The sequence below is a fragment of the Perognathus longimembris genome, chromosome 2 (assembly GCF_023159225.1).
Source record: "Perognathus longimembris pacificus isolate PPM17 chromosome 2, ASM2315922v1, whole genome shotgun sequence".
NCBI classification, from domain to species: Eukaryota; Metazoa; Chordata; class Mammalia; order Rodentia; family Heteromyidae; genus Perognathus; species Perognathus longimembris.
In genome coordinates this window covers 150180749-150315903 of record NC_063162.1, presented here as the reverse complement: position 1 = coordinate 150315903, position 135155 = coordinate 150180749, and the positions used below count along the sequence as shown (strand labels likewise).

The 135155-nt window shown below is 61.8% G+C and overlaps 8 protein-coding genes across 10 annotated transcripts in view; 2 read left to right on the top strand and 6 right to left on the bottom strand.

Moving 5' to 3' along the window:
- Znf775 (zinc finger protein 775) overlaps window positions 1-6495 on the bottom strand; it is a 10734-nt gene extending 4239 nt beyond the window's left edge. Inside the window, exon 1 of the mRNA XM_048337747.1 lies at window positions 6436-6495. Coding sequence (XP_048193704.1) covers window positions 6436-6495 — 60 coding nt within the window. The remainder of the gene's footprint in view (window positions 1-6435) is intronic.
- A 5692-nt stretch (window positions 6496-12187) lies between these two features.
- On the bottom strand, window positions 12188-17363 carry Repin1 (replication initiator 1). Its single transcript, XM_048340440.1, has 3 exons — window positions 17208-17363; window positions 16486-16659; window positions 12188-14721 (listed from the first exon to the last, which is right to left on the bottom strand). Exons 2-3 carry the CDS (start codon window positions 16616-16618, stop codon window positions 13010-13012), a joined length of 1845 nt encoding a protein of 614 aa, XP_048196397.1. The 5' UTR covers window positions 16619-16659; window positions 17208-17363; the 3' UTR covers window positions 12188-13009.
- A 14855-nt stretch (window positions 17364-32218) lies between these two features.
- Rarres2 (retinoic acid receptor responder 2) lies at window positions 32219-35432 on the top strand. Its single transcript, XM_048340449.1, has 6 exons — window positions 32219-32313; window positions 33093-33308; window positions 33467-33571; window positions 34858-34953; window positions 35058-35184; window positions 35340-35432. The coding sequence occupies exons 2-5, from the start codon at window positions 33114-33116 to the stop codon at window positions 35163-35165; spliced, it is 504 nt and encodes a 167-aa protein (XP_048196406.1). The 5' UTR covers window positions 32219-32313; window positions 33093-33113; the 3' UTR covers window positions 35166-35184; window positions 35340-35432.
- A 191-nt stretch (window positions 35433-35623) lies between these two features.
- On the bottom strand, window positions 35624-48504 carry Lrrc61 (leucine rich repeat containing 61). The gene is made up of 3 exons (XM_048340448.1): window positions 48403-48504; window positions 45165-45258; window positions 35624-36785 (listed from the first exon to the last, which is right to left on the bottom strand). The coding sequence occupies exon 3, from the start codon at window positions 36635-36637 to the stop codon at window positions 35855-35857; it is 783 nt and encodes a 260-aa protein (XP_048196405.1). The 5' UTR covers window positions 36638-36785; window positions 45165-45258; window positions 48403-48504; the 3' UTR covers window positions 35624-35854.
- Window positions 39602-43445, bottom strand: LOC125347279 (zinc finger BED domain-containing protein 6-like). The gene is made up of 2 exons (XM_048340423.1): window positions 42380-43445; window positions 39602-42316 (listed from the first exon to the last, which is right to left on the bottom strand). Exons 1-2 carry the CDS (start codon window positions 43219-43221, stop codon window positions 40057-40059), a joined length of 3102 nt encoding a protein of 1033 aa, XP_048196380.1. The 5' UTR covers window positions 43222-43445; the 3' UTR covers window positions 39602-40056.
- A 2315-nt stretch (window positions 48505-50819) lies between the features above and the next one.
- On the bottom strand, window positions 50820-57229 carry Atp6v0e2 (ATPase H+ transporting V0 subunit e2). Its single transcript, XM_048340453.1, has 4 exons — window positions 57026-57229; window positions 55798-55845; window positions 52175-52291; window positions 50820-51848 (listed from the first exon to the last, which is right to left on the bottom strand). Exons 1-3 carry the CDS (start codon window positions 57127-57129, stop codon window positions 52198-52200), a joined length of 246 nt encoding a protein of 81 aa, XP_048196410.1. The 5' UTR covers window positions 57130-57229; the 3' UTR covers window positions 50820-51848; window positions 52175-52197.
- Window positions 57230-71989: 14760 nt separating this feature from the next.
- LOC125345703 (SCO-spondin-like) lies at window positions 71990-118723 on the bottom strand. Its single transcript, XM_048337745.1, is given in 108 exon segments — window positions 71990-72038; window positions 72707-72857; window positions 73806-73936; window positions 75206-75252; window positions 75350-75492; window positions 75591-75718; window positions 75828-76030; window positions 76160-76298; window positions 76543-76659; window positions 76799-76957; window positions 77210-77488; window positions 77973-78019; window positions 78284-78408; window positions 78556-78683; window positions 79215-79382; window positions 79660-79977; window positions 80132-80178; window positions 80266-80418; window positions 80613-80859; window positions 81165-81296; window positions 82257-82424; window positions 82516-82725; window positions 83028-83108; window positions 83111-83182; window positions 83292-83336; window positions 83902-84125; window positions 84322-84482; window positions 84725-84891; window positions 84979-85178; window positions 85268-85364; window positions 85534-85734; window positions 85903-86073; window positions 86176-86358; window positions 86464-86510; window positions 86861-87030; window positions 87544-87623; window positions 87713-87883; window positions 87984-88190; window positions 88405-88457; window positions 89229-89323; window positions 89853-89998; window positions 90181-90312; window positions 90547-90717; window positions 90848-90894; window positions 92251-92503; window positions 93329-93493; window positions 93703-93744; window positions 93747-93811; window positions 93813-93873; window positions 94872-94926; window positions 94929-94965; window positions 95099-95224; window positions 95309-95426; window positions 95429-95437; window positions 95530-95559; window positions 95562-95652; window positions 95761-95816; window positions 95819-95929; window positions 96181-96204; window positions 96207-96287; window positions 96290-96343; window positions 96447-96579; window positions 96582-96619; window positions 98762-98924; window positions 100257-100329; window positions 100488-100629; window positions 100714-100888; window positions 101233-101360; window positions 101457-101672; window positions 101750-101830; window positions 101915-101969; window positions 102067-102220; window positions 102372-102522; window positions 102665-102847; window positions 102918-103058; window positions 103158-103313; window positions 103399-103630; window positions 103750-103841; window positions 103966-104265; window positions 104637-104858; window positions 105049-105524; window positions 105617-105710; window positions 105820-105969; window positions 106064-106173; window positions 106269-106396; window positions 106490-106686; window positions 108277-108411; window positions 108627-108883; window positions 109037-109131; window positions 109232-109415; window positions 109513-109546; window positions 109549-109746; window positions 110195-110360; window positions 110458-110691; window positions 110776-110951; window positions 111338-111455; window positions 111775-111919; window positions 112028-112268; window positions 112361-112511; window positions 112726-112878; window positions 113266-113345; window positions 113431-113589; window positions 114276-114375; window positions 114464-114696; window positions 114843-115022; window positions 115156-115238; window positions 115773-116016; window positions 118699-118723. Coding segments are annotated over 108 exon segments (14943 nt in total). The 3' UTR covers window positions 71990-72015.
- Znf467 (zinc finger protein 467) lies at window positions 118666-126618 on the top strand. Of its 3 annotated transcripts, none has more exons than XM_048340443.1 (5): window positions 118666-118883; window positions 120460-120537; window positions 120913-121026; window positions 121736-121849; window positions 124033-126618. In XM_048340443.1, the coding sequence occupies exons 2-5, from the start codon at window positions 120504-120506 to the stop codon at window positions 125604-125606; spliced, it is 1836 nt and encodes a 611-aa protein (XP_048196400.1). In that variant the 5' UTR covers window positions 118666-118883; window positions 120460-120503; the 3' UTR covers window positions 125607-126618. The 3 variants fall into 3 exon arrangements, with proteins under 3 accessions (XP_048196400.1, XP_048196401.1, XP_048196399.1); XM_048340444.1 differs by lacking the exon at window positions 118666-118883 and adding an exon at window positions 118975-119023; XM_048340442.1 differs by lacking the exon at window positions 118666-118883 and having other exon boundaries at window positions 120323-120537.
- Window positions 126619-135155: the final 8537 nt, after the last annotated feature.

The following is a 135155-nucleotide window of genomic DNA, read 5'->3' as shown; positions in this document are numbered from 1 at the left end:
ACCCAGGGGCCTTTCCCGAGGTTCCATGCTAATTGAAATGATAAACATGTAGGACCTCTATCCTTTCCACCCAGCAATTTCAGTCTAGACGTTAAACCTAAGGAGTACATGCATGCCCGAATACTCACTCAAATGCTAACTGTAATTAGCAAATAATGAGAAAAATCCTTTAATATCCATAAACAAAACTTTCCTAAAAATACTTGTTTGTTTGTTGCCAGTCTGGGGGCTTGAACTCGGGGCTTGGGTGCTGTCCCTGAGCTTTGGTGCTCAAGGCTAGTGATCTGCCACACTGCACCACAGCTCCATTTCCAGCTTTTGGGTAGTAACTTTGAAATAGGAGTCTCACAGACTTTCCTACCTGGGCTGGCTTTGAATCATAACCCCCAAATCAGCCTCCTGAGTAGCTAGGATTACAGGTGTGAACCACTGGCACCTGGCAACAATAGCTTTTGTTGTTGTTGATGTTTTTAAGGCACAATATGGAAAAGAACATAGCAATTAAAAAGATTGGAAATATATGTATATGTATATACCACTGTGAAAATATTTCCAAAACATGTTAAGAGAAGGAAAGGAGAAAAGAAAAAAAAAATGATATAAACCACCCGTCTGTAATCCTAGTTACTCTGAAGATCGTGGTTTGAAGTCAGCCAAGACAGGAAAGTAAAGTAAATCCATGAGGTTCTCATCCTTAACTACCAAAAGGTTGAAAGCAGAGAAGTGGTGCAAGTGGTAGAGTGCCAGTCTTGAACAAAAAAGGCTAAGGGGGAGCATCCAGGCCTTGAGTTCAAGGCTCACCACACACACACAGAGCTGTTTCCTAGCAACCAGGCGCCCACCCAGGCAGGAAGCAAGATCCTGCTCTCAAATGTAACCGCTCAAAAGAGGACTGTTTTGTGTGGCTCAGCAATAGAGCAAATGCTTAGCAAGCACAAGCCCCGAGTTCAAATGCCAGGACTACCAAAAGAGACAGAAAGAGAGCATTTGAAGTGGCTCAGATCAAATACGCCTGTTAAATTAAGATGGCTTGGGTGCCAAGTTCCTGGGGTGATGAACGTGATCACAGCACAGCAGGGTCGATGCGCAAGGTACCTTCCAACGGAACGCTTAAAAAGGTGAACGTGATAAATTCTGTCAGATACATTCTGCCACAATTGAGAAACACATGAAGTACATATAAAACTTAAGAGAAGCGACCTCTCCATTACCTGGCAAATGTGGCTACCTAGAAGGGATCATTCTGTAAGCTGAGCCACGCAGGCTGCCCACGGGGTCTTGGAAAAAGAATACAGTTTTGCTGAGGCCGGCCCCACCCACTTGAGCCCTGGCCCCGCCCACTGGAGCCCCGGCCCCACCCACTTGCGCTCCGGCCCCACCCACTTGGGCCTCGGCCCCACCCACTTGAGCCCGGCCCTGCCCACTTGAGCCTCGGCTCCACCCACTTGAGCCCCGGCCCCACCCACTCGAGCCCCGGCCCCGCCCACCTGAGCCTCAGCCGCGTCACTGAGGCCAGTTTCTCACCTCTTCCCTAAAATCACAAGCGGTGCTGGGCAGCCCTGTGGGCGGACCCACGACCCCATCAACCAGAGCCTCCTGGTGGCCTGTTAGGATCGTACTTGGGGCTTCTCCGGGTAAAAGAAAGGTCCTTGGGTGCATATACTCTAGGCTTTATGGTAATTACCTTAATGTCCGTGCCAAACTGCAGCGCCCAGTTGCGAAGTGAGAGCAACCGGTGGAAGGTAGGAGTGGCTGTGGCAGGACCCAGCCCAGCCCGGGATGGGTGCTTTCCACCCACCACGGTGCTCCCTTTCCACCCACCACGGTGCTCCCTTTCCACCCACCACGGTGCTCCCTTTCCACCCACCACGGTGCTCCCTTTCCACCCAAAAAGCTCCCTTTGGAGCGTGTTGCTAACATTTCTCTGTCACCCAGTTACGGCCTGACTTTTGTCTCAGTCTTGGGAGATTCCCCCGGGAGGGCAGGTGGCAATGGGGTCTCTGGAGCAACTCCCCTCGGGAGGAGGAGGGAAACAGAAGCCTGAGAGGCACTGGGAGGGGCCAGGGCTCGGGGCTATCTGGGCCTGCCCAGACCCCCCCCCCCACACCCCTCCCCCATACAGGGAGGTACCAGTGGTCCCTCTTTCCAAACCCGCATCCATAGCCAGCTAAATCTCTGCATGGCATCTCAGCGCCAGCGGCTGCGAGGGACAGGCCAGCTCCCCAGCCCTAGTTTGTCCATCCAGCCTTCATCCCTAGCTGACGCGCCTCTCTGGAACATTCCGGAGCAGCCCTGTGCAGCCTGTGGCAGAGCTGGGCGGGAGCGTGTGACTCGGGCACCGGGGGGCGTGCCGCGGGGCTGTGGCTGCCTCTTCAGGTGGCATCCGGTCCCCCCCCACCCCCCGCCCGGCTCCCCTACGCCTGGATCCACGCTCGGGGAAGGGGTTCTTCGGGGAGTTGGGCCAGAGCAGCCTTGGGGCACCTCAGCTTTCTTCCTGAATTCATTCTGAAGTGGAGCGTGAGCATGGATTCCTAAGTTGCCCTAGGACTGGGGTGCCTGGTGTTTAAAATAGAGCAGTTCCTAAACCTGCACCGTTTTCGCCTATCCTAGTCACACCTGGCTTTTGGAGAATTTTGTAATTATGACTCCTGCAAACACCAGGCCGGCCGGAAGGGTTCACCCGACTTACCACCGAATTGCCTCCTCAGAATCCGCCTCCCGCAGTGACTGAACAAAGGGAGCCAAGCAGGCCGTGGCCATACCTGTCCACTGTTAAGATAGAGCTGACTGCGGCCTGTAAACGGGCTGGCTGGCTCGCTTGCTTTAAACACCAACTGCTAAATTCCGCTTCTGTGAATTAGTCTGCCTGCCTTTCTAAACCCCCTGCTACTGAGGTTCAGGGCTACTCACCCACAACCGAGTTAACCCCGGCTTGTTCGCTCAATAAACGAACCTTAGTTTGAGACAAAGTGTGGTCTGGTTGCTTTTCGGGGGTTGATCCATTTCAATTCTGGGGACCCCTACCCCTACTAGACTGCAAGTGGGGGGCAGGCATGGGAGTACATACCAACCTCAGGAAAAATCACTGTCCCTGTGCACAGTAGGAAAGCACGCCTCCTTTTTGTAAGTTCAGGCTTTGTGCTTTTGAGACACGTTCATTGTTTCAAAAGCTCAACAAGCCCCTAGCCAGCTTTACAGCCCGAGGCCAGGGGGCGTCCATGCCAGATGTAAACAGAGGAAGGGCTGCGCATCCCGGAGGGGAGGAGCCTGACTCAGGGATGCACAAGCCTCGCGAAAATAGGAGTTAACTCTCCTTGGGAGAAAGACACGGAACACATGGTCACCTGCGGGCCTGGGGCGTGTGGGATGAACTGCAAGGGACTTGAGGACCAGCCGGGGCCAGGGAGGGTTCCGGGTAACTGGTACCGAGAGCCCCCCAGGCAGGCAATCTCAGTGGGTTCTCATGATGTCGCCACATTCTTCAAATGCTTATCCAAAACCCCCAGTTCTCTGTCTCAGCACCCCCACCTTCTCAGAGCTGCAGGTGTGAGGTAGCTTGGACTTTCAATGATTTCCCCACCGGGGGTCTGGCAGGCTCTCCCACGGTGCTGAGAGGAGGGGGGGGGGTGTCCGGAAGAGGAAGCTGCCCTGTGGGGCTCCTTTATTTTCCTCTGAGCCCCAGGAGGTGGGCCCCAGCATTCACAATCGCTGCCAGGACTTAACATCCCAGCTAAAGAGAACCAGAGCAGTTACAGGTGGCTCACAGTAGCTACCCTGGAGGCTGAGATCTAAGTAAGGGCCATGGTTGAAAGCCAGCCGGGGCAGGAAAGTCTGTGAGACTCTTATCTCCAATTAAGCACAAACTTGGACTCCGGGTGACCTGCCCAGAGCAGTGCTGCTGTCGCCCCATCCACGCCAGGGTGAGCAGAGCGCAGCCGGGGCTCCGCGCAGGGAGAGAAGTGGAAGCGGACGGAGGGGAGGATGACGGAAGGAGGGGAGGGTGGAATGTGCAGGCCCTGAGGTCAAACCACTGCAGTTCGAAACACTCATCTCCCCTTTGACAGCCACGTCCTGGAGAAATGCCACAACTGCCCTCGCTGCCAGCCTGGCCGAATCATCTTCCCTCCCCAAACACGCCCCTGTGCCTTTGAAGAGAGAGCCTGTGCCAAGGCCATGTTGGGGGTTGATGCATCCGCAAACACAGGTGCTGCTAAAGCCCCTCTCCTGCGAGGCAAGGTAGGACTGCCCTCCCACCCCACCCCCATCTTCCCACAAGGAGCGTCCCCCCACCCCCACCCCCACCACCTCCCCCCCCAATCTGGCGGAGCCCCCCCAGGGAAGCACGCCACCGCTGACCTCGGCCCGCCCGACTTGGCTTTTCTGCCTGATAAAGGGGAGCCCTAGTTGTGGGGGAGACGCCCTCTTCCGAACAGCTGAAGACTTGGTGCCCTTCGCAGGTTTTCACCCTCTGAATAAGAAAGAAAACTGTTGGTCTGTCGAGTTTGTCTTCCAGCTACTTTTCTTTGCTCCTACTCCTGATAATGGAAATACTGTCTTACAGACCCCCCCGCCCTCCCCGGAGAGCGAGGCCCAGGACGGTCCCCACCCGTGGACGGGGTCCCTCCAATCCTCCACACCACCAGATCCCTCTCCAAGCTTCTCTCTCTCACTGCCCTGGCTGGTCCTAAAGAAACTCAGGAAGCAAGAACTCCAACGCCCTGCAGGCTCATCCCCAGTGGGGCACAGGGGCTAAGCAAAGCCCCCCCCCACCCCCTCCATACTGAAGATAGCCTAGTCCACCACCGGGGCCCTAACCCCAGTCCTGACACCACCCCCCCCCCCCACTGCCCACACGCAGGTACGTGAGTTACTGAGGAGGCACTAATGGCCAAGACAACCCCAAACTACCAGGACCTGAGTGTCCGAAGTTTGGCTTTTATTCTCCCCGAGTCATTTAACACTGGGCTTCTCGATCCAGACCTGAGGCACCGGAAGTGCTCAGTACCTGCCGAATTGATGGAGTGGAAGCCCGGAGGACTCGGAAGGGGTCACCGCTCTTGCCCCGTCCTCTGTCACTAACCCCAGGAGGAGCCAACTTTCTATGCCTGGGAACGGGTTTCCAGTTAGTAGCAGTGATGTGTTCACTTTAAATAGATGACCGAAAGCATATGGGAAGCCCACATAAACACCAAATGCACACACAAACACACCCAAATTCAATCGTATCCAAACCAGCCAAATTCACGGAAGATTCAAGGCTGCAGACGTGCAGAGATTCATCCCACGAGAACGCCCACCGGCCGCACCGCAGCCCCTTTCAGCCCCCAAGCTTGGGGTGGCACTGGTGCTCGACTGGCAGGAGCTAACAACCTCCCCACTCCCCCAAGTCCTTAGGGCCCAGGAGCTACTTGGGTGGCTGTGCTTCAGCCACAGCCTGAGTGACCTGCGGAACTGGTCACTTCCCACCTGGGGGGAGCCCAACCCAACCAGCTGAGTCTTTCCCATCCCCTGCCACCAGGTTTGCCTGGATCCTTCCAGAGGGCTTCCCCGTGACCTTACATCACCCACTCTGCATCTCCAGACCTCCATGCTGCTTCCTGCCACAGAGGGCGAGCAGCTCACAGCGACAGAGCCCCGCCTGCAGTACTTTAATGCCAAGATCTCTGAGAGGCCCTGTCTGGGTTCAGGTCTATTTCTCACCCAGACGACTCTATAACAATTTTCTGGCTTATCTTCCTCTCCAATCTATCTGTCACCAAAGACCCAGTTTTTCTTAAGTTGAAACTTGGACGTATTATTCTCTTATTTACATACTCCCTCCACTGATTTGGCTAAAAACATTTCTTGGTAAGACCACACAAAATCTGGCCACCCCACCTCCACCCGATATATCTCGATATACATCACCCAGTATAAAATTTCAAAAACCTTGGCTGGGGATATGGCCTAGGGGCAAGAGTGCCTGCCTCGTATACATGAGGCCCTGGGTTCGATTCCCCAGCACCACATATACAGAAAATGGCCAGAAGTGGCGCTGTGGCTCAAGTGGCAGAGTGCTAGCCTTGAGCAAAAAGAAGCCAGGGACAGTGCTCAGGCCCTGAGTCCAAGCCCCAGGACTGCCCCCCCCCCCAAAAAAAAATTCAAAACCTTGAAAGGGCCTGGTCCAACTGGTCCTTTCTCAGCCCACATCAGGGATCCCTTTGCCTAGAAGGCCTTTTTGGATACCCAAGACTGCTAACAAGTTCCTTCCCGGGGACAAGACTCTGGTATGGCGAGCCACAACTAAAGAATGGTTGTAAAGGGAATGTAAATAAAGAAGTGTCCGTCCGTAACACATCAGGAACATGGAACCACGGAGCCTCGGTACCGAAAACCATGTGATCTCGTCATGGTGGTACATGAATGAGGAACCCGGGTTGTCCCCCGGCCTCCCACCTGAGCGATGGTGGCCACGCTCAGCCTCGGGGACCCCAGTCTGGATTCCATCTTGCTCATGGGGATTTCCCCACCACCCCCTTGACAGAGGAAGAGGCCCCGCCCGGCCCCATCCACCCCGATCGAGACCGTTTTCCTGGACGGGCTTCTCAGGGACCCCCACCTTACCCCCCCCCCCCGCCCCCCGATTCCCAAACACACACAGGTGGCACTCCGGGATGCTTCCCTCTCGCGGTCATCCCGGTCAGCCTCACTTCCTGCTCCCAGATCGTGAGCTCACACCTTTATTGATCACCTGCTTTGCACCCCTCTGCAGCCGGCCTCGGTGGGGTCCCCCCCACCCCGCCCCCCGACGCGCACACCCGACCCCGCCCCCTCCCGGTGACCCCCGGCCGCCCGCCCGCCCTCCTCGCGCGCGGCCCCGGCCCGCCGGCCCAGGTCGCTCCTGCGGCGCTGTGTGCGGGGCGGAGAAAGTTGGGGGGCGCGGGCTCGGGGCAGCCGCGCGCCCCTCCGCTCCAGCCCCGAGCGGTGGAGCGGCGCGGGACGGCGGAGGCCCGGCCCGGCCCCTCCCCTCCCCTCCCCGAACGCGCGGGCCCCAGGAGGGAGGCGCGGGGGAGGAATAAATACCTTTGACTTTGTGGCTAAGGTTAACGGAACGGCCGCCCCCGGGGCGCCTCGGGCACCGGGCTCCCCGCCCCGGCCAGTCCCAGGGCAGGCGGGGCGGGGTGCGCCGCCCTGATTGGCTGGCGGGCCTGGCTGTCCGCGGAGTCGCCCGGGCATCTGATTGGCTGCGAGAGTCAGATGACCCGCTGGGTCCAATCGCAGAAGCCCGCGGGGCGGCTCCTTTGTTCTCTGGAGCCAATCGTGGGGGGTGGCCCCGCCCCCGCGCGCTGGCGTCCCCGCGCGGCGAACGCGGGCCGCGGCCGGCTGCACCGAGGCCGGGGTGCGGGCGGCGGCGGCCGGGGGCCGCGCGGGGTGGGGGCCTCCCTCCCCTCCGGGGCCCCCCTAGGCCTTTCCGAGCCGGACGCGCGAGTGCAGGCGCCATGGTCGATCATGCAAGTGTTTGCAAAGCGCCCCTGCGTGCCAGCCACCGGCCGGTTCGGGGTTCCCGCCCGGACGGCCCCCCACCCGCACCCCCTCCTCCTCCTCCCTCCACCTGACTGAGAGCACTGGATGACGAGTGCCCCCCACCCCCACCCCCTCCTCCTCCTCCCTCCACCTGACTGAGAGCACTGGATGACGAGTGCCCCCCCACACCCCCTCCTCCTCCTCCCTCCACCTGACTGAGAGCACTGGATGACGAGTGCCCCCCCCGCACCCGCACCCCCTCCTCCTCCACCTGACTGAGAGCACTGGATGACGAGTGCCCCCCCCCGCACCCCCTCCTCCTCCACCTGACTGAGAGCACTGGATGACGAGTGCCCCCCCACCCGCACCCCCTCCTCCTCCTCCCTCCACCTGACCTAGAGCACTGGATTTTACAGTCCGGACTCAGAGGCTTCGGAACAGCAGCTGCACCGATTCACACCGAGGAGGAAGAAGCCCGAGTTTCTCCTGCTTCCCTCGAGAACCAAGGCTCCCAGCCCCGTGGGTGCCAGCCGAGGAGGAGACTGAGCTGCCGGGTCTCCTCGGTGCTCACTGCCCCGCAGGTCCAGGGACCTCCGGGAAACAGGGATTTCTCCCCAACACGCCTGACCGAAGGAAATTCCTCACGCTGCCTCGCTGGGAGTCAGGTCCAGTGAGGGGCTCACGCCTGCCCTGCTAGCTACTTATGAGATCTGAGGGTCGCCAGGTTCAAAGCCAGCCTGGCAGGAAAATCTGTGAGACGCTTTATCTCCAATTAACCACCAAAGAGCCCAAAACGGACCTGTGGCTCAAGCGATAGCTTTGAATGGGAAAGGCTCAGGGACCGCACCCAGGCCCTGAATTCAGACTTTGGGACTAGCACAAAAAGAAAACGAAGAGAAAAGGGGAGCTGCCTTTGGGACGCAAAGGTGGATGTAACCTTAAGTTGGATCTCTAATCTCCTCCCTTCCTTCCTCCGTGAGAAGCGCGACCTCACTGCTGCTTAGTCTCAGAAACACAGTGGAAACGGGGACCAAGTCTCCATTTAGCCACTAACTTCAAACAGAGCTGTTTTGTTGTTGTTGTTGTTGTTGTTATTGAAAAGTAATAGACTTACAAAGTGCTATATGAAGCCCTACACTGAGCCAGAGTCTGGGGGCTGATGTCTATAATCCCTATTCAGGAGGCTGAGACTTGAGGATGTGGGTTCAAACCCGTCCCAAGCAAATCTATGAAACTATTCTCTTCAATTAGCCACCAAAATCTGAATGCCAGGCTTAAGCAAAAAAAGCCAGTACCAGCAACCACTCCCCCAAAATGCTACACACCACTGGCTTTCAATTCTTTAGGGTCTCCTTTGTGTGGTTCTTCACTTTTTATGCTAGTTCTGGGCTTGAACTCAGGTCCCTGAGCTCCTTTAGTCAAGGTGAGCACTCTACCACTTGAGCCACAGCTCCACTTCTGGCTCTTTAGTAATTAATTGGCGTTAAGAGCCTCACGGATTTTCTTGCCAGGGCTGGCTTGGAGCCACGATCCTCAGATCTCAGCCACCCGAGTAACTAGGATCACAGGCAAGAGCTACTAGTCTGGCTCCAAGGTGGGTTTTTTTTCTCTGCTACCTGGAGAATGCTCTACCACAGCTTGCAGTATCCATTCTTCCACTACCCGGCTCTGTTTCCTCCTTTATAGCCTGAAAGACTTCCTCTAGACTGACACCCACGACAGGGGATTTCAGGGGTAGGTGGAGCACAGCTGGAATCCCGCTCTTATTAAACAGAAGCAGGGAGGTGGCACGTGCATGTTGAAAATTCACAGAAGAGAAACTTCAAACTGTGACCTAAGATAACCCCATAAATTCGTCTACCCAGTAAAGAGAAGGGACTTGGCTGGAGAGGGAGGGGAATAAAGGACTTTCACACACACACACCACACACAACCATATATGTATGTGTGTGCGCATTTGTTTTCAAAGATAATTTAACACTTGGTAACTGTAGGGGGGAATTTTTATTTATTTTTTTTTTTAAAGAATGCTTGTTTATTTTATTTTTTTGGCCAGTCTGTCTTGGTTCTTGGACTCAGGGCCTGAGCGTTGTCCCTGGCTTCTTTTTGCTCAAGGCTAGCACTCTACCACTTGAGCCACAGCGCCACTTCTGGCCATTTTCTGTATATGTGGTGCTGGGGAATCGAACCCAGGGCCTCATGTATACGAGGCGAGCGCTCTACCACTAGGCCATATCCCCAGCCCCTTAAAGAAAAACAATTCTTCAAAAAAAAGAAGGGAAGCTGGTTGCTGGTGGTTCACACCTATGATCCTAGCTACCCAGGAGGCCGAGCTCTGAGGCTCTTGGTTTGAAGCCCGGTCCGGCAGAAAAGTGCAGGAGATGCTCACCTTCAGTTAATCACAGAAACAGCTGCTAAGGGGCGCCGTAGCTCGCGTGGCCCAGTGCTAAGGGAGCTTAGGGACAGCGCTCAGGCCCAGAAAGAAGTGCAGCCCCCCGGGTGGCAGAGCTCCGTGGCCTCCCCTTTAACGGCTCTCAGGGTAAACCACCCTGGGCGAGGACGTGAGAACATCCCGGGTTCTAGGCCTCTCCTCGCCATCTCTATTCACAAACAGCGGGCAGCACAGCACTGAGGACACCAGTGCCTAGACCCAGGTCTTTTCCCTTATTAAAAAAAAAAAAAAATGTGTTTGGTTGTTTGTGCCTGTATTGAGGCTTGAGCTCAGGGCCTCACTCTCCCTTGGCTTCTTTTTTTCTTTCACTTAAAGCTAGCTTTGTAGACTTGAGTCACACCTCTGCTGGACTGCAGTCCTCAGATGTCCATCTCCTGAGTAGCTTTCTGAAGGCCAGGACACCCCACCTCACAGGACACACCCCCCCCAGCCACCTACCCCCCCACCCCAGACGCCTCAGGGGTCTCCTCCCCATCCTTCCTCTCAGAAATCCACCTGCTCTTTGCCCATCAAGTTTCCTTCCAGTGGAGACAAGCGCTCCCTCAAAGAGAACAGATGTGAGCTTTCTGGAGACCATGTCCTCTGCCCCAGGCTCTAACAGACAATTTGCCTCCACCCACACACAGGTGTTAAGTCATCCCATAACCTTGGGGGGGGAGGGGGAGGGGGGTTTCCATCCCACACAGAGCTGAGCTGACCCACCCTTCCTCGGTTTTGTTGGTTTTTTACACCTATATTCATCTTCCCCAGATTGAGGTCATAGCGTGAGAGAAAGCAGTAGTCTTTTCTATTTAAAAAAGAAAAAGTGTCTCCATCTTGTAACCAGTCACCATTTGTGCTTTTGCAATTTCCTGGTACTTACATCTCCTGAGATGGTGTGCTCCCTGACTTCCCACCGTGACCGTCCGCCAGCCAGGCCCAGGGTGTGGGTCCTTATCAATAGAGTCAAGAGAACAGACGCACTGTTCTTCCGAGCGCCCTTAAATCACCCCGCCGGCCTGACAGGTGATCACAAGCAGAATGTGAGGCCGACCCAGGCTCCCGCTGGAGGAGGGACGGCACCACTTCAGCGCCGGGGTAGGACTGAAACCCAGCGGGCTGCCCCCTGCCTGCTGGACTCTGGGAACAATGGCCGTACACCCTTCTTTCTGCACGGGAGTCGATGTGCCTTGATGAAAGCTCTTTTGTCTCTTGTGTGTCTGTTTTCCGACACCGTACATGGTTAATACAGCCAGCCACAGGGGTAGAGAGTCTGGGTCTTATTTTAATAATAACACATCCCTTCCCCAGTTTCCATCATGTCAAGCACACAGTAGGTATTTAATACCTATCTGAGCCCAAAGCAGCAGTACACTAAACCTAACCCCCTCCCCCAAAGAATGAATGAATGAATACAGTAGGGGGCAAGAATGAAGAGTCAAGGAGTCAGACAGGTGGGGCTGGGATCAGCCTCTGGTGATTATCTGTTACTTGTAAGTAAATGTTTTCCTGTTCAAAGTAAGAGTAAGAACACTTACTAAACAGAAATCAGGTGAGGTAATGCAGACCTCTGGGAGGTGCCACCCATAAACAACTTGTGGTTATTTTTATGCGGTGCTCAGTGCTGGGTGTCAGGATCAACAGAGGTGATTAAGATAGGCAAAATATGAGAGCAAAAACGTCAGCCCACTGATGCCTGACCAAAACAGGCACTCCAATTTGTGTATGAAGCCCTGAGCGGAGGGGAGACTGTGAATTGAGGGCTTTCCAAGCTGGCCAGGGAGGCCATGAAGGACAAAATTATAGCAGGGAAAGAATCCCTTGTGGGCACGTGACATCTGGTGAGCCTAGCCCGACCCCAAGAAGGCTGGACCGTGTGTGTGGCGTGAGGGGCGAGTGGCATCTTTGTTGCTCAGAACAGCTTCCTCTCCCCGGGGTCTCCTTTTGTGGCTGTTAGCCGTCTCTAGGACCCACAGCCCTCCAAAGGGCTCTCAAGGGGTGTAAAGAAGACACGGGTGGCCCTGATCTGCCCTTCGAGGTACGATGACAGGAAATGAAGCCTCTGGTTCCAAGATGAGAGTGTTCCGCACAACACAGGTCTCTGGAGCTTTCACCCACCACCCAGAGAATGAGCCCCGCTTCCGGGGTGTCTTGGACCCATCCCGGGGAGGGACTGGAGGCAGTCGGGAGAAACCCGGCCACCCCTCCCTCCAACCCCGGGGCCCTGAGCAAAGGAACAGGCCCAAGCCACCATTTCTAAAACCAAATCTTTATTCTCTAGTTTGAAAAGGAAGGTGAGTGGTTGTTCAGTTTTGATCCAGAGGCAAAGCAAGGCCCAGTGAGTGGGTAGAAATCACAGGAAAGCAGAATCTGACCATTCTACGGGAGAACTTCTAACAATTAGACTCATCCTACGATAGAACCGGGGGGCTCCCTCCAGAGGTGGCCCGCCGGCATCCCGGGGGCTCTGTTGGAAGCTGGCATCAAATCTGATGGCCACGGAATGAAAGCTCGCCCAGGCCTGCCCTCTAACCCTGAGGCCCCCAGAGCGCTGGTCCTGCCCGAGGGCGCCCCGAGGGGGGGGGGGGCGGCTGGGGCTTTGGATGAAGCAGCCAGGGAAGCGCTGGGCACCGGGTTAGGCCTTGGATAAAGCCGGACCGGACCGCGGGGAGGATGGCCTGGGGCTTCGGGGGGAGGTGGGAGAGCTCGCGGGCTGGGCGCAGGAAGGAGGCAGCGAGGGAGGGGACCGGTAAGGGCTCTGCCTGCCCGCCCTTCCCCGCCCTCCCTGTCCTCCCCCCACCGCCGGGTGCGGTCAGCAGGTCCCCCCACACACACCCCTGAACTGTTCACCTCCTAAGGACTCTACACCACACCTACTTCCCAAAGTGACCTGAAGGAACTCTGAGTAAAGACGGGGACATTAAGGCGTTAACACCAGGGGACGCAGAGGCTCCCTTCCGGCTCTAAGGGTCCGTCCGTCCGTAGAGCTGCTATTGCTACTTCTCCGGGGCGCGGGGCGCGGGGCGCGGGGGCCCCCTGCGCGCCCCGGCGCGGCCCGGCCCGGCCCGGCCCGGCTCAGGCGTCGTGCTTCTTCTGGTGGGCCAGGAGCCGCTCCTCGTCGTCGAAGGTCTGGCCGCAGATGGCGCAGCAGAAGGCGCCGTCGCGGATGTGGCTCTTGCGGTGGGTGATGAGGTTGGACTTCTGGCTGAAGCTGCGGTCGCAGTCCGGGCAGGCGTAGGGCCGCTCGCCGGTGTGGATGCGGCGGTGCGACACCAGGTTGGACTTCTGGCTGAAGGCCTTGCCGCAGTCGGGGCAGGCGTAGGGCCGCTCGCCGGTGTGGATGCGCCGGTGCGCCGCCAGGTAGGGCTTGTGGCGGAAGGCCTTGCCGCAGTCCGGGCACACGAAGGGGCGCTCGGGCGCGTGGTCCCGCCGGTGCGCCGCCAGGTGGCTGCCCTGCGAGAAGCGGCGGCCGCACTGCTCGCAGGCGAAGGGCCGCTCGCCCGAGTGCACGCGCGCGTGCGCCGCCAGGTGCGTCTTCTTGCCGAAGAGCTTGCCGCACTCGGCGCAGGCGAAGGGCCGCGCGGCCGAGTGCTGCCGCTGGTGCGCGCGCAGGAAGCGCTCCAACCGGAAGCTGCGCCCGCACTCGGCGCAGCCGAACAGCGCCGGGGGCGCGGCGCCGGGGCCCGCGGGCACGGGCCCGCCCGCCGCCACCGCCGGCTTCGCGGGGGCCGGCTCGGCGCGGGGCCCCGGGGCGGCGGCCATCGCCGGCGGCGGCGGCGGCGGCGGCCGGGGGCTCCGGGGGCCCGGCGCCGCGGAGCCCTCGGAGGATCGCCGGTGGATCTTGCTGTGCGACAGCAGGTTGGGCTTGTGGCGGAAGCGGCGGCCGCACTCGGTGCACGGGTAGGGCTTCTCCCCGGTGTGGATGCGCCGGTGCGAGGTCAGGTAGGGCTTGTTGGTGAAGCACTTGCCGCACTCCGGGCACTGGTGCGGCCGCTCCCCGGTGTGCACGCGGCGGTGGGCGATCAGGTTGGGCTTGTGGCGGAAGCGCTTCCCGCAGCAGGCGCACTGGAACGGCCGGTCCACCGCGTCCCCGCCGGGCCCCGGGGCGGTCACCGCCGGGCGGCCCCGCGGCCGGGGCCCCAGGGCCCGGGCCGCCGCCTCCTCCAGGGCCTCGGCCACGTGCACCCGCTTGTGGGCCACCAGCTGGTCCCACTGCGCGAAGCTGCGGCCGCAGTTGCCGCAGATGAAGGGCCGGGCCTCGGGGGCCGGGGGGTGGCGCCGGCGCAGGTGGGCGCGGAGCTGCCGGGGCCGCCGGAAGCGTCTCTCACACGCGGGGCAGGCGATGGGCCTCCGGGCGTCCGGGTGCGCGCGCAGGTGCAGGGCCAGCGCCGCCCAGCCGCGGAAGCGCCGGCCGCACCGGTGGCAGGCGAAGCCCCGGTCCGGGGCGGCGGCCGCCGCGTGGAGCTGGCGGTGCAGCGCCAGGAAGGGCGCGTGGCGGAAGCGCCGGCCGCACTCCGGGCAGGGCCGCGGCAGGCGGGCCCGGCAGCGGCGCGCGTGGAGCCACAGGGCCGCCCAGCCCGGGAAGCGCCGGCGACACGGGGCGCAGCGGTGGGGCCCGCGCGGGGCCGCCGAGCCGCCCCGGGGCCTCAGCCGGCCGGGCTCCGGCTCCCGCTCCCGGGGGGCCGGGGGGGGCTCCTGGGCGGACCCTGGCGGGGGGAGCCGGGGCTGGGTCGGGCCCGTGGACATGGGGCCCCGGCAGCGCCGCTCCGGCATGGGCTCGTCCTGGGCTGGGGGCAGAAAAGCAGAGTCACAGCCGGAACCCAGGCCTCGCCCCTCCCCCCTTCTCCCCTCCCGCCCCACCCCTCCCCCTTCTCCCCTCCCACCCCACCCCTCCCCCGGGAGCGCCCAGAGGCCTTGACACCCACCTAGACTCTCTCTTGGGGTTCTACCTAACACTTCCAGTCGTGTCTCTCCTGTCTTTATTGAGAGAGATTGGCACCCCTAGAATTCTGCCCCCTCCCCATCGCAGACACCCCAGCCCTAGCCAGAGGATTCAGCCGCAAAACGCAGTCACGCGTCCTGCAGTGCCAGTTCCAAAGCTTCCCTGTTGCCTCCTCCTCGCGTCCTCTTCCCACTGCCCCCATGGCGGCTTGTGAGCCGAGCGGATAGACACACTGAGCGCCCTGGGTGAGGAAAGCCCATCTTTTCTGTCAAACTAAAATGTCTCCATCTCCCTAACAAGTCACCCTTCTGTGCTGATATTTCCTGGTACCGATGCTTCCTGGAATTATTTGCTTCTTGACTTCCATTGTAACCAGCCAGCCATGACAAGGGTATGAGTCCTTAACCAATGGAGCTAAAGAACAGGACCCCGTCCCCCAGTGGGAACTTTCCACTCACTTTACCGGCCTTTTCCAACTCTCACGGTGGGGGTGGGGGTGGGGGGCGGGGGGCTGTTCCCAGCCGGCCACAATGAGAAAAATGTGAGCCTTGGCCTCCAAGAAGGTTAAATGATAGCTCCCCCTCCCCCCCAAAGCCAGGGCCCTTTCTCTGACAGTGTTTTCTAACTTCCTGTGTTACCCCATCACCCTGGTAACCAACTGTAAATAGAATGGGAGCCTGACTCTGGACAAGGAGGAGGGACAGCTTGAATGCAAATAAAAATGGCGCAGGCCACCCTGCCCGGCGTGTCTGCCTAACTCTGGGGAGAGTGGTTACACACCTTTCTGCGCGGAAGTAAATTGCCTTGATGAGCTCTCCTTTGTCTCAGTGCGTCTATTTTTTTTTTCCCCTGACACTGGAGGGTTGTGTGTTTTCCAACACCTGCCTGACGGAAGCAAGTCCAGGAATCAAAAGATGAGACTTGCCCCAAGTGCCCCCCGGTAAACCGACAGCACAACCAAGAAGGCCGGTCCTACGTGTAGGCCCAGGTTCTTTCCTTTAAAACACCTGGTTGTCCCAAAGACCTGGCTGAAGACATTCCCGCCGCAGCACAGCAGGTGAGAAGAGCCTTTCTCCAGGATGGAGCTGGGGGTGGGGGGAGGGGGTGCCTCTCCCAGCACAGCCTAATAATGCCAGACCACTGCCTGTCCAGACTGCCTACCTTCCTCACCTGCCCTCACCGCCCCTGCATGAGCAGGGAACCTTAGCAAAGAAAACGCTCCATATCCAAGGAACACCACAGCCTGCCGCTCTGGGGCCTCGATCCTGGGCTCGGCCTCCCTCGGGGCTGGGGTGGGGGGTGGAGGGAGTGGATTGTGGGGGCAAGAGAAGGGGAGGGGTGAAAAGATTATAATCTCTGGTCCTGCCCCAACCTGGCCAGGGGCAGCCCCAAGTTTTAGCTCCTTCCCCTCAACTCCAGGGAGCCCAGAATTCCCGGGACCCTCCAACACAGCTCGTGGGCTGGGTGTGGGAGCCCTCGGGGATTTCTTGGGCCTGTTGGGCGCTCCTTGAGGACACAGCCTGCCCGAAGCCACCCTTCCCCGGAAAGCCCCTCTCCTACCCGGACCGAGGCTAGGGGCAGCTTGGGAACACAACAAAGGGTAGACTACCCCGGAGGCCGCAGAGCTGGGGGGGAGGCTTCTTCAGGCTCCTCCTGGGGGTACTTCGGCCGCTGCAGCGCCTGCTCCGAGAGGCCCCTGATGTCAGAGAAAACTGCAGCAGTAAGGACACCCCTACCCCCATGGCAGAGCTGAGACCTCTGACTGCGGAGAGGCCAGCCTTACCTGTGGGGAGGGGAGAGAGAACAGGTGTGAGGCCCTGGGCTCCTCAGCCCGGGCCATCGTGGAGCCCAGGCTAGCCCGGTCTCTCCAGCTCCCCGCCAGAGCCGCGCGCCCTGCGGGCGGAATGACCTTAATGGCCACTGGATTGGGGAGGGTGGCCCGGGGCGCAGGGGGCGCGCTGCTGCCTCGGAGGGCCACGGCCGGCCCCGGGAGGGTCACCGAACCGCCCATTCCGCGGCGGGGAAGGCGGGCGGCGACTCCGGGGGCTCCCCGCGGCCTCCCCCGCGCCTCCCGGGAGGGTGCCGGGCCCGCTTCCCACGGGCTGCGCCGGGCGCGCCGGGCCGGCCAGGCCTGGGCCGGAGCCCCCGGCGGGGCGTGGGGCGGCCGGCGAGGGTGGCCGAGGGCCCTCACCCCGCCTTCGGCCCGGCCCCGGGTCCTCGCTCCGCGCCCGCCCGCCCGCCCCCTCCGCGGGCCAGGTCGGGTCCCGCGCCGCCCGAGCGCAGGTGCGCGCGCCCCGCGCCGCCCCGCAGGTGGAGCCGCCCCCGCCGTACCTGTGCCGCGGGCGGAGCCCAGGCGCGGCGCCCGTCCATGGAGCCCCGGGCCGGCCTGCAGGCGCCGCTCCCGCCGGCCGCGGCGACGGCGCGGGTTCGAGTTCACCACCGCCAGGCCCGGCCCGGCCTCCCCCGCGCCCCCCTCCCGCCGGTTCCCAGCGCCACGTGACTACAGGAGCTGCCGAGGGTCAGTCCCGGCGGGCGGCGGGGCGGGGCGGGGCGCCGGTCACCCTGCGCGCCCCCGCCGGGCCCGGCCGCGTTGCCATGGAGGCCGCGGCCCGGATCCCCGCCCCGGGCCCGGGCGCCCGGGCCGCCGCCACCCTTTGTCCCCGGCCGGGGGCGCGCCCGCGCGGCCGGCCCGAGAGGCCCCCGCCCCCCCTTCCCCCAGCCGGGGCGCCCGCTGCGGAGCCCCGGGCCGCGGGCCGCGCACCCCGGCCTGGGGCCGCCGCCACCGCCGCCGCGGATCGGCCCCGGAGCTCCGGGAGGAAGGCCCGGCCCTCGGGGATCGACGCCGCGAGCGGAGGGCGCGGACCGGGGCGAGCCGGGGGCTCCCCGGGGGCGGGTGACCCCGGCGTCCCCACCCCCCCCCCCCCCCCGGCCTCCACCCGGCGGAGCGCGCGGGGCTCGGGCACTTCTCCTCCCGCAGCCATCGCGGCCTCCGGGGCGAGCGCTGCCCGCGCCCCGCGCGCCCCGCCGCCGGCGTCCTTCGGTGTCACCTCCGGAGCCCGGGGTGGGGGACCCCCCCCCCCCCCCGGCCGGCAGCACCCAGCGGGAGCCTCGCCCGCCCGGCCGCCCCGGGGCCCCGGACGGCTGCTCCCGCGCGCGCGCGCCATGGCGGGTGCGCGTCCCATCTCTCCAGATCCTTCCAGACCTGTGTCTGTCCCCGCACGGAAACCCGGTTTCAAGGTGTGGACTGCGGAGAGGAAGAGCAAGTCGTGGCACACGTGGACAGAGTGGCTTCCCCGGGAGGCTCACCCGCGCGCGAGGGGAAATGGCCACCTTGCGGTGTTCCGGACAGCCCGGGCCGCTTGGTTTTTCCATGTTTATTAAAAGGACTCTTCCTCACTGCTTTTGCCTTGTGTTCCTCACATTACCAATCCAGTAAGGTGTTTTGTTTGTTTTTTCCAGTTATAGATCGCCGTGGTGTGTCCTGTTAGGCGTGTTGTATCTTCTCATTCTGTTGTGTGTCCTGTTAGGCGTGTTGTATCTTCTCATTCTGTTGTGTGTCTTCAGAACGTGTTCGTCTATCCCTTTGGCCATTGTCTGTTTACTCGTTTTATAAGTTGGGCAGTGGGTTTTATTGTTCGGCGGGGGGCCATGAGCACAGTTAACCCTCCTAACTTGCCATGTATGTTGTAATTAATTTTCCTCAGGAAAACTTTTAACTTTTTTGAAGTCCCTTAAACTTTTTAATTTGTTTGCTTTGTTAGTTTCTGGTTGTAGGGTTTGTGGGTTTTTTTTCCCCCCCCAGAGGAAGACATGTATTTATGTGTTATCTTTCAGTAGCTGTTGTAGGAGGCATTTCAACTTGACCTGTCAGTTTGTGAGTGTTAGGTTTGTTTTTTTGTGTGTGTTTTCTTTTCTTTTTTTTTTTTTGGTACTGGGGATTGAACCCAGGACGTTGCACTTGCTAGGCAAGCGCTTTGCCACTGAGCTACATCCAAGCCCAGGTTTTTTTTAAAGTAGGTAGCCCGTAAAAGAGAACGCCACGCGGTATGCAGGCAGGAGAGAAAGTTTATTACCGAACTGCTGGCCTGTGGCCGAGAAGATGCATGGCCGGAGAGAAGAGAGACCCCCACCCAGCCCTGCCTTATATCTAGGCCAGGGGCAAGGGGTGTGGCCAGGTGGATTAGGAGGTGACCTCAGGGAAAGGGGAGGTAACTGCCTCCAGGTCTGCAGGTTACCCAGGTAACTGGGTGGAGACTTAATGAGGTGGGGGCATCTGCATGGAGCCCTCAGGGAGAGGACCTAACATTCCAGCCTTTTAATAGTTATGAACAAGGACGAAGACTCTCTCTGGCTGCTTCCTGCTGGCAAGGGGCGTCGGCATTAGGGGTAAAAGGCAGAAATGTGGCCCCTCCTGGAGAAGGCGAGCAGCAGGGTCCCTTGGTGGTAGATGCCAGTCCTTGAATGAAGCCTGGAAGAAGTCTCATGAGGCAGGGGCTGGGCAAAAAAAATACTAAGGCAAAAGGAAGGGTTTAGGGCACAAAATTAAAAATTGGGTGACTTGGACAGTTCTTATACTCAGGCATGGACATTAGATGGACAAGCTACTATCTCTTGATCCCCTGGCTCTGATTAATTTTGAAAGGGCGAGACAAAGTGACTCCATTTTGGATGCGATCATTCTCCTCTTACTCCACTCCATGATACTTGTTCCCGGAACTGGCTGAGTCCCAGGGGTCTAGGTGCTTGTTGCTGGGATGGCTTGCCCTCATTGGCATTCACAGGATTTGAACCCAGGGCCTGGGCACTGTCCCTGAGCACTTCTGCTCGAGGCTAGTACTCTACCACTTGAGCTCCACTTCCAGCATTTGGCTGGTAAGAGATAAGTCTCTTCAGCCATGCTTCCAGCCTGGCTCTTCACAGATTGGGAGATGGAGTTTGAGAGAGATTTTCAGCCCTGGCTGGCTTCGAACTGCAATCCAAGGAGTCATTGCCACAAAAGCCCTTTTTGATTTCCAATTAAAACAACTAGGAGACCAAGGGGACTAGAGCTTACCTGTACCTTGTCAAGAACTGACCAAATACTTGCCAGAATTCTGCAATGACAAAACTCAGTAGCTGTGATGAGTTTTAACACAGATATATAGCTAAATGGACATACTAACAAATGACATTTACACATACATACACACATGGAATACACATACACACTGTGCACATAGGTTTTACAGCATGCAAAAGTGAATTTAAGCAGTAGACTCTTTCGGAATTCCAATAGTAAATGACATTTTTTGTCCAGTACTTTAGAACCATGTGGTCAGTTAGAAAAACAATTTTGCTAGCAAACAACAATTTTCAGATTATAAAATGGAGAAACCATATTTTGATAAACCCCAGTGGGATGCCATGTTGAGGGGGGTGGCAGGAGGACACAAACACACTAACAGAGAACACATGGCATGGCATAATGGCGCCTGAGCTGGTGCCTGTTAAACCCAATATCCACCACGTGGTCAATGCGAGAGAAAAGAACTTTTAGATATCTTTGCTGACAAAGCACATTGGTGGTCAAGCCTCAGTATCGGAGGTCTGTGAAAAGAGGCAGCTTTGTGAGCAAGGCACGTTATCAGGATGGTACGACTTGGAGTTTTTATAAAGTAAGCAAGTAAGCAGGCAGATGAGAGAGAGAGGGAGAAAAAGGAAGAGAAAGAGAGAGAGCCTGAATATAAGTGACTTCTGACCATTTACCATTGCCGTGGCAAAAACTGTATCTGTTTATTTCGAGCAGGCCTCATTGCACTGTCAAGAGGCGTGCTAGCAGCGTCCCGGCTCGGGTGTGACTGTGATGCAAAACCCAAAAAGCACGGGAGGGAGGCGCCTGGTGAGTGGATGAGCTTACTGGGCGGAAGCGGCAGAAGCAGCGGACGGAGCAGCAGTTTCACTCACCAGGGCAGACAGGTGGTGTGGAGGTGGAGGTGGGTGTGGAAGCCAGCAATGGTATTAGTGAAAAGTGCCGCGTGGCGTCTCGCAGCAGTTCGGTTCGCGGAAAAAGGGCCGTCAGGACTGGGGATACTCCCAGAAAAAGAAGAAAAATAGATGGGAATTCCGCCTGTCCTGACTCTTAAGCCCCGTCCGAGTCACGGCACCATATATGTTAGGTTTTTTTAAAGTAGGTAGCCGGTAAAGGAGAACGCCACGCGGTATTCAGGCAGGAAAGAAAGTTTATTACTGAACTGCTGGCCTGTGGCCAAGATGATCCATGGCCGGAGAGAAGGGAGAGAGAGAGAGAGTGAGACCCCCACCCAGCCCTGCCTTATATTATACTATATATGTATGTGTGTATATACACATACATACACGTCTTTTATTTATATGTATATATAGCTGGGAGACAGTGCCTCAAGCTCTAACATGGCGTTTTCTACCCACAGCCCGTAGTCTATTACTCCAGCTTTTTTGCTGGAGTCCCAAAGACATTTCCGCCTGAGCTGCCTTCAGGTTGTGAGCCTCAGGTTGCGGCTTCTGGAGTAGCTAGGATTACAAGGAGTGAATGAGCCACTGGTACCTAGCTTGTGTCAATATTTTTTTTTTAAATAACCATCTTTGTTTTTGAAGAGAATAAAGATTCATGTCTCTCTATGTGTCCAGATCATATTTTACCTTTCGCAGTGGGGATTTTATTTGCAGGTTAAATATATACCCTTGCCAGTCCTCATAAAATTACATTTATGAACGTCAAAAAATCTGCGTCGGGTTACACAGTTTGCTGGTGACAGCCTGTACTGGGGAGCCGTGAATGAAAGCAATCTTTTCCTGTCAAACGAAAGCGCCTCCTAACAAGCCACCCTTCTGTACTGATGTCTCCCGGAATGATCTGCTTCCTGACTTCCATCGTAGCTGACGTCTCTGTTGTTTGTAATCAGCCAGCCACGTCCAGGATGAGAGTCCTTACCAAGGCAGTTAAAGAACACAACCCCCTTACCCACGGTGGGGCGCTTTCCACTGATCCCACCAATCTCCTCCAGCTTCAGCAGCCCCAATCCTAGCCTCGTTCCTGCCAGCCAATGAGAGAGACCCCTCTGAGGGCGGGACTTCCTAACTCCATCACCTTGGTAACCAACTGTAAATAAAACAGGAGTCGGCCTCCTTGACCTGGAGGACGGACTGCTGGTGTTGGGGTGAAAACCCAGCAGCCCCCCCTCCCCCCGCCACCCAGGGAGCCTGCCTGACTCTGGAGAGCGTGGCCGGGCACACGGCCCTGCGGAAGTCAGTCGCCTTGATGAGCTCTCCCGTCTCTCGTGTCCGCTTTGCTTCTCTGACACCGGAGACTCGTGCATTTCCAACGGAACACGGGCAGCGTGGCGGTTACGGAAGAATGGAGAACAGCTCCTCCTGTGCCCTGGGAAGCTATCCAGCTAGCAGGAAGTCTTTATTTTGTGTCAGACTAGAGGAAATACTCTTGGTTGCTCAATTTGCCTAGGGAGCAAGGGAGGCTCAGAGCCATTAAACCCTCCCCGGAGGCCACGCAGCCAAATAATGGCTGACTGGAACCCAAACAGATGGACAAAGTACATTGGTGGTCACCTCACGTCTCTGCTGCCATCAAACCTCCTATCCCCACTTACACAGTCAGGCATGCGCCCATCGCCAGTAAGGCAGGGCCAATACAAACTGAAAAATAAGAAAGGTAAGCATGTGGCGATCGGGATTCGAACTCAGGGCCGCGCATGGAATGGGCGGGCCCTCCACCGCTTGAGCCAGGCTCCCAAACCATTTGGCTTTAATTATTTCGTAAATAGGGCCTCCTAGTTTCCCACGGGTCAGCCTGGGCCACGACCTTCCTATTTTATTCCCCCCACACAGCGAGGATCACCGGCACGGGCCACGGTGCCCGGCTTTGTCGGTTGAGGTGGGACCACCATCACATTTTGCCCTGGCTGGCGCCGGCTTCAAACCGTAATTTGCTGAACCTCAGACTCCCGAGTAGCTGGAATTACAGGCGTGAGTCACAGTACCCCCCCAGAAGGATACATTTTTATTCTCCCTGGTACGAAAAGGGGGCCTCCTCCCCTCCCCCTGCCCTTACCCGCTTTGGTTCGAGCATTCATGAACTTCGCTTTGTCCACCTGAGATTCGTAAGTCGTCCTTCAAGCTCAGGAAGGCCTTTGGGGGGCGGGGGGGCAGGGGGGGGCCCGGGGGCCCGGGAGGCTGCGGCTTGTAGATGCGGTCGGTGGCCAAGGAGAGCGCAGAGGACTCCACAGGGCAGACAAAGACTGGGCAGAGTAATGACTCGGGCGGCTGCCTCCGTCCCCAGGCAAACTCAGGGGACCCACCAAGATCAGTGGGGCCTCCAGGGCCGGGGGGGGGGGAGGGGGGGCGGGCGTGGCTCCGTCTGACTTCTGCATTGCTGCTGCAGAATTCTGGACGCCAGGCAAACGCGTTCTGCTCGCGTGTGCGTGTCACGGGCGTCTTGCTGTGCAGCCCAGACCAACCCTCAAAATAAACGGCGCCCCTTCCTCAGCCTCCCCGGCGCGGAGGGGACGGGCCTGCATCCACGTGGCTGGCTGAAGAGAGCCGGGCGTCCATAATAAAGCATCGAAATTCAGTTCTCATCGCTTGGAAGGTTGGAAGTTCCAGGTCAGGGCACCCACGCCGGATGAACGAATATTCGCCTTGCTGCTCTGGGGAAAAAGCAATCATTTCTGTCAAACTAAGATGTCCCTGTCTCGCCAGCCACCCCTCTGAACTGCCATCTCCAGGCGCTGAGAGCCGCGTCTTCCCCTGTGACCGTCCTCCGGGTCGCGCGTCACCGGCCCGCCCCGTCCAGGGTGCGCATTGAAGAACACGGGCACGCTTTTCACCTGGCTTGTGACACGGTGACCCCTCTGTGCGACCCCTCGATAGCGTCGCCTGGTGATAAGATCGTAGCACTTACACAACGCACGCGCAAGAACAGGATCCTCCCCGAAGTGGGAACTTGGCACTGGCTTTATCAGCCATCGGCGGTTCTCCCTCCCAGCCAGCCGTGACAAGAAGAATGCACACCTTTCCCGGGCAAGGACAGCCTCCCCCCCCCGCCCCCCCCCCCCCCGCCTCCCCACCCCGCCCAGTGGGGGCCTTTCACCGCGGGTAGAGCGCGTCCTAACTTCCCTTTACCTCCTTACTCCGTACTCAGTTGTAAAGCAGGTGGGCTGCCATTTGCACTGCACCTGCAGCCCGCTTGCTGTTCGTGGTCTCTCTGATGGGTCCTCGGCGGTTGCCAGGGTCAGCTGGGACCCCAAACCTCCTAGTCACGCTCTTCAAGCGGCTGGACGAGCAGCGTGAGCTGCCTCGCTCCGCTGAGATAAGTCAGCTCCAGAATGTTTTTTTCTTTTTGTTTGGGCCTGGGCCGGCCTTAAACCAAGATTCTTCGGATCTCAGCTTCCCGCAGTTACGGGGGTGGGCCGGTGAGCCTCACTGTGACCCATCCTTTTACCAGGAACCCAGCCCCGAGATGACTAATAATAACCTCCGGCCCTCATGAAGGGCCTAGCCCCCCTTTCAAGGCCGCGCCTCTCCACCCTGGGGCTCCGGAGATGACGTTTCCCACACCCTGCTTTCTGGCTGTCACCCCCGGGGAAGGCTACACCTGTGTGACTCTCTTAGAGGACCATGAATTTCTCGTTGGCTTCGCAGTGTCTTTGTCGGCTGCCTGTGACGCACGTTTTATGCTGGCTTTCATACTTAACAAAAAAAAATGAAACTGGCGGGCTAGGAAGGCGGCGTAGTGGTAGAGCGCTTGCCCAGCATGCCTGAGGCCCTGGGTTCGATTCCTTAGTACTACATATACAAACAGTAAACAAAAATAAAGCTGTTAAGCCAGGCACCAGTGGCTCACACCTCTAATCCTAGCTATTCAGGAAGCTGAGATCTAAGGATTGCGTTTTGAAGCCAGTTCCCATTAACCACCAAAAAGCTGAACGTGGAGCTATGGCTCAAGTGGTAGCCAAGCGATAATGTGAATCCCAGTACCAGCATGGGGGGGGGGGGTGTTGGGATAATTCTTTTTCTCTCCTTTCTGAAGTGTTTTTCTGGATTAGAAGAAACTTTTGCTTTTAGTTATATTTCCCTAAATCTAATTTCCTCATGTCAAAATTCTTACATTTGTAAAATGTTTTTTTTTTTTTTTTGCTATCGAGGGTAACATTCCCAGAGTTAAGAGACTAAGGACTGGCCGTTTATGGGTCTGTTATTCAGCCCATTTCTACACTGTTGCTTCCTCGCTCACAACTCAGCTTTAGTGTTCTCTTTGGTGCTAGTTAGTGGTGGGTCTTGAACTCAGGGCCTCCAGCTCTTGCTTTGCCTTTTCACTCAAAGCTGGCACTCTGTTGCTTTAGCCACACCTCCACTTCTAGCTTTTGTTAATTGGAAATAAGAGTCTCTTAGATTTGTCTGCCTGACGTGGCCTCCAGCTGAGATTTTCAGACCTCAGGCTCTTGAGTAGCTGGGATTACAGGTATGAGGGTGTTTTTGTTTTGTTTTGTTTTTGTGCTAGTCCTGGGGCTTGAACTTAGGGCCTTGGCGCTGTCCTAGAGCTTCTTTTGCTCAAGGCTAGCCCTCTATCACTTTGAGCCACAGCTCTACTTCCAGCTTTTTGGGGGGTAGTTTGGTGGAGGTAAGAGTCTCACAACTTTTTCACCCAGGCTGGCTTCAAACCCTGATCCTCAGATCTCATCCCCCCTGAGTAGCTAGGATGACAGGTGTGCCCAGATGTTTTATTATTCTCTAGGACACCTGTGAACAGCATTCACCGTGTTTTGTTCCGCACCACAGAGCAGCCACGCCTAGACAGAGACAGAGATTCCGCCTGTCTCTCCCAGCACAGCCAGTGTGTGGAAAGGTGCTGCCCACAGGGGCTACTCCACAGGGCTGTCTGTGGACAAGCCAATGTGCCAACTGAGGGCCCAGCTCACGGTTCTGAACCTAAGTAGGTGGCACTGGATTGTCCAAGCAGCTGAGCGAGCTGGCTTTTACCAGGGGACCTCACGCTGTCTCTCTTGCTTTGTGAAGCAGGAGATGGGAGTCTAGGAGAATGTCGCCTTCTCACAATGCCTGGAATCATACCTGAGTGCAACTTGGGTCTGTAACGCCCGGAGGACGGGGCCACGGGGCCCCTACACATCGTCATGCTGCTCCAGTTGTTATTTTTAAATGAGGTCCTCAGACTTATTTAGAAACCTCCTTTGTGATCCTCTGGAGGTCAAATCCCCTATATTTTTACAGTCACACATCTCATTCTATTTCCAACTGGAATCCAGGTAGATCTTTTTCAACTTAATTCAAAGGGTGGATTTAGAAGCCAGCAGGCACCACCCCTTCTTGCTTCAGTCCCTACACGAGGCCAAGCTTGGTTTGGAAATGCAGTGGAATCCTATACAGAATCTCCGCGGCAGGTGCAGGGATGGCTTTGTTTCCTGGCGGTGGCGGGTGGCGGTGCTTGTGGATGGACAGATGGCCGTGCTGTTCACCAAGCGACTGAGGCCTCTACCGGTCGCTCCTCATTCCTGCTGTGACTCCCTCCCTGAAGTCGGGGTGGGGTGGGGTGGGGCGGGGGGGGGGGGCCGAGGGGCTAACCCAGCTTCACTCTGACCGCTCTGGTCTGCTTCCACGACCAGATCTGGGTCACACGTGCGCCTCCATGGCTCCGGGGGGAGCCGGGAAATCCCTGACCTCCTCCTTCGCGGTGCGCCTTCGTTTTCGTAGGGCGTGGGAAGAGGCTGTCCTCTCAGCGGACTGAGGATTTATTTGGGGGACATTTCAACTTGCCAAACAAGTGACATACTTAACAAGTACCTAGTAACCGTCCGTTAAGGTTACGTTCAACACACAATACACGAAAATTGATTTTAACTAAAATACCAAATTATTCTTATTCAAATGATACTGTACTACCATATAGGGTGTATTTTGTCATTTTTAAGACAAGTGGGGGAAAATTCATTGAATAGAATCTAAATTACTCTAGCCAAAGCGCCCCCTGCTGGCTGAGAAGCTCCTAGCAACACATATGAAACCAGTACAAGAAACTGGCCTGATTTGGGGTCAGGGTAGAATTAAGAGGGGTCAGGGTAGAATCGGGAGAAGTCCTTAGGGTTAAGTCACAGATCAGTGTAAGGGATGACAGGATACAAAAATAATTCCACGGCCTTGCCTGAAAAAACAGAAGAACTCCCCGTTTGAAGAGGGGGAGACCCAATTCCTGTTCATCACCTCCATCTATCTGGTGGGCTCTGGGGTCTAAGGAGGCTCTGCACCCCAGGCTCAGCGGGGTGCCTGCATTCAGACCACCTCATTTTAGAAAAACAGTTCTCCGAAAGCTGACATGCGTTATGTACCTTCTTGTAATGGTGCAAGCTTCTCTCAGTCGCGGTTGAGTTTTCTCCAAGGAGTGAATGCAGGTCTTAAACCATTAATCCACTTCATTCTCATTTCCCATCGCATAAAAAAGAATAGGCTGGGATGTAGCTTGCTGGTAGAGCGTCTACCTAGCGTGCTACAGGGCCTGAGCTCCATCCCCACACTACAAAAGCCAGATATTAAAATCGGCATAGGGACATTTCTTTTTCATATATCCTTTGGCACTGTCTGTCTCTCTCCTTCCTTCCTTCGTTTCTCTTTCCTATTTGTTTTACTGTTTTCACAAATAAATAACCGAATCTAGATAATTACTCTTAACAAGATCTCCTACTAGAAAAAAGACCTCCTTTACTGTCTTCTGGTGCATTGTTATCCATCCTAGTGTTTTGTTTTTTTCCACCACAAAATGCCTGCATTGTGTCACACAGACAAAAGGCTTACTGTCTGACTTTTCTAATAATCAAGTTGACTCTATGGCACCGAGTCTTAGGGAAGGACTCTCCTGTGGAGGGGTAGATGTGGGGGTAGGGGGATGGGGGGATGTTTTCTAGGGCTGCCATAACAAACTACCATAAACTGGTGGTTTAAAAGTCAGAAATACAGGGCTGGGAATGTGGCTTAGCGGTAGAGCGCTTGCCTAGCATGCGTGAAGCCCTGGGTTCGACTCCTCGGTGCCACATAACACAGAAAAGGCTGGAAGTGGTGCTGTGTCTCAAGTCTCACAGTTCTAGAGGGGAGAAGTCACAGACTGAGATGGGGGTGAGGCCTCTGTCCTGGCTTCTAGAAGCTCGTCTTCGAAGTTCCTGCGTCATCACAAGGTCCTCCTGTGTCTGTCTGTCTTCTCCCACCCATAGAAGGACACCAGTCCTGCTGGATTAGACTCACCCCAAATGAGCTTTCTTCACCCTGATTGACTCTTCAAAGATCCTAGCTCCAAGTATTAGCACGTGCTCAGGCATCGGGCTTGGGCTTTGTCTTAGTCTATTGTACATAGACTGAGTCATTGCCAAGGCTGTTTGGCAGAAACCGCTCTAGAGGAGAGAAAGGCCTAGTCCTGGCCGCACCTGGTAGGGAATTCTTGCCGCTACCCACAGCTATTAACCAGCCTTTCCTCTCTGCCAGTCTGGATGCCGGTCTAAATATTCCTTACTTAGGGATGAGACTAACCTTTAGTGTATCTTCTTCTTTTTTTTTTTTCCTATAGTGGGTGTTGGGGGCTGGGGATATGGCCTAGTGGCAAGAGTGCTTGCCTCCTACAGTGGGTGTTGTTTTAATTTTAGATTCTTTGTCTTTGAACGTTGGAATTCAACTATTTTTCTCCCAGTTTGGTATTTGTCTTTTGAATTTTTATACTGATTGCTTTCTATACAATCATGTAATCAAACTCATCAATATTTTTTAAAATGCCTTTAGGGTTTTGTGCTATACTTCCACCTAATGAATACCACATTTGTTAGACTTCTGCCATTAGACATTATTCACTAGGTAAGCCTTTTAGGCTGTCATCCGGTGTGCTTATTTCGTTTATCTGGAATGGAGTATCGTGTAAAAAGGGAAGGAAGGATAGGAGCCCCCCCTCTCCAAGTAGCCTAAGCTTTTCCACTTTGCTAAGGACTGCATGTCACCGGGCAGAAAGGTTTGACTTGTTTTTTTGTGAGAACTCTTCCGAAGACAAGCAGAAGAACCCAGCTTGCACCCTGTTTGGACAGTATATTCCTCGAAAGGACTATGCAAGCTGATGTTGCCTTGGCAAAAACACGGACGAACTAACCGCCGCAGCAGCTTCCTGCAACAGAGAGCTGGACAAACACTACAAAGCGCAGCTGGCCATTCCTTTCTGTGGGGGGCCCTGTGTGTGTGGGGGGGGTTGCGGGTGTGGGTATAGGCCCTCCTGTTTTGGTTATCGTCAAGGTAGGATCTGGCTGTGTAGGACTGGGCAGGCCTGGCCTTTCACCCTCCTAACAGTGGGTCCCTACATTGCCAGGGACGACAGCAAACACGGCCCCAGGCTACAGTGCTGGAGTCACCACACCCAGGCTCGGCGGAGCTGGAGTCTCCGGAAGCTAGCCTCAAGCTGAGACCCTCCATTTGTTGGATAATACATTTTTTTCCCTAAAGACTTGAAATGCAGCCTTGATATTACATTTCCTTACACATTTAGATGTGTGTGTGTGTGTGTGTGTGTGTGTGTGTGTGTGTGTGTGAACTGGTAGTAGAACTTGAACTCAGAGCCTGGGTGCTGTCATACAGCTTTTTGACTGAGGTCTAGCACGCTACCACTTGAGCCAGACCTCTACTTGTGGCTTTATGGTAGTTAATTGGAGGTAAGAATTTCATAGACTTTTCTGCCTGGGTTAATTCTGACACACAGCATTTTGAAGTGGCTATTTTTAGACATTCTGAAATTTCATCTAGTTCCTCTTTGATGCAGGAATTATGTGAACGAGGCATTTTGCTTTCTTTATGGTCAAGTGGGAGAAAAAAGCTGTCTTACTATTGATCATTAATGATGATCATTAATATTTCAGCAGAAATATACAAGAATTATATGCTTTGATTAAAAGTGGAGTTTCCAGGAGTCAGGGGTAGAAAATCATGGTTCCAGTCCAGCATGAACTGGAATTAGCAAGGCCCTGTATTCAAAACAAGCTGGAGGGAAAGAATCCAATGAGACAAAGCCACCAGATTCTGAGCAGGGAGGGAGTGGAGGGAAGGAGAAACTACAAGAGGCCCCAGGAACTTAGAGAGAAGCAATCACGGCAGAAGAAAAGCAAGACGTTTGGAGCCAGTGTCTGGCTCCCCCAGGCGGGGACACGGACAGCAACAGGGGGTGAAATACAATGGTCGAAGGGACGGCCAAACTTAGTTTCTGGGAAAACAGACAAACCACAAGCCTTCCTGCCAGTGCGGGGACTTGAGAGGTGGGACTAATCTGCCAAGCGAAGCTGGACGGTGGAAACAGCCATCCTGAGTCCCCTGTATCCAGCGTGAGTAAGAACTGCCATCTGTTTTCCAGACCCTATCGGAAAATTAGTCTACAAACAAATGGGGTGCAGCTCTAGTGCGGGCCTGCCCTGCAAACAGGAGCTGAATCCAAGCCTCGGGACTTAGCATTGCAATGTCACCCCTGTCCAGTCCTTCCCGAGACCCCTAGAGAGGCCTGCTGTCAGCCCACTAGGTGCGGGCCGTCCTGCTCTCGGGAGAGAGCCTCACAAGTCCACTTCCAGAGAGAGCCAGGAGACCAGGTGCGAAGATAGACGAGCAAAAGGAAGACACTTCCCAGATGGCAAAGAGAAAAGGAGGCAAGAGAGAGAGAAGAAAGGGAAAAAGAAAATAGGGAAAGAAAAGAGAGAAGGAAGGAAGGAAGGAAGGAAGAGGGAGGGAGGGAGGGAGGAAGGAAGGAAGGAAGGAAGAGTGAGGGAGGGTGGGAGGGAGGGAGGAAGGAAGGAAGGAAGAAAGAGGGAGGGAGGGAGGGAGGGAGGGTGGAAGGAAGGAAGGAAAAGCAAGCAGGCAGACGCCAGGAAGGAGGAACCACAGGCAAGAGCAGTCTTGTGAAATGGGAGTCCGACTGCGGTTCTTGCTGCTTGTTCTCCATTCCGCCGCTTCCTGCATCCCTACCCGCGTCTTCTCCTCATTCCTCTGTGAGCAACGTGAGCCCCGTCCCAGTGCGCCCTCCCTCCCCCGCTCGCCCTCCCTCCCCTGCTCTCGCTGCTAGGATCACCCCCGGCCTTCCTACACCTCTGAACACGCATGGCCTCCCTCCTGCCCCTCCCCACAGGGTGACACCCTGCCCTGTCACCACGTCATCCTCTCTCGGGCCCTGTCATCACGGGGCTGCCAGTCCTCCCCCCCCCCCCGGGCCTCCAGCGCTGCTCCCCCAACCCCCTCCCCGCTCTGGTCTGCACCCTTGCTCGAAAGACTTCATTTTCCTCATGACCCCCCCCTCCCCGTGCAACACCTCCCTGGCAAGGCCTCGCAACAGCACCCCTGCCCGCCAGCCCCCCACATTGTCCCCCCCCCCCCCGCTTCTGATCCCAGGGAATTCGCGTGATACTGCTTTTCCCAGGGCCGCGGCCCGTCTTTGGTGTGCGCGTCCCAGCCACGTTCGTCTCCCGCGTGAACAACTGCAATCCAGACCGATGGAAAGACGGTCCCTTCCCAGCGGAGGGGGAGCAGGGAGGTCGGGAACCCCATCGGGAACCCCCCGCAGCCCCTCGGCCCGGGGCTTACGGTCCTTGCAGGGGAGGCGCGCGTTCGGAGCCCCGGGGTGGCTGTTACGGAACCGCAGTCCCATCCATGGCTCGGCCCATGGGCAGAACTTTCCACTTGCCTTACGGATTCCACCGGGCCCCATTCCGCCCCTCCCGCAGGCTCCGCGTGTCCCCAAGGGAGACCCCGAGTGTACCCCTGGCAGGGCGGGCTGGGAGTGCTGAGAAAGGCCAGGTGGACCCCGGATGTCGCCTGAGAGCACTGTCAGCCCTGGAGGTGGGGGAGAGGGGAGCCTTGCTTCTCAGCCTGCTTTAGGGGGTGTGAGGTGGGGTGCCCAGTGGTCTGAGACAAATGTCCTGGCATTAAAGTCTCCGGTGCCGGGACCCCCCATTAACTGGGGAAAGCCCGAGGCGAGGTAGTCTCGAGAGGCCCCTGGGGGGACACAGGATCCTGGGGCAGGGGGCCAGGCCCCGGCCCCGGGGAAGAGGCTCAGTCAGCCGGAGGGAGGCAGGCGAGCCCTACGGTCAAGGCGATCGGCCCGCGCTGGTCAGGGCCAGGGTCAGGGTCAGGGTCAGAGTCAGGGTCCAGGTCGGGGCCTGGCCAGGAGGAGGGCGGGGGGTGAGGCCCCGAGGGAAGGTGTGGGAGGACATGAGCTGGCCCAGTCCTGAGTGGGGAGGAGCCCGCATGCCTGGAGGGGACCCAGGAGGCCAGGAGGTGGGGTTTGGGGAGGTGGGGTTTGGGGCTGCAGGGTGAAGAGCTGCGGGAAGAGGCTGACAGCTTCCCGGCAGGCGGCAGCGGCGGCAGCAGCAGGTTAGGGAGCCCGAGGCAGGCCGAGGTGAGCAGGGGACGCACCGGGAGGCGGCCGGACCGCAGAGGGGGGCCAGGCAGCCGTCCCCAAGGCCACAGGCGGGGTACCCCACTTGGGGCTTCCTGGTCCTTAGACCACCTGTGGGGGCAGGGGTCTCCAGGAGGGCTCCCCCCACCCCAAGTCCTGCATCAAGGGGGACGGGAGGGGAGGAGAGCCCAGGAGAGGCACAGGAGGGAAGATCTGCCTGAAGCTGGGAAGCCCAGGGCCGGGCATGGCAGAGCCCTCCCTTGCTGGAGACGGGGGTGGGGAGGCGAGCGATCGCCCGGCCCGCCGTCGGGGAGAGGGCCGGCTCTGCCCTCCCCACCAGCCCAGGGCTCTCACACTTGTTTACACACTCCCAAAATATCCAGCGTCCACGCCGTCTCCCCGCCGCTCCAGTCCTGGCCTCTCCCTGGCTTTTGGCAGCGCCTAACGTAAGGGGAGGGCCAGGGAGTCTGGGAACCGGGGAGATTCCAGGCTAGAGATGGGGGGGCGGAGGCCAGGAGGGATTGGGGGGATAAGGGGGGGGGGGGGAACGGGAAAGACTGGGCTGGAAAAGAGGCTGAAGGGCAGCCACAGCCACAGGCCGGCTTCCCGGGCTGTGGGCAGGGAACTGGCCTGAACCCGGCTGGAAGGCTGGAAGGGGCCGGGTGGTCACCCAGGGCCACTTCCCTGGTTTCTCCACCTCCGCCTCGGCGGGCTTGGTCCCCAGAAGCCGTGCGGAGGGGGGAGGGGGCCCGGCAGCTGAGGACACGCGCTCTCTGCAGGACAGAGCGACGGGAAAAGCCATGTGGCCACTGCTGGTCGCACTGGCGCTGTGGCCGGGCACGGGCCGGGCCCAGCTCCCGGAGCCGCAGCTCTCGGAGGCCCCGCTCTCGGAGCCGCAGCGCCGGAGCCTGCAGGTGGCCCTGGAGGAGTTCCACAAGCATCCGCTGGTGCACTGGGCCTTCCGGAAGACCAGCATCCACAGCATCGTGGACGTGGTGAGCCAGGCCGCGGGCCGGGAAAGCCTCAGCCCGCCACCGCCAGGGCTGGGCTGCTTCACAGTGGGGCGTGCGTGCGTGTGTGTGCGTGCGTGTGCGTGCGTGCCAGGAATGTCACATCCAACCAACCTGGCCCCGGCCTGCTTGTCTGTCCACAGCCCTTCCCAGCTGGCACCTTTGTGAAAATGGAATTCAACATCCAGCAGACCAACTGCCGCAGGAAGGAGTGGAAGGAGGCCCGCTGCCAAGTCCTGCCCAAGGGGGTGAGGAGGGGGTGCTGGGGAAGCCCGCGGCCCGGTCCCGGCCCCGCTCTCAGGCCACAGCTCACGCACGAAAGAGGTTCCTGGTATGGGGTTCACCCTAAACCCACACCAGGCCGGCAGGGTCATAGCCAGCTGCCACCTTTGGGGTAAAGCTGCTCTTGGCAGGTGGGGTGACCCCCAGGTTGGGGATGAAGCCCTTGGGGTTCCAGCGCCCGCTCTGTGACCACCAGCTTTGTGGGTTCTAGTATGGCAGTTCATACTTGTAATCCCCACAACTGGGAGACTGAGGACGATCACCAATTCTATGCCAGCAAGAGCTACATCCACACATCCATACACACACCCATCCATACACATACACGTACACACCCATACACACACCCATCCATACACATACACGTACACACCCATACACACATACACGTATACACCCATACACACACCATACATACACACATGTACACACCCATACACACACGTATACACCCATACACACATACCCATACATACACACATGTACACACCCATACACACATACACATATACACCCATACACACACCCATCCATACACATACATGTACACACCCATACACACACGTATACACCCATCCATACACACATGTATACACCCATACACACACGTATACACCCATACACACACCATACATACACACATGTACACACCCATACACACACGTATACACCCATACACACATACCCATACATACACACACGTATACACCCATACACACACACGTATACACCCATACACACACACCCATCCATACACATACATGTACACACCCATACACACATACACGTATACACCCATACACACACACCCACACATACACACATGTACACACCCATACACACATACACGTATACACCCATCCATACACACATGTATACACCCATACACACATACACGTATACACCCATCCATACACACATGTATACACCATACATACCCATACATACACACCCGTACATACACACACATACATAGATACACACCCATCCATCCATACACATACATACATACATGTATACACACATACCCATACATACACACACACCCATCCACACACGCACACCCATCCACACACACACACACACAGCAGTTCTACCTTGAAAACAATGCGCGTTGTGTGCGCCCTAGGGTGGGGTGCGCGCGCAGCCAGCTGCCCCAGCCACTCGGGAGCCTGCTAGGGGACCGTGCGCCCCCAGCACCCCACCCCCCACCCCTTTGCTGTGCTCTCCCCTGCCTCGCTGCCCTCTCCAGAAGAAGCGGACGTGCCTGGCCTGCATCAAGCTGGCTCCTGAGAACCGTGTTCTGGGACGGATGGTCCACTGCCCTCTGCAGCCGCAAGGGCATCAGGTGGGGAGGGACCGGCAGGTGGGGGGTCTGCAGGGGAGGTGGAGGAAGCTTGGGGGGGGGAGCCCCGCTGTGGGCGTTGTGCTAATGGCTGATGGCGCTGACAGGAGATGCAGAGGCACCACTGCAGCAAGGTGGAACGGGCTGGTGAGGACCCCAACAGCTCCTTCCTCCCGGGGCAATTCGCCTTCCTCAAGTCCGGGCCTTCCACATGAGCCCCGGAGCCTGCAGTAGGTAGGCCGGCGGGGCGGGGGCAGCCCCTGGGGCGGAGGCGGGCGGGCAGGGGGGCGGGGAAGGGGTGGGTGGAGGCTAGACCAGAGCTAGGACCAGAACAGCCTCCAGCATATTCAAACCTGGCTCTCCTTTCTCCCCCAGAATTGTACCCCCAGGACAGCGGCGTGCTGGACCGGATGGAAGGCCCCGCCCTCCCACATGGAAGGTTCCAGCTCCTTCTGGTCTAATAAACCTGCTCTCAGCACTTACCTACCTGCTGTCCTGCGTGGCTCTGCTTTCTGTAGCTCAGCCTACTCAAGGCCGGTGGAGAGGGGGAGGGCGGGGGGAGGGGGCGGGGGGTGGGGAGGGCACGCAAGCCCCTTCCTGCTGGATCCCCCGGAAGCAGAAACGGGGTGAGTGGAGCCCGAGTGACAGGCAGCGATGCACAAAGCCATTTAATAAGAGCAGGTGAGAAGCAAGCTGGCCACGGAGCGGCTGCGAATCGGGGTTCGGCTGCACCCCCACCTGCATGGAGCAGGAGGCAGCGTCCTCGAGGGGTGGCAAAGAGGGCTGCAGTCAGGACGGGGCGAGGTGAGCGGCGAGTGTGCGGGGCTGGCCCGGCACCGGCGAGGAGCGCCGGGGGGTGGGGTGGGGGGGCCCCCCCCCCCCCCGGGCCTGGCGCGCACTGCACTCAGAAGACAAAGGAGGCGGCGGCGCCCGCGGGGCTGAGGGTCTGCTGGGCGCGGGCCAGGCGGTCGCTGGCCTGGCGGTCCAGCTCGAGGCAGTCCTGCAGCGTGTCCCGGAACTGCCGGCAGGCCTCCTCCAGGATGGAGCTGCTCCGGGTGGGCCGGCTGTCCCAGTAGCCGGGCTCCACCCAGGGCTGGGCCTCCGCGGCTCGGGGGCGCGGGCCGGAGCTGGGGCGCAGGGAGCGGTCCAGGTCTCGGCACAGCTGGTAAAGCTCACTGCCGCGCCCGCTCACGCGCTCCCCGTCGATGACCCGCAGGCCGGGCAGCAGCTCCCGGACCGCGGCGCCGTAGGAGGGGCTGGCACACAGCGGGTTGCTGAGCCGCGCCAGCGGGTCCTGGAGCCGCAGGTGCTGGAGGCCCGGGAGCCCCGCCAGACACTGCAGCTGGCCCGGCGCGGCCAGCAGGTTGCCTGCCGCGTTGAGACTCTGCAGGCTCTCGCAGGACGCCAGCGGCTCCAGGCCCGTCAGCCGGTTGTTGGAGACGTTGAGCACGGCCAGCTGGCGCAAGGAGGCCAGAGGCCCCAGCTGGGTGAGGGCGTTGCCCGACAGGTCCAGCCACTCGAGGGCCAGGCACTCCCCCAGGCAGCCCAGGTCCGCCAGCCCCAAGTCTCGCAGCTTCAGCAACAGAATGGACTCCAGGGCGAATTCGCCCGTGCGCGACTTCAGCAGCTGGGGTGTGATGCGCGGGCCCTCGGCCTCTCCCGGCTTCTCCCGGGGAGGCTCCATCATTCGGGGAGTGACCGGCGGCCTGGGCCCTGGCGCTGCCGCCACAGGAACCTGGGGCCCAGTAGCGATCAGATGGCTGCTCCTCCTTCACCTCTCCTCGGCCCAGGGCTGGGAGGCCCGGTTCTGATGCCCTGTCCGGGGCTCAAGGACCCTAGGGAGAGACAAACAGTCAAGAAGGCCCTCCGGGGTATTTCTTGTGTTCTGTGCAGCAGGAAGGACCCAGCAGCCTTTGTCCCGAGGTGCAGTCACCAACCACACAGGCCTGGGCGCAGATCCCAGTGACCCCAGGATAAGAGAAGTGGCCACATTAACATGAGATTGAGATCCTCCATAGCCTGTTCTGTCAAATCAGGACCATGGGCAGAAATCTGGTTATTTTCAGGGGTGCAGCCAGCTCCCATGCCACCCAGGCCCACCCTTGGCCACCACAAACACGGCTTTTGGGCAGTGTGAGCTGGCCACCCAGCAGGAGAACGAGCGCCCTGTGCCAGACAGCACGGTGCTGACAGCAACTACGCCATCACTGCCCCAAGACCAAGCTGGAAACGCTGGCGAGTCAAATCGGCTGTCTGGGCAGTGCAGGGACAGGGAAGCGATCCCGGAAACGGAAGGGCACCCATGGCTGCAGGAGGTCCGCGGGGCACTGGGGGAGGGGCGCTGGTGATGCCGTCCACACAGGGTGGGTCAAGGTCCAAGCAAAGAGGAAAACAAGAGTGGACCTATGCTCCAAGTGCAGCTTCCCAAACCTGCAGACTTTGGCCAGGTCCAGCCTCAGGACTTGCCAGTGCCACTTGCAGGAGCTCTGGGTTTAGAGTCAACATCAGTTCTTAGCCCACCAGCAAGGAAAAGTAGGCCCAGTGCAGCCCATCAGCCCCCTCCTACCCTTCTAGCAAGGAGTTGGCGGGCTGGAGATGGAGCTCACACACCTCCCTAAGACCCGTGAGATGCTCACCCCTCTCCCTGCTCACCCCTCTCCCGGGTCCTCCTAGCCTGCAACACTCCAGTGCATTGTTTTATTGACACCTTGTATCTTTTGCAAAGGGGCTGGCAGTTCCTCTTGGGTGCGTGGACCCCCTCAATGCAAGCACGACCTAGAGTGTGAGCAGGGAGGCGGGAATCCAATCAGCTACTGGGGGGCACCAGGCGCTGTAAATGTTCTAGAAGCGCTAAGAGCCACGGACCCAATCTAATCAGGGCAGAGTGGCAAAGAGGAGTCCAGAGCTGGAGATGTAGCTAGGTGAGAAGCCCACTGGCAGGAATGACGTGACAGAACAAGGATAGGGGATGAGGGTGTAGTGCAGTGGCATGGTAGCTGCCCAGCGTTCTTAGCGCTGGGGCGGGGGGGGGGGGGACACGTGGAAGGGGCAAGCATCTAGTTCCACAGCACTGGGCGTGACTGACATTAGAACTGGGAGGCCCGATCTCCAGTCTCAGAGCGGATATTTAGGCCTCTCATCAGCAGGATCCACGTTCCAGCGTCCCACAGTGAATGTGGCGCGGTTGTCCGAGTGAGCCTGGGCGGACCCCTGGTGACGGAAACTTGCTAAGCCAAGGCCCAAAGCCTGGGTGCCGTCTGGACAGCCCCAGAGGGAGAGGAGGCCAAAGCTGACCCGGCAGGGCTGAGGGGTGAATGCCGCGTTCCCAAGGGAAATGGTGTCACAGGGAGGGCGGGGGAGAGGGCAGGCAGGGCACCATCCCAGGGGTCCTGGTCACACATTCTCACCAGGTCAAGGCTCCAAGGACAATTTCCAGAAGAGGACACCACATGCACCCTCCATCGCCCACTCCATCTGCGCTGCCCTGTCTGGCCCTCGGAGACGCACAGGCCGGCTGGGCAGGACACTTGGGTTTGGGGGGCTGGCTGCCAAACCCCGATCTCATGGCAACTTAAGGTATGTCAAGTCCATGGAACTGTCTCCCCTTCCCGGCTCAGGGTTCTAGAAGGGAGCTGAGGACTGCAGGCAGGAGGTCCAGGTGCAGCCCCCCCGTCCCCGGACGACCCTCACCTTCTATGAGGAACTTGAAAGCATCTCCTGGGGGCTGGGAATATGGCCTAGTGGCAAGAGTGTTTGACTCGTATACATGTAGCCCTGGGTTCGATTCCCCAGCACCACATATATAGAAAATGGCCAGAAGTGGCGCTGTGGCTCAAGTGGCAGAGTGCTAGCCTTGAGCAAAAAGAAGCCAGGGACAGTGCTCAGGCCCAGAGTCCAAGCCCCAGCACTGGCAAAAAAAACACACACAAAAAAACCCAGAAAGCATCTCCTTCCCATCCTCCATTCACAACCTGCTCCCAGTGACGCGGGGAGCTCCAAGCACTGTGCACATTCAAGTAATACCTCTCGCCATTGAATACATTTACAAACTGTTGCTTACAAAATGTCAGTTTATTAAGATTGCCTTCTAAACAGTCACAGGGTATGATCTCAGCTGAAGGACTAAGGACAGACTGTCTGAGTGACAGGATCAGCTACTTTGTCCTTCCTTATATTCTCATTAATTTCCAAGTTTTATACTATTAGAGTAGAAAAACAGCAGGTCCGAATCCTGGACAGTGGGTTTCCAGGGCTGCCAGTCCAGGGAGAGGACGGCTTTGAGCGTGCACCCTGTACCTACCTCCCAGTCCACCTTGCTCAGGGACCAGGCCTCCTCGGGGCTGCACCCCACACTCCCAGCCCCACTCCTTCCTGGATCCCAGCAGATTCACATTCAGGTCTTCAACACAATCCCACAGGAATCTGGGGCCACTACACCCTTCCTTCTGTCTTTCAAGTAAGGAAGGGATCTCCCCTACAAAAGTAGCCAGGAGGCGGGGAGGGCAAGGGGAGAGGTAACTGGCCGCGGAGTACACCCAGCCACTCAGTGGCAAGAGTCGTGTTCCAGCTCTTGGGCTCCCTAGTCGTTTTCATTCATCAAGGTTGCTCCTGGCCACACTAGGATTCCCAAGACTGTGTGTGCACACATCCCTCCCGAGACGGCTACTGGAGCCAGGGTTTCTGCAGCAGCTCATGCGTGCTCTTGGGGCTAAACCAACACCACTTCAACAGCAAGCCTTCTCCATCCCAGGCTGCATCCGCGTGTCCACCCGTGTAAGCGGTATTCAAGGCCCTGAATGCCTGTAATATTTCAACACAGTGCTGTGATTTATAAAACCACATGCTTGAACCCACTGCATACTGACAGATACAAATGGATCTATGAAAGGGCATGGAAAATGACCTCACTCAAAAATGAGTGTAGCAATCTATCAAGAACCATTCTCCCCAAAGAGGTGAGAGACTAAGCAGCAGGACACAGCTCTCTGCTCCTCTTCCCCATCTGCTGAGGGTCTGGAAGGTTCTGAGGGTGGCAGACCGGGTGCTCCTGCAAGCTCTGAGGTATTTGCGTGCACATTTGAGTGCCCATGAGGCCATGCGGCTAGGCTATAGGGTCTGCTCCCCCTCTGCAAGGTCAGGGCTGGAAATGAGGGGTGGGGGAGTGTAGTGGGGGAAGCTCTCCAGGTTGGCCTTCAGGAAGAGGAGGTGCTCGACAGTCTCCACCTGGAGAGGCGGGTTGGCTTCTGCGATGGTGGGGCTGTTGAGGGCGGCCAGGACCCTTTCCGAGAAGGCCCCCGTGGGCGGGCAGGACAGGTAGACGGTGGCCAGGCGGGCCAGCGCGGGCCAGGCCTCGCGCTTCTTCTCCCAGTAGGCCAGCGGGTCCTGCTGGGCCCCGATGGTCTCGTTCTCCCGCAGGTACTTCCGGACGATGACACTAGCCAGGTGGTTCTCGGTGGGGAGGGAGGCCCCGTTCCTCTCAGAAGCCAACAGCCCCACGCTTTCCAGCTGCTCCAGCAGGCTCTTCTCCTTCTGGACCAGCAGGAAAGGGCTGGGGTCACCAGCTCCCTGCACGGGCTCTCTGTGGCCTCTCCCTCTCGCACCAAGGCTCCTGGCTATTCTGCCCCCACGGGTGCCCCTGGGATTCGTCAGTCTGCTGAAGGCAGGCAGGGGACCCTCAGAGACCATAATCTCCTTCACCTTGTACACGAGGACCTGCTTCCAGTGGTCGATGTCCGCCCCGGCGGGCAGGATGGCCTCCACCTTGCCCTTGAAGCGGGGATCCAGCAGGGTGGCCAGCACAAACTCCTCCCGATGGAAGAGCTCGTCGAGCTGGCGGTCTGTGGAGAGCTGCAGGGCCAGGCCCTCCGCCAGCCGCAGGGCCACAGCCGCCTCCCCACCGCCCTGCTGCGTGAAGTGCCTGCGAACCTGCTCCAGGAAGATGTGGAGGTAGCGCAGCTGCGGCAGCACCTGGCTCAAGGAGGCCTGCGCCGCACTGGCCTCACACAGCACCATCTGGAAGGGCTGCAGGAGCTTCACCAGACTGTCCGTCAGGCTCCAAAACATGGCAGACAGGGTGGTGCTGGCTTTGCCCGACTGCTGCTTCTCTGCGTACGCCTGCAGGGCCTGCTTCTGCTCCGTGACCCACTCCATCAGCTGGTACGCCGAGACCCAGTGGTCCGAGAGCTCCTCAAAGGGCCGCTGGGATGGGAGGCTGAATTGTTCCTGGAGCTGGGCAAGGAGCCGCCGCGCCTCGGGGGAGCCCTGGAAATGGCTGAAGATGGCCCTGGCTGTTCCCAGGATGATCTGCACACTATTATGGTGACACAGAAAGTTGTTCACCAGGGAGTCAAGGCAGTGGGCGAAACAAGGGATGTGGCTGTAACCCTCGGCCCTGACCAGGTGCTCCAGGCTGGGCCGGCCGCCGGACACCAGGAAGCCAGCCCTCAAAGCGCCGCGGCCCAGCCACAGGCGGATCTGCTCCAGCAGCTCCCGCTGCCGCTCCTCGCCGACGCGCTCCCCGGTCAGGCCCCGGGCCCACAGCACGGCCTGCCTCCTCTGGCCCCCCGATGGCCCAGGCCCGTTGGGTGACCAGGCCGACACCCAGTGGGCAGCGATGGCCACGTAGGTGACCGCTGAGTCGTGGGCTGACATGAAGAAGGTGAAGTGAACGTGGCCGCCCTCGGCCCACTGCATCTCCCGAAGCAGCTGCTCTCCCACGGCTTCGCGGAGCAGGGGCAGAGCCTTGGTGGAGAAGAAGCCTGGAGAGGGCAGGCGGTAGCCAGGGTCCACCTGCGCCAGGAACCTCTTGAAGGGCTGAGAGAAAACGAAGGAGAACGGCAGGGCCAGGCTACAGAGCAGCTCTGTGATGCTGTGGTTCCAGGCTGGGGTGCAGGGCCCAGGCTGGGAGCCACCTGGGGTGTCTTTGACTGCGTCAGGGGAAGCAGGCGAGGGTGATGGGGCTGGGAGTGGAGGCGGCCGCTCAGGGTCACCTGCAGCAGGTTCCTTGTCGCTGCCTTCTGAAGACGCCATGTCTGAGTGCTTCCTGGAAGCACATAGGGGGGACCCGATGGGCAAGGCCCTCAGCTGGGCCTGCTCCAGCCCTCTCGCCCCCGCGCCTGGCCTTCTTTCCCACTCCAGTCCATGCTTACTGGCCAAGTGGCGGACCAGGCCTGAGACGCGGGACCACCCCATAGTTCTGCCCCGCTTGACACCGCTATGACACAGGACGCAGAGGATACGGCAGGCTTTCTTCAGGTCAATGGTGAAGAACTGTCTGATGTCTAGGTTGGGCTTGGGATCCATGGTGTGCGGAAGGCCTGGGGGATGTGGGGTAGAATCTAAGCCCTGAGTTCCTGCTTGGGTGCCTGCTTTTACAGCTCTGACGTGCTTCTCCACGCAGGGAGACTCCTGGGGGCTCAGCCGGGACGCCGCCTTCTCCCTCCTGCCAGGGAGCAAGTGCTTTTTCTTCAATTTCCTGAGGGGCTGTAGGTCTGTGACTAGATGGTTCGTGAGGGTGTCAGCTTGCCTCGTCTCCTCTTGCTCCCCGGACTGGCTCACCTCTAACCTGTCCGATCTGTCCCTCCTAACCACCTGGGGGGCCTGGGGAACAGGCTGGCCCTTGGCTGAGGGGGATGGGGCACAGCCAAGGGTGATCTTTCCTGCCCTCTCTCCTTCTCTCCATCCACAGGCCTCCAGCCTGGGCATGGTTCTCGCAGGGTACTCCTGCCTAGGCACCAGTTTGTGGCCATGGGTTCCAGAGTCTCCTTTCGACTTACTCTGCCCAGGGCTGTTTGGACACTTTATACAGGAGGTGCCAGGGTAAAGACCAGGCCTGCTCAGAGAGTGGGATTTTCTCTTTCTACTGCGAGCAGGCAAGTCAAGGGTACTTTCTGCCTGTTTCTCCAAGGAAACTTGGTTCAGGCCAGGAAAAGAGATCAATGTCTCCCTAAGCCGGGGGTAGGGGCTGCTCCTCTGCAGGGTTAAGTCCTTTTCGTGCTTCTTTTGAGAGCCAAAGGGTCTAATTTTCCTCTTGTGGAAACCATCAGCCTTTTCCTCTAAGTCCACAAGCTCAAGTTTGACCCCAATATCTGGCAGGCCCTCCCCGCCAGCCTGACCAAGCCGACAAGGAGTGTTGGTAGCTTTGGTGTTGCTGTCAGAATAGGGACAAGCTGGAGTGGCAGGGGAGTTGGCATGCACAAAGAGCTCCTGCCCAACTGGTTCTGAGGGTGGCTGTTTCTTGGGGGTCTTTTGGACTTTCTCCACTTCCAACATGCTTGGAAACTTGGGGGAATGAGAAGACGGACCTGGGCTGCAAGGCAAGATGAAAAGAACAGCTCTCAGTCACTTAACTCTGGGCCCTGAGGGGAAAGGCCAGACAGGAGAAAATGGGAGAAGCAGTAAGGCTGAGCAAGGTGGGGAGAGGCCAGCCCCAGGACCAAAGTCCCCAGGCGACCACCTCCTTGGTGAGGGGCGACTGGCGCTCCTCCAGCACCCCTACAGCCTTCAGCCACACTTCTGCACGTTAGTGGATTCTGGGTCCTTCTTCTTCACCACACGGTCTGATTTCTGACTTTCTTCTTTCAGTGTTTGAAAATAAAAAAGAGGGCAGCGTCTGTGTTCACTCACAACCCGCACAAGTACAGCCACACCGAGGGCACAGAGGACCCCGTTCAGGGAGAAGATGGCTCTCCCTAGTAAGAAGCCTCACAAGTTCCTGGGGTCACAGACAGTCTTTCTGGCTTGGGTGTCAGCTAGGAGGAGGAGGAGGAGCTCTCGGTCACTGTGTCCTGAGCACTAGAAAGGCATCCTACAGTGAAATGTGGCTCAGTATCGGTACGGCAGCCTATGCTGTACTAAGCCAGAAGTTTTGCTCATTCCTTCTGGAACGCCCTGTATAAAAGCCAGTCTCCCGTGGACAACCTATTTTGGGACAGCGTCCCAACATCAATGACGTTAAGCCCCTTTCATGTTCCTTTCTCTGTCACAGACAAATCTCCACTTTCTTAACTAATTAGAAGGCTGGGATCTGACGATCACAGTTCAAAGTCAACCTGGGCAGAAAAATCCATCAGACTCTTATCTCCAAATAAGTTGAAAAAGCTGGAAATGGAGCTGTGGTTCAAGTAGTACAGTGTAAGACCTGAGCACAAAAAGCTAAGGGACAGAGCCCAGGCCCCGAGTCCAAGCCCTAGTACCAGAACAAAACAACAACAACAGCCTTCCTCCTCTGTGGCTCTTACAAAGGCCCCCCATGCCTGCCTTGCCACTAACTCAATGGGCTTCTCTCTGACACCCTCAGAAGCCCCAGGCTGCGTCCCTGCTTCAGCACGTTCCTTCTCTCAGCCCCAGAGCACACTTTCTGGGTTTGCCTCCCACCTCTGGCCCCTGCTTGGTCTCTTTTCTGGCCCCCTCTAGCTCTGGGAATCCCTGAGTGATGTTCCCTGAGCTGCCTCCATGGGCCCTCTAACCGCACTGTACAATGTCCAGGCTGCTTGCCATTCCACTCACTGTCAGTTCTCTCCCAGGCTCATAACTCTTCAGTCAGCCTTCCTCACCTCCCTTTCCTGCATTCAACTTAACCTTGGCAAATCAAGACACCCACGCACTCAGATGCGCTAACATCAACCCTAGATACGATCCTCAACCCCTTCCCCCTCATTCGCTTCTCTAGTCAACTGGTCAAGTGCAGGGCTACGCAGTAAAGACACACAGGAACAGGGAAGAAAATGAAAAGGAATCAAGAGCTCAATGAGCCAAGATGTATATCCTGGGGATGGAGGAGACCCAGAGGGAGATGATGTCCTAACCCTTCCAGGAATACCAGGACGTGGCATCTCTTCAGAGCAACATGAGATAAAATTATACTGGGAAATTAAGACCAAGTGCCTGAAAATACCCCTCCCCTCCCTTCTTTCTTTTCTTTTTTGTACAGGTACTGTGGCTCAAACCGTGGGCCTGGTGCTCTTGCTCAGCTTGCTTACTCATGGTTGGCACGCTACCAATCAAGGCACATAAACAGCATCTCAGGGGGCTAAGAGGAAGCAGCTTGGAACCTAATAGCTCAGAACTCAGCCAGCCACCAAGACATCAAATGAATGACACGGTGCCACATGAGGTGACAGAGTAGAAGAGCGGGAGAAAGCAGAATCAAATGTAAGACACTGTCCTCGACTTAGAAGAACTGCTCCCAAATGTCAGACCTGGAGGGGACTTACCTCCGCTCTTATTTTGTGACTGAAGAGAATGCAAGCAAGACTGTCGGTCCAAGCTTCCAGGAGCAGTAGCCTCCCGGTACCACAGGTTGTATCACTAGCAATGAAGACACAGGACAAGGAATTAAAGACATGGTACAGAAGATGGCATCAATGGTAGTACAGAAAACCTGTCTGTCGGAGCTGAAGCCGGAGCACACCCCAGGATCTTTATCTGACGACATACTCACTAATCTCAGGCACCAACCCCATCGTGTTCTTCAACTGCCTAGCCCCAGCAGGCTCTAAACTCCGCAGACACACTGGACGCACTCGCTGTGTAACATGGGTCCATACAACACCTCCTCTAGGCCAGTGCTGTGCCCTCAGGATGCAATGTAGGAAAGAACCGTCTGGTTGATACTTAGGGCTCAGCCTGAGGAGCTGAGATGTAGCTTGGTGGTAGATTTCTTGCCTAGCAAGCACAGGCTGGGGTTCAAACTTCTGCACCAGGGAAAAACAACTTGGAATTGATGAATAAGCTGTGGCAAAGGGAGGCTTCCCATAGGCGGCTTCACTTGACTTAGAGACAGACTGAGCCTCCTACGATGGCAAGGCTGGATTTTATCTTATAAGGAGTTGTCTGCCTTGCTTCAGGATCGTTAGTTCCTGACAGCCCCATTGGGTAGATCTTGGATATGAGTCATTGGTACAATAGTAATGTCACCCCACTCTTTCCCAAGGGAGAACATTGGGACAGTGGGCTGATACTGTTAGGAGCATACTTAAATCTAAATGAATCTAACATGGATATCTTAAAAAGAAAATCACCAACAAGTCTTTGGTGCGGCATATCACCACAGGTAGCACACACAGAGGACTGCAAGCACACGCCAGTCTTTAAGTCTTTCTAGGCCGAGGAGCCCTGGTGCAGAGCCTGTGGTCCTATGAGAAGCAGGCTGGAAAGCATCCCAGTCAAGATGGCCAGAAGAACCACTTGGAAGGAAGCAAGAGGTGAGGGATGGAGCAGACCAAGATGGTGGAGGAGGCCACTGAAGAGCCATCCAAGGGTACAATATACTGAGCTGGGATGTGGAAGAAGGGTAAAGCAATTTCCTGGTGATCCTATTATCCTTCGCAGGTCTGTCTGGATATACTGAGCTTGAGGTTCTTTAGGAATAAGTCTTCAGGCATGCTTCTACAGAGTGGAGGGTAGATACCCAGGAAATGCTACAAATGAGAGAACAGAGGATGAACAGATGTCAAAGATGACAGAGAAGCCAAGGGGAGAAACACAGAAAAACTAAAGAAGAAACTAATTTTCTTTGGGGAAGCCACGGCTAGAGAAACCAAGAGAAGAGACTTTTCAGAAGAGTGGTTAACAGAGTTAGTGGTGACTTTGGTGGGTGAGGATGACGGCACCTGGGCAGTAAGTGGGGAGAAGGGAGAGCTGCACACAGTATCTGTGGGGAAAGGATCCCGGACTCCTCTAGGCACCAGAATCTGAGGGTGCACAAGGCCCTTATAGATAAACCAAGCACACCCTCCCTTACACATTGTCACGTGTATGATATCTCTATAATATCTAAATGTCTATATTGTCTAGTACAATGTAAATATCTTGTGAATTAGTTATTACATTGCAGTGTTTAGGAACAAGAAAAAAACGCCTGTACAAGTTTGAGTCAGGGGCTGGGGATATAGCCTAGTGGCAAGAGTGCCTGCCTCGGATACACGAGGCCCTAGGTTCGATTCCCTAGCACCACATATACAGAAAACGACCAGAAGCGGCGCTGTGGCTCAAGTGGCAGAGTGCTAGCCTTGAGCGGGAAGAAGCCAGGGACAGTGCTCAGGCCCTGAGTCCAAGGCCCACGACTGGCCAAAAAAAAAAAGTTTGAGTCAGTTCCCTGCCCTCTGAAAATCGGATTCTCCTCTTGATAGAATCTCTGGTGGAGAGAGGGAAAGAAAAGCTTGGATGTGTCTCTAAGCAGATCAGGTACGTGCTACAGGAGGAAGAGAGGTAAGGTGGCAAATGTCTGGGGGCACTGGTGATGGGAGGGCGTAGCCTCAGAGTCAGTTAGACATCTTAAGTTTTTCCTTCTCCCCTCTTTGTTTTGTGCCAAGGCCTGAGCACCATCCTTTACCCTTTTCACTCAAAGTTTGGTACTCTATCACTTGAGCTACAGCTCCACTTCTGGCTTTTTTGTTTTGTTTTGTTTTTGGCCAGTCCTGGGGCTTGAACTCAGGGCCTGAGCACTGTCCCTGGCTTCTTTTTGCTCAAGGCTAGCACTCTGCCACCTGAGCCACAGCGCCACTTCTGGCCATTTTCTATATATGTGGTGCTGGGGAACCGAACCCAGGACTTCATGTATACGAGGCGAGTGCTCTACCACTAGGCCATATTCCCAGCCCACTTCTGGCTTTTTTGAAGGTAAGTCTCAGAGACTTTTCTGCTGGGGCTGGATTGGAACCATGATCCTCAGATCTCAGCATCTAGGAACCCAGGCATGAGCCACGGGCACCCGGCTTTATTACCTTTTTTTCTTACAGAGAAGGATGGGTCTGGTAGCAGGCAAGTCCTGAACCTGGGCTGGGCAGTTTACGGCTGATGCAAGAATTCTAAATGAAAGGGCGAGTGACCTTCTAATGTCGATCACGACTTTCCTTTGATCGCCTTGCCAGTCTTTCCTACTAGCGTGCTTGGAAGGAAAGCCCTTCTCCCGTTATGTCCCACCTCGGACATTAAATAACCGCACCAGGCCTTTGCCCCGGGTCCCCGTCGCCCGGTCCCCCTCCTGCACGGGGAAGGGCGAGGTGGCTACCCCTCTCTCTCTCTCACCCCGGCTTCATTCTGCCTCGCACCGTGCACACCCCCCGATGGGCCCTGCGGCAAGCGCGTCAGCCCGAGGCCCGGCTCCGGGCCGGGCGGTCCGGGTGGGGGTTCACTGAAGGCCGAGCCCGCGCGCCCCGGCCCCGGCGCCGCCACTGAAGGCCGAGCCCGCGCGCCCCGGCCCCGGCGCCGCCACTGAAGGCCGAGCCCGCGCGCCCCGGCCCCGGCGCCGCCACTGAAGGCCGAGCCCGCGCGCCCCGGCCCCGGCGGTACCGGCTCGGATCGAGCTCCCCGCACACAGCCCGCCCGGGGAGACTGCGGCCTCACCGGTGCTCGGGGCGCTGGGAAGAAGGCCAGCGGACCGGGGCCGGCCAGGGCGGGCCGCCACCCGGGTCCCGCGTCGGCCGGCGGGCACCGTAACGCGCGGCTTACCCGAGGCCACGTGGGGGGCGTGGGGTGGGGCCGGGCACCCTCCAAGACCCCACGCGAAGCTCCACGGGTCGCGAACCGCCCCGAGGTAACCAACCGCCGCCGCCGCCGCCGCCGCCCGGGTCCGCGAGCCGCGGGCTGCGCCCTCCCCCCCCCGCCCCGCCCCTGGAAGCGCCGACGGGCTGGCAGAGGAGGGGGGGTCTGCACGGCGCGCTGGGTGCAGTGCCTGGCGGAGGCCTGCAACCCCCCCCCCGTCCTCACAGGTTGGTACGTTCCTCCGGGCCCGGCGGGCCCGGCGCGCAGGCGCGGACAGGCGCAGCCCGGAGACACGGGGGGGGCAGGGTCTCCACGGCGCGCTGGGTGCAGTGCCCGGCGGAGGCACACACACACGCACACACACACACACACACACACACACATCCCACAGCCGCAGCCCGGGGCGGGGGTCAGGGTCTCCACGCCGCCGGGTGCTGTGTCCGGCGGAGGCCTGCACCCCCCCCCCGTCCCCACAGGTTGGTACGTTCCTCCAGCGCGCAGGCGCGGACAGGCGCAGCCCGGGGCGGGCGAGCGGGGAGGGACGCCCTGCCTGCTGGGCAAGTCGCGGCCGCTCTGCGCTGTTCCCTGCTCCAGGCCGGCGCCCCACCACCTGAGCCACAGCTCCACGCCCGGCCGCTGTGGTGCTCCGTTGGAGATCGGAGGTCCCCGGACCTTCCCGCCCGGCCCGGCTCTGAACGAACTGCGAGCGAGGCCCAGATCTCAGCCTCCCGAGCCGCCGGGGTTACGGGCGCGCCCCGGGCACCGTGCTCACTGCAGGCCCGGGCCCGAGGCTCCTCGGCTGCAGACGGCAGGGCTTACCCGCCCTTCGGACCCACCCACGACGTGGGCCGCAAAGGCCGGCTGCCGACGCCTTGCACCGGCTCGCGGACACTCGGCTCGGCCGCTGCAAACCGCCACCTCTGCAGACCACACCGGGCGAGGCCCAAAGGCCCCGCGTGACCGGGGCCAGGGAGGGCGAAGGCGCCCGCCTCCTTGGTGCCGGGAGGAGACCCAAGTGCACAACTTGGCTTGACAAGCTACTTGTCTGTCCTCTCCGTGAGGCGGGCAGCTTTCAGTTGTTTTTTGTTGTGTTTTGCTCTCTTTCCAGCACTCCTGTCCCAACCAAATCTCTGCTCCAGGCCGGTCAGGTCCTACAGAGTGGGCTAACACTAAGACCCTGCAACCAGTGTATACACTGTTGTCTTTGCACTTTGAGTTGCTGTGTCTCGTTTTGAGGCAGGATCCGTCTGGTGGGGGGGGGGGCGGGGATGAGGTATGGAAAACAACAGCCAGAAATTCAGAGACTAAGGCTGTCTTTTATGAGTAGCTTGTCCGCCCCCAGCCACACGGCCATTCCTGTTCTCTCCTGCCCGTTCACTGTCAGCTGGGCAGGGGGGGGGGCTCGCCATGCCTCCCCAGCAGGGCCAGCTGATCTGGGGCTCTGGTGGTTGAGGAAATGAAGTCGTTCTACATCCCAGGGCACTCTCTCCCCTTGCGCCCTCTTCATTTTCCTTCCTAGGCTACCCACCTGGCTTTCCTCTTGCCTTCTGATTGCTCCCAGCCGTTCATATCCACCCCACCAGCCCTGCCATTCCTTGGGGTTGCGTTCTGGGCCTTTCTCAGGAACCTGGCATGGCTCCCATCCCTTAGAAACCAAGTTGTTTTTCTGCAGACGACCTCACTGCTCCAGGGAGGATTCCAGGTCTTTCTCATCTCAGTCCGCCCCCCCCGCACCCCCCACAAGCATTTACTGGAGATTTCAACTTAGCAGGAGATAAAGGAACCCGGTCACGTGTCCCGTGGTGTCCCGAGTTGCTCGGGATGATCAGGGACTCGGGAGGGTCCTGCCCACACCCTCAGGTCCCGCCGCATCTTCCTTCCTATCCTCACTCCACCCGGTCCCTAATGACCAGACAGATGCTGGTCTCTCGTCCACTAGGCACACGGCAGAGAATTCTAGAGATGAAGGTGGGCCACTTTACAGCCCGCTCACCTGGTTCCTGGCCCCGAGCGTGGCTCCACTCGTCCCTTCCACCTCCTCCCAGGGCTTTCCACCCCACCCCAGCGGCTTCCTTCAGCTCCCCTGGAACGTCAGGTTCTCTGGGCTCCCTCTGGGACACAACCGTGGCCATGTTCCACGCCATCCCCCTCTTCCTGCCAGGCCTGGTTTAGGCCAAATCCGGGACAGTCACCAGGGGCCCAGGTTTCCCTCCAGGTCTGAGAGCGTGGCAGTGACCGTGTCCCAGAGTGCAGCTCGGGGGGGGGGGGGGTGGTGTCAGCTGCCAGCCCCCTTTTCACTTCCCCAGATCCACACTGACAAAATGAGAGTCAGGTGTCGACAGCGCCCTTGGCAGAGGCTGGGCTCTAGTCACCAAGTCACAGTCTCGCATCACCGTTATTTATTACACAGGAATCAGGTTTTCAGTACAAGTCACGCTCACCATACGCCACCCCACAGGAAAGCTCAGGGGAAAAGGGCCGGGGTGGGGGGGTGAGGTGGGGTCCGTGGGAGGCCCCAGCCTGGGCTGAGACTGGCATGGCTAAGGCCATGGAGCCTAGGTGAGACGCCTCCCGTCACGTGACTGTGGCTGAAGACCATGCCTACTACCGGGAAGGAGTGCCAAATAATAAATAGTCAATAAATAAGCAGGGCTGGCTTGCTTTCCCCGGGGCAGAGGCCTTCCAGGATAGGACGGGAGGCCTTGCTCAGAGTGACAGGCTCGAGGGGGCGGAGCTTATCTGGGGGCGGAGCTTATCTGGGGGGCGGTCCTCAGGGGAGGAAGGTGGAACAGGACATTCTGAGGAGACACAACTTTCTCAGCAAGCCACGGGATGATGTAGATGCCACAAAGGACCTGGGTTTCGATCATGACCCAAACTACTTGGGTTGATTTTCCAGCATGAATGTTTCTCTATAGTCAACATCTTCAGAAATTTCACATTTGTGAGTGTAGGAAAATCCAAGACTATTCCCGGTCACAGCTGGAATATGCCTGTGACCGACTCAACAAGGGCCTGCATGGCACAGCGAGGGGGGGGAGGGGCCGAGAGGGGAGCTGGCCTGGTGGGCACATGGTGGGCTGGGTCCCTTCTCCACGGGCTGCCTTTCCTTCCTGGGACAGGCAAGCGTCCCCCCGACTTAACCCCCACGTACACAGACAGATCCACGGCACCCGAGCCTCAGCCAGGAGCCGCTTGGGAGAGGCAGAACGCTCTGGATCTGTGGGAGTGGCCGGGCTCGAGGCCCCCTGCTGGCGCCTGCCCCCACGGGCTGGGAAGGCAGGGCCTCCTCAGAGCAGGCGGGACCTGGGGCTGTGGATCCCAAGGGCCCAGGACAGCTGGGGGGGGGGGGGGGGGGGGGGGGATGAAGGTGGGCAAGGACGCGGAGCCAGGGCCATCCAGACAGCAGGCACCTGAAAAGCACATCACACTGGGAGTCACCGCCTCGCTGTGGAGACTCCGCCCGCCCTCCCGTCCCTGGGTCCAGGCTAGTCATCTTGCTGCACTTGAGCCGTCCATGGCCACCCACCGTGGCCTGGCGCTCCTGTGCACGAGCTCCGGGGGGAGCCCCGACGACAGGGACTCGCGGGCCTGGTCCTCTCCGCTGGTGGCTGCAGAGGGCAGGCACCCAGAGGATTGCTAACAAATCAATTCCCAAATCCACAGGATTCCCCCCGGCTCCTGGGTCTTTCCTCCCCGGCCCAGCCCTCCGCCCCCACCCCTGCCATCGCCCAGGTACCTGGGGCCAGGAGCCGCAGCTGCTCACTCCCACAGGAACCGCACGTACCAGATGGTCTCGTTCTTCAGCTGGGGCCCAAACAGGGGGTTCAGCTGGGCCAGGATGGTAATGAGCCAGCTGCCAGAGACCGCACAGTGAGGAGGGCCGGGTGTCCGCAGCACCCCCCCCCCCCACACAGCAGAGGGAGCCTGGCCCCCTCCTTTCCTTCCAGGGAGCACGCGCCAAGCCCGGGGCGTGGTTTGGAGTGTGTGTGTGGGGGGTTTGATCTGGCTCAACGTGATCGTCTGTAGGCTCTGTAAGGTCACTGAATTGGGGAAGAGGCGAGCCCAGCCCCCCGGGGGAGCCTCTGGGACCTACTCCCAGTGGCGCTGCACACATCGATCCCCGTCCCCCCAATCTCCATACGCCAGGAGCAGGGCAGTAAGTAGTGCTGGCCTAGGGGACGTGCATCAGACTGGGGGTGCAGGGTGCCAAGGATGGAACCCAGGGATGGCCTCAGGTGCCCAAATAATGCTGTCTGCCCGCGTGGAAAGAACCCGTTGTTTCACCTCTGGCTTTCCTACCATAGCCTGGGGAATGCCCAATGCCAGGGGAGCCATTAGAATAGCTTACCTGCCTTCCACCAGCATGAGCAGAGTTCATAGTTTCTAGGTGTGTGTGTGTGTGTGTGTGTGTGTGTTTTAAAATGCTTCTTGCCCTCCGCTTCTGTATGCATCTAATCTGTAGTGGGTTTGCTCTTTGCTACACATTGATTTTTTATTTTTCATTTTTTTGCCAGTCCTGGACTCAGGGCCTGAGCACTGTCCCTGGCTTCTCTTTGCTCAAGCCTAGCACTCTGCTACTTGAGCCGTTTTCTATATATGTGGTGCTGGGGAATCGAACCCAGGGCTTCATGTATACAAGGCAAGCACTCTTCTTGCCACGAGGCCATATCCCCAGCCCCGATTTGTTATTTTTAATTATCACACATCTTGTTTATACTGTCTCCTCTGTCTTCCCAGTGCCATCATTCTTTATATCCTGCTCTGAGCCAACAATTCCAAGACTCTCGGAGCCCTCTCTGGGGCCCCAAAGGACCAAGAAACAACACACAAGAAGGGCCTTTGAGATGCTTTACCCAAGGAAAATTCTGGAAAAAACCCACATGTCTCCACGTATATAGCATTTATTAATTTGTTTATTTATTTAGTGCCAGCACTGGGGCTTTAACTCAGGGTCTCACACCCTTGTTTTTTCCCTTTAGGCTGGCTGGCTCTCTACCACTTGAGCCACACCTCCACGTCTGGCTTTTTGTTGATTCATTGTAGAGAAGAATCTCTTGGGGGCTGGGAATATGGCCTAGTGGCAAGAATGCTTGCCTCATATACATGAAGCCCTGGATTCGATTCCCCAGCACCGCATATATAGAAAATGGCCAGAAGCGGCGCTGTGGCTCACGTGGCAGAGTGCTAGCCTTGAACAAAAAGAAGCCAGGGACAGTGCTCAGGCCCCGAGTTCAAGGCCCAGGACTGGCCAAAAAAAAAAAAAATCTCTTGGGACTTTTCTGCCCTGGCTGGCTTTGAACCACAATCCTCAGATCTCAGCCTTCTGAGTATCTACGATTATACATGTGGACTGTATGTGTGAATCACCAGTGCCTGGCCTGTCATCATTATTTTTAACAAATTTTATTTTTTGTAAGGAGGATATAGAAATTATTAAATACTACCTAAGGAAAAAATAAGAGAAAATCAGGCCTGGGAATATGGCCTAGGGGCAAGAGTGCTTGCCTAGTATACATGAAGCCCTGGGTTCAATTCCTCAGCACCACATATATACAAAACAGCCAGAAGTGGCGCTGTGGCTCAGGTGGCAGAGCGCTAGCCTTGAGCAAAAAGAAGCCAGGGACAGTGCTCAGGCCCTGAGTCCAAGCCCCAGGCCTGGCAAAATAAATAAATAAATAAAAAAAAAGCTAATAGGAGTAAATAATTCATGACATAATCAGACAAAAGGGCTTAAAGAGGTCATTTAAAGCAGTTTCATAAATTTATCAAAACTACTTCAAAGTAAAAAATAAGCACTGCTGCCTTTAAGGACCTAATGAGTGTAAGAAACTGTTGCCTATCACATCTCATAGAAAAGGTAGTTCAAGGACAGACTTGTGGCACATACTGAAGTTAACTGTTGTTTCTTGCAACAATTTTTGAAAGTCTCAACAGCAAGCTTAAAATAAAATATCCTACGAAGGACCAAGAAAAATAATAACATGCACCAAATCTGAAGTCAACTAGCTACATTTTTTAAGGTGGACTTTGTTCTATATATCTTGAAAAAACCGAGCCAGATGGCGGCGGCTCACACCTATAATCCTAGCTACTCAGGAGCCTGAGATCTGAGGACTGTGGTTCAAAGCCAGCTGGGGTAGGAGAGTCTGTGAGACTCTGATCTCCAATTAACCACCAAAAAGCCAGGAGCGAAGCTGTGGTTCAAGTGGTAGAGTGCCACTCTTGAGCAAAAAACTGGTGGCTAGGCCCAGTTCCAACACACACACACACACACACACACACACACACACACACACACACACACACACCCACGGCAGACCTGCGAAACAGACTCGTTGCCTTTAAATAATTAATTAATGAGCTCGGAGCCCCCAGGGCCTAGGACTGACCCTAACTGCCTTTTAAAGAATCTGCAGGCTTCTAGCTGGGTGCCAGCGTCTCACACCTGTAACCCTAGCTGTTCGTGAGGCTGAAATCCAGAGGACTGTGACTGAAGCCAGTCTAGACAGAAAAGTCTTTGGAGACAAGGCTCAAGTGGTAGAGTGCCAAGCAAGCACAAAGCTCTGAGTTCAAATTCTTGTACCACCACTCCCGCCCTCCCCCCCAAAGTAATCTGTTAACTTTTAAAGACTGAGCATCTCTTTACTCCGTCTAGCCTATCCGTGTGGATTCTGACTACCCAACTATGTCCTGCTTAGCCTACAGAACTAACATAGAAGGCACAAGAAGACGGGACAACGGACCGACGCCAAGCAGCGTGATTAACAATCAGAGAGTTTGCCCCGAACTAGAACTTGCTTTGGCATCCAGGATGATTTAGACAGGAGTGAGGCGGCCTAGCAGTGCTGGACAGGAGGGAGGGCAAGACTGGCTTGGGAACGGCATGGACATCGAGGGCCAGCAGTTACTCCCTGACATGGCCCAGGTCCTTGCATCCCTCGGGAAGTTCTCCTCTACCTCCGGGGTACCCTTCTCCAGTTTCAAAACTGTGGCTCTCACCTAGCATTCTGATTGTCTTCTAGTCACCTGGCAGGGGGGGGGGCTGCTAGATCTGCAGGGGATCCCTAAAGCTGTTGCTGTACAACCTACTTACCAGGGGGTCCCAATGCCCAGCCAGATACAGACACCACGGGGCATGCGCCCAGCGCACGCATTCACAGGCGAATAAACAGCCCGCGAGCATCCCGAAGCTCGCGGGGCGGGCACAGGGTGGCAGAGCCCCCTACAACCCCTCCACAAGGCCTCCACTCATGTGCTTCACAGATCTAGCCTTTGGAGACACGTGTTCACTAGCAGGACAAAAGGGCAGGCAAGCCAAGGGGAAGAAGGGAGGACTAAGCTGGGGAGGGCAGTACTTACAAGAGGTAGCAGCAGACCGCAGTGGCAATCAGCATGGTGATGATCACTCTGGGAAAGAAGGGGACACAGGTCAAGACAGGTGGAACCAGCATGCTCGGAAAGTCTGGCTAGGGTCATACACGGAGCCCCTGGCCGTCAGCCACATTGTTTTATACTGGTACTAGGGCTTAAACTCAGGGGCTGGGCATTCTTCCTTGGCTTTTTTTTTTTTTTTTCCCTCGAGGCTGGTGCTCTGCCGCTTGAACCCTACTTCCACTTCCAGCTTTTTGCTAGTTGGTTGGAGATAAGAGTCTCACAGACTTTCCTGCCTGGGCTGGCTTTGAAGCACGATTCTCAGATCTCAGCCTCCTGAGTAGCTAGGATGACACCAGTGCCTGGTGTTAGAAAGAGAATGAACCTAGGTAGGTCCTTCGTGTCCGAATGAACCTAGGTAGGTCCTTCGTGTCCGCTCGGATACCAGACAGGCTTAAAGCACAGTGGGAGCAAAGAATTCACTAGGATCCGAAAGAGAGGTGACCCTGAGAGGATTTACAGAGTGAAGCTGTAGAATCCTTGAGCCCCGTAGATTTTTAACTAGAGAGACAAAAGCCCGTCACAAGCTCCAACGATGGACAGCACTTAACAGCTGGAGCTGGAGAGATGAACTCTCCTTTCTTGGCAGGGTAGACGGGCCCGAGGACGACCACGGACTGGAGGATGGGAGGGCTGATGATCACTTCAAACAAATGAGCCCAGCCGGGCTGGTACGATCTGGTGCACACGGCGTATTTCTTTTTTTCTTTTTTGCCAGTCCTGGGCCTTGAACTCAAGGCCTGAGCACCGTCCCTGGCTGAGCCACAGCGCCACCTCTGGCCGTCTTCTATATATGTGGTGCTGGGGAATCGAACCCAGGGCCTCATGTATACGAGGCGAGCACTCTACCACTAGGCCACATCCCCAGCCCCACAAGGCGTATTTCAAGCGCCTTATTTCAAGGGCAATCCTCGGAGCGGCCTGGTAAGGCAAGGCTGGTCCATGGTCGCCATCCATCCTACCTGCGAAGACGCTGAGGCCCGGCCGTGATCCGGAGCCTGTCGGTGGGGTAGGGTGGGGTGGGTGGAGACCCCAGGCAGGGCCGCAGGACCCGGAGCCCCTGTCCCCCCGCCCCCGCCACCCCGGGAACGGCGGTGGAGGGGGAGGCTGGCCGGGCACGGGGAGGGTGTCGGCGGGGAACCGGGGCCGGCCTTACCCGCGGTTAGGTCCTTTCGGCACGAACCAGGGCCCCGCGATGCCGATGAGGCCCCAGAACGTGGTGAAGATGATGACCGGGAGGGCGAAGGAATGGGCCGTCATAGCTGCGAGCGCGGGGCGCCCGGGCGGAGCGCAGGGCCGAGGAAAGACGCCGTCCGTCCGTCCGCCCGTCCGTCCGTCCGCCCGCCCGCGCCGGTCCCAGCTGGGCCGCGGGCCGTGCGCAGTGCGCAGGCGCGGGGGACGCGCGCCGCCGAGGCGGCCGGGACAATCTGCGCACGCGCGTAGCTTGCTCTAGCCCGGTGGGAACTGAGCCAGGCCGGCGAGACGTCACTCATGGGTGAGGGAGGCGGGCCTTCCGAGGATCCCATTCCTTGATTGGCTGCGGGTCAAGAGACTCCCCTGCCCTCCCCTGCCCCCCCTCCCCCAGCGATTCTTGAGTAGTGGGGTCGGCCAGATTCCAGGGATCTATCTAGATTTGAGTCGCCGGCGTCGGCTGCGTGGTATTTTCTTATTCCCAAAGGCCCGGGAGCTCCGGAGCGCCCTCGAGGTCATCCCCGGCCGGCCCTCTGGCTGCGCCGGGCCGGGGCCGAGCGCCCCTTGGCAGGTCCTGGGCTGGCGCCACAGCGCCCTCTCCTGGCACCACGCGGTAGCGAGCCCAGGGAACCTGCCAAGGGTCTGCCCGGGCTTTGGGGATTGCACAGCCCGGGAAAGGAAGCCGAGACCCGGGCCATGCACCGGCGGCTCCGGCCTGGGCGTTCCTCTTTCCCAGAGCGGACACCGGTTACACCCACCGTCTCCATGCTCCGGATGGGACTCCCTTATGCATCCTTCCAACCCCCTTGCAAGTTGGCGATGGGAAAGGAGGTGGCACACAAAGATCTTAGCCATAAAATGTCACCCTAGTTTGTTGTTGTTGTTGTTTAAAGGAGTTTCTAATCTACTCGGGCGGGTGATATGTGGACAATGGAAGTAGTATAATTCTTTAGAAAGACTAAGTCAAAGCCTGACAAAATGAGCACTAAGAAATGGGTACTTCTGGGGGGGGGGTAGAAGAATGAACGGGGGAAATGAATAGAACGCAGGCAAGAATGCACTGTAGCGCTGGGGATATAGCCTAGTGGCAAGAGTGCCTGCCTCGGATACACGAGGCCCTAGGTTCGATTCCCCAGCACCACATATACAGAAAACGGCCAGAAGCGGCGCTGTGGCTCAAGTGGCAGAGTGCTAGCCTTGAGCAAAAAGAAGCCAGGGACAGTGCTCAGGCCCTGAGTCCAAGGCCCAGGACTGGCCAAAAATAAATAAATAAATACAACAAGAGAAAACAAGTGTGGGTGTCTGTGGGTGAGGATGTGACCCTGTGCTTCTCCCCAGAGGGCAGGGGGCCCCTGCTGAGAGACAGAGGCACGCACTGGAATGGGAAGGAAGGGGCGGGGGGGGGGGGGCAGGAGTCAGGCTGTGGGCCTCTTGCTTGCCTGTGCGTAGCCCGCGCTAGGCTGGCAAGGTGAGGACCGAGACCGGGCCATGGCGGCCTCTGTTCCTCGAGCCTCTGGAAGTGGGAAGACACGGCCCTCGTTTTATTCTGTTCCTAGCACACTCCATCCCTCCCGCGTGTTTCTGGGGGTGCTCTTAAGGTTCATAAGCGACTCTACTGTTCCAGGCGCCCAGTAAGGTGGGCCCGGGCACTTCATTGAGGGGTACCGATCAGCCTGGTGGAGCCTCACTCCCGCGTGCCCGGTGGCGATGGGCTGGGCCGCTTTCCCCCCAGTGTGCACGGCCGCCAAAGCTACGTATCACCAAAGTCCTGCCGCAGCATCTTCTAGAACTCCGCACAGGGCTCCTCACAGTCTCCAAGCAGCCCTACTTTCTCTCTCTCTCTTGTTGTGGTTGATCAGGGGGCTTTGAACTCAGGGCCTGGGTGCTGTCTCTGAGCTCTTTCTTGCTCAAGGCTAGCGCTCTACCACAGCAGCACTTCTGGTGTTCCGATGGCTCGCTAGCGATAGAAGTCTCACAGACTTGCCAGCCTATGCTGGGTTTGAACCGCCATCCTAGATCTCAGCCTCTGAAGTAGCTAGGATTACAGGCACGAGCCACCCGTGCCAGGCTCCCGTTTTCTCTCTCGCTGGCAAAACCACCGAGCTCACTGGAGGCCAGGGAGGAAAGATAACCAGACAACAATACGGCCGGCTTCCTCAATCCACCCGCCCCCTCTGGCCAGCCTTTCCCGCTCGGCTTCTGCTGTCCCCTGGTTCTTGTTTAGGGATTTACAGGACAGGCAGACACACGTGTTGAAATAAGCTTTTATTCAGGTAGCCAAAGACCAACGAACCAAACACGGTTTTTTAAGCCTCATTTGCACAATGTTGCAAGCAGAAGCAGCCCAGATGTTCCTGGCCGGCCACCACTGCCTTCTTTCTCTCTTTCTGGTAGTGGGGCTTGAACTCTGGGCCTGGGCGCTGCCCCTGAGCTCTTCAGCTCAAGGCTAGCGCTCTACCCCTCGAGCCACTGCGCCACTTTCGGTTTTCTGAGTGGTTTTTCTTTTTGGAGATAAGAGTCTCACAGACCTTTCCGCCCGGCCTGACTTGGAACCGCCATCCTCAGAATCTCAGCCTCCTGAGTAGCTAGGATGACAGGTGTGCAGCATCGGCGGCCGGCCAGCCACAGTGAGGGAACTGGTGACCTCTACCCTGTCCTGGTCCACACACAGCACCCTCGGGATTTGCTCTTTGTAGGGCAGAGAAGCCAAGCCTGCCGTTGGCCACACTCTGCGGTGCCGGGCAGGGGCTAGGCGCGCTCATGCCCTCTGCTTTTAAGGCGTTCGAAATTCAAGTGGCGGGCACCAGGCTGGTTGCTTGGAAGGTCGGCCCTGCTGGGCGTCAGCCACTGGGGAAGGGGGCTAAGTGCCAGGTGCCTACACAGAGGTGCTGTTAAGATCACAGATGGGGCCAGGATTCGTAGGCGATGCCTGCAATCCCGGCACGCGGGAGGATCATGCGTTCCGGGCCAGCCTGGAAAACGCAGTGAGCTCCTGTCTCCAACACACACACCACCAACACAGCATCTCCTTGCAGAGGCGGGGCGGGGAGGCCACCTCTGACGGAGGGGGGAAGGGCGGGCACGCAGCTAGGGCTCGGGAGGGGGAGGCGTGACGGGGAGGAGGGGGCCGGGCACCCCGAGGCGCCTGGGGCTGCGAGCCCCCCCCCCCCCCCCCGTCCCTGCAGCACAGCACAGAGGCCCCGCCCGCGAAGGGGTGATGGCGGACGTCGGGGGGATGGTGGGGGGAGGAGGAGGGAGAAGCCCGGGGACCGGCAGCGGGGGGGGGGGGGGCCTTTAGGAGCCTCAAGGACAGAGCCGCGGCAGCCATGGAGGCAGCGCAGCCCGAGTCCCTTGCGGGGGACGCGCTTGCACGTGCCACGGAGCCAGCGGGCACTTAAATTCCCCGCTGCTCTGCAGAGAGGGAAACTGAGGCACAGAAGCGGGCAAAGGGCTTTTGCCAGTTTTATGCCGAAGGCGGTGCTGTTGGAGGCAGAAGAACTCAGCTGCCCCGTTCCCTGCAGCCACAGCCCCCAGCCCTCCGCAGCCCCTGGAGCTCCTGCAGCCGGGCCCGCGTCTCCCCCGCGGGCCGCCGCCCCAGGGGGGCTCCCGGGCTCGTCCCGGCCCCCGTCAGCCGTCTCCCCGCTTCGGGCAAGTCCTGTCGTGGGTGGAAGCGTGGCGAGGACTCGCTGGTGACACGACTGTCGCTTGGAGTCGACTTGAGGTGAGAACCCTTCCCGGCCTTGTTTCCTGTGCTGGTGGGTACTGCTGAACCCCAGGGACGGGGCCACGCGGGGGACCCCAAAGGCTTCTTCTTCCGGGCCCCGGATTGCTCCGCACAGAGTGCTCCCACGGCCTCCTTCCTGAGCTCCGTGCCCGCACAGCGGGAACGAGCATGGCAAGCGGGTGGAGCCAAGGGCGAGCGTGGTCTTCGGGGCTGGGGGCTGCAGACCGCCGTGCGCCCCGCAGCCCTGACCCGCTCCGGCTTTACTTAGTCCCCGCAGACACCTGGCGAGGTCCGGAGATACTCTGCCACACCGGGAACGGGCGCCGGTATCCTAGCGGGTAACCCGGGGCCATTCGTGGCAGCATCCCCGCAGTGCACAGGAGGCCCGACCACGAGCCCGCCCGGGGAGGGGCCGTCAGCGCAGGTGGCCTCCATTTGCCCCTCAGGGCGCCAGCCGGCCGTCCCCGTGGAGGTGGCAGCGTCACCGAGGGCACAGTGGCGGCGGCTCTCCTCCTTCGCCCCGCGGGGCTGGGCCCGGGCGGCAGTGCCCTCAGCCTGGCCCAGCACTGTCTCCTAACTGCCTTAAGAGATGGGGGCAGACATCAACGGCTCTGTGGCTGCTGAGCAGACGGGAAGGGGGTGCAGAGCCCCCGGTGATGGCCGAGGAGGTGGTTTCTTGATGAAGCCATCAGGGAGTCGGCCCTCGGGCCTGTCCACAAGGCCAGCCCCGGCTCCTGTGCCCCCTGGGGTTCCCTGGGCCTCTGCCCGCCATCTCCCCACGGCCCAGGGCGTCCGGGGCCGCGTGGGCACGCCCCGGGGTGGCCTTCACCTCCGTGGCCCGCGCCCCCTCTTTCCGGCACACCCCGGACGCCGCCCGACAGACGCTCTGGAAGCCCAGAGGGAAGTGGCGGGGCGCCCCGCCCGCTCGCTGCGGGTGCCTGGCCTGCTCAGCGGGCGCCCCCGGCCGGCCACGCAGCCGGGCTTCCGGAAAGGGATGTCCAGCTCGCCCCGGGCGGCCACGATGGCCTCGAAGGCACCGGATGACCGGGGTGCACGCGGTGCCAGTACTTGCCTGGGATCATGGCGCCGGCGCTCTGGCAGAAGCTGCAGGACCTTCTCGAAGTCGTGCAGGGGCCGGGAGTGGTCGGCGATGGCGTGGGGGGCGTGGAGGAAGTGCCCCACGCCGGCCGCGAGGTCGCTGGAGACCTCGGGGGGGCGAGGGCGGCGTGGGGGTCTGCCGTCGTCCTGGCCCCCCGCGGTGTTGACGCGGAGCTGGTGGGCCTTGCTGTCCTCGTGTCTCCGCTTGAAAAGGCCCCGTGTCACCCTGGACCAACGGGGAGGGTGTGTCGTGAACGCTAAGGCCGTGCTCTGCAAACTGAGCCGAGCAGCTTGGTCTCTTGGGGGTCAATCGCCAGCCACGGGGACTGCTCGAACCGTGACCTCTGGCTGGATCGGGTCTGTAAGTCCTCTTGGCTTTCCCCGGTCTGCCCTCGTCTACCTCACACGTGTGGGGGGGGGGGGGTGGCGGGGAGGGGGGGCAGCGGGAGGGCCGCGTCTCCGTGGGAAGAGCCGGAAGCGGCTCGGATTCTGCAGCCCAGGCCTGGGTGTCGGCCTTGCTTTGGAGAAAGTGAAATTGTGCTGAGTTCTGCTGTCCCCAGTTCCACGGACTTCTGCCAGCTCAGAACCACATGCAGTAAGAGCTGCCAGCTGAGGTGCCCGCCCAGCCGGGGAGTGCCCCGGGCGAAGCGGGGGAGCCAAACCCTTCTTTGCAGGCGCTATTGGTGACTTCCACTTAAGCCCTTCCCCACCCCCGTCTTCGAAACCCATTCTGGCTTCCCCAGAGTACCGGCTGACGCTGCTGTTAATAATGTTGCTGCTGTTGTTCATCCGTGGCTTCTTCCCCAGACCATCTCCCCAGCTATGCCGGAGCCAGATGTGCCAGATGCGAATAAGCTTAACCACCCTCAAGCACGGATCTCATCAGATACAACAGGTGGCTCCGAGCCCTGCAGAAACCAGGCCGAGCGTCTGTTTCCTAACAGCCTCCTAAAGAAGGCAGCGGCAGAAGGAAACACGGAGCTTTAGTCCGGGAAGCTGTGGATGGAGGTGTGCAGAGCGGAGATTCTCACAGACGGCGGGGCTGCGGGAAGGAAGAGGGGACGGCCCCACAGACCTGCTGCAGCCCCACTGCCTGTGCCCCCCGCTTACCCCCCCCCCGTCACCAGCTCCACCCTGGCTCCCTTCGCCTCCTGCTCATCAAAATGCCTCATTTCTAGCCCCCAAATGTCCCCGTTTCCCAGACCAGTCTCGGGTGGAGTGAGTTTCCTATTAATCTTTGTCCATCCGGAGACCGATGAGTAACTGGCGAAAGGTGGGCGTGGCTGGATGAATGTCCCGTGTCCTTCGGAACTCCGCGAGTCTCACTCACCTGGGGGGGGGGGGTGACCCGTCCCTGACTTTAGCTGGCTTGGGTCCTCGATGCAGGGCACGGCTCTCCGTTCCAGTTTCGAGATCGAGTCTGGCTTGGCAGCCGCGGGCCCTATCACAGAAATGAAGCGACGCTGCTGTGGCCGCTGCGGGCTGGCAGTCGCGTGGCCCCCCCGGAGCTGGCCCTGGCCCTGCACAGGGCGTCGAGGCGGGCTGAGCGCACACCTACCCAGCCCCTGAGCAGGGCGGGTCACGTCTGCAGCTCCGTCGGTCAGCCGATGAGGGAGCTGGGAACCAGGGAGATGCAGCCCCGAGAGGGAGAAGGAAGCAGGAAGGAACACGGGGGCGGGGACGGAAAGGAAGGCAGCGGAAGCCTCCGTGCCGCGCACGCGCCCGGCCTGGCCAGCCTCTGCGCGCGTGGCCATCGGCGCAGGCTTGGTGGGAAGGAGTGCTCCAAGCCGCCCGCCGGCAGCCCCAGCTCTGACTACCAGGGGCCTGTCTTGGGCTGGGGACATGGCCTAGTGGCAAGAGTGCTCGCCTCGTGTACATGAAGCCCCGGGTTCGATTCCCCAGCACCACATATCTAGAAAACGGCCAGAAGTGGCGCTGTGGCTCAAGTGGTAGAGTGCTAGCCTTGAGCAAAATGAAGCCAGGGACAGTGCTCAGGCCCTGAGTTCAAGCCCAGGACTGGCAAAAAAAAAAAAAGGTGGGGGGGCCTGTCTTTGGACTCAGCATTTCCCTTTACTTAAAATCTGGCTATTATTCAGAGGTACACAGATAACCCACTTCCTTTATTTAAAACAAAATCCGTTACTACCTCCTTACATGCCTTAATGTACAGGCAAAGGCGTATAGACTTTCTTTAGAAAGAAAGATACAAGCGGCAGCTCTGGACACTTATAAGGAGGAACTGAAGGATAGGAAAAAGAAGGATGTATTTTATTGTTTTTCTTTGGCTCAGTTGAGTATACTTATAAAGTTGGTATCTGTGTATTTTTTTTTTTTTTGCCAGTCCTGGGCCTTGAACTCAGGGCCTGAGCACTGTCCCTGGCTTCTTTTTGCTCAAGGCTAGCACTCTGCCACTTGAGCCACAGCGCCACTTCTGGCCATTTTCTATATATGTGGTGCTGGGGAATCGAACCCAGGGCTTCATGTGTAGGAGGCAAGCACTCTTGCCACTAGGCCATATTCCCAGCCCCATCTGTGTATTCATATATCTAACACTAATAAAAAATAAATCCATCATGAAAGTTTTACATATATATATACATATATCTCATAATATCTCTAAAGTAAGAGTGGAGAAATGATAATAATAGTAATAATAATAAAATAAGCATAAGAGCAAGAGCTCAGGGACAGTACCAAGCCCTGAGTTCAAGCCTCATGACCAACAAAAAAGTAAAAATTTAAAAATTAAATAAAAGCAAGCCAGGCACCAGTGGTTCACACCTGTAATCCTAAGCTACTCAAGAGGCCGAGATCAGAGGATCACTGTTCAAAGCCAGCCCAGGCAGGCAAGTCTGAGAGACTCACATCTTCAACTAGCCAGCAGAAAATCAGAAGTGGTGCTGTGGCTCAAAGTGGTAGAGCAGTAGCCTTGAGCAAAAAAGCTCAGGGACAGTGCCCACAACCAACCAAAAAAAAAAAAGAGGGGGGCTAACTATCACCCACATCCTCTGAGCTGGACCATAGAGGTACATTTAGAAAGAGAATAGTCCTGGCCGTATTTGTGTAGAGTCAAAGAGATGAAATGGAAGAAAGTTGGGTATCAGAGCTGTTTTTGGAGAGGGGAGAGCCTTTCCTCTTCTATAGAAAGGCAACTTCTTTTCCCGTAACCGCAAAGCTGATGAGAACTCTATCCTGATGCGACCCCCTCGGGGCTGTGGGGCTGGTCACGAATCCAGGCTTGGAAAACACGGAAAGCGAGAGCTGACAGCAGGCATCCCAGCCAAGGCTAGGCATGTGTTTTTTGTGACCTCAGCTTGAGCCAGGGCGAAGGAGGGAAGAGGTCCGGGGATGTCCCGAAGGGACTCTACTCACAGCTCTTGAAGGAGCCTACCTGGGGGCACAGCCAAAGAAGGACACTGACCCCCGATACCCAGGGGACAGCACGAGAGAGGCCCCAGTGGTGAGGGAGGGAGTAGATCCCCACTGAACCCACTCATGAGCGAACACAACTAATAGCTGGTGTCCGACACAGGGTAAGACGTCTCTAGTACCTTTGCCATTCGCCCACCCACCATCACCCCGTCTTTCCCCAGTGTTTCGGATCCCTTTCATTCCACTGTCCGGCTTCAGATTCCAGGTAGAGGTGAGAAAGTCAAGTTTGGGCATTAGATGAAATCTAGGTATTTTACAGTTACACAAGGCCTGAACTTTTGTGTCCCTGTTTTTTTCTTCTTTGGTAAATTTCTGGCATGAATTCAAACTTACAGAGACTCTTCGGCAGGGGCGCTGCTTGTTTGCTCAGATGCTCCTTCCCATGAATGCCTTTTCTCTTTGTACGTGGATGTATGGGGCAGGCTAACAGCCTCGACCTCTAAGCACTCCTAGGAGTACTGCCAAGAAGGACATCCCAGCCGCTCACCCTTGGGTGCGACACACGGGACACCACTGCAGGGATCACCCACAGGTGGCAAAGCGTCGTCACCCAGGGGGACCTGGCCCGGGGAAAGCCCTCAAGCTGCATGCATTCTCCATTTGGAGGGAAGCCAGAGTCAAAGCGCAGGTCTACTCCACACACTGCTGCCTGAGGCTGGAGGGTCACGCGGGAAGGACCAGCTGCCTGCCGCTGAGCCAGTGACCAAGAAGAAAACAGCTGCAAGGACCTGGATTCTACCACCAACTGAAACAGGCTCCCAGCCATCCCTTCCCAAGGCCTCCAGGTAAGAGGCCAATCTCCTCCCCGCCCCCCAGCCCAGCACCCTGAGAAACCTGACGCAGAGAAAGAAGCTAGTCAAGCCCCACCTGGACTTCTGACCTACAGGCTTCCTTCCCTGGCTGGCTTTGAACCATGACCCTTAGATCTCAGCCTCCTCAGTAGCTAGGATGACAGGTGCGAGACAACAAATGAGTTTGTGGGGCTTTGTTATTTGGCAACAGCAAATAAGTGTGTCCTATACACGTAAGTATATGATCAAAACTTAGAAATTTAACATTGGTATAAATGCTATAATCACAATCTACAAATTAATTTCTTCAAGTTGTCCCCAAATGTTCTTTATCTCCATCTCTGTATTTCTAAGCCAGCAGCAGTTAGGCTAGTCTTTACATTTCTTTTAACCTGGAGCAGCTTGTTAGCTGTGTTCTTGTAAATCAGAAGACTTACATCTCAAGAACCTGGAACTAGGTACTCTGCTCACGGCCTGGAGGGCATTCTGTTATCTCTGTGTATGGCTAGGAAGGGTCCCGACCTAGAATGACCCAGAGATGAGAAAGGAGAACCCTGGTATTGAAGTGCACCAGAGTCAAGGGGACGGAGGCTGTTTGCTCTGCACTTGTGCTACAGTCACTGCTCCTGGTAAAACACGCAGTATATGATTTAGAAATAAGAAGTCAGCTTATGGAAAGACTTCTGAGAGGAAGATTCAGCATCAATATGGGGCGGGGACTGTTGCTGTACTATGGGAACTACTCTGATTAGGAAACACAATTAAGAACTATTTTTAAAGAATTGTTAAAAAAACAAATGGAACATGCTCAAATCAGTTTGCCCAAGATTATGGCCATCTATGACTGTGACCACGTTCTGGTTCCAGGACAGGACTCTGATCAAAGAGTGTTACTACACCTCTTGTTGTTTTTTTTTTCTTTGTTTATTGGTTTAGTTTTTTGGTGATGGTTCTGGAGATTAAACTTGGGACCTGGGGAGCTATCCCTGAGCTTTTTTTTGCTCAGGGCTAATGTTCTACCACTTGAGCCACAGGTCTAGTTCAACTTATTGGGGGGTGTTTAATTGAAGATAAGATTCTCACACACTTTCATGTCCGGGTTGGCTTTGAACTGTGATTCTTAGATCTCAGCTTCTTGAGTAGTTAGAATTACAGGTTTGAGCCACCAGCACCTGACAAAACCTTTTTTGTTTCCTTCAGGTGACATAGAAGGAGATTCTCAAGCAGGCTTTTTTTGTGCCTTATCAATGGAAAAGGGACTGAGGGGACATAACCACAGCATGCATGTACACGAACACACACGCACACACACACACACACGCACACACACACACACACACACACAGGCTAACCCCCACATTCCATAAACATCCACAAAAATGGCTTGCAAACTCATATTTCTACTCTCCTTGCTATCTTCACCACCAGGCTGGAGGCCTCACCCCGAGAATCAGTTCTGAGAGGGATAGTGTGGCCTCAGGCTTGCTCTTCTCCCTCTAGCTCCTGCCCGCCTCCCGCTACCTGGGGCAGTCACGTGGCCCGTGCAGAAGCAGGCTTCCGGATGTCTTCTGCACGACCCTAACTCTTCTGCTCATACCTTTGTGACTTCCCATAAGTGGCCCTGGCCATTTATCACATGACAACATCCTCTCTAATAAAAAACAGAGCTACCCACATCATCGCCGGTTGTTTCTGTTATTGGCAAGTACTAGTTTGGTAACATAATGAGATTTCTGGGGAAATCTTAGTATTTGAGGAAAACAAGAAATCTTATCAGATACAGTTGATGTCTGAAATCAGAGTTTAAGAATAGAAATAAAACAATAAAACTCTACAGAATGATTAGCAAGATAGTTCTAAATAGAAGAAAGAGCAATCAGGCATGAGAAACTTAATGAGTAAAGCAAAGAATTGGTGACAGTGAAGTGAGTGTGTAAGACAACGGGATAGGAAACCATACTAGGGAAATGCACACCGTCTTGCAGAGTTTGAAATGAGTTCTAAGCTGACGAATTGCATGGGCAAATTTAGCTGGATCAGTCTCATCGCAGAATACATGACAGATTTTTTTTTAAAAAGGGAAAGACTTGGGTCTGGCAATGGGGTGGTTCAGTACTGGGGTGCTTCTCTAGCATGTAATGGGCCCTGGGTTCAATCCCCAGCACAGACAGAGAAAAAGTGGGGAGCAGAGACTAGAAGAAGGAAGAAGTTTTAATCTGTTCTTGCTGCTTTAACAAAATTCCCAAGACTGGAAAGTTTATAAGAAAAATACACTTATTTTCTCATGGTTTTGGAAGCTAGGAAGTCTAAGATCAAGGCACTAGTAAATTTGGTCCAGTAAGGACTGTTCTCTGTTTCTAAGACGGAGACTTTTCTTTTCCTGTGCCGGGGGTCCAGTCCCGGGCCTTGGGAGGAAGATACCCTCACATTTCAGGAGGGACAGATAGCTATATCTGTCACATTTCTTTTTTTTTTTTTTTTTGGCCAGTCCTGGGCCTTGGACTCAGGGCCTGAGCACTGTCCCTGGCTTCTTCCCGCTCAAGGCTAGCACTCTGCCACTTGAGCCACAGCGCCGCTTCTGGCCGTTTTCTGCATATGTGGTGCTGGGGAATCGAACCTAGGGCCTCGTGTATCCGAGGCAGGCACTCTTGCCACTAGGCTATATCCCCAGCCTGATCTGTCACATTTCTAACACCGACCATTGAATTTATGGGAACTTGGGAGATAGGAGAAGTGCTATGATTTGAATGTTAGTGTTCTTCCAAAGTTCTTAGGTTGGTTAGCACCAAGGGGTGAGGGCAATCGTATTGAGGTGGGGCATTTAGGAGCTTATTAGGTTCTGTATACAACACTCCTATCCATTGGCCAGTGCCTTTCTGCCAGGGGCTCCAGAGAACTAGATAGTTCCATGTGCCCCTTCGTCCTTCCATCTCTTCCTCCATGCGAGGCTTCAGGGCGCTCAGCCCCACCGGGCAGGTTGCGCCCAGTGGATCTGGGATTTTTATCTTGTGCTTTCTAGCCTCCAGAATTGTGAGAAGTGAATTTCTATTGCTTATAAGTTACCCAGTCTCAGGTGCTTTGTCATAGCAGCACAAGTGGGCCAAGACAAAGACGTGTGTGTGTGTTTTCTCATTTTCTTTAAAAGAAATAAAAGTATGTAAAGTAACCATTAAAACAGCTTGTTTCATATATATATATATATATATATTTAGAGAGAGGATATCTAAAATAATAGCACAAAGACAGGGTCTTTACCAGTAATACATCCAACAAAGACCTAATATCCAAAATATAGCAGGAGCTCAAGATACTAACCCCTCCCAAAGCTAATAAACCAATCGCTGAATAGACAAAGGGACAAAGGAGAGACTTCTCAGAAGAAGAGGTAAGAATGGCAAAGAAACACATGAGAAAATGCCCAACATCCCTTACCATAAAGGAAAGACAAATCAAAACAACTCTTAAGATACCATCTCACCCCAGTTAGACTAGCCAATGTTGTGAATTAAAACAACAACATACGTTGGCAGGGAAAAAGAGCCCGACTGCGCTGTTGTTGGGAATGTAAACTAGTACAACCACTCTGCACAGCAGTCTGGAAGTTCCTCAAAAAACTAAACATAGGGGCGGGCGGGGAATGCGGCCTGTAGAGGGCTTGCCCAGCATACACGAAGCCCTGGGTTCGATTCCTCAGTACCACATGTAAAGAAAAAGCCAGAAGTGGCGCTGTGGCTCAAGTGGTAGAGCGCTAGCTTTAAGCAAAAGCAGCCAGGGTCAGTGCTTAGACCCTGAGTTCAAGCCCCAGGACTGGCCAAAATAAATAAATAGACCTTCCCTACAACCCAGCCATAGGACTCCTGGGCATCTACCTAGTATATCATAAGCCAGGACCCTGTAGAGACACTTGCACATCCGTGTTTATTGCTGCGCTATTCACAAGAGCCACATTATGGAAAACAGCTCAGGTGCCCTACAATAGATGAGTGGATCCCAAAAATGTGGTACCTATACACGATGGAATTTTCCACAACCATTAGAAAGAAGATTATGTCATTTTCAGGGAAATTGATGGGCCTAGAACAAATCATGTTGAGTGAGGCAAGCTAAGCTCAAAGAGACAGTGCATGTTTTCTGACATGTGGAAGCTAGATATAAAAATATACCGGGGGGCTGGGAATATGGCCTAGTAGCAAAGTACTCGCCTCGTATACATGAAGCCCTGGGTTCGATTCCTCAGCACCACAAACAGAGAAAAAAGCCAGAAGTGGCGCTGTGGCTCAAGAGGTAGAGTGCTCGCCTTGAGCAAAAGGAAGCCAGGGACGGTGCTCAGGCCCTGAGTTCAAGGCCCAGGACTGGCAACAAAAACAAAACAAACAAACAAAAATATACCGGGCCACGATACCTTATACAAGACACTAGATACACACAGTGAGATCTAAGAAGGATACTCTTAGGGGAGGAGCCGAAAGGCATGATGCCTAAGTACCTCTGATCATAGAAGATAACATATACTGAAATGAACTCCAAGAAATGGAAACGACGCTTTTTTCCTTTGTTGTTGCTATTTTTGTTTTCTTTCCAGTTGGTCCTATTTGTTTATCTATCTGTCTTTGGGAGAGCAAGGGAACACAAAAATGGAGGGACAAAGGGTGGACACTGTTGAAAGTGAACTATACAACTTGTGAGTGAGAGCAGGAGGGGAAAACTGAGAGAGAGCAAGGGAAGAGGTGACATTGTCCAAAAGAAATGTGCTTTACCTGGCTTATGTGACTGTAGCCCCTCTGTACCTCACTTTTATAATAACAATAAAATAAAATAATAGCATGAATCATGTACAGTAAAGCAAACAATGCATTTCTTACGTATGAAAAACATGGAGCCCCAAGCCAAATCAGATATAGACAGTGTCTAGCACTCCACAAAGATAATGACAACTGTTGGCAAAGGTAGGGAGAAACCGGAACCCTTGTACAATGCTGGTGGGAGTGCAAAATGGTACCGTTGCTTTAGAAAACAGTTGCTTGACTGTAAGCCTGCCCACTCAGGAGGCTGAGAGTTGAGGAATGTGACTGTTCGTTAAGGCTCTTATCACTAATTAGTCACCAGAGAGCCAAAAAGTGGTAGAGTGCCGATCTTGAGCAGAGAAAGCTAGCTAAGGGACAGTGGCCAGGCCCTGAGTTCAAGCCCCAGGACTGGCAAAAAAAGGAAAGAAAAAGAACCTGAGTGTCCATCAATTGGGAACCGGATAGACACGCGTGCAATAGTTAAAGCACGGCTGTTTAAGCACTGAAAAGGAACAAACCGTCCTACGTTGTAGTACAAATGAATACAAATGTAATGCAAATGAACCACCAAGTCATCGGGGTAATTGACAGAAGCTGGACATAAAATATCCGGAAAAAGGCAAGTTTTGGGAGCTGGAACGCAGTTTGGCGGTTTTTAGCACGGGAAGGAAGTGGGAGAGATTGGCTGCCAATGGGCATGAGATGAGAGCAGCCATTCTAAAACCGGATTGTGGCGAGCGTGTGAATTTCATTCATTCTTTACAAAAGTCACTGAAGTGTAAACGTGAACCGAGTGGGTTTCTTACTATGTAAATTATACTTTAATGAAACTGTTGTGAAGGAGGAGGGAGAGGAGGAGGGGAAAAGAGGAGGAGGAGCGCTCGGCCTGAGCCTCTGTGGGAAGGTCCGCCATGTTGCAGCTGGATGGACCAGTGAGGCAAGACCCCCGAATGAAGACGACACACAGCCTTGCTGCCAGCGATCCTTTATTTGGGCGTGCCGGCGCCCGGGCGGGGATCCGCCGGGAGGTGGGCAACTGGGCGGGGGGGGGGGGGGGGATGTGATCGGCGCCAGGGAGCCCTGGGGTCCCAAGAGGGTGTGCGGTGGGTGCAACGCGCACAGCCCGTCAGTGCTTCGAGAAGTCACCTCCTAGGGGACAGGGAGAGAGGGACGGGTTAGCGAGACGGGCCGTGAGATCCGGGGGGGGGGGCAGGGGGGGGGACGCCCCTCGGCGTGATGTGACTAACCCGAGGGGCACTGCGCATCCGCCAGGTCATTTCACGCCTGTGCATCCCCCCCCCCCCCGCCCCACCCCGTCTTCCCGACAAGCCCCGTTTAAAACACGGGGGGTCCCCGGGACTCGGCGGGGAAACGGATGGGGCGGCGCGTGGGCCAGGCTCCACGAACCGCAAGCATCCAGGTTTGCATGCGGGGCGAGGGAAAGGCTGGGAGGGAAGGGCCTGCGGCCCGCGGCCCCCGAGGAGCTCCGCGCCCGCCCCCTCCGCCCGCGGCCCCCTCCGCCCCAGGCCCCTCCGCCCCAGGCCCCTCCGCCCCAGGCCCCTCCCCCCCAGGCCCCTCCGCCCCAGGCCCCCTCCGCCCCAGGCCCCCTCCGCCCCAGGCCCCTCCGCCCCAGGCCCCTCCGCCCCAGGCCCCTCCGCCCGCGGCCCCTCCGCCCCAGGCCCCTCCGCCCCAGGCCCCCCCCCCCCCCCCCCGCCCCAGGCCCCTCCGCCCCAGGCCCCCTCCGCCCCAGGCCCCTCCGCCCCAGGCCCCCTCCGCCCCAGGCCCCTCCGCCCCAGGCCCCTCCGCCCCAGGCCCACCCTGGCAGGCGCTGCACTCGCAGCTGTGGATGGCCGGCAGCACCACCGGCTCCGTGCGGCCGCCGGGACAGCGCAGGCTCAGGATCCTCACTGGGCTGTCCGGGTCCAGGCGGTAGCTACAGCAGTCGCACTGGCTCTGTAGGTACGGCTCCTGGGGGAAGCGGGGGGGGGGGGGGCTGAACTGGAGAGGGGCCCACTTGAGTTTTCCTTCCTTTCTGTGGCCCTGTCCATCCAACAGGAGGGCCCCCCTCCACTCCTCCCCCCCCCTCCAGTCTGAACGTATACTCGCTGCCATTGAAACCAACGCAGGGGCGGCTCACACCTGTCACCCTAGCTACTCAGATCTGAGGATCGCCCCTCAAAGCCCGCCTGGGGCAGGAAAGCCCACGAGAGACTTTGATCTACACGCGTGGAGCTGCACCTCCAAGGCGGAGTGCTAGCCTCGAGCAAGAAAGCTAAAGGGGCAGCGCCAGGCCTTGCGTGCAGGCCCCGGTACTGGCACAACAGTCACGGGTAAGTCGTCACAGCCGGCGGGTTGCCACGCCGAGCACCAAGTGAGCCCTCCGGAGCCGGCGCCGCCGCCCCGGGACCACAGAGCCCCTCTTACGAGACCCGGGCGCGCTTGAGATCGCCCCGCCTGCCACTGTGCTCACCATTCTGCGTCGAGATGGGTACGGGTTCAGAGCACACCGGGGTCAAAACGATTCTATCTCCAGGTTAATTGCCTCCCCGCACTACCCCAAGGAGGTGCAGGGACCCGGGATCCCGCGGCAGTGCCTCCGGGGCCCAGCCTGGCTAGCTCGGGTGGGCGGAGGCAGGGGAACAGCCTCGGGGTAAAGGGGGGGGGAGAGGCGGGGCTCTGAGAGCCTCCAGCGCGTGGGGGGGGGGGCCTCCGTCCGTCCCCTCTGGGCGCTGGGAGCCTTGGTCACAGCTCTTCAGGCTCAGGGGGGGAGGAGTCAGGGCCAGAGGCCCCTACGCCAATGGTGGCCCTGGGCGGGGCGTGGGAGGGCATGCCCAGAGGGTCGGCCTCCGCACCTGCGCGGGCTTGAGCGGGTCCCCCCGTGCTTGGAGGCTCCGCCGCCCCGCCCCCCGCCCTCACCTCGGGCATCACGTCGGTGCTGGATGGGCAGTGCCCACGGCAGTGGCTCACTTCCACCTGGTCCAGGCGGCAGGGGCCCTTGGTGAGGTTGCGGAGCTCGGTGAGGCGCTGGCAGGGGGCGGGCGGCTCCTCTGCAGGGGTAGGGACAGCCAGAGGGGCAGGGGTGGGTGGGGTGGGAGGCTGCGACCCAGGGGGCCCGGGGGGATGGGGCCCAGGGCAGGCAGAGCCCGGGGCTGCTGGAGCCCGTCCAGCCCCTCGGCCTTCACCCCCGCAGGCCCGGGCCCAGAGGAAGGCAGGCGCAGGCCCGTCCGGAGGACGCGGGACCGGGGACGGGCACGGCAGGGGCAACCCACGCCCTCCGTACCCGGGGTCTTCCGACGGCAAGTGGGGCAGCAGCGCCCCGGCTCCCGGACCGCCACTTCCTCCTGCAGAGAGAGCCACGCTGGGCGCCCCGCACCGCCTTCTCTCACCCCGGGACCCGCGGGGGAGGAGGGGCGGGGGAGGAGCAGGAGGACCCCGGGGCCCCGGCCGTACCTGCGCGCAGGCAAGGGGGGGGGCAGTGCTGGCGGCAGATGGGCCTCCCGCCGAGGCACCGGCAGCGCTCGCAGGCCTCCTGCCATTCGGACCCCGGCTGGGGAGAAGCGGGGTGCGGGGGGGGGGGGGGCGGTGGCGGAGCTTCCTCTCGGTCTCTCCCCGCTTCCCGGCGTGTCCTGATACCCCCCCCGGGGTGGGGTGGGGTGGGGCGGGGTGGGGCGGCTCACCGGGTGGGGCCGGCCGGCGTGCCAGCACTCGCAGCGCGCGGCGGGGACGCAGGGGCCCCCCAGGCTGCGGAGGAGGCCCGGGCGGCAGGCGCAGCCCGAGGCCCCCGCGGCGCCGCAGCCGCCCTGGGCCTCCGTGGCGTTGGGCTCGGCGCAGGTCCGCTCGCAGGGCGCCACGCCACCGGGGGCCGCCGGCCGCCGCACTTCCCCCGGGGGGCACGCTGCAGAGAGGGCTCTGGTCAGCCCTGGAGCGGCCTAGATCCCCCCACCCCACCCCACCCCCACCACGGGGGGGGGGGAGGGCGGGCACCGCTCAGGTGCCTCCTCCCCTCCTCCCCCCGCCTTCTGGGCTCCAGAGGCCACACCTCCGACCCACCCCCGAATACAGGGGCCCAGTCGGGCATCACCCCCCCCATCAGCCCCACCCGCCCCGGCCTCTGGACTCCCAGCGCCCCAGCGGCACCCGACGGGCACTGGCCGCGCGTCAGAGATGCAGAGCCGCCCGTCCCCGCGGGGACTGGCCAGGCCGCGTCTGGACGCCCAGCGCCCGGCAGGGCAGCGGAGCGGGCACCCGGTGGGCAGACCCCCCCCCCCCCCCCCCCCCCAGGCCTGACCTTGACCTTGACCCGGACCACACCTTACCCCGACAGTCGGTGGGGGAGCAGCCGAAGGCCCCACCTCGGCAGACGCTGAGAAGACAGAGAGAGGCCCGGCTCGGAGGAGCCCCGGCCCTCCCTCCCCACCCTCCGCCCCCCCCCCCCCCCCCCGCGCAGCCCCGGGCCTCACCAGCGCGTGCAGTTCCGGGTGAGCACCGTGCCCGCCGGCCGCTCCCGGGCCTGCTCGTCGGGGGGGAGCTCGAGGCCCCAGGGCAGGGAGAGCTGGGTGCAGGGGCAGGCTTCGGGGGGCACGCAGACGCCGCGCAGCAGCAGCTGGGGTGGGGGCGCCGCCGGTACACTCACATCACCCCTCCTGCCTCCCGGCCCCGCCCCCCCGCCCGCCCACCCGCCCGCCCGCCCGCGGGGCTCACCTGCCCCCCGGGGCAGCGGCAGCCGGGCCGGCAGGGCTCCCGGGCGCAGGCGGTGCCTGGCTGCAGGTGTGCGCAGCGGCTCGGGCACGCGGCGGCGCAGGCACTGGGCGCCTGGCCCGGGGGACACGCTGCGGAGCGGGGGGAGAGGCGGCCGTGTCCAGGGAGGGGACTCTCCCCCGCCCCCCTCCCCCCTGGCCCCCTCCCCCCCAGCCACGGCGGGAGAGGCCCGGTGCTCACCGGGGCAGGGCTGCGGGTTACACTCGCGGCGCTGCTCCGTGACCTGGGCCGGGCACGGCGCCCCCGCGGGACGGGCCCGGCAGCTCCGACGGCGCTCCGCGGTGCCCCCGCCGCAGGGCGCGGAGCAGGGGCTCCAGGCCGACCAAGGCCCCAGCTCGGGACACCCCCGGGGCGGGCACGCCAAGGACCCGTTGACGCAGGTGCTGTGCGCGGCGGGCGGCAGGAGCGATTGGGACACACGGGGCGGCTGCGCCCCGCCCCGCCCCGCCCCGGGCCTCCCACCCCAGACGTCCCCCCAGCCCCGTGGGGGGGGGGTTACCAGGGCAGCGTACCAGTTGCTGCAGTCCAGCCGGACCACCTGGGCGGGAGCCAGCTCCCAGGACGCGTTGGTGCCGGGGAGGCCGCAGCGGCAAGAGGAGACGGGCACGCAGCGCCCATCCTGTACCAGCTGCCCGGGGGGGCACCGGCAGCCTGGGGGGGGGCGGGGGAGGGAGTGGGAAGCAGACGCAAGACTCGGGGCGTGAGCCAGGCACCGGTGGCTCGCCCTGTCCTCCTAATCCCAGCAGGCTGAGGTCGGAGGATCGGATAGGAAAGCTCGAGAGACTCGAAACATCACCCTGGAGCGCGTCGTTTATATATCGATGAGAGGATTGCACCAATGAGAGGATCTAGGCACCCACGGCAAGGACTGAGCACCGGGGCTGGGGCCGGCTACCTGGGCTGCACGATCCCTGCAGACACTGCACCCGGTCCCAGAGGTCGATGCAGCTGCGAGGGCACTTGTTGGCACAGTCGAGGGTGGACACGGTACCCCGAGTCTCACACGTCTCCCCTGCGGCCCAGAAATCCGTGCTAGGGACACTCCCGGTGCCCGGGAAAGCGCCCCCGTCCACAGAGGCGCCAACCCCCGCAGGCGCCGTTCCCGATGTCCCCAGTCCCCAGGCCCCCCTGGATGGTGGGGTGGTGGTTACCTGGGCAGGACCCCGTGTTGCAGCTCTCGGTCTGACCCCACGGCCCCTGGCAGCCTCCCCCACGGGGGGCCCCTGCCTGTCTCCAGCGCAGCCGGAATCCGCCACCGCAGGGCGCCTGGCAGGAGCTCCAGGGCCCCCAGGGATTCCACTGGCACAAGTCTGAGGAGAAGACAATGGAGGCCAGTGCCCGGGCCCCACGGTCCACGCCAGGCCTGGGCTCCGTTCCCGCAAGCCCAGACCCCACGCCACCTGCCGCTACCTGACCTCCACCTCCGCCTGGCACCTGCTAACGCTCACCGAGGGCTTGCTGGCTGGCTGACCGCGGCCCATGGGTTCCCCTGGTCAGCCCCCCCCCAACCGCCAGGGGTTCCAGGCCCCCCTCTTGCTGGTTGCCCCCCCCCCCCGTATTACCGTGGCAGGCTTCAGGGTCGGCGCAGAGGCGCCGCTGGCTGAGGGGCGCGGTGCACAGGTTTGGGTCCCCCGCCCAGGGCATCCCCGTCTCAGGGTCCAGACAGAGGCGATGTCGGCGCTGCTCCGAAGCCCGCGGGGGGGTCGAGGTCGCAGAGGAGTCTGCTGTGTTCGGAGGCCAGGGACCCCCCGGCGTGGTCCTGGAGACCGAGGCCAGGGCGCTTCCGGGCAGACAAGGCCCACAGGGGGACCACTCGGACCAGCCGCTCAGAGGCAGGAGACCTGGAAGGGCGGGGCGTCTGTGCTCTCGCCAGGCACCTCTCGGCCCAGACCCCAGGAGGCAGGGAGGAAGAGGGCTCCTCAGGGTGATGACCAGGATGAAATACAGCTGGACACCAGCAGTTCACACCTGTCATCCTAGCTCAGTCTCAGGAGGCTGAGATCTGGGGAATCCCAGTTCAAAGCCGGCCGAGTCTGTGAGGCTCTCCTCTCAAATTAACAACCAGGAAAACCAGAAGTGGAGCTGTGGCTCAAAAAGAGCTCAGGGTCTGTGCCCAGGCCCTGAGTGTAAGCCTCACAACTGACCAAGAATGAAGGGAAGGAGGGAAGGAAGGAAGGAAGGAAGGAAAGCAGGGAAGGTGAGTGGGTGAGGGGGGGCTGGAGGGCCCCCGTTTGTCTGATGGTCCTCGTTCTAGCCCTGAAGATTGCATGTCCTGAAGCCCCCAACCCCGGCTGAAGGCGGACGGCGGTATCAGAGGCTGGTTACCTTCACAGCCCCGGCTGGTACAGTGCAGCTCGCCGCGCCGGCATTCGCTGTGGGAGGAGAGATCAGGGACGGCTCTGGGAGGCAGGACCCAGACCGAAGCTGGGGGGGGGGGTGGCAGGGGTGCGTTTAGGGGGAGTCTGAGCTCAAGGTATATCGGGGCAGGATGAGGGAAGGACAAAACCCGGCGTCCTGAGAGGCCATTTGCCATTAGGCTGGGCTGGGCCCCAGGGGTTGAGCTGGGCTCTCGGGTCCGGCCGGCCCTCAGGACGCCCGGGCTCTTCCTTCTGTCTCGCTTTCCTCCCATCACTCACCATTCCTTACAGCCCAGCTGCAGGCGGTCCCCGGGGGCCAGGGTCACCCCATTCCCCGCTCCGGAGGGGTGCGAACAGTTACACTGCTCCGGAAGAATGCAGCCCCCATCCTGCTCCAGCAGCCCCTGTGCAGAAGGCAGGACAGGCGGGTCAGGACGAGTGAACACACAGGGCAGGAGAGACGTGGCCGCCCTGGAGAGGGGCGCTGGGTGGGGGTGGACAGGGACGCCCCCCCTTTCTCTTTGAGAGTCTCTCCGGCTCCCAGCCCTCACCTTGGGGCAGTAGCAGCCCGGCTGGCAGGGTGGCAGGTCCTGGCACAGCTGGCCGTTCAGGTGCGTGGCACAGAGCCGGGCGCAGGGGGAGCCGCAGGCCTGGAACTCAAAGGGAGGTGCGCAGCCATCTTGTGGGACGGGGAAGAGAACCGGGTTGGTAAGGGGACGGCCAGCCGGGGACGCGCTCCCTCACTTCAGCCAATGCTTCCTGGGCCTCCCCCCCCCCCGCCACCACTGGGGAGAGAACACGACTGCCCCCCTGCTGGCTGCCACAGGACAGACGGATGTCCCTGTCCCCCTTCCCATGGGGCACCTGCTCAACCTCTGTGTGACTTCAAGAGGGAGGGGCTTGGCGGGTGCTACCAGAATCAGTGGATGGGGGTGTGTGTGTGTGTGTGTGTGTGTGCGCGCGCGTGTGTCAGGGCGAGACAGTGGCCAGTTCCACAGAAGCTAGGCCAGGCATGCTGTCCCGAGGGCCGCCTGCGGGACAGAGCCACCAGCTTCCAAGCGAGAAGACGGTGGTGAGGAGCGTAGCTGGGATCGGTGGGGGGGGGGCCCGGGGACGGGGTGGGGGGCGTGCACTGGATGCCGAGGGCCAGGGTCAGGACGGCCTGGGGCACTGGATCCGCCCCTGGGCCCGTCCAGCTCCCGGGCCTCACCCGAGCAGTTGCCGAGGGCGCAGGGCCGGAAGTGGCCGTCCAGCCGCGTGCACGGGGCGCCCTGGCCGGCCGGGCCGGGCGCGGCTCGCTGGTGCCGGTAGCGCTGCTGCACCGACACCTGGCACGAGCAGCGGGTCCAGCTGCTCCAGCCGCTCCACACGCAGTGCTCTGGGGGCCGGGAGGGACGTCAGTCGGCTGCAGGGGCGGGGCGGGGGGGGGGCTCTCTGGGGCTCCCCACCCCCGGAACCCCTCTTCCCATGCTTGCCCTAGCCGGGACGGGGGTTCAGCAAGGCCTTGCGGGTGGGACTCCTCTCACGAAGGGAAGGGGTGACGGAGGAGGATAGTGTTGGGGGGGGGAGGTCGTCTGGGGACCAGGAAACCCACGATTCACTGGATTACCAACACAGGGAGGTTAGGGAGGGGCGTCGCTGCAGGTCCCCCTCACCCAGGCAGGGCCCCGGGTAGCAGGCCCGGGTGTCCAGGCGCCGGAAGGTGCCGTTGCAGCCGGGGTGGGCCTCCGTCGGCGGGCAGGAGCACCGCCCAGAGCGGGAGGCCAGGCCTGGGCCACAGGTGCGGGAGCAGGGGCCCCAGGGGCCCCAGGCGCAGGCCTCCTGCGGCTGCGGGCACGGCTGCCGCCCGCAGCGCTGCGTCTGGGCGTCGGGGCCCCGGCAGGGCGGCTCCCCGCAGGCCCGCGTGCGGACTCGGCTTCCGCCTCCGCAGGAGACGGGGCAGTCGGACCACGGGGACCACGGGGTCCAGGCCCCTGTGGGAGGGCCGAGGAAAGTCAGCAGGGAGGGAGGGAGGGAGGGAGGGAGGGAGGGCGGCCGAGATCCGAGGGGCGGCGGTGGGGGGGGGGTAAGGGGACAGGAAGCGAGGCCGGCGGGGCGGGCAGGGCCGGAGCGGGGCGAACCACAGACCTGCACACTGGGTGTCTTCACAGATGACGCCCTCGGGGGTGCAGGAGCTGGGGAGAAGCCGGACTCAGAGAACTGCTCCCCAGCAAGTCGTCCTCCCCTCCCCTCCCCTCCCTCCTCCCCGCCCCCGAACTCACCACTGCTGACACTCTCCTTGCGGCCAGCGGTCCCCCAGGACGCGGGGCCGGGCGTCGTGCAGGCACAAGGGTGGACACGGGGGCTGGGGACAGGGCTGGCTCTGTGACTGCTCGTCCTGACACTCGGGGGCCCACGAACCTGACGTGGAGGACCTGGGCAGGGCCACAGGGAGAGGAGGGGAGAAAGACCTGGGGCCCCACAGCGGGCCTCCGGCTCCTGGGGGACACCCCACACGGTCCGGGAGAGGGGACAGAGCTGGGTTAGGGGGTGGAGGGGGGCAAAGTCACCCCGCGGCGGGAGTGAGGCCCAGCCGCGCAGAGGAGGAGAGGAGACGCCCGGCCCCTACCTGAAGCGGCTCTGCTGCCCGCCAGGCCCGCAGGAATGGCTGCAGGGGCTCCAGGCGGACCAGCGGCTCCAGGCGCAGTAGGCAGGGGGCGGGCAGGGCCGCGCGGTGCAGGACAGCCGTCCGGCCTGGCAGGAGCAGTTGTTGCAGCCATCCTGGTGCTGGCTCCCGGGGGCCCAGCTCTGGCCCTGGACATCAGTGCATTCGCAGTGCCCAACGGGCACACAGCTCCCGTCTTGCTCCAGGGACCCTGCGGGGAGGTGGCCCTGAGGGGCTAGCCCTGGCACCCGAGCTGCCCTGCTAGGGTCAAAGGGCCTTTGCCAGCCGGTCACTGCTGGCTGCGATCCTAGCTCCTCAGGGGGCCGAGATCTGAGGATTGCAGTTGGAAGGCAGCCCAGGCAGACAAGTCTGTGGGGCTCTTCTCTCCCGTGAGACACCAACAGAAAGGGGGCTGTGACTCGGAGCGGGAGAGCACTAGCCGCGCTCAGGCCCTGAGTTCAAGACCCACACCCAGAGGAAATGTGTCTAAAGGGGGGTGGGGGCTTTCACAAGTACCTTCGGGGCAGCGGCATCCCGGCTGGCAGGGCTGGCCGCCAACACACACGGCTCCATCCTGCAGGTCTGAGCAGCGGCGAGGACAGCGGTTGGCGCAGGTGACCGGCTCCATACCCGCGGGGCAGCCCTCCTCTGCGGGGAAGCGGAGGCCCGCAGTCAAGAGGGTGCGAGCCTTCTTCTCCTCCCGCTGCCCCCCCCTTTTTGGCTCATCCAAGGCTCCTCTTTCCCTTTGTGTGCACACGGAAATGTTGAATTTGGGAGACCTTGGAAATGAGACGTTCTTTTCTTTTTGGTCTGTTAGGGCCTGGGCGCCGTCCCTGAGCGTTTTCACTCCAGGCTAGTGCTCTACCCCTTTGAGCCCCAGCTCCATTCCCAGTTTGTAGCTGGTTCCTCGGACACGGGAGTCTCACGGACGTTCCTGCCCGGGCTGGCTTCGAACTACGGTCTTCAGAGCTCAGCTTCCTGAGCCGCTAGGATTACAGGAGTGAGCATCCGCACTCCGCTCGGGAAGGGGATATTCTAAGTAGACAGCAAGCTCCTCTCACCCACTAGAGAGTTCTCAGCACCTAGCTTGGTGCCCCCCAAAACATGTTAGTTGGCTGGGGACCTCTCGAGGAGCAGTGGAGCCAAGAGCTAGAGTTGGGTGGGGAGTGGGGTTCAGTCCGCATCTGCAAGGACCAGGCGGGCTTCTGACCGGGTCACTTCTACTCTCTGAGCCCTTGGGCTGGGCTGAGTAGCTCTCCAGAAGTTGGAGGGCAGAGTAAGCTTAGAAGGCAGGCGTTCTGCCCCCGGCGGGGGGGGGGGGGGGGAAGGGCCGACGGTGGATGCCACAGCGAACCTTGGGCCTTCGGGGTCCAGACACACAGGACGACCCCACCCCCACCCCCACCCCAGCACGCCAATCAAGCCCTCTCCCTCCCACTTCCCACGGGGGCTCTGTTCCCTTAACTGGCCGGCAAGGTGACCGCCTGCCCCCCCCCCCAGTGTCTCCCGCGTCCGTGGGGACGGAGTTAGAGGCGGAAATGGAGAGCGCTGTGCGGAGCAGAGCCTCGTGGCGATGGAAGGGGCCGCCGCGGCTGCGTACGAACGTACCACAGGCCATAGAGTTACAGAGCCGGATCTGATGTCTCCCCCCAACGCAGGGGGCGCCCCCGTTCTTGGGCGGAGGACTCGAACAACGTCGGCTCCTCCAAGACCGGCCTCCTCCGCAGCTGCGGTCACACGAGGACCAGGGACTCCAGCGCGACCAGCCCCCGGGCCCTGTGGGGACGGACGGCAGCCCGGTCGGTGGGCGGGGCTCCGCGGAGCCGCGGCGGGGGGGGGGGGGGGGCGCGGAGGGGGCCGCCCTCACCTGGGCACGCGCGCAGGTTGCAGAAGCGGCGCTCCCGGTACGCCGTGAGGATGTCGGGGCACCACCGTCCTCCGGGCCCGGGGGGACGGTACGCCCGCAGGCGCCGCTGCAGGCCCACCCCGCAGCTCCGCGAGCACGGCTCCCACGCGGCCCACGGGGTCCAGGAACAGTTCCCCGGCACGCAGCCCGGGCCGGGACACCCGGGCGGCCCTGCGGGGACAGAGCCGAGCTGGAGCCAGCGCGGGGGGGGGGGAGATCGGAGCCCCACAGCGGCTTTGGCACCCCCAGCCTCGGAAAGGACGCAGCGGTGGACTCCCAGGCCGCGGAGGGGCTGGGGCGCGCCCCTGGGGGAGGGGGCCGGAAGCTTCTAGCAGTCGGCGGGGCCGAGAGAACCAGCGATGCGGAGCCAGACACCCACACCAGGCCGGATGTTGGCGCGAGGAACCGGGAGCCGTGGCGTGGGGTTGGGCGATGGCTGGGGCCCCGGGTGGAGAGCAGGCGTTCCCACGCACCTGCGCAGGCGGGGAGGTTGCAGGGGCGCGCCTCCGAGGGGCCCCCCGAGGTGCAGTTGGCCAGGCAGAGGCGGGTGCGGCGCGCCAGGCGGGGCGGGCGGGGTCGGTGCAGCTCTGAGAGCAGGGGTGCCACGGGGACCACGGGCCCCAGCCGCCTGCGGGGAGGAGAGACGGGGGAGGTGGAGGGAGGGAGGGAGGGAGGGAGGGCCGGGGAGGGAGCCCCCCCGCCCCCGCGGGACCTGCGCTGCACGAAGTGCCTGGGGCTACCTGGAAGATGGGTCACTGGCTCCACTGTGGAGGTTTCGGCCCCTGTGCCGAAGAAAGACTCCGATCGGAAGCGTGTCCATGGCTGCCAGGCGCCGGGCCCGGGCCCCAAGGCTGGCAGCCGGTGCTGCTAACGGGCGCTCTCCCACCCCGCCTTCCTCCCCCACCCCCCACCCCCCAGGGTCTCCCCACACGGGGCCTTCGGGCTTTCTCAAGGCCTCTGCTCAGGTTCCCCTGCACCCCGGCATTCTGTCCCTCCCAGCGCTCGCTGGAGATCTCTCCATCATCCGCACGCACCCTACGCTGCTTCCTTCTCCAGGAAGCCATCCCGGATTAGCTCCGGGGGAACTCCCTCCACCCCCGCTTCCCACACCGCCCGTCCCTTCCTCACAAGCCGAAGTGGATGCTCCGAGTGCCTGGACTCTGAGACCGGGGTCACCCCCCCCCCCCTCATGCCTAGGGAGGGCCGCAGAGCTGGAAGGAAGGTTCTAAGACAGACTCGGCCCCAGACAGGGAGGAGGAGGCTGAGGCAGCCCCGACCTGCCAGACACCTGCCCGGAGCCTCCCTAACCCCAGCCCCGCCCTCCTCCGCCTTTCCCGCTCCCCTCACCAGGGCAGTCTGGGCTGGGGCAGTACTCCAAGTCCTGGAGGGGTCCGTGGCAGGCCAGGCCACCGGGGGTGGGCGTTGGGTGCACGCAATGGCGGCGGCGGCGGCGGGTGCCCAGCCCCCCGCAGGAGCGAGAGCACGGGCCCCACCGGCCCCAGGGACCGAAGCCACCCCCGGCCACGGAGCAGCCGTCCGTGGAGCAGGAGAGCTGTCCGTGCGCGCAGGAGCTGGGGAGAGAGCACGGCGCGAGGAGCAGGGCGGGCGGACGGAGCGGAGGCCTCAGGCCGCCCAGGGCAAGGATACCGGGCGGGCCGGGGCAGAGGGCAGCGCAGGGGTCCCGTCCTCTCGCCAGCTCCCCTTGCCGGGACCCCCGGGCCTCCCCACGGGCTTTAGATCAGTCCCAAGCCCTGGGAATCCCCTTACCAGTTCCTGCAGCCTATCTGAAGCGTCTGGCCTGAGCCCAGCTCATCTCCAGGCCCAAGGGGCCGGTCCCCTTCTCCTAGGAAGGGCGGGTACCTGCCCAGGGCAGTGCCGGCGGCCCCCAGCTGGTGAAGCAGCGCCGCTGTCAGCACGCAGGGGCACTCCTGGGGGGGCAGACGGGGGGCACAGGCCCGCTGCCCACTGTGCGCCGGTATACGAGAAGGAATGGGGGCACGGGGGACCGGAGGAGGGCTCTGAGCCTCCGGGGGGGGGGGTGGGGGGCGTTTCCTTCTGCAGGCGGGACTGTGGGGCACCCCGGGTCCACCTGTCGGAGGGGACCCCCAGGGCTGGGGAGGGGGGGGAAGGGGCGGACAGGCCCCGGGCTCCCGGGTGGAAGGGTCCCGACCTGGACGCAGGCCTGGCGGTGCTGGAAGGTGCCCTCGGGGCAGCGGCAGCCCTCCTCGCAGCCGTCGGGGAGGCAGGCCAGCCGCCCCGTGACATGGGCGCAGGAGAAGGGGCACCCCTCGCCGGGCCGGCACGCGCGGTGCAGGCGGCCAGCCGGACAGCCCGCCCCTGAAGCGAGGCCCAGGTCAGCGCCCGCGCCGGCCCCCGCGTCCGTCCGCCGTGGGGTCCGCGGGGGGAGCGGCCGGCCGGGCTCACCTTGGCAGGCCCGCGTGCGGCAGGGGCGGCTCTGGCGGGCCGGCCCCGGGCAGGGGGGCCTGGCGCAGCGCCGGGCGCGGGGCTGCTCCCCTCCCCCGCAGGAGACGCTGCAGGCTGCCCAGGGACCCCAGGAGCTCCACGCACCGGGCCCGGGGCAGCCGGGTACCTCGTGGCACCGCAAGGTTCCTGCCACGCAGGTGCTGGGGACGAGGGAGGGTGCTTCAGACACGGGGCCGGGCGAATCCCGGGGGGGGGGGCTTCTGCCTGCTCCTCAATCCCCCCCCCATACCAGTTGTCACACGGCCCAGTCACCGTCTCCCCAGGTTCCAGGCTCTCCCAGGAGCTGAGCGGGGACCCTGCCGACCGGCTCCGGTTCTGAGCGATCCCTGAAGGGGTGCGAAAGCGATCGCGGAGGCCCGCGCAGCTCGGGGTCCCCCGTGAGTCCTTCGTCCCGCACCCCCCGAGCCTGCCCCGTCCCCCCGAGGGAGGAAGGAGGCGGAGCCCCGCCCCAGACAGCCCGGGGCGCGGGCAGAGGGGGGCGAGGGAGGCACGGACCCACGGCTCCGGGCTGGAACTGGCAGCGGCACTGAGCCGGGGGCACGCAGAGCCCGTCCTGGGAGAGCTGACCCGCGGGGCACCCGCAGCTGGGCCGGCAGCGACCGGAGCCGGGCTGGCACCCGCCACCGGGGGACAGGTCCCCGCAGGAGCGCGGGCAGGGCGGGGCGCAGGGCCGCAGAGCCTGGCCGCCCCCGCAGCCTAGGGCGGGAAGGAAGGAAGCGCTGAGGGACGAGCCCCCCTCCCCCCCCCCCCGCCCGGCCCAGCACCGGCGCGCACCCCCCCCCCACCGCCGCCTGTCGAGGCAGGTGAGTTGAGGACCGTCCCTCTGGGGATGAGCGTGCAGGGGGTCAGAGGTCACACGCTCACCTGTACAGTGGGTGGCATTCTCCAGACACGGGCGGCTCTGCGCGTGGCCCCCGGGGCACGGCCTGCCCCCTTCGGCCGGGGGAGGCCGACTGCATGTCCTGCTCCTCCGGGACTGCCCCAAGCACCCATCACAGGGAGACCAGGGTCCCCAGGGGCTCCAGGCTCCGTCCACTGCACGGGGAAGACAGGATCGTCCTCCCCAGGAGGCCCCGGGGGGTGGGGGGGTGGGGGGGGCGGGGGGCTCGGGTGGCGTGGGTGGGGGGGGCCTCCCACCTGGGCATGCGTCAGGGCTGGGGCAGGCCTCCTTCTGACGCTGGGCCGCCGTCTCTCCGGGGCACGGGGCGCCCCCGTGCCGGGGGGCGGGGCACCCGCAAGCCCTGGCGCGGGACCGCGTCTGGCCCACGCAGGGCCGGGAGCACGAGGTCCACGCCGACCAGGGGCACCAGCCTCCGGGCACTGCACGGGAACGGCGGACACCGGCCGCTCCGGGACCGTCCCCGGCCCACGCGCTGCCTTCCCGCCCCTCCCTCCCTCCCTCCCTCCCTGCGACCCGGCGCGTACCTGGGCAGGGCAGGTCTGTGCAGTTCAGCTTCCCCTCCGAGCAGGTGCTGAGTGCGGGGGTCGGGGGGGGGTGGGGGGGGACCGAGGGGGAAGGGTCAGCATCCCAGCCGACTCCCGCCCCCACCTCTCAGACCGTGCCCTCTCCCTGCTCCCCAAGGACGGGCAGAGCAGCCCCGCCCCGCTCCCTCTCCAGACGGGGCTGGCGGCCTCAGTTTCCCCGCCTGTCAGATAGGGGCGACGGGACCTGCCCCATAGCTTTCTAGGAATTAGTAAGGGGTGGGGGAGGGGGGGGCGTCAAATGTGTGCTTCGGCCGAGGCGTGGGGCTCGGGGCGCAGGCTCCAGACGGACGGGGTGACCCTCACGGCCGCCCCGCCCACCCGCCCTCCCGCCGCTCACCAGTGGTTGCAGCCGTCTGGCTTCGCCAGCTGGGCTCCGGGACGGTGCCGCCGGCCGGTCAGCAGGTCCAGGCAGTCGCAGAGGGCCGGCCGCACGCACAGGGCCCCGTCGGCGCTCAGCACCAGGCCCGGGGGGCAGTAGCAACCCGGCTGGCAGCGCCACACGCAGTGCTGGGGGGACAGCCAGGGAAGCGGGGGAGGGGGGAGGGGGGAGGGAGAGAAGAGGTTTCCCCTTGGAAGCAAGCGCTTTGTGCCTGAAGTTCTGTCGAGGGGGACGGGCACGCGGTGCCATCTCGGCCCTCAGCGCTCGGATGCGATCCAGTCTTTGGGGTGGTCTCTCCTTCTCCCCTGAGCAGGTGGGGACCCCGTATCCATCTGGGTCCTCAAGGCCCGGTGGGTACTGGGTCCACCTTCACGACACCCAGGGTCGAGGTCTGCACAGCTAAGCGTTGGCTGTGTCTGAGATGATGCGGCGGGAGAGCTCCTCCCTCGCGCTGTGACTCTCTGATGGGTGTCACTGTTGCGTGGGGACGTGGGCCTGTCTCCCGGGGGTTGAGCTCGGGGGCCTCGGGGGCTCCCGGCGTTCTGGGTGGTTCGTTGGTGATAAGCGTCTCACAGACGTTCCCCGCCGCCCGGGCTGGCTTCTGCCCTGTGACCCTCGGATCGATGACGGGCGGGACTCACCACGAGGTCCTCGCAGGCCCGGGGGCAGGGCGGCCCGCAGGCGCTGAACTCGGCTCCCTCGATGGCCGAGCAGTCGGTCCCTGGGAGGGCGGAGGGAGGGCGGAGGGAGGGCGGTGCGGTGTGTGCCCCTGTGCCGCCCCGCCCCCGCCCCGCCCCCGCGGGCACCCACCTGGGCACGGTGGCGTCCGGCAGGCCTCCCCCTGGGCCTGGGGCCCCTCGCAGAAGTCCCCTCGGCCCCGGGGCGGCGGCTGGTCACAAGCCCGGCTCCGGCTCCGCAGGCCGCCGCCGCAGCTCCGGCTGCAGCCGGACCAGGGCCCCCAGAGGCCCCAGCCCCCTGCTCCTGGGGGAACGCGGGAGGGGGGCTTGGGGAGGGCCCGAGGGCGGGCGGCGGGCCCCCTCCGCGGGCGGCCCGGGGGGGGGGGGGGAAGCGGGTCACTCACGGTCGCACCCTGGCAGGAGGCAAGGCTCCTCCTCGGCCTCTGGGCCTGGGCAGGCCTCGGTGCGCACGGCCGACGGGGACGGGAGCGCCGGGCCGGAGGGGGCCACGCTGGGGGTCTCGGCACAAAATCGGCGGCGGAGGCGGAGGGCGGGGCCGCAGGAAGCGGAGCACACGCTCCATGGCGTCCAGGGTGACCACGCGGGCTGACCTTGAGGGCCGTGGGGGGGTGGGGAAGGGGTGGGAGACGGCAGGCGGGGCAGAGCGGGGTCCCCCAACATGGATCCACCGCACCCCTCCCCTCTCCCCCATCTCCCTTGAGGTGCCCCTCCCCCGCCGCCAGGTCAGTCCAGGCCCACCCCTGGGGGAGGAAGCGGGGGGGAGGGGGGAGGGGGGAGGGACGGGGGGGGGGGACGGTTTCTCACCCTCCGCACAAGGCCACGAGCTGCAGTTGACAATGAGCCCAGAGACGCAGGAGCTTCGAAGGGGGGGGGGGCGGAGGGCTAGGTTGTCCTACGGGCTGGGACGCGATCCCTGGATCCTGTCTTCGCACCCTAGCCCGGCATCTACACTGCCACCTCATGCGGACACCCCAAGTCTTTCTAGTGGCAGCCCAGCTAGCGCGAGGCCGTTAGGGTCACCCCAGCCTGGTGTTCTCCTGAGAAGAGCACCGACACTGGCAGAGGAATGACGGGCAGAGATGCGGGACGACGGCGTCCATCTTCCTGCTCTGACAAGCCGCAGTCCACGCGGCGGGAGAGGAGACGCGTGGGGAGAGAGTCTCCCTCCCCCCTGCCCCCCCCCCCGGGCCCCAGAGGGAGCCAGCGCCACCAATTCCTTGCTATCTGGCTTCTGGCCTCTAGCAAAGCACATCAGAATTGGCTGTTGGCACCCTCTCGAGCGCGTGTGTGTGTCTGCGTGTGCGCGCGCACGTGTGTGTGCGTGGGGGTATGCGTGGGTGTGCTCCGGAAGCCATGGCGAGTAGCGCAGGTGGGAGGAGAGAAGTCAGACCCAGGGCTAGAACCCAGGGCCTTGAACACGCTAGACAAGTGTTCTTCCACCTAGCTCCTGAGGGGAGGCAGATGGGCACGGCAGAAGGAGGGGTGCAGGCAGGGTTGGCCTGGGAGGGCCGGCTGGTTGCGGCGAAGGGGGGGGCGTGCATCTGTGTGGCCGTGGGAGCACGCCCTCTGCACCCTGGGAGCGCCCAGGTCCCGAGGTGGGGGGGGGATGGGGAGGTGGAGGGACTCACCAGGTCTCACAGGGACGGCGTACGGCACTGCCGGGGGGGTGGAGGCGCCCCCCGTGGGCACAGGGGCAGTCCTGGGCCGGCACACACACGTTGTTCTGGAATGGGAAGTCCCCGGTCATCCGCAGTTCCGGCCGAAGCCCGCGCCGGTGCCCCAGCTTTCCGCACACCCCTGTTGCTGTAAATGCCCACCCCCAGCTGCGGGGCCCGAGGGGCTCGGACTCCTCGCAACCCTCTTCCACGACAGGACCTGAGACTGCGTTTTCAGGTGAAATCAACCAAGGAAACTGATATATATATATATATATATATATATGTATATTTGTATGATCATATGTCTTACATACAGCATCACATAGGACCTATAGATCATACATATACGTAACTCATATGAAACATGTAAGTCGTTCAACGATCGTCTAGAAAGGAAGCACGAGTTCGTCAGGGGCCTTGCTCGGTTCCAGCCGGCACCAGCAGGCGAGCTTGAGTGAGGCCCAATGCACGACCCCCCACCTTTGGCTCAGCCTCTGCCCAGGCCCTGCCTGTCCCTTCCCAGGGACCCCAGCTGCCCCGGGTCCCCCCGGCCCCGAGGCCGTGTCCCCCGAGGCCCGGCAGGAGGATACTCACGAGCAGAAGCTCCCCCGACGGGCAGTAGCAGCCAGGGTGGCAGGACCGGTGGTTGTCGCCGAGGGAGCTGAGCTCTGCACAGGAGGCCGGGCCCCGGGCGCAGTCCAGCCACCGCTGTCCTCTGGGACACACGCCAGCCACCGGCCCTGGGGACAGCCGCCGCTGAGCCGGGCACGCCGCCCTCTCTCCCCAGCGCTCCCAGCGGGGGTGGGGGGCGGGGTGGGGGGGAGAGGCAGCAGCTGGTGCTGGGGGGGGGCGGCGGGGCACAGATAGGGAGGGGCTCGCAGTGCCCTGCATTGGGGGGAGGGGTCCCCGGGGCGGCCCTCACCTGCACAGGGCTGCGGGCTGCACGTGGAGAACTCCACGGGGCCGGGCGGGCCGCCACCTCGCGTGCGGTTCCTGTAGCCCCCTCCACAAGGCACGGAGCACGGGGCCCAGGGACCCCACTCCCCTCCAGGTCCTGGGGGGGTGGTAGCTGGGTCACTGCAGGCCCCATACCCACATCCAGTACCCCAGGGCCCCCCTTCCCCTTGCCTCCCGGGAGGAAGTCCCGGATGTGCGTGGCCCCTAGGGAGGGCCCTTTAGGGTCACCTCTTCGGAGCCCCTCTCATCTCATGGGGTGTGTGTGTGTGGGGGGGTGTTCTTGGCTCTTTTCCGGAAGGTTCTTTAAGGCGGTCTCAGGACCCGCTTTTACCTCGACACGGCTGCAGGCTGCAGAACTCCGCCTCCATGTCAGGGCCCTGGCACTCGGCACCCCCAAAGGCAGCCGGGGGCGCGGTGCCTGCTCGGAAACGCCGCCGGACGCCCACGTCGCAACTGCGGCTGCAGAGACTCCACGGGGTCCAGGGGCTCCAGCCGCAGGCCACTGCGGGGGTGCAGGGGTGAGGGGCGCGGGGCGAGGGAGCGAGGGTGGGGGGGGAGGCAGCCTGGGACCCTGGTGGAAGGGCATGAGTCTCTCCCGTAGTCCCTGAGCACCCCACCCCCGCATGGGGTACCTGGGCAGAGCTCCGAGGTGCACACCATCTTGCCCGAGACACAGGTGCTGCAGGGAGAGGGGCGGGGGGGGGGGACCGGAGTCAGCTCCCTCCCAGCTCTGTTGGGGGGGCGGAGGGGGCCCAGGCCACCACCCCCTCCCCTCAAATCCATGGAACTCTCACTCTGAGGGCGTCCCACCCAAATCCCCTCTCGGTAAGCTGCACGACACCCAGACACGGTGCTGTCCCCCGGTGTTCCTTTTTGCTTGTTTTTAAATCAGGAGACACCTTTTATGTGTGTGTGTGTGACGGAACTAGGACTCGAACTCGGGTCTTCCTAGTCTCACTTGGCTTTTTTGTTCAAGGTCGGCGCTCTGCCACTTCAGACACACCTCTGCTTCCTGACATTTGCTGGCTAACTGGAGATCAGAGTCTCACGGACTTTCCTACCCCGGATGACTCTGAACCGTGATCCTCAGATCTCAGCCTGCCGAGTAGCTAGGATCACAGGCGTGAGCCACCGGCGCCCCTGACTCAGGAGACAAGGTTTACGCTTCTCATTCATCTTTATTGCCTAAGCACCACTTGGAGAAGATCCTGAGTGACAGGAACAGGCGGGGAATCTAGAACGAGCTAGCGTTCTCCTGGGAGGAAGAGCTGGGTCATTTTCTTCACCCTTTGTTCCCTTCGAGGTATTTTTTTAAAGCCTATTTGTCAAATACTGGAAATTCCAGAAAAAATAGTCTAAGAGAGGAAAGGCAGTCGTGTGGAAGGACCACACAGGAGACATTTAGAGGAGGAACAGGAAAAGGTAGACGGGAGGAGGAAATAGGTGAACTGAGAAGGGGAGGAAAGCAAGTGGGCAGGGGCAGCGACGTGGGTTAGAGCGCCCTCTGCTGGCAACGCCTGGAGCCAACTGTGCGTTCAGGGCACTTGGCAAGCAAGCGTCTGCCGCAGAAAGTCCGGCGTTCCCAGGGAGGGAACAGAAACAGGTAGCTGGGGGGCGGGGGGAGGGTGTGTGTGGGGAGAGGTTAAAATCTCCGCCGTTCTTCAGTTCCGTCGTCCACCACACCACCTATCAGACGTTCGGTTTTCTCCTGAGGTAAATGGAGTGATCGTGTCTTGCAGACACCCGAGGGAAGGTCTCCTCCACTGCAAGGTTCCCAGGACCCATGCCTGGCACCTTGGCATGCTTGCCTACCTGGCATTTCGGCTACCTGGCTGCTGGCATGCTTGGACAATGGAGGCATGATGGAGAGAGAGAGAGACAGAGAGACAGAGACAGAGACAGAGACAGACAGAGACAAAGATAGAGACAGACAGAGAGCGGGGGGAGGAGAGACCCGAGGGCTGCACTTCTCTGGAGCCTCTCTTCGAGTTCCAGCCCCTCAACTGCCCCTGGCTCCCCCTGCCCTTGGCCCTACCAGTTGTTGCAGGAGTCCAGCGGGGCCACGGCTCCCGGCGCGTACAGCTGCCCGCGCAGCTGGCAGGGGCACTGGCTACGGGGCAGGCAGCTAGCATTGTGCAGGAAGAGGCCAGGCGGGCAGCCGCAGCCGGGGGTGCAGGAGCCGGTGCATGCCACCCCGGGGTCCTGGGCCAGGCACAGCCCAGGGCACGGCCCCCCCTCCTGGTGACACTGCTCTGCGGAACGGAACACCATGTCTCCAGGGCACTGGGCTAGAGAGGAAGACACGGCCGGTCTGCCAGGGGCCAAGGGGACGGGAAGGGAAGGGAGGGGGACGGGAATCGGCGCTGAGCACCGGTGCCAGCCTGGTGGGCGGGACCGAGCTGAGGAAGCTCCGCCTTCCTTCCCTCCTGCCCACTCCCTCTAGTGCCTGGGTTGATACAAACTCTGTGTGTGTGTGTGGTGTGTGTGTGTGTGTTGCGCGCGTGACTGGAATTCGAATTCAGGGCCTCATGCTTGCTGGGCTGGTGCTCCTCCACTTGAGACATACCCCTAGTCTGTTTTTCTGGATTTTTTTTTTTAGGTTGGGTCTCACATGTCACAGTCCTCCTATCGAGACCCCTGGCACAGCTAGGATGACAGGCTCGCACCTAGTGTGTCTTGGCTGCGTTGAAGTCGTACTGACATTTTGCCTAGGGTTGGCCTTGAACCCTGATCCTCCCAATCTCAACCTTCAGAGTAGCTGGGAGTGGAAGCCTAAGCCAGTCCTGAGGGCGGAACGCTGGGACATGGGCGTCTGGCCCAGGAGGAGGGCTCAGAGGACCTGGGACATGGGCACTGGCTTCCCACGGCAAGGATGCCACCCTCCCAACTCTGCTTGGGAGAGAGCTCTGCTCAAGGCAGGCCAGTCCCTGGGCCAGGTGCCCGGGAAGGAGACTTGCCCCAGGAGAGGGCAACAGAGCCCCACTGGGTATCTGTCTCCAATGGGTAGGAGAGGGAGGGATCTGAGGGAGACACGGGAAACCCCATAGCTCAAGACGTCACCCCGTCGCGAAGCCAGAGGCCCGACGGAGGGCAGGGCGGGGGGAATCCGGCACCTGCGCAAGGCTGCGAATGGCAGTCTCGAGTCTGGCTGTGGGGTCCCGGACACGTGGAATTCCCAGAGGCAGAGCCGGAGCAGCGGCGACCCCGCGTCTGGACGCCTCCGTTGCAGGGAGCGGAGCAGGCGGACCAGGAAGCCCACTGCCCCCAGCCGCCGGGCGCTGGCGGAGGAGGGGCCGGGCCCCGAGGGGGAGGGAGGCGTCAGCAGGGCGGGCACCCCACCCACCCACTCCTCTAAACCCTGTTCCCCACCCGCTTGCTCCCCGGGGGGGGGGGGGGGGGAGCCGGGCCCGCCCCTCCTGCCGGGAACCCGCTCCGGGGCTCATTCTTAGCCTCCGCTCCTCCCCTGAACGGTGGGGGCTGCACCCACCTGGGCACGGAGGGGGGCTGCAGGGCTCCTCCTGGGTGGCTTCCCCGGGCAGGCGGTGTCCACGGAGCCAGGGCAGAGCCGGAGACGCTGCCGCCGGCCTGGGCTCCCCCGGGACCAGGCAGCTCTGGGAGCAGGAAGACCAAGACGTCCAGGGCGTCCAGCCCAGCACCTCTGCGGGGGACACACGCCAGGGCCCTGGCCAGGAGCCCCGGAAGGCCGGGGAGCCGGGGCAGGGCTGAGGAGCCCAGAGGCAAGGCAGGAGGGGGGGCCCGGGCACGGCACACTGACTGTGCTGAGGGCAGCCTCCGCCCTCCCCTCTCTAAGCTTGGTGTCCCCCCCACTCTTCAGCCCTATCCGAGGGTGGCCCAGCGCAGAACATCCCACAGAACCTGCCAAGATCCCTCCCCACGTCGCACAACTCGGCCAGCCAGCACCTGACACGCACGTCTACCCTCGCACCCTTCTAGATTGTTCCGTGTGGGCAGCATCCGTGTCCCCGTGAACACCAGCTACTAGATCACCAGCCTTCTGCAGAGAAGATCTGGTCCCTACACCCCAGCCTCCCGCTCTGTCTCCTCTGCATTCGGCCCTATTTATCTCGACTGTCGTGGGGCTCAGCCCGCTCCGTGAACCTCCCCAGGGGCAGGCAGGAGGCTGAGATCTGAGTTCAAAGCCAGCTTGGACAGGAAAGTCGATTAACCACTGGGAAACCGGAAGTGGCGCTGCGGCTCAAGGTGGGAGAGCCTTAGCCTTGAGCAAAAAAAGTGCAGGGACAGAGCCCAGCCCCCCCAATCCACCCCCAAAAAAGAAGAAGACTGTCTCGCTGGACACCAGTGGCTCACGCCTGTCATCCTAGCCAGTCAGGAGGCTGCGATATCAGCAGCATCACAGTTCAAAACCAGCCAGGTCAGAAAGCTCTGCGGGACTCTTAACCTCCAATTCACTCCCCAAAGGCCGGGAGTGGAGCCGCGGCGCAAGCGGGAAAGGCCGAGGGCTCAGGTTGTGAGTTCAAGCCCCAGTAGCGGCCAAGGTAAATACACACAAGAAGATGAAACAAAACACACCTGAGCCATTTCTCAGGCTTCACGACCACCCACCCTCAGTCTCGGGGGCCCTCCCACCCGGGGGCCCTCCCCACCCCCCCACCCCAACGCCCCCTCACACAGTACCTGCGTCGCACTCTGCGTAGCAGGCCTGTTGTTCCTGCCGGTCGCCCTCACAGGGGGGGCCCCCCCAAAGGCCGCGGGAGGGTTGGAGGGAGACCTGGGGAGAGAGAGAGAGGCAGCCCTGGGCCCTTGCTCCCCTCCCTCCTCCGACCTCCCTTCCGCCCTCCCACTCTGGGACGGGGGGGGGGGCCTTGGGATCCCCACTCCCCCCCCCCCCCCCAGCTCCTCACCTGAACCTGGTCTTCACTCCCGCGCCACAGGAGCGATCGCAGGGGGTCCAGGGAGACCAGGCCGACCAGCCGCAGGCCCGGGGGCAGCCCCCCGGCCGGCAGAGCAGCACCCCCTTCTCACACGTGCTGGGGGGGAGAAGGGGGGACCCTTAGATGCCGTGGGGGGGGGAGGCGCAGCCCACACCCTCGCTTCCCCAGCCGAGGCCTCACCACTGGCTGCAGTTGTCCAGGAGGAAGGCGGAGCCCGGGGGGCGCAGCTCCTCCCCCGCCAGGCAGGGGCAGGCGGAGGGGGGCAGGCAGCCCCCGTCCTGCAGGAGGAGCCCCGGGGGCAGCGGCAGCCTGGGGGCGACGCAGGCGAGCACTCAGGCCGGAGACAGCAGGGTGGAGGCCGGGGGCTGAGGGTGGGGGGGCGGGGCTGGGGGCACCCCCACCTTCCACACAATGTCCCCCGCAGGTCCTGTGGCCTCGGGGTCCAGGCAGGAGGGCGGGCAGGGGGGCACCAGCCCCTTGCGGCACAGCTCGGCCGTCACGCGCACGCGGCCCGGCCCGCAGTCCTGCGAGGGGGGGGGACGGACGCGGGTGGGCGTTCCGCACGGGCGGAGCGAGGCCCGGAGGCCTGCTCGCGGGGGGCCGGGGCCAGCGCCCCCTTACCTCCATCAGGCGGGCAGGGCCTGCAAGCCGCAGGGCGCCCTCTCTTGGGAGGCCCCGGGGCAGGGTCGCCGCCGTTCTTGGGCGGGGGGTCCACGCAGCTTCTCCGACGACGCTGGTGGCCACCCCCGCAGGAGACGCTGCAGGGGCCCCAGGCCCCCCAGTCGGCCCACGCCCCCGCCACTGGAGGGAACAGAGGGTCACCAGAAGCACCCCCGGAGACGACAGTGTTGAGAGGGGAGGGGGCGGAACCGGGGGGGGGGGGAGCTGGGTGGGGGGGACTGAGGAGTCAGGAGTCCCGCGATTTTCCCAGCCTGCCTGTCACGCGCAGGAGAGAGGACCGCCGGGGAAGCACCACCACGGGCTTGGAGGGGCCGGGGGAGGCGGGGGGCATCGCCCACACTGTCCCCCCCCCCCCGGGGCGCCGGGGCTACCTGGGCAGGCCTGCAGGAAGCAGGCTGGCTGCGGAGCCGCTCCCCCGGGCAGCCGCCCCCGGGCAGCGGAGGCCGCAGCAGCTCCCGACGTCCGACGGCGAGGCCAGGCCGCAGCTGCGGCTGCAGCCGCTCCAGCCAGACCAGGGCGCCAGCACGCAGTCCACTGCGGGGGGGGGGGGTGGGGGAGGTGGCGGGGCTCGGCGGGGGCCCCTCGGGGCTGCCCTCTCCCCCCCCCACCCGCCGCCCGGCCCGGCCGGTGTGCCTACCGCAGCCCGCCTCGTCCGAGCCGTTCCTGGCAGTCCTGACGCAGGTCGCAGCGCCGCGCGGCGGCAGGCACTCCCCGCTGCCGCAGCTCAGCTGGCTGGGTGAGCAGAGGGCTCTCGAGGACGACAGCCCGGGCCCAACGCTGTGGTGGGCACCGTGAAGGGCTCCGCACGCCCTGCCCACCGGCGCGGAAGAGGAGAAACCATGGAGATGACTTCCGGCTGGATGGTCAACTGAACCCCTTCCATCCGGGCCAGAGCTTGCCGACTAGAGTCCCCTTCCTCCCCCAGCCTCCCACGGCCCCCATCCCGGGCCAGCTTCCCCGCCCCCCGCGCGTGGATGAGGTCTACCGAGGGCCTCCGGACCTCCCGGGTCTCACACGATCTCCATACTTGTCTAGGCTTCCGGAGTTGGAGGGGTGGCTCAAGTGGCAGGTTACCAGCTTTGAGTGAAAGAGCTAAGCAGTGTGAGGCCCCGAGTTCAAGCCCCAGTCCTGGCTTTGAAAACCAAGATTCTTGGAGTGCCAAGAAAGGAGTCAGAGCATCTAGAACCCTAGAATCGAATTCCCTTGGTTTCCTTCTTCCAAATGGGTACTCCCTGGGGTGACCTTTCCTGCGATTGGTTAACATGGTTTCTCTTCAGATCAGAAGATCATGCTTTGATCGACTTTGGATGGATGGATGGATGGTTGGATGGATGGTTGGATGGATGGATGGATGGGTGGGTGGATGGATGGATGGGTGGGTGATGGATGGATGGATGGGTGGATGGATGGATGGGTAGGTGGATGGATGGATGGGTGGGTAGATGGATGGATGGATGGATGGATGGGTGGATGCATGGGTGGATGGATGGGTGGATGGGTGGATGGATGGATGGGTGGATGGGTGGATGGATGGATGGTTGGATGGATGGATGGATGGGTGGGTGGATGGATGGATGGATGGATGGGTGGGTGGGTGGATGGATGGATGGATGGATGGATGGGTGGATGGATGGATGGATGGATGGTTGGATGGATGGATGGATGGATGGGTGGGTGGGTGGATGGGTGGATGGATGGATGGATGGGTGATGGATGGATGGGTAGGTGGATGGATGGATGGATGGATAGATGGATGCATGGGTGGATGGATGGGTGGATGGGTGGATGGATGGGTGGGTGGATGGATGGACGGACGGATGGGTGGGTGGATGGATGGATGAGTGGATGGATGGATGGGTGGATGGGTGGATGGATGGATGGGTGGATGGATGGATGGATGGGTGGATGGGTGGATGGATGGATGGATGGATGGGTGGATGGATGGGTGGATGGGTGATGGATGGGTGGGTGGATGGATGGACGGACGGATGGGTGGGTGGATGGATGGATGGATGGGTGGATGGATGGATGGGTGGATGGGTGGATGGATGGATGGGTGGATGGGTAGTTGGATGGATGGATGGGTGGGTAGATGGATGGATGGGTGGATGGATGGATGGGTGGATGGGTGGATGGATGGGTGGGTGGATGGGTGGATGGATGGATGGGTGGTGGATGGATGGATGGATGGGTGGATGGGTGGATGGATGGGTGAGCGGGTAGATGGATGGATGGATGGATATATAGGTGGGTGGATGGATGGGTGGATGGATGGATGGGTGGATGGGTGGATGGATGGATGGATGGATGGGTGGATGGATGGGTGGATGGGTGGATGGATGGGTGGGTGGATGGGTGGATGGATGGATGGGTGGATGGATGGATGGATGGTGGGTGGATGGGTGGATGGATGGATGGGTGGTGGATGGATGGGTGGGTGGATGGATAGATGGATGGGTGGATGGGTGATGGATGGGTGGATGGGTGAGGTCAGCAAGTGGATGGATAGATATAGGTAGATAGATGATAGGTGGCAGGCAGGCAGACAGACAGCCATACAGAGTAGGTAAATGAATAGGTAGATTGATGGATGGGCTGAACAGATGGGTGGTGGATGAGTTGGTGTACATAGGTGGGTGGGTGGGTAGATGGACGGACAAGTGTGCGCGCGAGCTGACGGACAGGTGATGGGTGGATGGACGGACGGAACGTCTCGGAGGCTCGCTGACAGGTCGTACCACACATGCTAAGCTCCCCGGCCTCTCCCGTCACCCCCCTCTCCATCTCCTCGGAAAGCACTCCTGCTTGTCCGGGCACGTTCAGTTCCTCACACCCCTCGCCACCGTCCTCCCCCAGGTCCTTCTTTCCCCCGGGTCAGCAGCGAGGGCAGGGAGTCCCCAGCCCCGAGCCCCGCACGCCATCCACGGTGCGTGACGCGGGCCACCAGCTCACCGCAGTGCCGCCCGTCGGAGCCGTCGAGGCCGCCCTCCTTCGCGCCCAGACAGAGCACGGGCTTACCAGCAGCGGTTCCTCCTGGGTGCGGGGACAGCGAGGCTGCCATGCCGGGTGGCAGGTTCTCGGCCCCGGGAGGGTACGTGGGGGTCGGGGCTGTTGGCTGCCCAGGGTGAGGAGCCGGAGACGTTGAGGCAGGACTCACTGGACTCTTCCCTGGGGTGGAGGGGCGAGGGGGTGACTGCCCAGCAGGGGCGCCGTAGACTACACCCCGCCCCAGAGGACCTTCGGATCACCGGCAGGCGAAGAAGCACAAGAAGTGTTCAGGGAAAGCGGGGGAACGCAGTTCTGACAGGCGTGAGCCACCGGCACCCGGTTTCTATGACACTCTTATCTCCAACGGGCCACCCCAAAATCCAGAAGTGGAGCCGTGGCTCACGTGGTAGAGCGTTAGCCTTGAGTAGTGACCGGGCACTGAGTTCAAGCCCCAGGGCTGGCACGCACGTGTATCCACACACACACACACGCACACACGCACACACTCGGAGGAGAGGAATAATACTAAGGCCATTGAAACACAGAAATGAAAACAGCAAACACTGCCAGACATTCGCGGTGAGCCCCTTGCTAGGAATGTACAAAAAATAGCATCAACAATCGCAATAAATAAACAACCACCTACTAGAAGGGTGACTCGCGTGGCTGAGGGCCTAAGAAGCTTGAGCCCAAACCAAGCTAACAACAACAACAAAAACAACACCCCCCAAAATAAACAACGAATCGGGCGTTGAGCTTCCTGGCGGCTAGGGTGAAAAGGACGATGAAGACCCCTCTCCCGGCAGGGCGTGCATCTTCCTCGAGCCAGCCTTGGAATGAGAGGGGAATGTGTAACCCGAGTCTTGGTGTTGCGGACCTGCCCTTTTCTGGTTAGCTTACTGAATGACTTCCGTCAGAGCTCACGGGGACACAGGAGTTTGGGATGGGGGGGCACGGTTGGTGCACATACCTGTGGGAGGCATGGAGGCCCCCACTTGGAAGGACTGGGTTCGGTCTCTGCCAGATCCTGCAAGGAGAGAGGGCTCAGTCCTCAGCGCCCTGGGCAGCCCAGGCCCGGGGGTGGCTCTGCAGGAGCTCGGAGCCCTGTTCCACGGCCCCCCATCTTCCAGGAGCTCGGAGCCCTGTTCCCACAGCCCCCCATCTTCCAGGAGCTCGGAGCCCTGTTCCCACAGCCCCCCATCCTCCAGGAGCTCGGAGCCCTGTGCTTTTCTGCCCCCCGGGTCTGCCCCTTCAGCCCGCAGCCCTTCCCCTCACACCGCGAGGGCCTCCGGAAGGCTCCAGGTCGAGAGCCTGACAGAGGAGGAAATGGACATGGGAGCGGGAGGGAGACACGGGGGCAGGGGCAGGAGCAGCCCTAGTGAGGTAGTGAGGCCTAGGGCCCTGTCCTTTGTATGCCACTTGGTGGGGGCGGAGGGGGGGAAGGACTGTGACTTCTCACCTCCTTGGGTTGAGGAAAAAGCTGTCCAGGAGGGATGGAGGAGAGGGCTGTGGTCATGGCTGTGGAAGGAACTCTGGGAAAAACAAAACACCAAGGGGGAGTTAGGGGTTCTCTGAGGCACAGGGCCCGCTGGGGCTGGGCCTGGCTGTGTTTGCATGGGGGGGGAAGGGGTAGGGGGGGAGGCCCAGCCCCCAGGGCCCGGTGAGACCCGAGAGCGAGGCCGCGCCCTACCTGCCGGCGCTGGCCGTTGGCCGTGGCCCACAGCCCCGCGTGTCGGAGCCGTCCGGGCAGCCCACCACGCCGTCGCACCGGCTGCCCGTCCCGCCACACCCGCCGCTGGCGCACAGGGGCCCGGCGTCCGGACACGGAGGCGCTGGAGGGGAGACGACGGGGGTGGGGGGGCACTGAGCGCCTGCGGCCCCCCCCCCGCCCGCCCGCCCGCTCCTCGAGCCCCTACCTGGCTCGCAGCCCAGGAGCTCCACCCGCGGGAGGGGGCCGCGCTGGGTGTCCCCGGGCTGGGCGGCCCGTGGCCACGCCCGGACGAACCGCACCTGCACCATCCGGCCAAACAGCCACGCCCCGGACGCCCCGGACGCCCCGGACGCCCCGTCCCCCCGGCGCCCCGGGAGAGCCTGCGGGGGGGGGAGGGGGGCTGCCCACGCCGTCCTGGCCCTACAGGACCCGGTTCCCGCGTGGGCCCTGTCGTGGCCCTGGGTCCCCCGAGGCCCTCTGTGGACGTGGGGTCTCCCACCCCCCTCTCCTTCCCGGGGTGCCGTCGTGCCCCCAATACCCGAGCCCACTGGGTGTTTTTCCCCTGCGTCCGCCTGCCAGGGTGGCGCCCGCCGCTTACGGGGCGCTCCGTCGGCAGCGGAGGCGGGGGGCCGTCCCCCTGGGGAGGCTCCGGGGCCCTTGGGGACGGACCGTGGGATCCACGGAGGGGCCACGGGGTGGTGGGGGGGGCTGGGGCATGTGATACCGTGGGTGAGGGCGCGAGGCCGGGCAGGAGGTCGCGGTAGTTGTGCCAGTGTCGCCCATCGCTGCTGAACTGGAGCGCGAGGCCGGCGGGGTGGGGGTGGGGGGAGCCCGCCCCCTGCACCGTGAGGCCTGGGGGGGGAGGGGGGAGCGGCACAGCGAGAGGGGTCAGCGGGGGAGGGGCCCCTCCGCCCCCCCGGCTCCCCTCTTCCTCGCCCGCTCGCTCACCCGTCAGGTTCCGGGGCCTCCGGAGGTCCAGCTGCAGGTAGCGCGGCGGGGGGGGCCCCTTCATGGGGGTGCCCGTGGGGTGGCCGAGGGGGGCCCCTCCGTGGGGGCGCCCGGGGGGGCGGCCGAGGGGGGCAGCCAGGCCAGGCCCAGGGGCGAATAGCAGGGATCTGGATAGAGACGAGACCGGGCGGGGCTGGAACAGGGCACGGACCTGGGCTGGAGCCGGAAGGGCAGGCGTGGGGGGGACGCGGACCGCCCCTCGGCGGCTCCCCCCTCCACGGCCCGTGCCTTACCTCCCGGCGGAGGCAGTGCGTAGGTAGCCAGAGGGGCTTGGATCTGCGAGCCGGGGGCGGCAGCCAGGGCCGGAGGGGTCACTGCGGGACACAGTTTGGGGAGACCAGGGGTCAGGAGGAAGAGAGCGAGGGCGGGACCCCTCCGCCCCCCCCCCCAGGACTCACCAGACGGGGCACAGTAGCAACACGATTCTCCCGTCCCCTCCACCAGGCTCCAGCCCTGTGGGGGGGGCGGTGGGGGGGAACAGAAGTCAGGACGCGTGGCCACTTGTGACCCGCCCCACACTCCCCCCCTCCCAGTCCCAGACCCCCCTCACCTGGGGGCAGCTGCTCAGGGGGCAGTAGGGGGAGCAGCTGGCGGTGCCGTCGTGCAGACACTGGCAGGCGTGGCAGGGGCCCTCGGGCCAGCGCTCCCCCGCGCGGTACGCCAGGCCCCGCCGCGCGCAGCCCGGGCACGGCTCCGTCTGGCACCTAGACGGCAGGGAAGGGAGGGCCGAGGGCGTTTCTGGGGTCTTTGGGGCTTTCGGCGAGAAGGCTGGGGGGGGGGGTCCTGACTGGATGGTGTGGGCGCCTGATCGCCCCACCCAGCCCCGCCCAGGCCCGGGGTCCCCCCGGCAGCTACCTGCGGGCTTTGCGCTGGATGCCCCGGCACTGCCGGCCTCGGGCGGAGGGGCGCGGGTTGGTGGGGCTCCGGAAGGACCAGCGGACGCTCTGGCTGCCGCAGGGGCCCAGGCACTCGGCCCAGGGAGACCAGGAGGACCAGCCGCAGTCCACTGAGAGAGAGAGAGAGAGACGGAGAGGGGGCCGGAGCCGGGGCTTGGGGCGGGGGAGGGCGGCCGGCGGGGGGGGGGCTGGGGGAAGGCCGGGGCTCCTGGGGGAGGGGCCGGGAAGGGGGGGGGAGGGGGGAGGGCGCACCTGCACAGTCAGGGCTGGGCCGGCAGCGTCGTGGCTGCCCGTTCTGGCAGACGCAGAGCCGGCAGTCCAACGCGATCGGCTGGCCGGGCCAGTAGCGGGCCCCCTCCACCAGGCAGGGGCACTCGTGGGGGCGCACGCAGCGCCCGTCACCGCCCAGCACGCGCCCTTCCGGGCACCAGCAGCCTAGGAGAGACCCCAAGGGGAGTCCTCCCTGCGGGGCTCCCCGGCACCTGCGCCCGGAGCCCCCCCTCACCTGGGCTGCTGCAGGGCCCGTCCGGGGGGCACGGGGCCTGGCCAGAGACGTCGTCGCAGGTCAAAGGGCAAGGGGCACAGGGCCGGAGCACCAGCTCCCCAGAGCAGGTGGCGTTAGGACAGCCCTCGGGGGTGCAGGGCTCTGAGGGGCAGGCGGGGGCCGAGGTCAGAGGTCAGGAAGGGGGAGGGCGGCGGCAGGCCCCCTCCGCCGCCCCTGGCGGGCCCCCCCTCCCCCGCTCACTGGTCTGGCGGGAGCTGCGGTCGCCCCCGGGCAGCAGGTGGCAGGCGCGGCCCCCGTTCTGGGGGGGCCGGCACCGGCGGTGCCGCGTCACGGTGCCCCCACACCGCGCCGCCGAGCACGGAGACCAGGGAGACCAGGGGCTCCACTCGCCGTCCACTGCCGGGGCAGGAGGGGCCGTCAGCAGGGCCGGCGGCCCCCCCCCCTTCCCCCCCTCCCTCCCTCCCTCCCCTCGGCCCCTCACCCGGGCAGGCCTCGGTGAAGCAGGCCCGAGCCTGGCGCGCGGGGCCCCGGCAGCGCTGCAGAGCCGAGACGCGGGACGGGGCGCACGGGCGGCTCCGGGCCTGGGCCCCCGGCCCGCAGGTGCGGCTACAGGGACCCCAGGGGCTCCAGGAGCCCCAGGCCCCGCAGCCCCGCTCCTCCGGGGAGGGCCCGGCCTCTCCGGCCCGCGCACAGTCGGGGTGCCCGTCGCACACCTGCGGGGGACGGGGGCACCGGCTCGGCTCCTCCCGCCTCCTGGGGGTGGGGGGGGCGCACAGTGGCTCCGCCCGCCCCAGCCCGGCCGCCCGCCGCCCACCCCCCCCCCCGCCCTCACCAGCTGGAAGCCGATGCAGGTGCCGTCCGGGCACGCGTACTCCGGACACGGTGTCCCCGTCTCGTCGGGGCCTCGGGGGGCGGGAAGCCCCGCTGGGAAAGGAGGAGGGCAGAGCCGGTTCGCCAGGACGGAGAGCTACCCCCTCGCCCCCGCCGACGGCTGCCCCCCCCCCACTCCCACCCGGGGTGAGGACCGGGGCGGGGGCGCGGGGCTCACCGCAGGCCTCCGGGTCCTCGTCCCAGCCGTCGGGGCACTGCGCCAGGCCGTCGCGCAGCTGGGCCGGGGCCATGCAGCGGGGGCCGCGGGCGCAGGGCACGAGGGGCGGGGCGCAGGGCACGAGGGGCGGGGCGCAGGGCACGAGGGGCGGGGCGCAGGGCACGAGGGGCGGGGCGCAGGGCCCGCCGCAGCCCCGCTCGTCGCTGCCGTCCTCGCAGTCGTCCTCCCCGTCGCACCGCCAGCCCCGCGGGGCGCACTCGCCGCTGCCGCACCGGAACTCCGAGGGGCCGCAGGGGGGCGCTGCGAGGAGGGGGGGGACCCCGCTGGGTCTTGGCTGGGAGGCCCCCCTCCCCCCGCCCCAGGAGAGCCCAGCCTCCCGGAGCTCGAGTCCTCTGGACGTGGGCTGTCGGGGTTTGAACTCAGGGCCTGGGCACCGGCCCAAAGCCTTTCCTTTTTTTTAATTTTTTTCTTCTTGCCCGTTGTGGGATTTGAACCCGCGTCTGAGCTGCGACCCTGAGCGTCGTGCTCGAGGCGAGCGCCCTGCCGCCGGTGGCTTTCTGTGAGTAGTTTGTTGGAGAGGAGTTTCCCGCCCAGGCCGGCTTCAAACCACAACCTTCAGATCCCCGCCTCCTGGGGGGCCCCCCTCGCCCCATCTCCTCCGGGAGACTCACCCGAGCCGGCGCTGCCCGAGGGACCGGGTGTGCCCTCCAGAGACCCGGCGGGGGGCCCGGGCACGGTGTCCGCGGGAGGCGCGGGCAGGGAGGGCGGGCGGCAGTGCCCAGGCCCCTCATCCGCTCCATCCGGGCAGTCCCAAACTCCGTCGCACAACTGGGGGGCCCCCACGCAGCGGCCGTCCACGCAGGACGCCCGCCCGGGGCCGCAGTCCACCGGCCCTGCAGCCGGACAGGGGGGCTGGGTCCCAGGAGACTCCCCCCCCCCCCCCCGTTCTCGCGGGTTAGGGTGCAGGTGCCCGCTTGCCCCAGGAGGAGGAGGAGGAGGAGGAGGGGGGAGGTAGGGGTCCCGGGGAGCTGGGCCTGGCGGGGAGGGCGCCCCGGGGGCTGGCGGGGGGTCGGGGCGGCTCACCCCGGCAGGACTCCTCGTCCGCGGCGTCGGGGCAGTCCGGGTGGCCGTCGCACAGCAGCGGGAGGGGCAGGCAGCGGCCGTCGGAGCACGACACCCGTCCCTCCCCGCAGCCCGGCGCGGCGCAGCCTGGAGGGGGACGGGCGGCTGCACGGGGCTCCCGGGAGCCCTGGAGAACCGGGGACCCCCCCTCCCTCCCCTCCCCGAGCCCGCCCCCCCGCCCCCCGCCACCACGGAGGGCCCCCCGGGAACGGCGCTCACCCTCCTCGTCCGAGCCGTCGCCGCAGTCGTCCTGGTTGTCGCAGAGCCACTGTCGGGGTACGCAGCGCCCGCTCTCCCGGCAGGGGGCCTCTTCCTCCGCGCAGCCGGGCCCGGCCGGCTCCCCGCAGGGGGCGTCCCCGTCCTCCTCCCCGTCCTCCTCCCCGTCCTCCTCCTCCTCCTCCTCCTCCTCGCAGCGCCACCGGCTCTCCCGACACGTGCTGAGCGAGCGCAGTGCGGGGGGGGGGGGGTCAGCCGCCGGCGGGGGGGGGAGGGGGGCCCCGCCAGCCGCCCCCCGAACGCCCCCGCTCACCAGCGCCCGCAGGCCCCGCGCAGCACGGTGCCCGGCGGGAAGAAGCGGCCCCCCCTCTCGCAGGGGCAGGCGGCGGGCTCCACGCAGACGCCCCCTGAGGGCACAGCACAGAGCCGGGCGGGCGGGCGGGCGGTGACCCCCCCACCCCCCCGCGGCGGCGACCCCGGCCCTCCGCCCCCCCCACCCCCACCCCCAGCGCCTACCGTGCAGCAGGGTCCCCTCGGGACAGAAGCAGCCCTCCACGCAGGCCGCGGGACGGCAGGGCCACCCGGGCTCCGGGCGGGGGTCGCCGCAGGTCGGGGGGCAGGGGGGGCCGCAGGCCTCGTACACCTGCCCCCCTTCACACTGCAGGGCTGAGCGGAGACACGGAGCCTTGGCTCGGGGCGGCTCCCCCCCCCCCCCGGGGATTCCCCCCCCCCCGGGGCGCCCCCAGGGGGCGGCACTCACGGCAGAGCTCCTGGCCGCGCCAGCGCACGCGGTGCCCGCGGCGGGAGCAGGCGTCCGCGTAGGCGGCGATGGCCGAGCACAGGCACTCGCAGTCGCCGCCGCCGTCGCAGCTGCGGGGGGTGGGAGCGTGAGCCGGGGCGGGGGGGGGCCCCCTCCTTCCCACCCCCCCGGCCCCGGCCCTCGGGGGAGGGGCGGCCCTCCTCACCCGCAGGCGTCGTACACACACCACTCGTAGTACTGCTGCGGGGGCACCTCCGCGTGACACGGGGCGAAGAGGGGGTGCAGCAGCACCCCGCAGCGGGCCCGGGCCCAGGGCGCCCGCTGGCCGTTCACCTGCCGCGGGAGGCACGTCCTGGACCACCCCCTCCCTCCACGCGCGCACCCCCCTCCCGCCCTCCGCCCCGGCCCCCCTCCGCCCGCGCTCACCACGCAGGGGTGCGGGGGGTCCCCCGGCTCGGGGCACAGGGGGTTGAGGCGCCAGGAGTGGGCGGCCAGCTCCGCCGTGGGCTCCAGGACGCCCTGGCGGCTCCGCAGGTCGTTGCCGGCGTCGCCGTCGAAGTCTCCACACAGCCCGGCCACGCGGCCACGGAAGTCGGGGGACAGGCGTATCAGCACCCGGGTGCCTGGTGGGCATCGTGAGAAAACGTACCCCGCGGGCGGTCCGTCGGGGTCCGGGGAGACCCAGGGGCATAGCGCCATCCTCTGCAGACGCCCCCACCCAACGGGGGGGGCGGCTCCTTTGGGAAGGGGGTAACTGACGGAACGCATGAAGAGACCAGCGAATGGGGCGTCCGCTCGGAGCCCGCTTCCCTAAGGAAACTTCCGTGGGAGCTGAACGTCTAATCCTAGCTACTCAGGAGCCGGAACGCTCAGGATCAGGGTTCAAAGCCAGCCCGGGCAGGAAAGTCCAGGAGACTCTTACCTCCAATAACCAGCAAAAGGCTGGCAGTGGAGGTGTGGCTCAAGTAGTCTCGAGCAAACCAGCCTTGAGCAAAGAAAGCTAAGGGACAGTATCCAGGCCCTGAGTTCAAACCCCACGACTGGCACTACACAAACAAACAATCTGCTTTCAGGGAGCTGGAAATCTTCCGTCAGGCCAGATTCTGGCTGGGAAACAACTATGAGAATGGCGCACGCACACACACACACACACACACACGCGCGCACGCATACCACACCACACACATACCACACACCACACACACGCACCATATACCACGCACACACACCACACGCTCATATCACACACCACACACACCACATATAGAACACACTTATACCACATACACACGCCATACACACACCACACAGTACATACACACCACACACATGCTCATGACACACCACACACAAAGAACACACTTATACCACATACCACATACACACACCATACACACACCACACACATGCTCATGACACACTACACACACATAGAACACACTTATACCACATACCACATACACACACCACACAGTACATACACACCACACACACGCCACACATACCACATATAGAACACACTTATACCACATACCACATACACACACCATACACACACCACACAGTACATACACACCACACACATGCTCATGACACACCACACACACATAGAACACACTTATACCACATCACATACACACACCATACACACACCACACAGTATATACACACCACACACACGCCACACATACCACATATAGAATACACTTATACCACACATACCACATACACATCACACACACACACACACACACACACACACACACACAGCTGGCCAGAAGCGTGGGGGCAGCCCGGCTGCACCGTCCTAAGTCCGTACAGAGTTATTTCGGTTCCTCTCAATGTCTCACTAACAGTTACATTTCCAAGATGCCAACTGCTTATGTTTGGGTGGTAGGATGTTAGGAGATCTATTTTCATTTCTCCCTCCTAAAACCTGGTATTTCCTCCACGCTTCTTGAGTGAGGTGGCATCGCTTTCATAATGAAGGGAAACAGAAGCATAGAAACACAGTGTGGAAACTCTGGGTCACTTGTTCCGGCGGTGAGACAGGGAAGGTTCTGGGTGTGGGGAGAGCCACGCCGGAACCCCGCCGCCAGGGGGACGTGGGGTGGGGGGGTGGGGGGGCGGGCCTGAGCTCTGGGCTGGGGAGGAGGGGCCGCCTAGCCACGCCAGGCCGCGCCCGGGGTCAGGGCGCGAGGGCAGGCGCTGACCTCCGTCCCAGAGCACCGTGAGGCCCAGACGCGTGGTCAGCAGCAGGAAGAGGCCGGCGCGGCGCAAGCTCAGCCCGGGGCCCGTGTAGACTTTGGGGAGCCGTACGTTCACCCCATTCACCATCACCGCCCTGCCTGCAGAAGAGAGGCGGTCGGAAGGACGCAGCCTGGAGCCGAGAGGGTCCGCTAGGGTCCCGTGGGGGCGCAGCCAGCCCCTCCCCCCAAACGCTTGGAAGCTTCCAGAATGACGGCGCCCACCACACGGAGGACAGCCCGGCCCAGGAAGCAGCCAGCACAGAGCCCCTCCCCCCCACCCCCCCCGCCCGCCCACGGGCGACTCGGCCGGGCACCTCTGAGCAGACGCACGGCCGTGTGCTCCAGACGGACGGCCAGCGCCTTGGTGCAGGTGAGGCCGCCGGCCCCGCAGGGCAGGTTCTGGGCGGAGACGCTGAAGCGGCCGCCGGCCTCTCGCGCCAGCAGGTACTCGCAGGCCCCGGGGAAGGTGAGGGCCAGCCCGTCAAACGTCACGTAGTGGGGGGCGCCCGACGCCTGGCACTGCCCGCTGCAGCGGCGGCCGGTGCAGTGCCACCGCCGGCCCCGGCACACGCTGCGGGCGGAGGCGCGCGCTCAGCGGCCGACCACGGGGGGGACTCGGGGCACGGGGCAGCCCGCCCGGAGGGCCCCCAGGACCCGTGCCCGGCCGGAGAGCCCTTCTCCACCCCAAGGTCAGGAGGTGACGGGTCACCGAGACGGGGCGTACCAAGTGTTGCAGTCCTCCTGGAGGGTGGCGTTGGGCGGGTACCAGCGGCCACCGTGACGGCAGGGGCAGAGGTCGGGGGGCACGCAGCGCTCGACCTAGGCGGAGGACAGGGACGCGGGTCGCGGCGGTGGCCGGGGGAGCCGGGGGACGCACGCGACGACGCGACGAGCGAAGGCCTCCTCCTCCCGGACCCACCAGGAACACGGTGCCCGGGGGACACACGCAGCCGGCCGCGCAGGTGGCGGGGTCGGGCCCGGGGCCGTCACAGGTGAGGAGGCAGGCGCCGGGCACGTGGATGAGCTCCCCGGGGCAGGAGACGGTCTGCCGTGGGGGGCAGCGGCGATCCGTGCAGTTCCAGAGGCCTCGCTCCCGGCAGATGCTGCCCGAGGGTGCGGGAGACGGGAGAGAGGATGGAAACGCGGCCCCCGCGCTGCGAGTGTGCGCCGCACGCCGGCCCCTTCCCCCCCGCGCCTCACCAGCGGTTGCAGTCCTTCGCGGCGACACTGCCGGGGCGTAGCGCTGGGCCCCGAGCTGGCAGGAGCATACGCTGGGGGGCACGCACTGGCCCTCGGGGTCCCACAGGAGCCCCGGGGGGCAGCGGCAGCCCGCCACGCAGCCGCCCAGCTCCTCGCAGTCGTCCGGCTCCCCGCAGCGGTGCCCGCAGGGGGGGCCGCACTCCTGGTACTCCTGGCCACCGGGACACACGACGGCTGCACGCGGAGACACACGCACGCACGCGTGGGAGAAGCCAGCCGTCAGGCGAGATCGGAGGCCCCGCCCACCGAGATCGGAGGCCCCGCCCCCGAGGTCGGAGGCCCCGCCCACCGAGATCGGAGGCCCCGCCCATCGAGATCGGAGGCCCGCCCACTGAGATCGGAGGCCCCGCCCACCGATATAGGAGGCCCCGCCCACCGAGACCAGAGGCCCCGCCCATCGAGATAGGAGGCCCTGCCCACCGAGATCGGAGCCCCGCCCGCCGAGGTCGGAGGCCCGCCCACCGAGGCCGGAGGCCCCGCCCACCGAGATCGGAGGCCACGCCCCCGATGTCGGAGGTCCCGCCCACCGAGATAGGAGACCCCGCCCACCGAGGTCGGAGACCCCGCCCACCGAGATCGGAGCCCCGCCCACTCCTAGAATGAGGGCGAGGGAGGGACTCACGGCACAGGGCGTGGCTCCTCCAGCGCAGCGGGGCGCCCTCCCGGGCGCACTGGCGCGCGTAGGCGGAGAGCAGGGCGCACAGGCAGTCCCGGCCGGGGCCGCAGCCGCACACGGCCGCCAGGCAGCGCAGCCGGAACGGCTCCCTGTCCACCAGCCCCTGGCACTCCTGGGGGGGGGGTGGGGGGGAACGGGTCGGCGCTCGGCCCTGGGCTGGGTCCCCGGCTCTCACGGGCGTGGCGCGGGGGGGGGGGGGCCCTGGCTACCTGGAAGGCCGGGCCCTGCAGGACGGCGCAGGCCGCCTCCGCGAAGGCGAGGTGCTGGGGGCGGGAGCCGCAGGGGGCCAGCGGGGCGCCGTCCTCGTCCTCGGAGGGGCAGCGTCCGTCCCCGGACACCCGGAACTTGCTAGCAAAGGCGGGGATGCTGGTCTCCACGTCCCCGGCCGGCGTCAGGAAGTCATCCTGCTGGCTCCGGGTGAAGGTGCCACACAGCCCCAGCACCTAGGCCACGGAGGACAGGAGGGGAGCGGTCCGGCCACGCCCCCCCCGGCCCCCCTCCCCCGACCGGCCGGCCTCGCGGCGCACCTGGTGGGCATGGCGGGGGTCCAGGGTGATGTAGGCGGCAGGGCTGGCCACGCCCCAGAGAACCTGAGCTCCGGGCCAGCGCAGCAGCAGGAAGGCGGAGGAGGCGTGGGAGGCGCGGAGACCCCCGGCACCGGACCAGGGCACGTCGACATCCTGCCCGTCCACCAGCACGGCGCCTAGGAGAGGAGTCGTGACGGAGGGGGAGGCAGCCACGGAGGGCACGCACTCGGGTGGGAGGTGGGAGGGCTTGTCTGAGAGTCGGCTGTGGGGACAACGGGACTGAGCCCCCCCGAGGGGTCACCTAGACCGCCCGAGACGCGCGTAGTCCCAAGACATCCTGCCCCTCGCCACCCCCCCCCACACACACTTGCATATCCTTGGCAAGGGCTCCGTGGCCAGCATATGGGGGGGAACCGGGCAGAGCCCCAGCGGCTGTCCCGGGCGTGGGGGCATTGAAGGGACAGGGCCTGGGAAAGGGCGGGGGGGGGGGCCTCAACCACGAAGGAGCCCGAGGGGCAGGTGTAGCGTGTCAGGGCTCGAGGAGGAGGGGGAGCTGAGCTACCCGAGTCCCTGAGCTGGACGTGCGTGTCGCCCAGGAAGACGGACAGCGCGTGCAGGCAGCTCCCGGAGTCGCAGGCCCCGTGCTCCAGCACGACCAGCAGCTGGCCCTTCACAGCGTCCTGGGGGGCACACACACACACACACACACACACACACACACACACAGGACGCCGGGATGGGACGGGGTCCCCGCGAGCGCCTTCAGCCTTCCCCGGGGGCGGCGCCCACCCACCGCCCTCCCGCCGGCCCGACCGGGGAGGGAGAGCTGTCCGTGTGTGTGTAGATCTGCGTGTGCCCGTGTGTGTGCGCGCGCGCAGGTGTGCGCCCACGTGTGGCCCGCAGGCCTGGGTGTGCGTGGTGGCGGGGGAGGTGGGGTGGGGTGGGGGGAGTGCCGAGGAGCCCCCCCCCCTCCCCCGAGTCCACCCCGGCCCGGCCCACCTGGACGAGGCTGTAGCGGCAGCCCGGGCCGCCGCGGAAGGAGAAGCCCCGTCCGTCGAAGGTGAGGTAATGGCCGTCGGCCCCGACGGCGCACTCAGCGGGGCACGGGGCCCGGGCGCAGTGCCAGCGGCCATCCCGGCAGACGCTGGGGACACACGGGAGGGGACGGCGCATGCGTGGGGACCTCCCTCCTCCCCCCCCAGACGGCCCAGGGCAGGGGGTCCCGGGTAGCCGGGGGGCCGGGGGGACCCACCAGGGGTTGCACCGCTGGCGCACGACGGCTCCGGGGTCGTAGCGCCGGCGCCGGTGGTAGCAGGGGCAGCGGGCGGCGGGCACGCAGAGGGCGCCATCCCAGAAGAGGCCGGCGGGGCACACGCAGCCGCTCACGCACGCCGCCCCGCACAGGCCCTCCTCGCCCGGGCCCCCCGCGGCGCAGCTGGGGGGGCAGGGAGGGGCGCAGTCCGAGTACCGCTGGCCTCCGGGGCACGGGCGCTCTGTGGGCACAGGGAGGGGCTGTGGGACCCGGGGGGGGGGTCAGCGCCCGGGGGGGGCGGGGGGGGAGCGCGGGCGGGGCGGGCCGCGGTACCGCAGAAGCCGGGCGTCCTCCAGGGCGCGTCCACCGCGCAGGCCTGGGCGTAGCTGGCGAAGGTGTCGCACACCGCCGAGCGCCGCCTCTCCCGCTCAGCGCCCGCGCAGTAGGCGAAGACGCAGGCGTCGTGGTACCCCGCCGGGGGGAGCTGCCAAGCAGGGGACCCTCAGCCAGCACCTCCCACCCCGGCCTCCGAGGCCGGGGAACGCCGGGCATGCGCGGAGACGCCACGCCGCCCCCACAGAGATGCCACTGGGCGCCCACCGGTGACCCCCAGGACGGGGAGGCCATCGCGTGACTGGGTGCTCGACGGCACGCGCAGGCCCGGCTCCCCCCGCCCCTGCCCACCACCTCCCCCCTACCTGCGCGTGGCACTGCCGGAAGGGCTCCTCCAGCAGTCGGTGGCACACCTCCCGGGCTTCAGCCTGCAGCCGGGCAGCGTCCGTGCCCGCCGCCGTGCCCCCCCGTGGGCCCTGGCATCCCGGGGCCACCTCCACTGCGTCCGCACACTCGGGCTGGGACACACGGAGCCGGAGCGGGAGGCAGGGGTGAGGGACACGTGCCAGGACCCCCGCAAAGCCTCTCGTCCTCCTCGTTGCCGAGAGGCCCGCCATCACGTGCACTCGCTGACCTCCTGCCCAGCGTGGGGGGGGGGAGGGACGGGCGGGGGGGGCAGAGGAGCCAGAGCCACAGGCGGGAGCTACACAAACGGCTAATGGGTCAACGCTGGTCGGTGACCCGTGTGCGTGCGTGCGTGCGTGCGCGTGCACATGTGATTGTCAGTTTGCAGCCAGTAGCTGGGGTGTGGGTGCATCTGACACCCGCTTTCCTAAGGGACCCGGGGCCTGCTCCCTCTACCCTTGGGGACCTCTCCTGGGGTGGGGCCAGGACAGAGGTCTTACCTCAGAGTCGGGAAGCCTCCAGGAATTCCCAAAGGTGGCAGCTAGCATGGCCAGGCCCCCACCAGGTTCCCAAAAGTCATCTGAGAAAGAGGGAGGCAGGTGCTGGACCCGGGGTCCGGTCTCCCCTCCCTCCCAATGCCAGCCGCCGGGCCACAGGCCACCTACCCTCAGGCCGGCCATTGTAGAGCCCGCAGAGGCCCTGCGTCTGTCCCGAGAGTTCATCGTCCACAGAGATGGAGATGGACGTGGTCCTGTCCAGACGCACCACCACCCCCAGACCCCCGGACAGCACCAGCCAGTCTCCCTGCCACTGCAGGCTGAGCCCTGCGGAGGAGAAGCCGCCATTGCCTCGCAGGGCTGCATTCCCGCCCCCCCCCATCACTGTGGGGCTCCCCCACCACCCAGGGAGGGAGAGGGGAGGGAGGGAGTCTTCTCATGTGGACAGTCTCCGTGGGGACAAATTACAAAAGACACAGCACGCCCCCACGCACATATACACGCCCCATGCACACCCCCATATACACACCATAAACATCATATGTGTGTCATACCTACATACGTGCAACACACCATACACGCACTGTACATATACCCATACACACCACATATACACGCACACACACAGACTGCGCATGTACGCACTATATACACAACACACGTCATACGTGCACACCTGTGACACCATATACACACATCGTCACGTGCCACACAAAGCGCATATACACTCCATAGACACACCCAATGCCTGCACCTGCCACATTCACACCCCGGACTCACCACACACACAAACCACGAGCACACTCCATAACACACCCATCATGTATACACACCCACGCGCACGCACGCACGCACACCCACACACTTATTCTATCCCAACCGCGCTAACACCGCCATGAGCAGGTGGGGAAGCTGAGGAGGTTAGGCAGAAGAACTTCTGATTTACACTTGAGGGGGGGGGCGGGGGAGAGATCAGAAGGCCCCAGAGGCGGGACCCCCCCCCCACCCCTTACCGTGGAGCAGCCGGGGCTCCCCACTGGGTACCAGCTGCCCGTTCACAGAGACATTTCCAGCCTGGACCAGCACCTCGTCGGAACCCAACATCACCCGCACCTGGGGAGTTGAGCCGAGGGCGGGGTCACACGCGGCCGTCTCCGTGCCCGGCGCCCCCCCCCCAGGCCGCCCCCTCCCCCTTCCTCACCAGCTGACAGGCCCCGGGCGGGGGGCACTGGCGCCCCGGCCTGAGGTAGACCGCCCAGGAGGAATCCACGGCTCCCGCCAGCAGGTAGGTGCAGCTGCCCAGGAAGTGGTAGTGACGCCCGTCGAAGGTGCGGTAGTGGAAGCCGGACCAGGTGGCGCAGGTGGCGGAGGGGCGCGGGCCCTGGCTCCAGAGCCGGTCCACGGCCGGCGGGGCCGCGGAGGAGGAAGCGTTGCCTGGGAGAGAGACAACAGGGGTGCGCCTCTGCGCGCGGGGCGGAGGGCTGGGGTTCCCGCCGGAGAGGAAGGCACCGGGAAAGACACGGTCCACGGCCCGAGGCCGGAGCCTGAGGGTCAGGACGGGCCGGGACCCACAGACCCACCTGGGAGGTGCGGGCTGGAGCAGCGGAGGCAGGCCCCGGAACCCCCGTCCCACCAGCTGCCCCCCCACGCGTGGGCGCAGCACTCCTCCAGGCTCCCCGCGGGCGCGCGCGCCCGGCCTGCCGCGGCCCGGCACTGCCGCGTGGCGAAGCACTGGCTGTCGTTCCTGGCTTCCGGCAGGGCTGCGGGGAGTGGGGGGGGGGGGGGTGGAGGAGAGAAGGGGCGCACCCACCCGGTCGGCCTAGGGGACCGCCTGAAGGACCCGGGGGGCCGCCTCCCCCCCCCCCCACGTGCGGTCACCCCGCGGGTGCCTACCGTCGGTGCAGTGGGCGCCTCCCCAGCCCGGGCAGCAGACCCTCACCGTCCGGTTCCATGTGGCGGGCCGGGTTTCGGGGGGCCTGAATTCACCCAGCAGGGCAGAGCAAGGAGATGATGTAACTATCCAGCCGGGGCCCATCACGAGGCAAGGCCTGCGACTCCCCCACGTCCCCACGTCCCCCCCACTCCTGACGCACAAGGTAAGGGTTCTGCTGCAGGTCGCAAGCATTGCGCCTTTTCTGTCTGCCAGTCCTGGGGCTTGAACTCAGGGCCTGAGCACCGTCCCTGGCTTCTTTTTGTTCAAGGCTAGCACTCTGCCACTTGAGCCACAGCGCCGCTTCTGGCCATTTTCTGTATATGTGGTGCTGGGGAATCGAACCCGGGGCTCTGTGCATGCGAGGCGAGCACTCTACCGCTAAGCCACCTTCCCGGCCCTCATCGCGCCTTTCCTTGCTCTGCCCACCACGATGCCCTCTCCTCCCGCCCCATCCCTGGCTCTCCACCCTCCCCCGAGCCCCCCAGGACCGCGCGGGCCCTCCCCCGGGCTCCGGATGTCCGCCCACCACGCCTCTCCTCTCCTGCTCCGCGGGCAGCGCAGACCGGGCCTTGCTCACTTGTAGATGGCGCAGAGCCCGGGGCCCGGGGACCCCGTGAGCCCCCGCCGGCCACTCCCGGGCAGGTCCAGCCTCCAGCCCAGGCGGCTGTAGTGGTAGAGGCTGGTACAGGGCACCACGTCCTCCTGCCCAGGGGCCACTTCCTCTTGCACGTGGATGGTCTCCGTCCGTTCACACCACCGCCTGCCCGGGGACAGGAACCCACAGCTGGGACCCCTGTGCCCTGTCACCAGGAAGCCCCGTCCTGGGCTCCCAGTCCCTTAAACGCTAACTCCCAGGGGAGATCCCCGAAGCAGGGAGAACAGGAGAGCTGGGGGGGGGGGAGGGGCGTCTGATGCCCCAGAGGGTCCCTGGACGTGGGCTTCCAAGGAGGGTGGCTTACCCATCAGCCAGTGCCCATAACACCCCAAAGAGGGCAGGGAGCAGCATGGTGCCCGCGCCCGTCAGCGGGGGCTTGGGCCGTGCTCTGAACACCTCCGTCACCCACCCACACCTCCGCCTACTGTGGCCCACAGGCCCCTCTACTGGAGAGGCTTTATTCCAGTCTCCTGCCCCGCCTCCCCCCTCCCCACCCCCGGGTACCAGCTGCCCCCAACTGGATTGGACCGGCCTGCACTTTCCCCCTCTGAGATCCATTCTCCCTGGAAACAGGCCCCTTCCTGCCCGGCCTGGCGTGTCAACAGGGACCCCCACCAGGCCCCCAGAGCCCCTGTGACTTCCACACTCTCAGACACAACCACAGATCAGCAGCAATCTTGGGGTGCGCCACTCTCCCTTGCTGAGCCTCTGTTTCTTCACCAGTTCAAAACTTCGGGGACTTCCCACGGAAGGTGCTGCTGGGACCTCCGGGCTCCGTGAGTTCTTTGGAGTGACATGTGTACACAGTTGTGTTGCTTCCGTCCTCAGAGGGGCCCAGTGACCAGCTGAAAGGTTGTGGGGGGTCTCCCAGCCCCTAGAAAGCTGAGTGATGCTCTCCCTGTCGGTTTCCCTGCCTTCTCTTGTCCCCTTTCAGGCCAAGCACGCGGGAAGCGAGGCCCCGTGGAGCTGGGGTGTCTCTGAGTACGTAGAGAAGCAGGCGTGTGCCCCTTCTTTTTGGTGTCACATAGTCTCCTGAAAAGTGTTCTTGGGGTCCCAAGGTGCCTGAGGACTGAGAAGAACCAAGGAAGGGTGCCTGGTAGGAAGTAGGGGTGGGGCTGGGAGCCCGCTGCTGCCCCCAGCTCTAGGGCCGAGCTGAGCCGGATGGAATAATCCCAGGGTCCGGTTGAGGGGGGGGGGGGAGCCACAGGCTCCGCGGGGTGGGGGTGGGGGTCCTGATGACATCCTGGTTACCAGCAGAGCCGCAAGGACACCATGTGTGGAATGTACTCCTCCTCTCCTAAACTCCGGGTGTGGACCAAAAGAGTCCAGTGGGAGTCCCCCCCCCCCCGCCCCCAGGAGCTCACCGATGGCTAGAGTTGGCCCCTCAGATCAAGAATTCTGGAAAGCATCTGGCATGGATACACTGCCCTCCCAGTCTCTCTCTCTCCCACACGTACGCATCCCTCCCTGCCCTAGGCTAGGCCCCCACGCCGAGTCGGGCAAGAGAGCCTCACAGACTCTGCTCCCAGGTCACCTGGCCCTTCATGAACATCCTTGGATACTCTGCTCAGCTTGCTGAGCCCATGCCGCCCCCCCCCCACCCAGGCCCCTCATACTAACTATCCATAAATGTTGAGGGCACCGGTAAGGTGTGCAGGGCACGTGTGTTCTGCAGGGCCAGCCTCGGGGGCCCATCCTGGTGGCACAGAAGCCATCCTCCTGGGGACTGGGGAACGGGATTGGGGGGGCATGCCTATTCACAGGGCCCGTCACCAGCTCTCAGTTAGTTCCCGGGGTGCTGAGGGGACACGCGAGAGCCGGGAAGAAGCGTACAAGTTGTGGGGCGCCTTTCCCCTACAGGGCGGGCGGGAGGAAGCCAGAACCCAGGGGAGTTTGCGGAGAGGAGGTAGGGAGGAGGCCCGGCATACCGCGTCCAGATGTGGCTGCGGGAAGACAGGCAAGGGGTGCAGGGCCAAGGCCAAGGAGAGACTGCATGGGGAGGGGGGGGTCCCAAGGCTCAGGTGCAGCGCCCCACCCGAGGGGGAGGGGAGGGGTCCCCGGGCCTGCTGGGCCCCGCCCCCCCCTCTGCGTCCCTGGGCTCCCCAGGATCCCAGCCCACCCCTGCCCCACCCTTTGCAGCCTCCCGAGCCCCGGTTCCCCAGCCCGGACTCGGGGGGGGGGGGGGCGGCGGGAGGGAGCCCAGGCTCTCCAGTCTCCGCCCAGTTTCGACTCGGAGGGGCCGGGCGCTCCCCCCCCACCCCGCCCCCCGTCCCGCCCCCGCCCCTTCCCGAGGAGCCTCGGAGGGAGTCCCCCGACGACTCGGAGCCGAGCCCCAGGGGCTGAGTCTGGGTGGATCCGGATGGGATCCGGGCGGAGAGCGGAGCCGGGCCGAGTTTCCTGCTCCGCACCCCCGCGTCCTCCCCGCCGGGCGGGCGGGCGCACCCCGCGGGGCTCCCCGCGCCGAGCACGCCCCCCTCCCCGTCCCCGCCTCCCCCGGCCCGCCCTCCTCCCCCCTCCGCCCTCCCGCCCGCCCTCCTCTTCCTCCTCTCCCCTTCCCGCGTTCCGGGCTCCCCCTTCCCACCTCCCGCTCCGGGCGTCCGGCCTGCCGGCGCGCCCCGCCACCTGCGCGCGCGGCCCGCCCGGGGCCCGCCCGGGGCCCGCGGGGCCCGGCTCGCCCGCCCGCCCGGGGCCCGCCCGGCCTCGGCCCCGCCCCCGGCGCGGGCGCCCTCCCCCGCCCCTCCCCCGCCCGGCCGGCCCTGCCCCTCCCCGCCCTCCCCGCCCTCCCCGCCCTCCCCGCCCCGCGAAGTTTGGGAGCTGTCAGTCTGTCAGTCTTTCGGGCCGCCCGCACCCGAGCTGCAGGCTGCGGGCGCCATTGTGCGCGGAGCCCGCCCGCCCGCCCGCCCGCCCGCCCGCCGGGGCCGGAGGCCGGGGCGCCCGGGGTCCCCGCCGCGGGCGGCGGGCGGCGGGCGGCCAGGTAGGGGCGGGGAGGCCGAGCCGCGCGGGGCCCCGCCCGCCCCCCTCCCGGCCGCGCAGGTGACAGCCCCGGGGGAGGGGGCCGGGGGAGCGGGCGCCGGGGCGCCGGGGGAGCCCGGGACCCGGGAGGGGGGGGAGGCGGGCGGAGGGGGGGGGAGGAGGAGCGGGACGCCCCGGGGGTGGCTGGAGGACGCGGACAGGTGAGCTCCGAGGGGAACCGACGGGGCGGGGGGGGGGGAGCGACCGGGGGAGGGGCCTGGGCCTCGGGGAGAGGGGACGGTGGGGGGGGGGGAGGCGTGCGGGAAGAACCGGGGTCTGCGCGGGGCGGGTGGGGAGGGGCCGAGCGCGGGGCAGGGGGGGAGATCCCGAGTGAGGGGGGGCGGCTGGGTGGGGAGGGGGAGGGGAGGGGAGGGGGGGGAGCGGAGCTGGAGCCTGCCCGGGAGGCTGCGGGGGAAGGCGGCAGGCGGGGGCCGCGGAGGGGAAGGAGAGCGGCTGCGGGAGGGAGGAGGGAGGGAGGGGGAGAGCGGGAGGGGGGGGGAGGAAGGGAGCCGAGGTGCCGCGGGGGAAAGGAGGAAGAGAAACCGGAGTGGGGGAGGAGAGCGGGAGGGGAGGGGAGGGGCGGGCTGGCGGGGTGCGCGAGGGGGGGGGAGAGGGGGAGGGCCGCGGGGGAGGGGAGAGGAAGGAAAAGAGGAGGGGAAAGGAAGCAGGGGAGGGGGAGGGCACCCGAGGCCAGTGGACAGCGCTGCCTGGGGTGAGCCGGGGCCGGGCAGGACGGGGAGCCGAGGGGAGGGGAGGGGAGGGGGGGAAGGGACGGGAGGGGGAGGGGCAGGGAGGGGGGAGAGCGGCCCGGAGCTCAGGGTCAGCGGAGGCAGGGGCTGGGGGGGGGGTGGGAGAGGGGCTGGTCTTGCCCCGGTGGGTAGGGGAGGCGCCGGAGGGGCGGGGCAGGGGGAGGAGCCCCAGCAGGCTGCCCGAGTTGGTGGGGAGAGAGGGCGGAAACCGGAGGGAGCAGAGACAGGGAGGGAGGGAGGGAGGGAGCGGGGAGAGGGGGGGAGGGAGGGAAAGGCGGCTGGGGAGGGGAGGGGAGGCGGCTGGGGAGGGGCAGGGAGCTGGCAGGAGGAGGAATGGAGCCCGGAAGGGGCACAGCAGTGCGTGTGTGTGCGTGTGTGTGTGCGCGCGTGTGTGTGAGAGACACCAGCCCTGGGAGGCACCATGGGAAGGGGGTGATTTTGCCCTAGGTGTAGGGAAGGGAAGCCCAGAGCCATTTGCTGCCGAGACGAAGGCCTTTCTCCGAGGCCCCCCTCCCAAGGGAGGGCCCTGCATCAGACTGTCACGGGCACCCGCGGGGGGACGGCTGGAGCGCCCACCCTAGCCTCCCACCCTCTCCTCACCCGAGCTGGTGGTTCCCCGGGGTGTGAGGCTGCCGACCGGCTGAGACCAGCCGGCTTCCAGAGCTAGCAGACGTGGTTTCCAGACTGGCCTGGACCCCCTCGCCTTGGAAGGGGTTTCTTATCCACCCCCTTACCCGTACGGTGGAGAGATAGCATCACCTGTAGGACTCGGGAGGCGAGCTGGCGGGGAAAGGCCCCAGCCAGAAGGTGGCAGGAAGGATGTGAACAAGGCCGTCTTTTCTCCTTAGGGTCCGTGGCCTGATCCCCCCCAGGGGAGCGGCACCCGGCTGTCATGAGAGAGACCCTGGAGGCTCTGAGCTCCCTGGGTGAGTGGGGAAGCAGAAGGGATCTGGGGAGAGGCGGACTCTGCGGGCGTCTACAACTTAGACAGCGGTGCCGCCCCCTGAAGGCTGCGGCCCAGACGCGCTGCGGGTGTGGAGGGCGCGGGGATTCGAACCCTTGCCCCACGGGGGTTGTGCTAGGCCACGAGTGCACGAGGACTGACAGAGCACTGGGGTTTCCATGTGTGTAACCTCTTCTCTGGGTGCTTGGTCCTTCTGGACTTAACAGAGAGGCCGAGACTGTCTGACGTGTGGTCAGGGTGGCCGGCGAGCCTGGCCAGCCCTGGTCCGCGCCGGCAGGAAAGGATGGGACCACCGGTTCTGTCCGGATGCTGAGACCCAGCCTTCTGCCCGTAACAGGTTTCTCCGTGGGACAGTCTGAGATGGCCCCCCAAAGCGAGCCCAGGGATGGGTCCCATAATGCCCAGGGGAAGGCCCCCTCCAGGGAAGGCAGTGTACTGGGCACGTGCTCAGGTAAGCCCTAGGGAGCGTGACTCGGGGGCTGGTCTTCCTTCCTCCATTCCTTCTTCCCATCGAGCCTTTATGGACCACCTACTGTGTGCTGTCTGCTCTTCTAGACATTTGGATCACCTTAGTGAGCCAACCATAAAGGAAGACATAGTAAGAGTTGTAAACGGTCTTAGAAGAGTGCTACGGAGAGGGGCCCGGATGGCTGAAGTGGCGGGGGGTGGGGGGTGGGGGGGGAGGGCGGGGGGAGGCTGTAGGATGCAACTGAGCGGTAAGCGCAGGAGCTGGGTTGGAAGCAGTGGGAAGCGGTTCAGGCCAGGCGGTCAGGACCGAGTGCCGAAGGCAGGAGCCAGCCTAGGCTCCCGCCGTCCTAATTCTCAGTCACGCTTTGCCTTGGAACTGGGAAGGCCCCGTTCCTGAGTTCCTAAGAGCCCCAAGGCCTCTGGTCAGAGGCCCTTCCTGGCTCACACACATGTTCTAGAAACTCCCCACACTTGTGGCTCCTGAAACCCCTACACCTTCGGCGGCTGCCCTGCCCTGAAGGAGCCTGGCAGCTCAGAATTCCGCCCCTGCGGGTATGAGGTGAGGTAGATTGGGGCGAGTGGGGCTGGGGTGGGGGCTTCAGGTGTCCCTGCTTTCTGGCACTAGTGAGTGGGGACTGTCTTCTTCCACCTGCCACGCTTCCTGGGTACTGGAGGTCTCTTTTCTCTACCAGGGCACAAGGCCACTGGCCAGGAGGAAGATGCCCGGATGGAACAAGCTGAGGCTCCCTGCGGCGGAGGCCAGGCCTGCATCCCACAGAAGACTGAGCCCGTGGGCTCCTGCTCTGGTGAGTCTTCCTGGTCTCCACCCGGACAAAGGGAGCCCTGGAGAGAGTGGCTACAGGCCCTTCCAGTCAGGGTGAGTCCCGGCCCGGGTCCCTTCCTGCAAACCTCGCCTCAGTATCCCGAGGCATTTACGCGTACGTGGATGGTGGGAGAGGAAAAGGGTGGTCACCTCGACCCCCCTCTGGGAGGTCTAAGCTTTGCCTTTGCATTCCCCGCCCCCCCCCCCCCCCGGGCCATACACATGCTGTCAGTGACCTGAACCATCATTACCACACAGATGAAGTGTTGCTGCTCAGCCTTTTCACTGCATGCTTCCTCTCCCTAAAACTTCCACTGCCCCGGGGGATACCAGGGCTCCCCGTTGGCTTCAGTCAGCACATCTCTCCATCACCTCGTACTCCTAACCACCCTTTCCTTCCACTGCCACCTCTTATCTGGCTGGCATCACTTACCTAACAGGACTTACGTAGTGCCTCCTAGGCACACGGGCCGTGTTGAATGTGGTGAAGCCATGGGCGTAGGCCTAGGCCGTGTCCTGGCTCCACGGTTACCCGCCGCGTGGCTGCCTTCCGTCCAGCGGCTTCCTCGTTCTCGTGAAGTGCCGTGACAGGGCTTCGTCTGTAGCCGGCCCTCCGCAAATGGGGATGGTGCTCATCTTTATCTAAAGGCAATTTGTTATTAGACACAAAGCCAGAACATGTCTGTTTCCCGGAAGCTAAAATCTAATGGGAACCAAGACAGATAGTTGAAAGGACAATATGAAAGTCACATGCCAGTGTGGAAGCGTTAATAGTGAGTGTCACGGGAGCTGGATCTGTCAGAACTGTTGCTTCCGCCTGCGATCTGAGGGAGGTGTAGACCTTAGCTCTGCAGTGACAGGTGTGCGGGAGGACGGATTTGGGAGCAGAAAGACCACAGGTGAGGTGAGGAGGCTGAGGGAGAACAGAGCGACCCATGTGACTGACCGGCTTACCGCTGGAGAAGAAGGCTGGGAGGTTTGGGTGAGCCGCAGGTGCAGCTAGAAGCCATTGGCGATTCTGGAGCAAGAGGAGGGATACAGTGAACATAGAGGTGGTAACAGATTAGGACAAACTAAAAGTGCTTTGGAGCCAGTGGACTGAGAGAAGAAATTGGGAGTGGATGTAATCTCAACCATTTTTGTGTAATAAAATAAAGACTAAGACTGTGACAGACTTTCCAGGTCAGACAGGAACTCGGGTATCCAATGGTTCCCTAACTAGACTCCATTTAGGAGCTTTAGATAAAGAGAGCCAGGTACTGTGGCCCCCAGCTATAATCCTAGCTACTCAGGAGCCTGAGATCTGTGGATCCCAGTCCAAAGCTTAGCCTGGGTAGGAAAGTCTGCCAGAGCTTTATCTCCAGTTAAGCAGAAAAATGCCAGAAGTGCAGCTGCAGGCCAAGTGGTAGAGTGCCAGCTTTGAGTGAAAAGATTAAAGGACAGTGCCCAGACCCTGAGTTCAAGCCCCAGCATCAAGCACCGAAAAATAAACGAATAAAATAAAACCGTAGGTCCTGCCCTAAGATGCATCTTGTGGCAGGTTCCTAGGAATTGGAACCCGCCCTTGACAGAGGCTCTCTCCAGAGATTAAGCTAGTTTCCCACACCCTGTCTGTCAACTCCAGCCTCTTCTCTCTCACTGGCTTCCCCTCTGGGCCTGTGGGACCCGGGTAGGGTTGGCACTGGAGTTCAAGGTGCCCTCCTACAACAGCGAGGCCACAGGGGGCGTGGCAAGCAGAAGTAGCACAAGTTCCAAGGCCCCGAGATGCTACGCTATGGCCTGCCCTGTGCAGAGAGGGCTGTGCTCCAGCCTCCCCTCGTCCACAGAGGGGAGGGAGGTCAGCTGTTTGGATGTCTGACTTGCCGAGCTGCTGCCAGTTGGCAGGCACTGGGGAATTGGGGGCCCCTGCTCCTCAATGGGATGTAAGGAACTGGTTCAGAAAGGAGCCCGCCGATCCCAGGCAGCCTTGGCAGGGGCGAAAAGAACACAGGAGGGGACCCAAGGGCCAGGGCTGATCTTGGGGAGCGGGAGGGAGGAGCCGTGGGTGGACGGGGGGGGGGAGGGGGGTTCAGATTCAGTTATCCCAGGAACTTCTGGTTAGCTGGGCCCCGAGGGCAGGAGCCCGGGCGCACGGGGGCCTAACTCTCGGTGTGTTTGACGCTTCAGGGGACGAGTGGATGATCCGGAAGGTGAAGGTGGAAGAGGAGGATCCGGAAGCCGAGGCGGAGGTCGAATGGCCGCAGCATCTCTCCTTACTCCCGGGCCCTTTCCCGGCCCCGGACCTGGGGCCCCTGGCGGCCGCGTATAAGCTGGAGCCGGGGGCCCCGGGGCCGCTGGGCGGCGGGCTGGCGCTGTCCGGGTGGAGCCCGATCGCGCTGCAGCCGCCGCCCCCGCCGCCGCCGCCGCCGCCGCCGCCGGAGGAGAAGCCGTACGGCTGCGGGGAGTGCGAGCGGCGGTTCCGGGACCAGCTGACGCTGCGGCTGCACCAGCGGCTGCACCGGGGCGAGGGCCCGTGCGCGTGCCCGGACTGCGGGCGCAGCTTCTCGCAGCGCGCGCACATGCTGCTGCACCAGCGCAGCCACCGCGGCGAGCGGCCCTTCCCGTGCTCCGAGTGCGGCAAGCGCTTCAGCAAGAAGGCGCACCTGACGCGCCACCTGCGCACGCACACGGGCGAGCGGCCCTACCCGTGCGCCGAGTGCGGCAAGCGCTTCAGCCAGAAGATCCACCTGGGCTCGCACCAGAAGACGCACACGGGCGAGCGGCCCTTCCCCTGCGCCGAGTGCGAGAAGCGCTTCCGCAAGAAGACGCACCTGATCCGCCACCAGCGCATCCACACCGGCGAGCGGCCCTACCAGTGCGCGCAGTGCGCGCGCAGCTTCACGCACAAGCAGCACCTGGTGCGGCACCAGCGCGTGCACGAGGCCGCCGCGCTCCGCGCCGCCCGCCCCGCCCCGCCCGGCGCGCCGGCCCCGCCCCCGGCCCCGCCCCCGCCCCCCGGGGCCCCGCCCCCCGCCCCCGGCCCCCGGCCCTTCGCCTGCGCGCGCTGCGGCCGCAGCTTGGGCTGGAAGAAGAACCTGGCCGCGCACCCGCGCCCGCACCGCGGCGACGGGGCTGCGTTCGGCTGCGAGCAGTGCGCCACGGTGGACCCGGCCGCCGCCGCCGCCGCCGAGCCCTCGGCCTGCGGCCCCGGGCCCAGCCCCCCGGAGCCCCCGGGCGCCGCCTCCGGCGAGCGAGCCTTCTTCTGCCCCGAGTGCGGCCGCGGCTTCGCCCACGGGCAGCACCTGTCGCGGCACCGGCGCGTGCACACCGGGGAGCGGCCCTTCGCCTGCGCGCAGTGCGGCCGCCGCTTCGGCTCCAGACCCAACCTGGTGGCCCACGCGCGGGCGCACAGCGGGGCCCGGCCCTTCGCCTGCGCGCAGTGCGGCCGCCGCTTCAGCCGCAAGTCCCACCTGGGCCGCCACCAGGCCGTGCACACCGGCAGCCGCCCCCACGCCTGCGCCGTCTGCGCCCGCAGCTTCAGCTCCAAAACCAACCTGGTGCGCCACCAGGCCATCCACACCGGCTCGCGCCCCTTCTCCTGCCCGCAGTGCAGCAAGAGCTTCAGCCGCAAGACCCACCTGGTGCGGCACCAGCGCGTCCACGGCCAGCCCGCCCTCCCCGCCGCGGCCCCCGACCCGGACCTCGCGGCCCCCGCCTGGCCCAGCCCCGCCGAGGTGGCGCCCGCCCCGCTCTTCTTCTGAGCGCAGCGCTCACCGCCGTCCTTTCGCCCTGGAGATCGCCCTGGAGACCCCCACCCCCGCCCCAGGCTGTGGGTACAGCCCTGGACCGCTGGGACCCGTCCCCTCGGCGCGTCTGGAGAGGGGTACCCAGCGCTGTGCTGACAAAGATGTGCTCCCACAAACTCGGCACCGGCCGAGTCCTTGGATCCACCAGGAAACGGGCATTTCCCAGGTCCAGCGGGGCCACGGAAGGAAAGAAGGGCCACTAGCTATGTACCCAAAGGACCATTAAGTACCTATCCGAGGTTCTGGGGTTGTTACCTGAGCCGAGGGCAAGTCAGCCTGACTGTTCAATCCCCTGCCCCATCAACAGCCCCCGAAGAGCCCTTGCCTTCCTGCCCTGCGCAGGTTGAATATTACTTGCTGGTAATTGGCTCTTCCAAAGCAACAATGTAGTAAGTGTCATTGCCAAACCCCTATCCTTCATCTTCCATCTCAGCTGTTGGACAAGGAAGAGACATTTGTGACATTCCCCTGGGGCCAGGCGTTGAACACTGGAGCTGAAGGGAAGGAAGGACGGACGGACGGCAGGCCTGGGCCAGGACCTTTGGTCTTTCCCATGAGGTAACCTGCCACCCGAGGCTCTGGGAGCCCAGGGCTTGTACCTGTGCTGGGCTCTCTCGAGGCCCTTAGAACCACAGCCAGCCCCGCCTGCCGCCTGTCTGGAGGCCAGGAAGGAAGGACCGCCTGCACTCCAGAAGAAGGTTGCTTCCATGTCACACTTTCTGTCGGGTGCTTTCTGATGATGGATGCTGGGTCCGGAGGCTCTGCCGCGGCCGGTGGGCTGTGCGGGAAGGAGCAGGCCCGTGGGGACGGACCTACTGGGCATGAAGGGCCCAGTCTTGGTTTTGCCTCCTCCTCTGGGACTCGGAGCCCAGCATCTGTCTCCCTGGACCTCAGTTTTCTCATTAAAATGAGAGTAAAAAATGATGTTAACAAGGGCCTTCCCATTCCGCATCGCGAGCACCCACAGTAACCCTGGCAGCCGTGCGTTTGTCAGTCGCCTACCGTGTGCCCAGCTCTGCGTGAGGCACCGGGACGAGTGGGAAGGAAGAGGAGCTTGAGAAGTACGGTGGCAGAGCACGTGAAGAAGGGCTTCTGAAGCGTGAGGTCCCGACACCCACGTTTAGGAGTAGCGGGGCCTGGGCGGGGGTGGGGGGGGGCGGAAGTGGACGCACCATCCAAAGGCCGGCACCCGGCGCGATGAGAAGCGGAGACCTGGAAAGACAAGGCGGAGTTCAGACAGTATCTACCCAGCCGCGGCAGGGTTCAGGCAGGACAGGAACATGGCAGCGTTTCCCAGTACTGTATTTTAGAAAGACGTCCAGCCTGGGGGAGTAAGAATGGTGGTCAGCACCCCAGTCGCCTGTCTTGGTGCCAAGTGAGGGCGCCCCTCAGCCAGTCAGAGATGCGGTGGAATCGGGAGACCCTGAGTGTAGGACTGGAGGAGCGGGCTGGTTTCTGACCAGATGAGCATGGCTGCGGAGGGAGCCGAAGTCCTGCACCTGCTGAGCTAGTGTGGTGCAGAAGGGGCAGATTATAGGTGAGGGTTGGGCTGGAGGCTGGGACGTCCCCTGTGGATGCATTTTGGGAACTTTGGGGTGGGCAGGGCTGGGACCCAGGCCTTAAGAACCCGACCTTAGAGGACGGAACTGAGAGAAGCCTGGGAGAATGGAGAGGAGGCCAAGGAATGGGAAAGAAGACCCCCAAGAGAAGGTCACAGAGGCACTGAGGCAAGGCCCTTTCTGCATGGAAGAAGCGGTTGAAGGCCATAGAGAAAGCACACAGGTCCAGGACACCCAAATCCGGTAGCTTGTGCCCCCAGGCAATCACTTGGTGGTCAGGAAGAGCAGCCCTGGGAGTGGGAGGTGGTTGGGTGAATTCATGCTTCACAGATGAATCATAAAAGCCGAAGAAACCGAGCCCTGGTGAGAGGGAAGTGGCTGGGTTGGTTCGGAGGCCTCTTTCACTGCAAGCCGAGGGCCAGGGAGGCCAGCGCTTCTTACCTAAGTTTACAGGCCAAGCGTGAGCCGCTGGCTCCTGACGCGACGTGGCCATAAAACCCTCAGAATATTTTCAGTGTGTGGAAGTTTCACGTGCCAATCTGGACCCCAGCTCCTCTTGTGAGAGCTAGGAAGAGAGCAAAAGCTGGCCATTTCAGACCAGGGCATCCGAGTCCTTAACCGTTCCCCCTGGGCCTAAGGCCCGCTTGACTTCTCTCCGTCTGCCTACCTAGCCTTAGGCACCCAGCTTGGGAGTCTAGCTGGAAAACGATTTCTCGGAAATTTCCAACTCAAACACATGAAGATGATGTTTATGTCAGTTATACCAGTATTTTCCCTTTAAACATTCTGGAATTCTTGTGTAAGAACAGCTTTTAGGTCATGCAGCATATTTGGTAAGACCTACCGGGTGCCAGCCCGTTCCGGGATTTCACAGTCTCTAGAAGACTCTCTGAAGGGAGACCAATCTCTGTCCTTCGGTCTTGTTTGCAAATTGTCAAAAAGTTATTTAGTATCAAGGCTGGTGATAATTAAAACAGGAGGTGTGTACCCCCCAAATGCAAATGAACACGTGGGCTTTTCAAAGGCTGCTGTTCTGAGGAGGAGTTACACTCAAAGTCAGTGATGGTCTCACCGAGATTACCGTTAGGCCCCCGTGTCACCCCGGTTCTGAGTACCTTGGCAAAGCATCCTTTCTTTTTACTTCAGAACCACATAACTGTGCAGAACTGCTCCGAGAAGGAAGATACAAATTCGCTCTCCATACCTAGAAATGCGTTAGTAGTCAACTAAAATGTATTTACCTTTTTCCCATCTTGTTCTTCTGTAGCTGACGGGTGTGGGACGACCCCCGTGCGTCCGGTCTGTAATACGGAGTGTGTCTCACACGCCACCTGTCTGTAAGGAGCTCAGGCAGTCTGTCTGGGCAGGGAGACCCAAGTGGCATCATCCGGGCCAAGGGCAAACCTCAGCATTCTGAGAATGGCCCAGAATTCCCCGCCCTATCCCTGTCCCAACGAAGGGGGCAGTGGCGCTCGCTAGAAGTGGTCTGTTCATCACCCCTGAACCGTACCAGAGACTGTGAATGACTCCAAATGGAAGGGTCGCTCCTGTTACCATGCTGGGACAGAACGCAGAATCTTTAGCCTCCAAAGGCTCTAGCGCGGTCTGGTCCCCACCTGCTAATGGTGCCTGCTAACTGTCCCAGCGGATGAACCTATATGAACCTCATATGGCTTCTCCGGGTGCTGCCGTTCTGTAAATGGCTGGGGTGTGTATGTGTGTGTGTGCATGCGTGCACGCACATGTATATGCGTGTTTGCATGTGTGTCCACCAGGACTGGGGCTTGTAGAGCCCCAGCTTTGAGTGAGAGTACAAGGTCTCTCCGCTCGAGCCCCAGACACTTGGTCAGTGGTTTATGTAATGGGCTTGCGTAACGTCATTACGTAACGTCATTAGGGCCTTGCAAATGGGATTCTGTGTGAGACCGCGCAGAAGCCAGCCCAGGGCTCCCGGCAGCCCCACGCGACGCTCCCAGGGGCCCCCAGCCCCTCTGTGGGTGAATCTTCCGTCCGCTGTGGGCTTTGTCCTCGTGACTTTTCCTCTCCAGAGAGTGCACCTCACTTCCTAGCCTGTCTAATCCACGCGCCTGTCCTCGCCCCTGTGCTCTGTGCTCTTGCTCTCCACCACCTAAGCAGGCCCCGCAGCTTGCTAGACCAAATGGTTCATCATCTCTCGTGGGCCACCAACCACTTTCAATTTTTAGTAACCAGTATTAATTATACCTATTAATGGGTTTCCGTGTGATGTTTTCACACATGCATACAATATGCACTGAGTTAAACACACACACACACACACACACACATACACACACACCCTTCCCAGCTTTATTGACTACTATTGGCTGCCCAGTAGGCTTTTATTGGTTCCCACATATAAAAAAAAAGCATGTGATATGTGTCTGTTAGTATCTAAGTTCTTCCATTTAACATATTGTCCTACAGGTCCATCCATAATAGGATTTCATTCTTTTTTATGGCTGAACAGTAGTCTGTTGTGTATATACACTGTATGTATATACCGTATTTCATTCTTCATTGGTGAACACCTAGGCTAATGCGAATAGTGTCACCATAAACAGATGCTCCCCTCACGTTCATGTGTATTAAAACAACAGCTTGCATGTGATTTCAGGGAACACATACCCCCCTAAGACCATCCACAGCCCCACAGAGCCCCCAAGGCAGCTACAGAACCTCTGCTCCTGCCCCCCATTGGCTTCTGTGTCCAGGCTGGCTTAGAACAGCAGTCCTCCTGATCTCAGCTTCCCAAGGCCCATGAGCTCGGTGGCAAGAGCCTGTCTGTCCTTTCTCAGATTTCCTATAACGATGCGTTTACCAGTATGAAGACATACAGTAAAAATATTTATTGCTGGGTAACAATTATTCAGTGTAGTGACTTAAAACAGCACGTCCTTATTATCCAGACATTTCTGTGACTCAGGAGCCCAGTCACGAATGAGCGCAGCCTGGGTTCAAGGCCTCCTGAGTCTGCCCATCAAGGAGTCGGCTGAGCCATCTCACTTAGGAGCTTGACTGGGGTCCGTCTGCCCCAAACTCGCTTGAGCTGGAAGACGGCACTTCTTCGTGGTCGCAGGGGGATGCTGGAGGCCATCAGTCCCTAGAGACCAACAAGGCTCTTTTCCAACATGGTGGCTCATCGCGTTTGCAAAGCCAGCCTCTGCCAGGACAGACCCTTACACGATGGGACACGGTGGGGTCACGTTGCCCTTGTCCTATCCCCGCTGGTCATGAGTCAGCTCACAGTCCTGTTCACTCAACAGGGCTCCTTCGAGATTGTCCCCCAGGTTAGGGGCTGATCTTTGTTGAAATAAATGTCGTATTCTTAAACACCCTTTCCTTCCTCCCCCTTCCTCTGTGCATTGGGGAGAAGGACAAATCCTCCTAAGCAGCTAGGACGGGGAAGGTAGGTGGGTCCCCACAAGCTGGTACTGTGCATGAGCACCAGCGCTAGTCTTTCTGTCTTTACCACGAATCGACGGGCATCACCTTTAGGTTGCTGACCAGAACAGAGGAAAAGCCTTGTTCGGGATTATTCCACAGTATTCCCTCCCACGTACCGGGACAGCTCTATGAAGAGGAGTCGAGCAAAGGTGGAAAAGCCCAACGGAGGGGAGGCTCCGTGGTGCTGAGAGAATACAGAGGCAGGACCGAAGACAGGCTGGGGGGGTCCGTGGCCAGGACGCGCGTGGGTTGCGGGGACGGCATTTCCGGGAGCGCTGGTGCATCTGACCCCCGGTCCAGTGCGAGGGGCAGTTCTCATCGCTCCGAGCCGCTCGTAGCTCCAGCGAGGTCTGCGCACAGGCAGCGGCGATGGAGCGCGGAGCCCGGCTCTCCAAGGAGGTCAGGTTCTAATAGTGTAGAATGGAAGCACGCTTGGAGAGCTTCGGGTCACTGGCTGTCACCCCCAGAGGCGTCAAGCCCAGGAGGGAAAGCTGGCCTCCTGGGAGGCCAGGCCAGTGCAAAGGAGATCAGCCTCTGGGGGGGAAGAAAAAGAAAAGCCACGGGCACAAAGCTGTTCGCTGCCAGCCCAACATCACACAGCAAAAAACCATAGAGAAAGCATGGTGCCTCGCTTGCAAGGGAGCGACCAAAGAGACAGAAGGGGGCAGCAGACAGTAGGCCTGGATGGAGTCAGGCGGGATCTGAACCTGTGGGGTGGCCGGCAACGCGGAGGGGAGGGCAGCCGGCGGGAGGCTTCTGAGGCCCCGACTCCCCCCTCCCTCTGCCCGCCCCCCCCCCCCCCGTCCCCGCAGGGCAGCGCGATCAAGCTTGGCTTCAGTGGTAACTGTGTGCGCGGTGGTGGCCGGCGGGGGGGCGGGGGGGGACCGGACGGGGGGGGGGCGGTTAGGAAGCCTGCTGCTGGGGCGCAGGGCTGGGCAGGCGATAAGGAACCACATCCTCGTTTGCTGACGTGGACACCATGGCTGCTGACACACGGCGGGTCTCGTTGACCTGCAGCCTTTGGAGCCGACAGGAAATGACAGCCCCGATCTGACGGCGACCCCGTCCCCGCCGCTGGGCTTGCGGGAGGGGCCGGTGACACCTAGCCCAGCCTTTGAGGTTTAGTGACACAGAGTCCAGTTTTCCGGGGCGGACACAGCTCCTATCTCTACAGACGCGGGGAGAAGCTCGAGGTGCCGGGCACCCCCAAGCCCCTTGAGGCGGCCCATCCTTCTGCTCTGTTCTGCACTCACAAACCCTTCCTCCCCGCACCCCAGCTTTCTACGTGGGCCTCCACTTGCTTGTGTTCTTTTATCTACCCACAGCGCCCCAAATCCACCACCCCACGTCCATTCATAGCCAGTAACATTCGCAAGAGGGCTTCCCCCGGGCCTGAGGTCACCCCCAGAGCGATGGCAGGGACGGGAAGCTATGGGGAGGGGCAGGAAAAAGAAAACGCAACTTCTCCACTTTCCTCTCGCCCGGCTTGCTGCGGCGAGCCGGTGGCTCTGGTGTGTAATGGCTTCCCTTCCCTGCAGATGGCTCCCAGGCCCTGGGACAGAAGCTCTTCCCCTCTGTGATAGAAACCTAGAACCCCCAGCGCCGGCTGCTTCTGCCCCAGGTGCGGTGGTCCCTGTGGTCTCGATGGGCAGCAAGGGGCATCTCTCCCTAAAAACAGCTTCCTTTTCTTGTTCCTACTAGCCTGAAAGTCAACTGGAAATTTCTGGTAAGATGCACACACGTTCCCGGAAGAGTCGGTAGACTAGTTTGTTTCCTAGTCGAAAGTTTCCAAGGGGACTGGGACTGAGAGCAAGCGCGGGTCATTCCCCTGGGGGGGGAAAGGCCGGTGACGTGGTTTCCAGCCCAGGACATGGCCAGCGGGCTCTATGGGGCCTTCCACACGCGGACTCCGGGGTCCCTGCTCCCGTCCCCCTTGCCGAGGGGCCGAGGCCTACCCGAGGACCATGGCCACCACCCCAGGGCCCCGGCACAGGCCTGGCACGGCACTTGGAACCCTTCTGAAATGAAGCGAACACACAGAGTGGCGCGCGTCTCCATGTGCCTTTTCTGAGGCAGGTCAGTGGTTTTCTTCCCTTGGGCAGCCTGTCTCAAGTTTTGGTTCCCAGGTCACACGAGTCTCATAAAAGGAGTGAAATAATTCCATGTCTGTTAATTCTCCAGCGTAAGATGTTTCTGGAATCATTTCCTCTTTACACGGGAGGTGGAATCCTCCCAAAGCCTCTGGGTATGGAGTTCCTTTTGTGGAAAGATACCTCGTGACCGATGTAATTTTTTTTTTCAATGATGGAGGACTATTCAGGTTTTTCCACAGTTTTTCGAGTCCGTTTCAAGTTGTGTTCTTGTTCCTGGGGTAAGATGGCAGCATGCTCATCAGGAAGGCGATGCAGAGGAAAAGGAGTGAACAGCTGCACCGCCAGCTCAGGGAGGCGGGTGGTGGCAGATTAAGAAGCAGAAGCTCACAATGTAAACCAGCCCTGGCGAAGGAATATGTAGTACAAATGGCCAATAAATACATAAAGACTTGTTCAGCATCAGAGAAATGCAAATCAAAATGACGTCGAGATGCCATTTCACCCATCAGAATGGCTATCAAGAAAGCAACATGCTGGTAAGGGCTGAGGTGCCCGAGAAGAAACCTCTAGATGCAGTTGGTGAGAAGGTAAATTAGTGCAGCTAGTGTGGAAGTCAGTATGGAGGCTCCTAAAATAATAAGCCCAGCGGAGGCCAAGGTAGGGAGGATGACAGTTTGAGGCCAGCCTAGGTTAAAAAGTTAATGACTCTATCTCAATAAATTAGCTAGGTGTGGTGTGGTGCACCAGTAATCCCAATTGCTTGTTAAGGTATAGGTAGAAGGATGTGGTCTGAGGCTGGCCCAAGGCGAAACAAACCAACTCAGAGCCATATCCAAAAGATAAACAAGGGCTAGTGGCTTACTTAGTTCAAGAGGCGAAGCACCCGCTTAGCAAGTGTGAGGCCCTGGATTCAAACTCAGTATCACCATCTAAAACAAAAACCACCACCACCAAAGTCTACTATACTATCCTGCTGTCACATTTCTGGGCATATACCTGGAGGAAGGACAGGCCAGCATGCAAGAGACACCTGCACACCCACGTTTATTGTGGTTATATTCACAACAGTCAGGTTACGGAATCAGCCTAGGTGCCCATCAATGGGCAGTGGGTAAGGACGATGTGATATATAAGCACAATGGAGTATTATTTGGCCCTAAAGAAAAATGAAATTATGCCATTTGCAGGCAAATGGACGGAATGCCCTGGAGAACGTTAAGTGAAATTAAGTCAGACCCGGGGAGACAAACATCACGTTTTCTCTGATACATGCAGTCTAGATTTAAAGGGAGAGAGTGGAATGGAAGGTAGCCACTGACCGGGAGGGGGTTCAGCCCCGGGGAGGGTAAAAGACGGTCAAAGCATATTATATACACGCGTGAAAATAACCTAAGGAAATCCATTGTTTTGCACAGTAAATGTTAAGAATGAAGAATGAATGTATAAAGTCGTATTCCTGTGGAAACTTGTATTTAAGTTCTCAAGTTTGGGGCAAAAAGTTACGTGTTAGTGCCTGCAGCACGAGAGATGCCCTTTCGTTCCTGAGACTGGCTACTTGTGCCTTCTTTTCTTCCTTTATGGATTTTGCCACCGGCTGGTCAGTTTTTATTCCTTTTGGTAAAGATTCTTGGCTGTTGATGCTGTTGGGTCAACTTCTGCTTCCCTTGCTTTTCTGTCTACACCTCCTTGCGAGTCCTCAGCCTCTCCCCTTTCCTGTACTCCTCACGCCTGAGTGCTGATGTAGCGTCACCCTGCAAGTTTTGAGATGTGGCTCTTTCTTCCAGTTCAAAGTATTTCTAATGCTCATTTGATTTCTTCATTCCTGTATGAGGTATTTTAGCAGTAATTCTCATTGCTTGAACGTTTTAAAATTTCTGGGCGTTTTGTGTGGTGTGCGTGTGTGTGCGTGTTGTTACTGAATTTTACCTTTAAAGAGAAAACATATCTTGGGGAGGCAGAGACCTGGAGAGTCGTGGCGTGAGGCCAGTCTGGCCACAATGTTCTCTTGAGACGCCATCTCAATCAACAGCTGCTATCCCAGCTACAGCTACAAGGACAGCATGATGGCTGGGGACAGGGAGGCTCCCTTGTCATCCTCAGTGACAGGAGGAAGAACAACTATAGGAGAATCCTAGTCAAAACTGGCATGGGCATACGGTGAGACGCTATCTCAAAAAGTAACCAACATAAAAGGGAGCTGGCAGGGTGGCTTCAGAGGTAGAGTGCCCCATACCACAAAGAAGGGCAAGGTGGAGGTAAAAGTCAGGAAATATACACCATGTAAGTTTGCTTGGACTTTCTCTAGGCTTAGTCGGGTCAGCGTCTGTAGTTACAATGAGAAGAGCGTGCAACTATGGGCCCTTGTTTTATACTTCCTTCGGTCGGGA

Excerpts from the sequence above, each read along its gene's own strand:
- Lrrc61 (XM_048340448.1), bottom strand. The coding sequence starts at position 36,637 with ATGATGGAGCCTCCCCGGGAGAAGCCGGGAGAGGCCGAGGGCCCGCGC.
- Znf467 (XM_048340443.1), top strand. The coding sequence starts at position 120,504 with ATGAGAGAGACCCTGGAGGCTCTGAGCTCCCTGG. Across the intron at positions 120,538-120,912 it reads GGAGGCTCTGAGCTCCCTGG|GTTTCTCCGTGGGACAGTCT; the intron begins GTGAGTGGGGAA and ends TGCCCGTAACAG. Across the intron at positions 121,027-121,735 it reads TGTACTGGGCACGTGCTCAG|GGCACAAGGCCACTGGCCAG; the intron begins GTAAGCCCTAGG and ends TTTCTCTACCAG.
- Repin1 (XM_048340440.1), bottom strand. The coding sequence starts at position 16,618 with ATGGGGGTAGGGGTGTCCTTACTGCTGCAGTTTTCTCTGACATCAGGG. Across the intron at positions 14,722-16,485 it reads CCAGCTCTGCGGCCTCCGGG|CCCAGGACGAGCCCATGCCG; the intron begins GTAGTCTACCCT and ends TTCTGCCCCCAG.
- Rarres2 (XM_048340449.1), top strand. The coding sequence starts at position 33,114 with ATGTGGCCACTGCTGGTCGCACTGGCGCTGTGGCCGGGCACGGGCCGG. Across the intron at positions 33,309-33,466 it reads TCCACAGCATCGTGGACGTG|CCCTTCCCAGCTGGCACCTT; the intron begins GTGAGCCAGGCC and ends GTCTGTCCACAG. Across the intron at positions 33,572-34,857 it reads GCCAAGTCCTGCCCAAGGGG|AAGAAGCGGACGTGCCTGGC; the intron begins GTGAGGAGGGGG and ends TGCCCTCTCCAG.
- LOC125347279 (XM_048340423.1), bottom strand. The coding sequence starts at position 43,221 with ATGTTGGAAGTGGAGAAAGTCCAAAAGACCCCCAAGAAACAGCCACCC. Across the intron at positions 42,317-42,379 it reads CCTGGCAGGAGGGAGAAGGC|AGGCACCCAAGCAGGAACTC; the intron begins GGCGTCCCGGCT and ends AGCTGTAAAAGC.
- Atp6v0e2 (XM_048340453.1), bottom strand. The coding sequence starts at position 57,129 with ATGACGGCCCATTCCTTCGCCCTCCCGGTCATCATCTTCACCACGTTC. Across the intron at positions 55,846-57,025 it reads CCGAAAGGACCTAACCGCGG|AGTGATCATCACCATGCTGA; the intron begins GTAAGGCCGGCC and ends CTTCTTTCCCAG. Across the intron at positions 52,292-55,797 it reads GCGGTCTGCTGCTACCTCTT|CTGGCTCATTACCATCCTGG; the intron begins GTAAGTACTGCC and ends GGTCTCTGGCAG.